This window comes from Aedes albopictus, chromosome 3 (genome assembly GCF_035046485.1).
Source record: "Aedes albopictus strain Foshan chromosome 3, AalbF5, whole genome shotgun sequence".
NCBI lineage: Eukaryota > Metazoa > Arthropoda > Insecta > Diptera > Culicidae > Aedes > Aedes albopictus.
This window is the reverse complement of record NC_085138.1, coordinates 252,726,436-252,870,614: the sequence shown is the minus strand read 5'-3', so window position 1 is coordinate 252,870,614 and position 144,179 is coordinate 252,726,436. Positions and strand designations below refer to the sequence as shown.

Here is a 144,179-nt window from a genome sequence, read left to right as displayed (position 1 = left end):
CGACAATAGCAGCCGTTCTTGGGCTTAACCTGCTCAGTTTGAGTTCTAGTTTGCTTGCATCTAACGAAAACCTCCACAATATGATGAAATCGCGTGAAGGCGTTTTGCCCCCGGGGGGGCGTTATGCCCGCAGTTCCCCTACTATAGTTCGAATTCCAATAAACATTCAGCGAAAACCCGAATCTGAAATGGCCTTAATCCGAGTTTTGACCACCTGCTAAACCACAGTCCTCTATGTTGCATCGCTGAGACCTACTACTATTCCGAACCGATGCGATACCTCCACCTACCGACGACGGACGAGTGGGCTCCTCGCGAGGAGCGCGCGGTCTTCTCTGCTGGAGAGTAGCTAGCGAAAAAAAAAAAAGCAGCCGAATGAAAGTTTACCAGACATTGGCCGATCGCGTGATTTCAGTTTCTGCACTATTGTGCTCCGAAACGGACGTATATATCGGCGACGTGTTTCGTATATTCAAATTACGCGCGTGAGTGTTGCGGTTCTCTGTTCTCTAAGAAAAAATCGTCGCAGTCAACGCGTGCTTTGGGGTGTCGTGAATTTCGTGAATTCTTTTGGATACCGGCGTCTTCGTTTACCAGGTTTGGTGCTATGCTACAGAAGTAAGGGAATGATCCATCGTTGAGGCGATTGGGTGCAACAATTTGCGGTGGTGATTATACAGATTTGAGGTCTGTTCCAGTTTGGTGTAATCGATACAGGAATTTGCGTCGAGGGAAGTGACCCGCTTGGAAGTGATTACCCAAAAAGTGTGTTGCGGATTAAAATTTGGAGTGCAACAAATTAGTTATCAGGGCGTGCTTTGAATGCGGGTGGTTCCGTTATAACCCCCTTAGCTGGAATGCGAAGAAAAAATAGCATGTCTTAATGCCTTGGCAGCAGCTTAGTCAGCCCAGCCCAGCAGCAGCAGCAGCGGTGGCGAGCTTGGACGAATTCGATTACGAGAAAGTGAAATTTTCTTTGCCTTTCGGGCGATTGGCGGAGGGAACACGCGAAAGAGGAAGCGCGGTGGTGTGCTGAACAAGGGGGTGAACATGTGCGCTTGAAAACAAAAAACCATCGCAAATGGTTCGTTGGTTCGTTCGCGTTTGGATTCGAGTGAATGAAAAATCAGAAAAGAAGATTTCTTAATAGGTGTCTGACGCGGTTGTGTTATGATGCAAACCTGTGAATGCGAAAAATGCTTGGAAGAGAAAACTCGCGCTGAACATGTGACTGTCGGATGAGGCCGGACGACCGGATGACGCAGCAAATCGAGTGATAACATGAAGCAATCCAATCGTTGCATTTTTAGATTATAATATTTCTGTCTAAAACTGAGGTAGGGAAATCTGCGAAATGTGCATTACTTCTTCTTTAGGATTAAAACCTACTTCCGAAGTTCAATTTGGGTAGGTCATATGTGTCCTACCAGATCCACATTGAACTTACGAGCAATTCAAATCGCTCCACAAAAACATACAAAGGTAACTGAACATCGTTTCAGGCTGTTTGAATTTAAGAAACTTAAGGAAACTTATAGTATATCCTGTGTTGTAGTGAACCAATTTCGAATCTTTTAGCATAATCAAAAAGTTGAATAGAATATCTTTAGACTATTCAAATACATTTTTTGCGTTACATTGCACAGTGGTCCACGAACCAGATTTACGAAGAAAGATGCATTCAACGCCTTCAAATGAGTTTTTACGCAAATATGGTCTTCTTCAAAGTTGTCCCTAATAATAAGGCCCTCTTTAAAATGTGCATGAAAATTAAGGTGGTCCATATTTTCAAAGAAATTGGTAACCAAACTTTTTTATTTGCAAGAATAACTGTATACATTCTTTGGGAAAGTTGTAGATCTATCAATTTTGAGCAACTTTGCTGAAGACACCGTAGCTTTAAAATTGACCGATCTAGAGGTATTTTTCTGAATAAGCTTAGGGTCGTTCAAGAAAAACCGGTTTTCTGGCGTTAACTTTTTCAGTTTCGATTTTTCATCAAAGTCGTTCAAGAAACACTCGTAGAGCATTTGAAGACGCGTCGTTTCGTGCGCTGAGATGGTCGGTATCTCTTTTGGTTCAAAAGTCACAAACTACTAATAATAAACTTCCAATTAATGGCAATAAATAATCTATAAAAAACAGTTTTAGGATTTATGATGGATTAGGGCAAACATAAAAAATATCTTTTGCCCGCATTCAAAAGAAGAAATATTGTTATAAAACATAGCAAAAAATTAGAGTGGTGTTATTTTTGTAACTCAAGTGAAAAATACTTGAAAAGTGCCTATTTTTTCTAGAAAATCATCAATATCTTTTGAACGGAATGACGTAGCAACATTCTCAGCGCACGAAAATGCGCGTTTTTGGAAGCTCTAAAAGTGGTTCTTAGGCGACTTTGACGTGAAATTTTAAACAAAAAAGATAAAGCAAAAAAAATGATTTGTTCTAGCGTCACCCTATGAAAACTATGGGAAAATGCTCCAAATTTGGTCAAAACAGTTTAAACGCTTGTAATGAGAATTCGAGATTTAGCGAAGCATCGGTTACGGAGAATATATGTAGTCAAAAAAAAATCCGCTCTAATTCAATTTTTCCCATCGTCTTTTCGGAATCACGGCATGATTCTACATTAAAATGGATCATCAGTTTTATTTTAAGTTTTTATTTCTGTGTATTTTGAAAGCATCGAAAATTTTGAAAACTATTCTAGTCTAGTCTAAACATATATAATCATTCTTTAAAAATATCCTGGACATTAATAGAATTGACTACTTCTACCATTTTTGTTAATGCTTGCAACACATCTTAAATGTATTACAAGCATTGAAGTGGCCAGACCAGCTGTACAAATAAATTCTGCAGATATAAACGAATAGTGTAGACTTACATTGAAACCACAGAACGTAACATCATCGTATAAACCACTCAGTTCTACATAAATCAAAATGAATGAAGTCGGTGAGAGTGAGTGGCATATCACTCAAAAATGTGTCTAAAAATATAGAACTAATGACATTAACCTTAACATACCCTACCCCCGACAACTCATTTTCAAAATGCTGGCATTTCGTCAATTTTCATCCGATTTCTTTTAAGTCGCCCTCAATCGATCATAAATTGGTGAAAGTTTATTACACTCAAATGGCCATGTAATATCCCAAACCATTCCGGAGATATTCCGGATTGTACTGTGGTCAGGGGATGGGGGAGGTGTCTGTTTTGCCAAATGGCTAAAAATGATTATTTCGTGTGTTACTGTGTTTGAGAGGCCCCCGCGGAACCTGTTTCAGGTGCTCCGGAGCGGGCATATCAGATGCTACATACTTCAGTCATTTTTTTCTGCCCCATTCTCTCGAAATCATTAAGTTTGATACGTCGCACGGCATGTTTTGGTTGCAATCCAGAAATGTCCCCTATGTCACCCTCGTGGAACCTATGTTAGATGTTCCGGGGTGGGCATATTAGTTGATACGGACTTCAGGGTATCGTTTCTGACTCAGTCATTCGAAATCATGAAGTTTGATATGTCGCACGACATGTTTAGGATGAAAACCAGTAGTGTCCCCAATGAGGCCCCCGCGGAACCTGTCACGCTTATCCAGACGGGTCAACTTATTCAAATTTGATTATCGCAGTTGTGTTTTATTTTTCGCAGTGAAAATTTCGGTGAAAATTGATGGTTCAAACACAATAACCCGAGTGGAGGAAAAGAGCTCAATAATAGCATATTTTGATATGGAGATCAAAAAGTGATATGGGTTCGATTGACATAAGAGATAAAAGATCTAAAAATAAAATCAAAAATTTACTCCTGGAACATCATCATCAAATCATATTTAGATTTTGTAAGATCTAACCAATAGCAGCGAGCTATTCGTATGATCTTAAAATATCACATTTTGATATTGTTCAGATGTTCCAGGAACATTTTTCAGATATTATTTTCAGATCTTTTATCTCTTATATCAATCAAACCAATATCATGTTTTGATCGTCAGTATTTTACCTCTACCCGGGAACACACGAAATAATCATTTTTAGCTATTTCGGCACCCTCCCTGACCCCAGTACAATCTGGAATATCTCCGGAATAGTTCGGGGTATTGCATGGCCACTTGGATGTAATAAACTTGCACCAATTTATGATCGATTGAGGACGACTTAAAAAAAAATCGGATGAAAATTGTCGAAATGCCAGCATTTTGAAAATGAGATGTTGGGGGTCGGGTATGTGAAGGTTAACCATTACGGCGCCGATCTCCGACATCTTATCTTAGAAATGTTGGCATTTCGCCAATTTTCGTCCGATTTTTTTCAAGTAGCCCTCAATCGATCAAAAATTGGTGCAAATTTATTACACCCAAGGGGACATTTTGAACCAGAACATCTGAAACAGGTTCAGCCGGAGCCTCTTTAGAGACACCTCTGCATAGATATACAGTACTGACCAAAATTATAGGCAATACTCATGATACGATGTATAAGTTGATAGATCTCACTTCAAGATAGCTTTATTCAAATGTAATAATTTTAGTATTATTGTCTATTGAAAACATATTAACAATAAAACGTATCGTGCTTCAAACGGTTATCAACATAGAGAAACTAATTAAAATCTTGAAATTGGTCAAAAACTTTCTGGCCAAAATTATAGGCACTATGTTGACCTACTTAAAAAGTGTGATGTCCTATCTAAGAAACTCCTTATCACCGAGGTTATAATACTTCCATGAGCTTTCAATATTCTTTTAGTACGGTTTGGAATCGGTAACATAAGTTTATGCCATTGGCGTTTGGTGTATTTTGAACAAATATCCACGAAAGCTATAACAAATACCGGGCGATTTTTAGTATGATAACTTTACAACTGATGATCAATATTCTTCTTATGTTCTCAATACGATTGTTGTCTATGCTAGTTAGCGATCAAGCTAGGACGCTAGGAAATGTTCAACCAGCCATAACTTTTCGTAAAGTGCATAAAATATTCTCAAATTTTTACTGTGAGTTGATCAACTAATAGTGTATCAGTGGTCGGAATATTCTTCACAAAGTTAGAAATGTTCTAGAAAAAGGTACCGATATCCGATAGCCAACTTTGAGCTGTTATATCTCTTATAGTTATAGTGATTTAATTTATTTCATTGTGTTTGCTCTCGCTCCACCTTTGTTGGCGTTATCGTAGGCTACTATCGTCTATTTTTGATATGCACCCCATTACTTGTTACAATGTATTGGGTTTCTCATCAGTGTTTAGACTACTGTGATAATTTGAGAATCCACTGAATCATCATTTCCCCGCGAAATTTCACACTAATCAAACTTATTTTGTTTACCTGTCGTGCATCCGACGCCACTGTCATGAACTCAACCGAACTTGTGCATGCCAGCCGCTGCGAAGTCGTGTGCGAAATTCGACTGTGATGATAATGAATTTCGGCCGAGTCTAAATGGGTGCAAATGTCGCAATATTGCCTTTTATTTTGTACAATTTTTTCAAAACATATTTATATTCAAGTCAATTGGAGGGAATTCAATTGAACTATTATTACCATCTCGAATTTTGAAACGATGTTGAAAATTTTGATAATTTGGTGTTATATTAGCAACATATTGTAATCGTTATAAATTTCTCCCGCGTTGAAAATTTTAAGTTAAGTCACAAGTTTTGATAGCTTATTATATTAGCCAAAAGTGCTCAAAATTTCATTGCATTTCAAGGCTATTGGATAATTATACGTTTTGCCTTTCTCGTACACCTCAGTGTACTGAAAGGCTACACTGCTGTGTGCAGCATAGTTGTCCCATGTTAATAGGAAATTCCATACAACATGGGTCAAGTATGATGCACACAGCAGTATATGTTTACTTAAAGAACGTATTTTCGATAAAAGGCTCAGAGGGTCAAGTCACATGCTGGGCTAACGCATTAGCTCAGCAGCCTCTAGCTAGAAAACACCGCAATCGTAATCATTTTCTACTTAATTCTACATATTGCCCACTCGGTCGAGTGCCCGACGATGTTACAGGCCTACTCCCTGGCCCTCTGGTCACCACGCCATTTCCGGTGCAGCAACGACATGATCTGTGAAATAGCTCTGTTCACCGAATTCCATATATTCTCATCCATTTATGTATGTCTGTGCGCCAAAAAAGTTCACTTACTTTTAAGGCACTTCTCATTGTCCGACTTTACGAATTATAGTTTGAATTGAGCCGGAATTTTACCGCATTGTTTGCTATTGAAAATGGTCCGGATCGGTCAAGGCGTTCCGGAGTTATGGCCAATTTAAAGGTTCAGACGTGTTGGTCTGAAAAAGTTTTGAAAAACCTTAATTTTTTGGACCACCCTATATGAAAATTGGTCACCCTAATGACGAAATAAAAAAATACGGGTCTAATTATTTCCGAAGAACTATAAGCCCACAAAGTTTCACGACAATCGGAGATGCACTATATCGTTTTTCTATGGAATGGCTGCATATGTATATATAACTGAACCAAACCTTATCATACGACACATCAAATTGCACCAAGATTTGCACCGATTTTGTGAATAGTTGACGAATTTTAGGCGGTTACCATCAATGGAAATCATAAAAGCACGATGTCGGCCAAAAATTCAAGATGGCGACCTAAAATGCAAGATGGCAGCCCAGAATTACAAGAGGTGGCTATTTTAAGGAGTTTATGGCTTAAAACCATGCAATGTGGTTATATTTGGTATGGAGAAGTAGTCTTGAGACTCCTCCAAGAGTTCCTTTTACGAGAAGGCATTCTTAGAGAAATTCCGAAGCTCTTGGTAGATTCCCGGAACTTTTGGAAGAATTCAATGAAAAAAATACTTGATGAATCTCAGAAAAAAAAATTCTTGATGCTTGTGGGATTCTCGAAACGAATTCCTGGAGGTATTTCGATAGGAATTCTTGGAGAAACTTCCGAAGGAATCTCTGGAGAATCTCTGAAGGAGATGCTGGAACTTCATTAAGAATCGCAAAAATCCCAACCAACAATAATAGCTGAATAACAGCTTATTCAACCAAAATTAAGCTTAAAAGCGGTTTATTCATCTGCTGAACAGCAATATTGTTTGTTAGTGAAACTCCTGGAAGAAACTCAGAAATAGCTCTCTGAGGAATCCCAGAAAAAAACCCTGAAAGAATCTTGGAACAAATACCTGGAGGAATCTCGGAACTCCCGAAAAAATCACGGAATCAATTTTAATAACAATTCCGGAAAAAGTTTATATGATTCCTAGATGGAACCTCTTTAGAAATTTTAGGAGAAACTCTTGGAAGTATCCCATAGGAGACTTATAAAGAAACCCCGAAACAGATTTCTTGAAGAAAAAGAACTCTCTGAGAACCCCGGAAGAAACTACTGGAGAAACCAAGAAAGGAACTTCTGGAGGAATCCCAGGATAAATGCCTAGGTGAATCCCTGAAGGAACTCCTAGGGGAACCCCTCCAGAAAGTCATAAAAAAGATCCTACAATAATTTCCACAACTCTAGTGGAAGTTTGCACAGACCCCAATCAAAATGTCTTTTACCGAATCTTACAATTCGGGTTCACCTAGAAATAATTGAATGGGCACATTAACCACGTGCGCACGAACCATGCATTTCAAATTTAATTACCCAACTCGAGAAACTCAACGAAATGTTTGTAAGTCCAAATCATAAACAACAAGGCACGAAACGTTTAAGATTTAGAAACAATAAGCTTAGCAATCGCGGCGTTTAGTGCCCTATGGTACTCAAGGTTGTTCAAATTTTCAAACTCATGGGAGAATGTTAGTCGAGTACTGTCAAATATTTCTAGACAAATATTTGAAAAGGGCGTAACAGCGAGTGCTAATTCTTGCTTTTCCAGGTCCTCCTGAGGGTCTTTCCTATTATTCATGTTATCTCTGACCGACCAGTAACAGAAAGAGTAGAGTCCTCTCTATCTGATAACCGGAAAAGTTTGCATAAATAAATTGAAATAAGCCTAGAAGAGAAGGAAGAAGCAGAAGCATGCAATGGTTGTTTACAAAATGGTACAAAATTGCTGTTTTTCATACAATTTGGCTATGTTATGGCGCTAATGTTTTGGCAGCTCTTGGCAGCTACAATTTTCCTTAATCAATTCTGCATATTTAGACAAGCGAAGTGTAGAATTAGCTTTAGTTGAAACACAAAAATAACTTAGACAAGCGTTTGAACCAAATATCTGCGCGGGGAGTAACTAGTAGCGATTTTACACTTAGAAGTTAAAGTATGAGAATTTCTCGTACTAATAATATGTGATGTTATTTTGATCACTTTATTCATTGCAGGTGCCTAATATACACAAGAACTTACTAATAAACTTCTGGAAGCCATTGAATTAGGGTATTGTACCATTTGGGCAGGTGTACCTATTTTGGGCACTTGCCGCTATAACTAAGTCAATTTCAAACCGATTGATTTGAATTTTTGTACAGAGTTAGATACTGTACGTACCTAACTCTGAACAAAATTTCAAATCAATCGGTTTGAAATTGACTTAGTTATAGCGGCAAGTGCCCAAAATAGGTACACCTGCCCAAATGGTACAAGACCCTACTTATGATATTAGACTTTTGTAGTGGTTGAACTTGCTTGTGATCTTTATCAAAAAATCAGCATTTTTCCATCAGCAGCTATTTAGCGCTGGAAAAGATACAAAATCATGATTTACAATTTATTTAAAAGACAGTCATCGCTTCTGATATTGTGGATGAATGATCGATATACTGAAACCCATTTAAGACATGTTCAAAAATTGTGTTTCTGCCAGCTTTTCTCAAATTTGGACCATTGCATGACTGCTGCTATCTTGGAAAGATAGTCACAAAATAGAGCCATCATCTGTTTTTTTTTTATTTTGGAAGAGCGATCTACTGATAAATAAAGCGTTTAGCGAATAACTGTAAAAGTGCTTATTGATCACTAAACTGAAAATCATGCTGACCCAGTTCGGATGTGAGGCTTATAAATGTCATCATTCACTGGCAGAAAATGTCTCCGTAAAGCGAATAGAAGAATAGTGAAATCATCATCTCAAACGCATGCGTTCACGTCTTTCGCCAAATTGCAAAACTGTAAATCCGTGTTATAGAAGTTCGAATAACACAAATTTATAGTTTGGGAGTCTCAGCTATACGTCTTCTAATAATTCGAACTCATTTTTGAAAATTAAAAAATAAACAAGTTTTGATGTACATACTATCGAGGCAAAATGTGCGTACTATCGAGGTACGCCTGTATCCAAGAAGGTGGTCCGAAATTCAGGATTACAGTAGTTTTAAAGAGTTTTGTGCTCTTAAGCCATGCAGTAAACAGTAAACGGATAATTTGGTATGGGGAAGATGTCCAGCAAAGTGGCCCACACTTATATGAAAAACAAAAAATGCCAAGTCTTACCTCCTAAATCGGTTGTTTTGGACTCCCAGAAGCCTAAGGGGGCGCTCAAAACACTTGTGTGGGAAAACTTGACCAAATGTATGCAAAAATTTTAGGTTTTCGAATTTTGCCGCTAGGTGGCGCTGTAAGCGTTCGATAATCAAACCCTTTCGTATTATTGTAGGTGACTATATGTCAAACAACCTTTTTCGAAGACCGCAAAGTGATCCAACGTCTGTGAAAAAAGTTATACCCTAGGTAAAGTAAGGATAAACTTTATTGTTGTTTTTCCAATACATGTAAAGGAATAATATCAATAATGAAATCTCAATGCTTTGCCTCACTTTGTCAAACTTTGTCAAACGGATAAAAGTGCGATATTCATCAACATGTCACTTGAGTTTGGTTTAAATGCTTTCTCAAAGACACGAGAAAGGCTCCATCACTGATGGCTGGATTCAATAGGATTTTTTTTTAGAATTTTTCTAACTTCGTGTAGAATAGTCCGATATTTTCCAAATTTGGACCACTGATAACAACTAGTTTGCAAACCTGAGTTTGAGTTTATACAAAGTAATTCTCGCTGAAACCAGCCCACTATTTACACCTTGTCTTTAAAAATGCATATGGTGGCGATTTTCTGAAAGTCCTTGCTAAAAAAGTAAGGAAAATGCATTTGGTTACTCAAATTGATAGACCCCTCGTTAGTTAGAGCTACAACATTTTTTGCGGACCCCTCGATTTTGGTCAAATGGTGGCTCATTTAAACCGTTATAACTCGAAAGTTTCTCCAAAAACCATATTAAAATGAAATGTTGTTAAAAAGAGACGCAGGTTTTGCCGAGGCCTCTTGTAGTTTTCGATCAACGCGTGCCGTACGTCGAATCAATCTTCATGATTTCAATAGAATGAGCCAGAAAAGATAGGCTGAAGTACAGGGGATAGACAAAATGATCGGGACAGACAAAATTTTCACTTTTCAAAAAATGTTCAACTAGCTGTAACTTTTCGAAAAGTGCATCAAATATTCTCAAATTTTTACTGTAAGTTCATCAACTAGATGTGTATCAGTGGTTCAAATTTGGAAAAGATCGGGCCATTCTCCACGATGTCATAAAGATTCTTGGAAAAGGTAAAATTATCCGATACCCAACTTTGAGCTGTTATATCTCCGGATTCAATGAACCGAATGCAAAGAAATTTTGACCATTTATGACTTATATAATCTATATATATAAAAATGAGTTTGAAGTCCCTTTGAGGCAACAAAACTCACGAACGGCCGAACCGATTAGCATGACCCTTGCACAGTTCGATTCGTATTCATGGTGGCTGTGTTTATATGTATTAAAAGTTACTAAAATGAACTTAAAACAAGAACAATTGTAAAATTACTGAAATTGTTATGAGCGGGGGAGACATTCGAAATGAACGCACTAAAACTAATCTAAGAGTGCGGTGCTGCAATGACCCCACATCAGTTGTCAAACTATCACACCAAAATGGCAGTACTGGGCAGTACAACGTCTGCCGGGACAGCTAGTGAGCTATGAAAAACCATTGACATAATTTAATATTCTTAACACGGAAGAAAATTATAACGATGAGATTATTTTTCTAATAAAACACCAAATTATCCAAAATATCAACATCGTTTCATAATTCAAGACACAAATTATAGTTCATTTAATTTCCCTCTAATTGACATATATATAAATGTGTTTTGAAGAAAAGTAACAACATATCCACCAATTAATTTGAAGAGTAATAGAATGCATATTAAAAATAGACCAATTTACTAAAAATCGTGACAAAATTAAAATCGCTATAATTTTGTCTCTTGTTAAAAATTTCAAGTTAAGTCAAATGTTTTCCAGAGTTCATTATATAAGTCTTGAATGGTCAAAATTTCATTTCAATCGGTTCATGGAATGCGGAGATATAGCAGCTCAAAGTTGACTATCGGATAATTTTACCTTTTTCAAGAATCTTTATAACATCGTGGAGAATGGCCCGATCTTTTCCAAATTTGAACCACTGATACACATCTAGTTGATGAACTTACAGTAAAAATTTGAGAATATTTGATGCACTTTTCGAAAAGTTACAGCTAGTTGAACATTTTTTGAAAAGTGAAAATTTTGCCTGTCCCGATCATTTTGTCTATCCCCTGTATGTTCCAACTGATATGGCCACTTCCGAACAACTTACCGTCGTGCGGGGCTACTTTTGAAATGTGGGGCTACTTTGGACACTTTTGAATATGGATTTTTCGAATTCAAAATATGGTTCAAATCTGTTTGATGTATTTGGGACTATTATGAAGCAATTAGTTTTCCCTTCATTTGGTTGAAATTATTTTTCAAACAGACCGTTTATTGCCTGTCAGGACGCGAAAAAAACATCGAATAAACCAATAAAATATACATAACGTATCAGAACATTTGGTCTGTAAGCATTGTTTCTACAGTTCATAAATTTCAAAGGGTATCAGGTATCAGGTATCAGAAGGCCGGCTCCAGAGGCACGTTATCCTCCATTTGGGACATTTGTGCCATCGCCATACGTATGAGCCTATTTCATCATTTACCTGAGGGAGAATGGGACAAGGGATGGGAATTAGGAAAGGGAAAGGTGATTAAATAGGAAGGGGTGCCCTAGAAGAGGGAATGAACGCATAAGCGCAACGAGAGCTCATAGCCCATACCACAACGGGGTTAATCAGTGCCCTGAAAAGGACACTGTAAAACGCATAAGCGTACAAAGAGCCTATAGCTCATTGGAGGTAGCTTGCGACGTCATGCGACTTTCAATATGACATAGAAAGGCACGTCATCAAAAGCATCCTCAATATTCAAGAAATCACCCAAGCAAAAACTACGTTTGAGCGAGTGCTTTCTTGAAAACGTATACAACTTTATGTGAAAAAGTCACTGTGGACATCCCAAATTGGGAGACATGTGAGTTCACATGAACAGGCATGTTAGCCAGACGAACATCACAGATGTGATAATCGACAATGCGTTTCGAGCATTTCAGAAAGAACGACGTAACCAGATATATCTGGAACTTATTCCTTCTTTTTACAACGCACGCACCCTTTCGGGATAAAACTACAGAGTAATTTCATGCCATGAAAATACCAAATAGAAAACTACAAGAGTTCAAAACATGTTTGAAAAACTCAAATCCCTCTGGAGAAAAATAGGATAAAGCCCCATTTGCTCCAGGAGATTTGAAGTAAGCAGAGCTTTTTAGTGCTCACTAAATCGATTCTATAGCTACAATCCTCGGGGTAGAAGCTAAAGATTCGTACACACTTCGAAAAAACCTTGTAATTTTGTGTCATTTTACGCCGACATATGACAGCGAACAAAATGACACAAAATTAGGTTCGATCTTATTTTTACTCGTCACGCTTCAATGTAATTTTACAGCGTTATGCTTCTTGGATGTCAACATAACCTCAATTTTCTCTTGCTGTTTATCATTAGGTAGGTACTTCCCTTCCGAATTTCTCTTCAAAGTTGATGAAATAATAACAACAAATTGCAATGAAATGAACTTTATTCAAATCTTTAACAAACCTTAGTCATATCAGTAAAGTATGTAAATAATCTGCCACACGAAACTAGTAGACTTCCTCCTTCGCTGAACCACACTCTGACGCTGCGAGCCGCTCCGCCGATATGCGTTTCTGATGCTCGCTGGCAGTTCTCTCATGTGGATTCACGATCTCGTTCACAACGTTGTGCTAATTTCACGATCACTCAGTATAATTGTCACCAGAAATTGAATTAATGACATGATTTAAAGAACTTATAACAACTTATCACAATTTGCTTCTTGCTTCGAACGATTGAATTTGACGTTTCATATCTTTGGTAAACACAGCGGGGTTGTGTTGTGTCATTTGTCATGTAATTTTGTGGTACATAGAACTGGAAAATAAGTTTCATGACTGAATTTTGTTGGCATTTGCCTTAAAATTACTTGAACTCATCTAATATCACAAAATATTATTTTGAATATCTTAGTTTTCTCGTTCGCATCATAATTGACACAAAAATAAGTTCACTTTTTGATTATGTTACGATTGTTTACGTCAATCTTTCAAATTGTGTCACCATCAAAATTGAGATTTTCTTAGTGTGTAGCTATACAAAAGACTGGTTTATCCGAAGATATTTAGAACTTGAACAGGTCCAAGTTCCATTCAGGAATACCTCTTGCGGTCCGCACAGACCGCAGAGGACAAGCTTCTTTCAAAGCAGTAGCTATGGTATACCACAATGAAGGGCGTTGTTATAACAAAACCATAATGAAACTCTCTTGGAGTAGCAATGGAAGCGAGTTTTCCATAAAATGTGATCGCAATCAATTATTACAGGTTCCCTAGCTTGTTGAGCAGGGACGCCTGAATACGCAAAGTTTGCGAAGGAACACTCCAAAGTGCAAAAAGGTCAAATGGAGAGTCCTCATCTGACACATGCCAATCAGTCAACTCATGACAAATTCTGCTCATGCAGAGTTGGGTTAGGTGCAATTCTATGTTAAGTTAACCATGAACTGTACTACCTAAGTATTCCATCAAACTGAAGCATCTCAAATCAATGTTTGAGCTACTTCAGATGCCAAATATCAGCGAAAAGATGCTGAAAACAAGAGCTTGCTTGAAGGCATCCATAAGGAAAGGTTGAAACATACTGTTAACGTTATTCTAAAATAGAGCATGCTCGAGGCACGACAGTTCATCTATAATGAAAAAAGCAAAGCTGGGTTCACAAGGTAACCTAAACAGAAGTTACCCTACGAAAATGAACTTTTTGAAGTAGATCCACTTGGGCTACATACGCTTTTTACGCTGAAAATTCTGAGATTTCCTTGCCGTAGCCACTACCCAAACTAGACAGGATAACGCACTTCACAATCACAGCACAAAAAGGAAACATCAACGACGAACCAAATCGTGGTCAATTGAAAAACGCCAATGGCGAAAACGCATTAAGCGAACCCATATAGGCAGTAATGTAAGCTAATTAACAACATTTGAATAACCCCGCCCTTATTTAGCCTCAAATTTGAGACTTAAGAAGGGCAACTGATTATCTCGGAGAAACACAAGGTCCACTGCACCATTGCTCCGGTTAGCGCAGTAAGGGCGTAATACTGTGGAGGACGCCCTAATTCTCCACAGGCTCCGTTTGTGGTTAGGTTTTTATTAGACCCCCCTAACCATTCATTCCTTGGCACGGTAAGCATAAAGCCGCATAACACCATGAATTAGGGGTCACCTGTTTAGTGGACTCTTACCACTGGATCAGGCGGTCCGTAGTGTTATTCTTAGCCAATTGAGACAACCGCTACCGACACTACACAGCTATCTAGGCTGATCGGGAAAAGAAGTTAACATTGATGGTCAACTTCCAAACGCACCCGAACAGCCGCCAGAACCATTTTAAAACGCATATATTTATTGAAATCATGTCTGATATAGTATACTACAGTATTGGTACAAAGTAGTTTTCTAAATAACCCTGGAATTCGAAATGCAATTTTGTTATAGATAAAAATGTCCAAAGTAGCCCCCATCCGGTTCTATATGAGATGTGCCCGATTGGTGTATGAACAACTTTTTTGTTTATTGATGAATTTAGTTCAAATTTTGCATACATCCTGCAGACATACTCACGATTATTATGTGTAAAAATTGTGGGAATCCATTCACTACTTTGGAAGTTATAATGTCATAAAGTTGAAAAACCACGAAAAAGTGTAAAAAGAAGCCCCGCACGACGGTACCTAGTTTCTGCCGGAGTTGCATTATCAAGTTTCATTTGTTTTTATTCAATTGAAGTTTATTTTTAATAATTTAATCAATTAATAGCAAAACTTTTCATAAGTGCAAGACGGATCGCTAGATTATAATAATTTAATTATAATACTTAAATGAAACTCTAGAACTCGTTTTTTCGTCGCTAATTAATTTGACCTAGTTTACCAATTAGTGTTAATTAAGAAATACAGAAAAATTTGGTATAAAATTTCGATGTGCTAATTTCGAAATCAGTTCAATTTCTCCTTTCTCCTAGTCACAAGCTAATTAAAAACCTTATTCTTATACATGTTTCGATTTCCTGTGTTAACAAGTATAACCAAAGCTCTTTCTTTTTTCTACTCAACCAAAAGATAAGCTCTTAAAAATCCAGATCAATTGCAATCATCCATAAAAATAATAACAATAACAATGAGTATGATGGAGTTTTTATCGCTCTTGACCTCAACCAGTAGATTGTTCAGCTGGTTTTTGTGGAGCTTATTCTAGATACGAGCACTTCTTTTTTTACCGTACATCTATACCGCCGAATTGCACTTGGTAGACCGGGCAACGTGAACCAATCGGCATTACTTTTTTTTACACATCCACAGGGGATCGTTGAATGTAAACCTTTCTATCTGTCTGTTGTGATGGCCTGATTGATCCCCATCGTCATTCATTAGACGTGAAGGCCGTGCCGTGTGCACAAAATAAAAAAGACGATGCATGAAAGCGAAAACAGCATTGATCAGAGAAGGTGTATCGTGGAAACTAAAAACATAAACCACACTATTGCAACACACTCCAGTGCGCACAATCATCTGCGCCGCACATTTCACCCAGATATGGATCTGCCACTTACGAGCTGTAGCTGGGCGTTTGTTTCGTTTGCTACGGGTAGATTAGCTGTCCCGCTGATTGTATGAAAAATATTAGGGTAAACAGGTATAATATGCCCCCCTTAAGCAGAAATGGCAATATATCTAAAACTGGCGCCTTATTCCATCCATTATTCCGCCCCATCAAAAGAAAAACGTCCAGCACCGTGATAAAACTGTCCCAGGTGATAATTCCACCACATGCTTATCCTAGGAGGGTCTTTTAACTAGTGTTTAACTGCATAAAAGTTGCAAAATAGCACAAGCGAACAAAACTAGCTTCGTTTACAATGAAGTCAGCTTACAAGAGGTAAAATATTACGCCAAAAGACTCGATTTCAGACTTTTTGATATTTTTATTGCTTTTTTGTGCCAACTAACTAACGGACCAGCTTGATGGCAATTATTCTTCAATATTTAAGATTTCCAATCGATCACGCATGCGAAAAGCGCTTGCATCGCTAGAAAATGAAGGGGGGGCGTTTTGCCCCGATGGGGCGTATTATACCCGTTTACCCTACTTTTGCATTGATGTCAGTAGAAAAAATAGGCATTCCCACTAACAACATACAAATTCCCATGACACTCAGGGCTGAAAGGACGTAGAGTTCTCAACATAGCTTTCTTAGGTGTCCAAAGTCCAACTAATCTTCCTTTCACATCCCTCAGCTGTCGCAAGGACATGACCAGGACAACTATCAACCGTTGGTGGATTGCGTCAATCTTGTCTTAGAATCAGTTATTAGTTCCAAATCTCTGTGCTTTGGTAACGGGCGGGAAGGAGAGAACTCTCATGACAGCGGTCTAGGACTCTACTACTTACAAATTTGTGTGACTTGCTTAATTAGTTAATTTATTTATTGCCGTCATTCATATGACAGACCTGTGAAAACATTTACTTTCTTATTAGCAGGATCGCCAAATGTGGAGTTTAGAATTATTGTGGACAAGCGAGTGCTCCCAGGAAATAACTTCTGTTTTGCACTTTGACGTTCGCGATGTGATGATGCGTTGACCGTTTGCGTTGCCTACTAGATTGCTTGATGTGCCTTTGGCATACCATATGCTACCAGCGTTCATTGGATTTACTACCACACAAAAATGTATTGCGGAATTCATTGAAATGTTCTGAGCAACAAATACTTTTGTTTCAGTAAAACAAGGCATTCCGTAATCAGATTTTCTGCAAAAAAATCTTTAAAGATTTATGACAAAATCTCGCACTTCGACTAACTTACAAAATGTAAGTTCTTCCTTCGGAAGGGAAGTAAAGCGTGGGTCTCGAGATGAACTAGCCTAGGGCTAAAAATCTCGTTACCCCAGATAATAAAAAAGACATAGCAATGTGCATTATAAAGACCAGTACTGAGACCAGATCATATTGGCAGGGATTTTTTCAACATACATATAAAGACATAAAATATCACCTTGCATACCATACACCTTTTCCGGTGGCAGTGCATTCAGCGGCTTCAAATGATTTTTTAACAAATATGGCCTTCTACAAAGTTGTTCCTAATAATAAGGCACTCTCTCCAATGTACATGAAAATTTGGGTGGTCCATATTTTCAAAAAAAAATGGAAACCAAACTTTTTTATTTGCAAGAATGACACATTCTACCGTGACATTTCAACGTCACGCTACTAATTTCCTTTTTTGACATACTTTTCCAATGAAAACTAACTGTTTAACAGATTAGACTTATTGGAAATTTTACAAGGAATCCAAATATGCAAAAATATTTCAGGGTTTACGATCAAATTTACGAGTTTTAGTGGAAAATCTGACAGAAAAGGTGTCAAAACGTTGTAACGTCATGGTAGAATGTGTCATGCATTTTTTGACAAAGTTCGATAGATCTACGATTTTGAACAAGTTTGCTGAGGACAGTTTTTATGTATCTGTATTATACATTTTCCCATAGTTTTCATAGGGTGGTGCTAGAACAAATCGTTTCAAGGCTCTATATTTTTTGTTTCAAGTTTTTCATCAAAGTCTTAGAACTTAGAACTTTTAAAAACGCACATTTTCGCCATCAGCGAAAATTCAATAAAACGCTGATTGGTTGCCCAGAGGCAAAAAAAACACGTCGCGAAAAATTTTGACGTCCGTATTAGAGCACGGTTTACTACAATCACCGTCTTACCACCTGCCCCCCCCCCCCCAACCCCTCCTACTTACCAATATCTCGAAGTCCATCAGTTTTACGCAAAAGTTGTGTTCAGATGACTAAAACATATTATATCCAGATTTCTATTTATGCAAGAAGATTGAAAATTCGTTGACTGCAACGCAAAATCTTAGAATTTTAGTAAATTTCATATTTTTTAAAACTGTTAACCTCGATTATCAGGAAAAACTCAAAAACTGCTCTACTCTAGGTTCTACGTAAAGATTTTTTGAAGCACGGTTCTGAAATCAGCACATAAAATTTTGAATTTGATAGAAATTCATGTTTTATTATTTTGTAAACTAGTGCTGTCATTGTGAATGTGGTTCGTGTTTTCCATAAGAATTTATTGCGTTTGCATACGTTTATCAATTTGCATGAAATTTTCACAACCGTTAGATGATTATGCATATATTGAGCCTGCAAAATTTCATGATCATTGGACGAGTACATTTAACAGTAAGATCAGAACAATGATAGGTCGACACTAATTGACCAATCCAAGTACCTGCGTGGTAGTGATATGTTTTCCAATTCTCATTATTAAGAATTTGAGAGAAATGTCAATATCTTTTGTTCTCCCGTATAAAGACCGGTCCAGAAAGTATGGACGCAGTAAGAAAATACTGGCATTTCAAAACTATTGATGACTAGTTCTTTTCGAAAACTACATCCTGTTGGTTAACCTATTTTCTCAGCATTTGTATAGCGGTTTTTGCGATTCCAACAGTGTGTTTCAAAATACATGAACTTTGTGCGGAACATTATTGAAAAGTGTGCACAAATGATGTACAGAGTTTGAAAGGTCACTTAGGAAATGAACAAAATATAGTGGGAGTAGAGTGAGAAAATCGTGTAACCAACAATCAGCAACCACGGTGGGGATAACACGTTTAAGCATTAGCAAAAATTGGGTTAAAAATTAAGATCCTGCTAACCCTCGTTTGGATAAACAAATAATGAAGATGTTTGAGCACAAGAAAAAAAAACTTCTAACTAACACAGAGCGGGGTATGACCAAAAAAGTTACCATTTTGAATTCCAATGTCCATCGTGACAAAGAACGTTTGGTTTTTCGATCCTATAGTAACCAGAAACAGCCAAAACGAAGCCCGAAACTAGAACTATCGATCAGGCCCAGCCAACTGAAGACTAGGTGCGTCCATACTTTCTGGGGCAGTCTTTATGTTCCCACCCAATACATGTTTTGACTGTACAATTGACGGTAGCGCATCGATTTTTTTAATTAAATTTTGTTTGCGATGCAAACAATGTAGGGTAGCGAACCACTTGGGCAGCGGCCGGTATTTTGGGCACTCTTCGCTATAACGCAGTCAATTCCAAACCAATTGACTTGAAATTTTGGCTAGATAGTATACGTATCTCATCGCATTCCAAAAAAAATTGTCATTTGGTTCAGAATTGGCTGAGTTATAGCACAAAAGTTCCCAAAATAGGACCTCTGCCGAGATGGTTCCACTTCCCTATATTGAAAGGTTCGTGTTTAACCGTTTCCTTTGCCAATTCAACCATTTCCTTTGCCAATTTCAAAAGTTACAACGTGATAAGCTGAAACAGGTGTTACAAAAATAAATCATTTGACTGAGCTTGACAATGCACCGGTTTAACAAATCTCTGCCACAAAATCTTGAAATTCTTATGTTCCATTTGAATAAGTCGTATCGACCCCAAATCTTAAATAAACTTACAAAATGTTCAAATCGAACTTCAGCATTGATTTCAAGTTAATCCGGGCTCATAAAACATGTAAAATTTATGTTACTGAGCTTATTCTCAGACTACCAGGCCAGATAACACTTCAAATCAAATTTGACACCATTAATTTTGTTGTTGTTGTTGTAAATACAGAGGTGTAATTGCCCGAGGAGGGCACCAACAAGTCCAACTCACAGCGTGAAAGTGCTGGCTCCAATAAATGGAGGAAGAATTATTATCTGCGAACACGTCACGTATCGATGACCGTCTTTTTGGTTTTTGTTTTGTTTTCACGCTTTTTTTTTCTTCAGTGCCGCCACGGCGGCATAATGTGAAACGCAACACGGTTCATGCAACTGATGCATTTGAAATTAGGCTAAAGAGGTTGGATAAGTACGTTTGCCGCGCCGCAGTCATGTAAATGAACGATGCTTGCTGTGCGGTAATTGACCATTTGGATATGGATGAGTTCGTGATTGGATTGTTTTCTGATGTTATCTCTTGATTTACTACTAATAATTACAGAGAACGTATGTTCAAGCTAGAACTGTTAGTGAACAATATCCATAAAAGAAACAATGCAAACTTTCTTACATTCTTTCACAACTCTACTTGAATGTCTGTTCTCTATACCAGAATATTTTCGACTATGAAGTGATATAGTACGGTTGGTGTCTATTGAAGGATGAATCAATGAGGGTGCGAAAGCGAAGAAAAGTGCTAGCAACGAAGACTATCTGTTAGAGCGTGGCGAAATTTGTCGTGTTTGACGTAATGGAGAAATACTGGTGAATATGTGAAGATTTAGAACCAATCGGCACACTATAATAGTGGCAGGGAGGCAGGCAGGCTGGCAAGGAGCAGCGGAAGCAGCAACAGCAGAGAAAGTCTGTCGGAGACTTGAACGTCATCGGGAAGCGAACAACAAGCGACGAACCTCACGATTTAGCCACGCGCACCGGTGCTGCAGGTCAGGTGGAAAGAGGTGGAACATGAGCTTGCGGAACTCGATTGGGCTGAGTATTGTGATTTTCCTGGTACTGCTCACCAACGAAAAATGCCACTCTGCAAATACGGATGACTTGTCGGCCCAGTCGGAGAGAGATGTTGGTAAGTTGCATGTTGATCATTTAGCGTTACTTGATAATTGCATAAGCGACTATTACCCTCCATGTTTATTGCTTAATGTGCACATTGAGAAAAAAAATATTCAATTCCCTGGATGTAAACATTAGAACAACTGAAATTTACCAGCTTTACGCTGAAAATTACACCTTCTTCTTCTTTATGGCTCTACGTTCCCACCAGGTGGGCACGGTTGCCGTTAAACGTTAACGCATTCCGGACAAACATTTGCTTCTATTTCCAAAAAGGTCACTTAAAAGTTCTCATTCAATGTTTTCCAATTTGCAAGTGAGGTGTATCAGGTATCAGAAGGCCGGCTCCAGAGGCACGTTATCCTCCATTTGGGACATTTGTGCCATCGCCATACATATGAGCCTATTTCATCATTTACCTGAGGGAGAATGGGACAAGGGATGGGAATTGGGAAAGGGAAAGGTGATGAAATAGGAAGGGGTGCCCTAGAAGAGGGAATGAACGCATTAGCGCAACGAGAGCTCATAGCTCATACCACAACGGGGTTAATCAGTGCCCTGAAAAGGACACTGTAAAACGCATAAGCGTAAAAAGAGCCTATAGCTCATTGGAGGTAGCTTGCGACGTCATGCGACTTTCAATATGACATAGAAAGGCACGTCATCAAAAGCATCCTCAATATTCAAGAAATCACCCAAGCAAAAACTACGTTTGAGCGAGTGCTTTCTTGAAAACGTATACAACTTTATGTAAAAGAGTCACTGTGGACATCCCAAATTGGGAGACATGTGAGTTCACATGAACAGGCATGTTAGCCAGACGAACATCACAGATGTGATAATCGACAATGCGTTTCGAGCATTTCAGAAAGAACGGCTTAACCAGATAAATCTGGAACTTATTCCTTCTTTATACAACGCACGCACCCTTTCGGGATAAAACTACAGAGTAATTTCATGCCATGAAAATACCCAATAGAAAACTACAAGAGTTCAAAACATGTTTGAAAAACTCAAATCCCTCTGGAGAAAAATAGGATAAAGCCCCATTTGCTCCAGGAGATTTGAAGTAAGCAGAGCTTTTTAGTGCTCACTAAATCGATTCTATAGCTACAATCCTCGGGGTAGAAGCTAAAGATTCGTAGCTATACAAAAGACTGGTTTATCCGAAGATATTTAGAACTTGAACAGGTCCGAGTTCCATTCAGGAATACCTCTTGCGATCCGCACAGACCGCAGAGGACAAGCTTCTTTCAAAGCAGTAGCTATGGTATACCACAATGAAGGGGGTTGTAATAACAAAACCATAATTAAACTCTCTTGGAGTAGCAATGGAAGCGAGTTAACCATAAAATGTGATCGCAACCAATTATTACAGGTTCCCTAGCTTGTTGAGCAGGGACGCCTGAATACGCAAAGTTTGCGAAGGAACACTCCAAAGTGCGAAAAGGTCAAATGGAGAGTCCTCATCTGGCGCATGCCAATCAGTCAACTCATGACAAATTCTGCTCATGCAGAGTTGGGTTAGGTGCAATTCTATGTTAAGTTAACCATGAACTGTACTACCTAAGTATTCCATCAAACTGAAGCATCTCAAATCAATGTTTGAGCTACTTCAGATGCCAAATATCAGCGAAAAGATGCTGAAAACAAGAGCTTGCTTGAAGGCATCCATAAGGAAAGGTTGAAACATACTGTTAACGTTATTCTAAAATAGAGCATGCTCGAGGCACGACAGTTCATCTATAATGAAAAAAGCAAAGCTGGGTTCACAAGGTAACCTAAACAGAAGTTACCCTACGAAAATGAACTTTTTGAAGTAGATCCACTTGGGCTACATACGCTTTTTACGCTGAAAATTGATCTGAGGTTTCCTTGCCGTAGCCACTACCCAAACTAGACAGGATTACACTCTTCACAATCACAGCACAAAAAGGAAACATCAACGACGAACCAAATCGTGGTCAATTGAAAAACGCCAATGGCGAAAACGCATTAAGCGAACCCATATAGGCAGTAATGTAAGCTAATTAACAACATTTGAATAACCCCGCCCTTATTTAGCCTCAAATTTGAGACTTAAGAAGGGCAACTGATTATCTCGGAGAAACGCAAGGTCCACTGCACCATTGCTCCGGTTAGCGCAGTAAGGGCGTAATACTGTGGAGGACGCCCTAATTCTCCACAGGCTCCGTTTGTGGTTAGGTTTTTATTGGACCCCCCTAACCATTCATTCTTTGGCACGGTAAGCATAAAGCCGCATAACACCATGAATTAGGGGTCACCTGTTTAGTGGACTCTTACCACTGGATCAGGCGGTCCGTAGTGTTATTCTTAGCCAATTGAGACAACCGCTACCGACACTACACAGCTATCTAGGCTGATCGGGAAAAGAAGTTAACATTGATGATCAACTTCCAAACGAACCCGAACAGCCCCAGGAACATGAGCTTGCGGAACTCGATTGGGCTGAGTATTGTGATTTTCCTGGTACTGCTCACCAACGAAAAATGCCACTCTGCAAATACGGATGACTTGTCGGCCCAGTCGGAGAGAGATGTTGGTAAGTTGCATGTTGATCATTTAGCGTTACTTGATAATTGCATAAGCGACTATTACCCTCCATGTTTATTGCTTAATGTGCACATTGAGAAAAAAAATATTCAATTCCCTGGATGTAAACATTAGAACAACTGAAATTTACCAGCTTTACGCTGAAAATTACACCTTCTTCTTCTTTATGGCTCTACGTTCCCACCAGGTGGGCACGGTTGCCGTTAAACGTTAACGCATTCCGGACAAACATTTGCTTCTATTTCCAAAAAGGTCACTTAAAAGTTCTCATTCAATGTTTTCCAATTTGCAAGTGAGGTGTACCTTTCTATCGATGTGGAAAAAGTTAAATTTGAACTTTTAGTTTTCGAGCAATGGGGCACGTTCGGTGTAGTACTAGAATTGTATTAATGAGCTGAATTTTAGCATGGTGAGAAGGTTAGTTCTCCGTTTCTGCAATGAAATGGTGCAAAAAGCGTGGGTATTATGATTCCTTGCCTAATTTGATGCTATTTGAGCAAAACTTTACATAACTATGTTGTTTATGTTTCAAGAAATGGAAAAAACAACACTGTTGTCCATACACGGAGAAAACAAAGTACCCAAATATAAGTTTATTTCACCCAACTTCGGGGTTGCGTGCGGGAGCCCATATTTGAGTTCGTGGAAGCGATGTTGAAGTGGGTTTTTTACATTTGATCCCGTGCAGCACAGTATTTACCGGCTAACCAACTGCTAGTTCAAAATACTCAAATTTGAGTTCAATGCTATTTTCTCAATTTTGGCTTCCCGCACCGAACTGCCACAGTTGAGTAGAATTGCTCTTCGCTCTCTGATAACAACAAAAAAAGTGGATGAGAGAGGAGACAAAAAAGAACTCAAAAGTGAGTTTAAAAATACTCAAATTTAGTTACTTGAGTTTCTCCGTGTAGTTTTGCCCAAACAGCATCAAATTAGGCAAGAATTCATAATATCACGCTTTTTGCACCATTTCATTGCAGAAACGGAGAATTGACCTTCTCACCATAATAAAATTCAGCTCATTACTACAAATCTAGTACTTCACTGATCTGTGCTATTGATGAGCAAACACAATTTAACTGTTAACAGTTAACAAAAACTATCCGTTAACCGTTAAATTGCGCTCGCCTCTCAATAACTCAGAAACCAAAAGTTCAAATCAAACTTTTTCCACGTCAATAGAAAAGTACACCTCGCTTGCAAATTAGAGAACATTAAATGTGAATTTTTGGGGTTTCGAGTTTGCCTAGTGGTTAAGGCTATGGATCGTCAATCCGAAGACGGCGGGTTCGATTCCCGTTCCGGTTGGGAAAATTTTCTCGACTCCATGGGCATAGTGTATCATTGTACCTGCCACTCAATGTACAAATTCATGCAATGGCAGGCAAAGAAAGCCCTTCAATCAATAACTGTGGAAGTGCTCTAAGAACACTAAGTTGAAGAGAGGCAGGCCACTTTCCAATGCGAACGTCGAGCCATAAAGAAGAAGAAGAAATGTGACCTAAGTGACCTTTTTGGAAATACAGTCGACTCTCCACATGTCGATGTTCTACATCTTGTGATATCTGGTAATATTACATGATATCCCGATGATGGTTGTTAACAGACTCCGTTTATTAAGGTTTTCAAGCGTAAAGCTAACATAAGTCTAATGCAAATTTCTTGATCTTTTCATTATTGTTATTCTAATGGGAGGTGCTTGGAGTTGCGCTAAGATCAATACGGTTCAATAAGGGAATCCAGAGAGAGAGAGAGTGAGAGATTAAAGAGAGTGAGAGTAAGGCGCCAATCTTGGCGCCAACGCTTGTGTCGCTCAGAGAGTAAAAAATTCGAAGATTGAAAGTGAAAATTGACATTTTAATTTTTTTATTCGTGTTTGGCCACATTCATTGTCAGCTGAATGCCTATCATTTTTCATTCAATTGTCTGTCACGAATTTTTTTTTCGCACGTCGTAAAATGTCCAATTTCTGTTAACAGACGCACAATCCGACTTGATGGACAAATAGAAAAGATAATTAATATCCCGAGCAATGTCTAACAACAAAATGATAGCGAATCGAAAACACGATTTGTAATCAGCAGTAAATTGATATCATATTTTGATATCAGATTGTCTTGATTTATTTCGATTTCAAATTTTGATACCGTTTTGCTGTCATTTAAAATAATTTCAAATGTTTAAGTATTTAAGTTATTTCAAAACTTGTAGGCGACCTTGTATAAAGCATCTGATGATATACCATCAGTGCAATTAACGTATTGCATTTAGATTTCCATATTATTTGAAAAAAATCGAAATTTAACCATTTTTTCATTTTTTTCGCACTGATAGCAAACACAGTAATCAATTTGCCATTACTGATAGCAGGAATTGTTTTCAACTTGCTCTTACAGGAACATTTTTTTGCTCTCATTTTTGATGACCAAAACGACATCAACCTGAGTAATCATAATTTGCATATATTTGCATGATATCACAACATCAAAATTAGTTTTCGATTTGCTGTCAGACTTTGCTCGGGATTCTAATTACCTACTATACACAAGTTTTGAGGTGATTGGAAGGTATAATCGGGAGTTACGGTCCAGTTATATTTTTCAGTGAAAATAGTCAGTGACAGAAAAATGAATGAATGGATGAAAAAAATCATTCGCCAAAATGAATTTTATTTTGATCCCTCAGTTGAGAATTTTCAAAATTCACGTTGAATTTCACTCATTAAAAATGAAAAAAACTCTGGTCAGCGCATACCGCAAGGTCTCAAAGGACGCGGTATGTATGCTAGCGGGCTTGATGCCCATAGCACTAGTGGTGGCTGAGCACGAAGAGTGTTTCGAGCGATGCGAGGCACGAGACGGATCGCCAGAACATCCTCTATGTTGAGGTTGTAAAGGGGATTCCTCCAGCAAATGTAGATGGGCACACAGGCTCATACCGAGCGTGTCTAAATGGACATTTTTTGTCAGGCCATGGGTGTGTCAGTTGGTATCTGCACAGATTCGGAAATGCAGGCTCCCTCGCATGTCCAGAATGCACAGACTGCGATGAGAGAGACCGCGGAGAATGTGCTCTTTTAATGCCCACGCTCCGCGGAGTAAAGGTCGAGTATGCAGGAGGTATGCGGTAGAGATATCACTCCGAACAACATTGTTCAAAGGATGTGTAATGGCAAACAAGTGGGATTCCGTTACTTCCACAGTCTCCCGAATCGTACTTAAACTACGGAGAAAATGGCGGGCAGACCAACAGCAAGGAACTTGAGTTCAACTGGTAGTAAAGTACTAGCCAGGACCCAAGCTTCCAGGAGAGAGAGGACAACATGGTTTTAGTGGATCGATCCCCACATAACCCGAGGAACCACCTCTTGGGATCTGATTCTCAGATTTTCTCATTCTATAAAAGAAAACACAAGACCCAGGATTCAACCTCCTGAGGTTATATTATGTGAGACTACTCGATTCTGCAAGTAACTTCCGAGAATCTTAAACAGATACCTAAGTATCCCCAGACGCAGGCGCTATTGAACGCGTTCATTACATCCAGAGTCACTACTGCACAGTATTTACTTACGCTGGAGCGCTATCTCGTCAGTCTTTGTAATCGACAAGATAGCGTCCACGGTCGATCTTCCCCTCAGGAAGCTGAACTGGTTGCTTGAGAAAACCCTTTACACTTTCAATAGTCTGTTAAGGATTTCGAGCACCTTCTCCGCCGTGTAGATCAAGCATATTGTTCTATATACCGACGGGTCTCCGGGGCCTTTGGAAATAGTACCAGGCTCTACCACTTCTAAGCCTCTGGAAAAACTTCCTCGTCCAGGCATTTCTGCATAGCACACCAGAATATCCCGGGAGCATCTGCAATAGCCAGGTTCGGAACTTTGTCACTTGGGGCCTTACCCAAGCAACCAAAAGTTCGGATACCGCTTGAAGAACGAACTCAGAAGTTTAAGTTTGGTTCAATTCAAGTTTCGTTGAACTTAAATCTCCAAAAAGTTCCTTATGTATTAGTTATGAACTTGGAAGTACATGTACAAGCTTTTGACATCTCTTCAAAACGACATTAAAGTCGAAAAAAGGTTCAGAAAAAACTTATGTTGAACTTTAAAACCGAGTTCAATCAAATATTAACCGAACTCAAGTTGAACTTTTTCGTGCCTTTAAAACTCAAATATTGTTCATTTGGGCATATTACAACAACTTGAAATGTTCCGTTCCGAACTTGTTTCGGACTTGTTTTGAACTTACTACTCAAAGTTCGGATAAATATTAACCGTACCAAAAGTGAACTTCATTTGAACTTCGGCGACAGCGGGGCCGGGGAGAAGTTCTCATTCAATTAAATCACTTGGAAATCGAGCGCAGCAGCCACAGCTTGTGTTAATTTCACAAGTACACTTTGTTTCACTGTAATATTTCAACATACTTACTTGTAATCAACGCAAAGCACCCGTATTGTATGGCTCAAAGGCTGCCCCCGCAGCGGAAAACTGTTCTGCCCAGGATTCCGCCGGAGTTTTTTCGGCTGCGGATAAAAGTCCTCCAGCTTTGTTGGATGTTTCAACTCCGTCTCACTTGTCGCACCAGCGTGCCGGTAATCGACGCGATCGTTGTCACTGAAAACTTATAAACTTTTCTGAATAATTGGAACTGGCACTAATTTATTGCTTTGCACTTGATTCAATTACGAACCAAAACAAACTGAAAATGTCAAACTATGTAAGTTCACAAGAAGTTCCACGTAAACTTCTTTCGAACCTTCGGCTTGAGGTTCAGATAAAGTTCACACGCGAACCTGATTGAGCTCTACTAAATGATATCAGCACATTGAGTAAAATCCCGCAGTGTCTAACAACACATACATGGAGTAGTGGTTAGGCACCGGCTTTCAACGAGGAGAACCCGAGTAAGTAAAAAACATTAAAAATTATTTCAATGTATTAGTCAATTTGGATTACACATGTACTAATGTCTCATAATAATAAATTACTTTTGAGGACTAATTTTTTTCATTCTTTTTTTAATTTTTTCGAAGCAAATTTTTAAGCTGAATAGCGTTCCTTTCAGCGACACAAGTGTACTTTTTGTGAACTCAAGTTCGGTTAATTACTTAAAAAGTGAGCTGAATAGAATGCTATTCATCTTCCATCGAATAGCTGATTAAGCCCAAACATGCTATTTTATCCGAACTTTTGGTTGCTTGGGTACCTACGCTAAGGGATTTTGGCATTCCCACAGGTTTCTCGTCAGCGACCCCCTCCTCATTGCCAACACCAATCCACAGCTGGCCTACGAAAGGAAGCCAAGGAATACGATGATACCCTTCAATATCTCTGGAGACTGCTCTGTAGGAGCCATTACACCTTTCGTGTTGGCCATCGCGATCCTGTAGGCCTGCGGATTCATATTGGCACTCTGAAAAAGACCCTGAAAGCCTCTTCGGTTCGTAAAACGGCTTCCGCGAAGGCGCTTAGTAGGTACATAAGAAGACCCCGCTTACTTTTGCGACCACAAAGCCCTCATCTAGATATAGTAGACACCAGCTCCTGGACGGGATATTTAGCCGTCGTCCATATCGCCGTCTTCGGACCCATCCTGGTTGCCAGCGTGTACTCGGTATGGGTTCACTATTATGGCGATATCCATCCCCCTTTCAGAAACTTCCTAACAAAACAGTTGCTGAGTTGCGTCACAGTGATTCAGGTTTAGCTGCGTTTCTTGTAGTGTGATTTGTTTGCTACGGCTTTTTTGAAGGTAGGGCACCTTGCACCATCCGTCGGGTGCTTGTTGTTCAAGGATTTCTTGGAACAAATCGAACACGTGGGTGGACTCGTACAGCCTTGTGCCTTATGGCCTTCGTCGTGACTTTGTGTCCTGGTTCCAGACAACTGAAGCAAACCTCCGGTGGCTCATGCAGGGTCAGTTGGCATACTGACCGGCCCACATTTAGCTTCCCTACTTTAACAGACTTATTTGTAACCGCCGTAGTCCGAACGGCTGCGGTGGCCACCAGTACCTCGTGTCGTGACGAGCTCTTCCACTTCGGTCATCTCTTCTAGGTTCTTCACCTTCAGAATCGCCTCCGCTGTAAGAACCCTAACTTCGACCCCTTCGCCAAGAGCTCTACCGCCAGACATTTGTAGGCAGCGCCCTTGCGCTCCTTGTCGCGTTTGAGGTACGATCCTCGATCACCCGTACGAGTAAATCTAATACTGCGCACCCCAAGCAACCAAAAGTTCGGATAAAATAGCATGTTTGGGCTTAATCAGCTATTCGAAGGAAGATGAAGAGCATTCTATTCAGCTCACTTTTTAAGTAATTAACCGAACTTGAGTTCACAAAAAGTACACTTGTGTCGCTGAAAGGAACGCTATTCAGCTTAGAAATAAACTTCGAAAAAATGAAAAAAAAGTGTTTAGTCCTCAAAAGTTATTTATTATTAAGAAACATTAGCTCATGTGGAATCCAAATTGACTAATACCTTGAAATAATTTTTGGTGTTTTTTACTTACTGAGATTTGAACTCGGGTTCTCCTCGTTGAAAGTCGGTGCCTAACCACTACTCCATGTATGTGTTGTTAGGCACTTGGGATTTTACTCAATGTGCTGATATCATATATTAGAGCTCAATCAGGTTCGCGTGTGAACTTTCCCTGAACTTGGAATATTTTTTGAAGTCGAAAGTTCGAAAGAAGTTCACGTGGAACTTCTTGTGAACTTACACAGTTTGACATTTTCAGTTTGTTGTGGTTCGCAGCTTGGCTTGCAGTGACTACGAATGCGTCGATTACCGGTGCGCTGCAGCGACAAGTGAGACGGGTGTGAAAACATCCAGCAAAGCTGGAAAATTTTTGTGCGCAGCCGGAAAACCCCAGGCGGAATTCTGGGGGGAACAATTGTCCGCTGCGGGGGCAGCCTTTCAGCCACACAATACGGATCCTTTGCGTTGATTACAAGTAAGTACGTTGAAATATTATAGTGGAACAATGTGTACTTGTGAAATTAACACAAGCTGTGGCTGCTGGGCTCCGAGTGATTTAATTGAATGAGAACTTCTCCCCGGCCCCGCTGTCACCGAAGTTCAAGTGAAGTTCACTTTTGGTACGGTTAATATTTATCCGAACTTTTAGTAGTAAGTTCAAAACAAGTTCGGAACGGATGATTTCAAGTTTTTGGAATATGTCCAAATGAACTATATTTGAATTTTAAAGGCACGCAAAAGTTCAACATGAGTTCGGTTAATATTTGATTGAACTCTGTTTTGAAGTTCAACATAAGTTCTTTTTGAACCTTTTTTCGATTTTAATGTCGTTTTGAAGAGAAGTCAAAAGCTTGTACATGTACTTCCAAGTTCATAATCAATACAAGAGTAACTTTTTGGAGAATTAAGTTCAACGAAACCGAAATTGAACCAAACTTGAACTTCTGAGTTCGTTCTTCAAGTGGAATCCGAACTCTTGGTTGCTTGGGACGTCGGCTCTCAGATACACGAGCTTGACATCGCTTTACATTGTCTTCAAGACGTCCGAGTACTTAGACTGTTCGGTCTTGATAACGAGCTCGTCATCGTTCTCGCGCTTGGCGCCTACCCTTCTAAGCCTCCTGGCTCTGGTCTCTCTACGCAAATTCAATGATGAAGCCAAGCACAGCCACATCCATCGCAGACAGCCCATCTCGCTTTTGGTTGATGTCCCTCATCAACCACGCTCCGTCCGCTATCTCCTCTTCCACGAAGGTATTAGCCTCGCCAGTACCACTACCACGTGATCTTTTTTTTTTTTTTTGAGTTTATGTTCAATCGCAGGAGTAGCACGGGAAAGAAGGTCCACCACCCCAGAGCTCTGCATTAACACGGAAAGCGATGAAATACATACTGTGAAAGATCTACAACATCCAGAATGTTCTCATGAGTGTCTACATAAAAGAAACTCATTAATGAAGTTTCTGCATCTGCAGGAAATCCTGGTAAAACTTTATAATGTCTCTTGAACTTCCCGGAGGTCCAGTCCAGCAAAAAAGTGATTGTTTCAGACGTTGATCTCATTTTCAGAACAGTGTGGATAGTCCTGATATCTCAAAAGTGTGGCATCCTGCCAAATGATGCACCCGATTTGGGGGGTTTTGAGTCGGGTGTGTACGAAAACGTGAGAGAATAAAAGTTGGGTTTTTGGTAGCTCCCGAGTTATTATAATTAAAATACCATTATATATTGACAAATATCACATTGGCGATCCTGCCAAAATCTAGCAGGATAGTGATAGTGAATAGTGTTATTTTTTCTAATGAAAGGTAAGGAAGTAGCTCGTAAAAAAGTAAGTATTGTTGTGGTTTAAAAAAAAAATCATCCATGTTGAGTCGGTGTCAGACCATGACCAACAATCTTTTGAGTCGGTATCAGCCCATGACCAAAGAGAAAAGAAAACGTTGAGTCGGTGCAAGACCATGGCCAACAGTTCTAATTGGTTCCGGAATCTGTGAGAAAGATGTTGAGTCGGTAGAAGACCATGACCAACCCGTTCAAAATTGGAATGCAGGATAATCAATATGGATAGTTGAGTCGGAGAAAGACCATGACCAACAATAATATTAAAAAAAAAAAAAAAAAAATGAAAAAAAAGTTGAGCTGGTAGAAGACCATAGCCAACACGGTAAAAATATTTATTTTGTTTTTGAGTCGGGAAAAGCCCATGGCCAAAATACTATCAAGTTTGTTGAGTCGGTGTAAGACCATGGCCAACGCATCTAATAATAGAATTGCAGTACGAATTATGGCACTTAGTTAAAGTGAATAATATTTAAAAAAAAAAATAAGAGGTACATGTTCCTATAATTGAATAATTTATCATTAACACAAGCCCGCGAGCAAAATTTATCAAGTGCAAGTGTTGTTACTGTTTTTAGCGTGCGTTAGTTTTTTTTTTTCTGAAGGGCATACATGAATGATGGTTGATAAGTCAGACGTATGCGAAGACGTATGTCTGTTGTTAGTTTCGCTTGTCAGTTGTCCACTGTTGTAAAGCATCTGAAACACATACTACTGCAAATTATTTACTTATACTTATGACACACATGTGATACAAGAATCACTGTACAATTGCGCTTGAAATGAGTGCCATACTGAAAATTCTCTCAGTTCAAGTCAGTCTTGTTAAAATTTTCTTGACACTGCGTACCGTTGTACAGGAATCACACTCGTATCACATGTCTGTCCGGGGTATTAGATAAGAGTTTTGGTTGAGCTTGCGGGAAGGGCTGTTTTTGTTTATTATTTTCAACCAGAAAATCCAATGGATGCAACATACGTAAGTATACTGTACCAATAAGAACAGAACAGAAAATTGTTAGCGGCAGCCATTGTAAGGAGCAAAAATTGTGCATCAATAAATTTAGGAAAATAATCGGAAAAATTATGATTATACAGGAGATGAGCGGCATCTGGTACGAGAGTGACGTTTCGGCGGAGGATTCATTGGAGGACCGCAATAAACCTGAAGAAAATAACCCGGCTTCGGTGGACAAATGGCAGCAGGCGCATATCGTCACTTGTTGCTCACCCGAAAACGGCGCCAAGAAGAAGACAGAATGGCTCTCGGGTTCGTGGCCATTGAAGGCATTTGACGGGACACTACCCACACATAAACGGAAGGCGGAGTGGGTGCGATTCCGCGACTAATTCGAGCGCATCGTTTCGTGCAAAGCTGCCGTTGACTCGGTTACGAAGCTAACTGGTATGAAGATTTTTGCTGGTGATTACCTACTCAACATCATTGAAATGCAGGAGAAGCTGATTCCAGAGCAATCGAATGATGTTTACGAAGATACGATTAAAGCACTGAATAAATTCTTCAACCAGACTTGCGATACCATCAAGGAGCGGATGATATTTCGAGAGATGCGTATGGATGCTGAAGAAGCTTTCGTCGACTGGGTGCTAAAATTGGAGCTGCAGGCAAAATTTTGTGAGTTTGGCGTAGAGCAACGTAAAGAAGAATTCGTGCAAGCACTGATAAGGCGGTCTGTTCCGGTAATTGCCGAGAAGCTCTACGAGATGTCACACATCTGGGACAATGACATCGAGAAAATCATTAGCTATGGCAAGCATTTGGATTATATGAGAGCCGAGGCGAAAGAGGCGAATGATAACGTGAAGACCAGAACAGCTTTACCTGAAACAGCAGAAGACGTAACTGGCGGGGAGTCCCAGTATAAGGTGGTCAACGCTCTACACTCACGAAGGTATAAAACGTTTTCGAACAGATTTGAACCTTACCAGCGGAGCGACGGTAATCGTTATCCATCCCGCTCGCGACCGGATGCTCATCCTCCACAATCTGGACGCCGCAGTGGATTCAACTGCCACAAATGTGGGACATCGCATGGTCCAAGGGACTGTAAAGCGTTCCGAGCCAAGTGTTTCAAATGTGGGATAGTTGGACATTTTTCCAAATTTTGCCGGGCGCCACGCAGTAACCACGGAAAACCAGGGAATTCAAGGCACAACGATCTGAATGGCAACGTTAAGGAACAGGCCCGAATGATCAATCAGGTATCTTTTGAAAACACAGACGACTAACATATATAATCACACACACGCATCAACATTCAACTACACATTTCTTTCGTTTCTCATTAAATAATTATCACTATGGCCGAAGTTCGTTTAATTTTTGGTCAAATAAACCTCGGACAATAAAACGTATTAGTAAATTTTTCTATTGATTTTTTTCTAAATCCTATATTATTTTTCTGTTGCAATTTACAGTTATTTACTAGTGATTCCGTGTCTCAAAAGAGCGAAGACCCCAGGTTTGTTCAGTGCACTATTGGGTCCGAGAGATTTCAGTTCTTGATTGACTCCGGTGCTACTGTTAATACCCTTACGAGCGAGAATTGGCGTACAATCAAGCATAGATGCCCTACCGTAATCCATGACATAATTATCTATCCTGATGAGGCATGTCGGACTTCGGATACAGAGATATATCTTCACAACGCGACTACTCGGTGTGGAGTTACGAATAGGAATGAATTTTATTTTACTTGACACTTAAGAACTAAGTTTTGAGTACAGCAGAAAATAGGAAGTAGGTAGGTTAAACAAGAATGGCAGAACGACGCGCTAGAGTTGTTTGGTAAACTACTCGAGTCTTGCATATGCGTGTAATTTATTGCGCGCATATGGAAGCACTTTAAGAAGGTTATCGAAACAAGGAAAAGGTTTCGTTACTGACTGCATGTTTTGGTAGGCAAAGAATTTGGATGGAGGTTTCGGGTTTTTTGTGTCACGCTGAGAAAGTGTTTAATTTATGACGGAAAGTTATATTGTTTTATGATGAAGTCCGAGAAATGTTGAAACGAGATTTGTGGGAGAACTGTGCCACGACACCTCCCTCCTTAGGAAGAATGGTGTAACCATTCTAAATTTTGAGACAAATTATAGGCTTTATGCGGTCGTTTTAGCATTCTGTTATTCTTGATTTTTCAGGATTTTTGCTTAATTAATCTTGTTCGATGGACTTTCAAAATATTAGCAGTTGTTTGATGTTTTATAGTAGCATTTGATTCGTCTAGATCTATTATTATATAGGGACCATCTTGTACAATATCTAATTTTCTTCTATTTTCCAATTTTAAATACACTTTATCTCCAATGCTCAATTTTGTTGGTGTTACATCTTTATTTGCTTCTTCTGTTCTTGATAGTTTGACATTCTCGATTTTTCTTAGGATTTCATTGTGTATAAGCTGTAGTTTATATCTTATTTCATTTACGTATGAGTCGTGGTTATAAATAGGAGTGATTTGGTCTAGATTTATCTGATCAAATGTATTTACGGGCTTTCCAAATACTATTTCAAAAGGGCTGTAATTGTGTTCCGAGTTGGGAGTAGTATTATAACTAAAGCAGTAAAAAGATAACCATTCATCCCAATTATCTTTAAGATCGTTGACAAAGATTCTCAGATATTCGTTTAAACATCTGTGATTCCTTTCCAACGCTCCCAAAGTTTGTGGGTGATATGCTGTTGCTAGAATGCGATCGATATTGAGCAGTTTACAAACTGATTCAAAGATACCTTTGTACTCTGTACCTTGATCTGTTCGAATTGCTTTCATTGGTCCGTATATCAAAATACATCCTTCCACTACTGCTCTGGCAATCGTGTCAGCTGATTTATCCGGAACAGGTATAGCTATGACGTATTTACTCAGATCGCATTGTATAGTAACTGCGTATCTGTTTCCTTTGCTACTCATTGTGAATGGTCCAATCGTATCTATTGCAACTATGTCGAATGATTTGCATGGAGTTGAAGTTTTTATCATTTTACTTTGAACCGACGAAAAATGTTTGTTCCTTTTACAAATTTCGCAGGATTTGACATATTTAGTAACTAAATATTTCATATTTGACCAAATATATAAATTTTTCAATTTTTTGTACAATCGGTTAATACCAACATGACCTCCGATTGGTGTACTATGGTAATGTTGTAAAATAGCTTGAATTTCGTTTGGGTTGTTTATTTTTCTAGGAGGATGATAAATGATAATTTTAATATTTTTCAAAACTTGATTTCCTATTGTTTTGAAATCATTGATACTTATATAATTAAATATGGTATCGCTAGTCGCAATAGCAATACACTCATTTTCGATTTTATTTTGTTTCATTAATTGTAGGGTACCCTTTTCAATCAGCTTAAATATTTCTGGCAAGTTAACATTGTTAATTGCGAGACCTAACGCTAGAGTTAGACTCGTTTTGAAATTTTTTTCGAGAAGAATTGCCATAGTTGATTTATTTTTATTTTGATGTAATGAAAATTGCAATTTTTTTTGTTTATGTATTTGTTCATTGCTAACTGCTTCATACACGTGGAGTTGATCAGGCTCCGGTACTCTGCTTTGTATGTTATTGTTGACTAAACAAGGTTTGCGTAGCATTGACCTGGTCTGTACTTGTAAAATGTTAATTGACTTTAATTTATCTGATGTAATATTAATTCTAGACAATGCGTCAGCCACAACGTTACTTTTACCTGGGACGAACTCTACTTCAAAGTCGAATTCTTCGAGATCAATCCTCATTCGCGTCAACTTTGAAGAAGGGTTCTTCATTCCAAAGAGGTAAACTAACGGTCGGTGATCAGTACGCACCAAAAATTTACGACCTAATAAGTAGGGTTGATAATGCATGATAGCCCAGTGAATAGCGGCTAATTCTTTCTCAATGATGTGCTTATTTGCTTCGCCTTTTGTAAACGCGCGACTGGCGAAAGAAACAGGTAGATCATTGCTTCCATGCATTTGGGACAAAACTGCCCCGCAAGCGAAATCTGATGCGTCTGTAGTCAATATAAATGGTTTTTGATAATCTGGATACTGTAATATTTGTGGTGAAAGTAGCATAGTCTTTAATGTTTCAAAGGCGGACTTGCATTGTTCTGACCACACAAAAACTGTATTTTTTCTTAATAATTTGTTCAAAGGACAACAAATATTTGCAAAACCAGGAATAAATCTCCTGTAATAATTACACATGGCTACAAAACTTCGAACTTGGTCTGCGTTTTGAGGTTGTGGGTAATTTTTTATTACATCAAATTTTGAATTATCAGGCAAGATACCTTTATCGGTGATTTTATGACCTAGAAATGTAACTTCTGCTTTGAAAAAATTACATTTTGAAGGGTTCAGTTTCAGGTTTCTTTGCCTGAAACATTCGAAAACATTCCTCAAGTTTTTCAGATGGTGTTCAATTGAACAACCTACGACAATAACATCGTCAATGTACAAGAATGCACACTCGGGACTCAAGCCACTGAGTGCTATTGACATCATTCGTTGGAAACTGTTTGGGCTTATATTTAGTCCAAACGGCAATCTTTTATACTGAAAATGTCCACGTTCCTGCAACGAGAACGCGGTGAACTCTCTGGAATTTTTCTCGATCTCAATCTGGTGAAAACCTGACATGAGATCAAGCGTCGAAAAATATTTGGCTCTGCCAAGTTGATCGAGAATATCGTCAATCCTTGGAAGAGGAAATTTATCCGCAAGCAATTTTTTGTTCAATTGACGAAAATCAACTACTAATCTCCATTTCTTTTCGGAAGTAGTTGACTTCTTGGGAACAAGTAATAATGGTGAGTTGTAACTAGACACCGAAGGTTCAATTATATCGTTTGCAATTAAATTATCTACTTGACGACAGATTTCTTCCTTGTGACACTGTGCATTCCGGTAGTTTTTAATGTATACCGGTGATTTATCTTTTAGGCTAATTTTTTGTTGATAAAAATTGTTACACGTTAATAAATCATCCTTTAAACTAAATATATCATTGTATTCGTGACATAATTGTTGTAAAGATTGTTTGGCGGATGCAGGTATATCGTTAAAATTTAGTTCTGCATTCAATTTTTCGATTCTATCTGTATTATTACAGTCAATTTTAGCTATGTAAAAGTCGTTAAGATTGGAAGTTTTTAAATTAAAATTTGCAAGTTGCACAGGATATTCATTAGTGTTTATAATTTTAGCATAAGGTGCGGAACTATTCACAATGGCGTTGGCACAAAACACGCCTGGTGCAAGCTCAGCGGAATTAATTATGACATCTCCATGAACATTAAAATTGTTTATCAATCTAAATACTTCAGATCTAGCTGGTATCCACGCAGACCCATTTAGATTATTGCAAATTGGGATTTCAAGTCGGATGTTATTTACGTATGCTGCTAAAATCCACGTATCGTAATTTATTTCACATCGGTATGTAGTAAGGAAATCTCTTCCCAGTATACCGTCAGTTGGTATCGGGAAATCGTCTTCTATCAGATGAAACAGGCTATTCACAGCTGTATTTTGTATATAAGAAAAACAATTGATTGTTCCTCTGCAAGTAGCTTCACCGGGTGTTATTCCGCGTAAAACGCAAGTATTATTTTGATTAATTGATATTGGACGTGAGATACATCGTGTTTTCAATAATGAAATGTCTGCTCCTGAATCTACCAGGAACGAACAGTTTTTATTAGATACGCTAATTGGCACATTAATGAAATTGGAGGCAGCTACATTGATTGTGTATACTGCCCTACTGTTCCAAAAAAAGGTTGATTTGGTTGAGTCATATTCGGTGGTTGTACTGTATTAGCGTTTGCGAAATGCTGACCTTGGCTTTGCACGCCCGGGGGCGGATTGGGAAAAACGTTTTGCATTGGTGAGCTCGATTGATTGTCAGCAAAATATATTCTGTTAAATTGTCGCGGATAACCGCGTGCATGACCACGGTTGTCTGTTCGGTAACGGTAGTTGTTGTTATTTGGGAACGGTCTACTTTGATTGTTATTAAAACGTATCGGGTATGATCCGTAACGCTGATTACTTTGATGGGAACCACGAGGAGCAACATTATAGTTCCCTCGGTTCTGAGTTTGTCGTTTTTGCATGATTCTTTTTGAATTTACGTGGAATACACGATTCATGCTGTTACTGGACTCGACACTATCCGGTAGCTCATTTACTTTCTGGATTGCCTCTTCGATTGTCGAAAATGTTCCTGCTTGCAGTATTATTTTTTCTGTCTCGTTAGATGTACTGTTAATCAAAGTTTCCAAACCTGCTTTGGTGGCTAACTTTTTAGCGGTCGCGTGAGGAACATTCTCTCTCACGTAAATATTGGTAAGCTTATTGCAAAGAATTTCCACTTCTTGACAATATTGTTGTTTTGACAATCCGCGTTTGACTGATTTAATTTTTGCCAATATCTGTTCTGCAGTAGTTTTACTTTCACAGGCAGATTTGATGAGATCAATCATCGCATCAATAGTAGTCTCTTGGATATTGTTAGGTAATGCATCTCGGGCTTTACCTGAAATTCTCGTTAAAAGGAATAGCTTTAACGTTCCGTGTTGTGCTTGGGTATACACCTTTTTCAAAAATTTTACACCGTCAATGAAAGCGGAAAGTTTTTCGGCATCGCCGTCGAATGGCATCAAGACCGATGCAGCTAGCTTGGCATCAAAAGGATTTTCGGTGGCCATTTCCACTTGTTTTAAATTATTAATTTTGGTTACTCTCCTAACTCGGACACTTTCTTTAATATATTCTATTGCGTTTCTTGATTGTCTAGTAAAAGTAAAAAATTCTTTATCTGGAATTTCGTCTTGGTTTTTTAAAAGAAGCTCATCTATTTCAGCGAATAAAATGATAGCCTTATTAAAATGTGCGTCAAGAGTATTACTGGAAATATTTTGATTTATAGATTTTCTAAAGTGCTGTTCTATTTTTAGTAGAATTCCTACTTTTTCAATAATGACCCTTTTCGGCATAACATTAGGAGATTTATAAAGATTTGTTCTACTTATCGTTTACTGCCAGTGTCCATCGCCACCTGTTGTTTCGCTGCATGTGCTGGTTCTGGAAGAGCGGCGGTTTCAGCTGACATCGGCATAAGTCTGCTCTTGGTCAATGCTACCTTTCCGATGCTTCTCGAGCGGTTTGACACACACGCATTGCACTATGTTCGGGTTCTGGTTGTGTAAATGTTCAACATCGTAAGATGTGAATGTCACTAAATTCTTCCTTTAGGAATACCCACAGAAGGTATCCCACTATTAATGATGTTAGCAAAATTGCTACGCTTAGCCAGATCTTCATCTTTTCACTCATTTCGTCTTATGTTGTCAGTTCACTTAAATCGTTCTTCTTCACTCTTCACTAATTTGACTCCCTCTATGTTTAGCGTCTAAATGTTCGCGTACTTTTGTCCACTGTCTGTTCTTGTTCTTCGATTAATGCGCTGGTGCCGTAGATGTGGTGACGTTATTTAGGCTTATTGCCCGATCAACGACCCTTTGATTTTTGATTCGCTCGTACTTGACGATGAGTCGATACACTAGGAACAAGGTGGCTACACATATCACCGTTAGTAGAATGTATGCGATTAATTCTACCGATTTGGCGGTTTTTTCACTATGCACTTTTTCTTTTACGTTGCTGGCGTTGATGATACTCACGATCTGCTCGTGAGTCACCGGTTTCGGGGTTGACGATTCGTTTCCCATAGCTTAAGCTGCACTTTGACGGTTATTATTTTTGGACGACTTTTGCACTTCTGTCGCATGGATTTTATACGAAGGCGCACTTTAATCACTTATCTCTCGTCACGGTCAGCCATGAGGCATGTCGGACTTCGGATACAGAGATATATCTTCACAACGCGACTACTCGGTGTGGAGTTACGAATAGGAATGAATTTTATTTTACTTGACACTTAAGAACTAAGTTTTGAGTACAGCAGAAAATAGGAAGTAGGTAGGTTAAACAAGAATGGCAGAACGACGCGCTAGAGTTGTTTGGTAAACTACTCGAGTCTTGCATATGCGTGTAATTTATTGCGCGCATATGGAAGCACTTTAAGAAGGTTATCGAAACAAGGAAAAGGTTTCGTTACTGACTGCATGTTTTGGTAGGCAAAGAATTTGGATGGAGGTTTCGGGTTTTTTGTGTCACGCTGAGAAAGTGTTTAATTTATGACGGAAAGTTATATTGTTTTATGATGAAGTCCGAGAAATGTTGAAACGAGATTTGTGGGAGAACTGTGCCACGACACTGAAGAAGTTATTCAAAGTTACGCCAGCCATCAGCCGCTGGACATAGAATGCTCGTTTAGGGCATACGTTGGAGTAGCGGGTGATACGAAACCAATGCGGCTGGCCAAGTTCTTTGTGATAAAAGGTACACGGTTGTCTCTACTCGGTTACGACACGGCACGCGAGCTTAATTTGATACGCATTGGGCCATCGGAAACAGTAAACTCCTTGAATCCGAGTGAGAATACTACTCATTCGATGGCATTCCCCAAAATACCTATGAGTGCGTTGAGGTTCAGGGTAGACGATTCCGTTTCACCAAAGCAGATTATCAGGTACAATATCCCGAAGGCGTTTGAGCCTACTACGAACATGCGATTGAGAACCATGGAACAACAGGGAATTATCGAGAGAGCAGATAAGGACCACGACGTGATCTCTTTTGTGTCTCCTCTTGTGTTAGTGCCAAAGGGGCCTAAAGATTTTCGCATCGTCGTCGATTACCGGGCAGTCAACAAAGCCATTATCCGCGAGCCATACCCAATGCCGTGCCTTGAGAAAATTTGGACTGCTATTCCAAATGGACAAGGGACACTTTTCTTCACTAAGTTAGACTTGAAGGATGCATATTATCACATTGAACTGCATGAACAGGTTCGTCATTATACTACTTTTATGACAGCCAATGGTTTGATGCGTTTCACTAGATTACCTTTCGGCTTATCCTGCGCACCGGAGCTTTTCCAACGCACTATGGAAAGGTTGTTGAGCAATTGCAAAAACATCATCATATACCTGGACGATATTTTGGTATATGGTAGAACGTTGGAAGAATTAAGGGCCTGCGTAGCTGCGGTCAAGGAAGTTCTCCGAAACAACACGTTGACTATCAACGAAGCAAAATCCGAATACGACCAAACCCAGGTTGATTTCCTCGGTTTTACTATCGACGGTCGTGGAATTCTACCTATGAAGAAGAAGATCTCGGATATCAAGATGTTTGAGCGGCCCAAGGACACTTCCGAGGTGCGTAGTTTCCTGGGGATGCTGACATTTATCAGCCCCTTTATCAAAAACTTTTCCCACAAAACTAAACCGCTCCGTGAACTTGTAACTGGGAATTCGCGATTCAAATGGGAAAACTGCCACCAAGAGGCGTTCGATAATTTGAAGTTTGCTGCCGAAAACCATCTGATTAAACGGGGATATTTTGATGATAAAGACAAAATCATCTTGTATACGGATGCTTCGCCATGGGGCTTGGGTGCAGTGTTGGCCCAAGAGAAAGATTTCCCGCATGAGCGTCGAATCATCGCTTGTGCATCGAAGAGCCTAACAGGAGCAGAAAGCCGCTACCCGCAGCTACACCGAGAGGCGTTGGCAATAGTATGGGCCATGGAAAGGTTCTCGTATTATTTGCTGGGACGAAGGTTTATTCTACGATCAGACAGCGAGGCCCTCTTGTTCATGACCAAAAGAGATCAAAAGGACATTGGGAAGCGGATACTATCAAGAGCTGAGGGTTGGCTACTGAGAATGGATCATTTTCAGTATGAGTTTCAGCATGTTATGGGGAAGGACAATATTGCGGACGCCGCTTCTAGAATTGGTGCCAAAAGAGAAGATCAACAGTTTGGGGCGGAACAGGAAAAACATGAGCTCTGCGCGGTTACTGCAAGCCTTGGGGAAATCAACGGTCAGTTATTAGCTTTGACAAACGCTCAGGTAAAAGAGGAATTTTCCAAGGACCTTGAACTGCAAGATGTTGCGCAGTGGCTGGAGAAACCCGAAAAGTGGCCTACTCATATCGCGAAGTACCAACCTTTCCAGCAAGATTTGTATATTCAGGACGGGCTCCTGATGAAACGGGAAAAAATGGTTTTGCCATTCAAGCTGCGTAGCCGAGCGCTTTCACTGGCCCACCGTAGTCATCCAGGAATGTCTACCATGAAACATTTTCTCAGGCAGGGGCTTTGGTGGTTGGGCATGGACCGCGAGGTCGAAGAGTTTGTAGCGAGTTGTCCGGAATGTCAATTGGTTGTAAGAACGAGCAAACCACTCCCAATTAAGATAACAGATCTACCGAAGAATCCTTGGGAGTACGTATCTATGGATTTTGCATCCGCTTCGGACTCGCATAATTGGAAAGCGTTGGTCATGACGGACAACTATTCCCGGTTTCTCGTTGCGATACCGATGGATAAAACCGATACTGAGGCTGTAAAGAGGGTGCTTAGGAGAGTGTTCAACACCTATTACATACCACGAACTTTGAAGGCCGATAACGGACCACCTTTCAACAGCGTGGAGCTTGGAGTGTGGCTAAAGGACGTATGGGGTGTGAAGCTTATTCACAGTACGCCACTGAACCCTACTGAGAATGGACTCGTCGAAAGAAGCATGCAAGGTATAAATAAAATAACGGCTATTGCAAATGTTCGGAAGGATAATTGGAAAGAAGCGCTTGCGGATTATGTGGCGGCTTATAACTCGTGGCCTCATCATGTCACCAAGATACCACCTGCTGAGATCATGTTCGGTAGACCCATCAGAGGTTTGCTACCAAACATACGTACGGATCAACAACAAAGAGAAGACGACGAATTACGTGAGCGTGATCGAGCAGCAAAATTCATCCGGAATGCGAGAGAAGATAGCAGGCGAGGTGCAGGTGATCCACAAATAAGTGTTGGAGATATGGTCCTGGTATCACACCCGAAGCGCGATAAAGCGGACACTGTTTACAAGAATGCGCTGCATGAAGTGGTGCAAATTACTGGAGAAGGAAGAGCAACTCTCAAGGACATGACATCGAGTAGATCGTTTGATCGAAATGTTAAACACTTGAAGAGATTTGTAGAGAGAGGTCCGATACAGGAGGTAGTAGACGGTGAAGATGAGGGTAAAGTAAAGACTTCGAATGTTGTCTCATTGTTGTATATAAATGATGTGTTTCTAATATATGTTTCCTCTCTATTAGCATCATCAAGGAGTGATCTGACAAGCTCAAAAGGACAGCAGAATAAGGGGCTGCCGATAGCAGGAACTACTGGCGATAGGCACAAGGAGAGTGGAGCTTCGATGAGTGATGAGCCCATCCCTAAACGACGAGCAACCAGGATTATAAAACGGCCGCAACGATACATAAACAACTTGGAATATATCGATTATCAGGAATAGCTACGAAATCATAACTAAATTTCCTTTATTTTGTGTAAGGGGAGGATGTGGCATCCTGCCAAATGATACACCCGATTTGGGGGGTTTTGAGTCGGGTGTGTACGAAAACGTGAGAGAATAAAAGTTGGGTTTTTGGTAGCTCCCGAGTTATTATAATTAAAATACCATTATATATTGACAAATATCACAAAAAGTATCTTATAGTCTCTACTTTATATATGTATTACTAGCTGTCCCGGCAAACGTCGTACACTGAGGCAAAAATACTTAGGAATTAAATAAGTCGCAGCTTATGAACGGTTGATTTTTCTGTTTCATTACTCGCTTATTGATGTTATAGTTGTCGCGAATGCGTTCCATATCTACAACATACGATTGACATACGCGACATTGTTGTGAAAAAGCCATAATTGAAATCTATGAAAATCTTTACAGTGAGGGTATGGATTCCAGCTAGCTGCGTCTTAGACAAACAAGCATAACTCACAGATCAGTTTTTGAACCTATCGGACACTCAAAATCAAATTGATTTTATTTAAGTGCCCATAAACTCTACCAAATCAACAACAACAATGGAATTATACGTCAGTAACATGATCGATTCCTTTTAATTGATCGTAAAAGTGCCAAGAAGCAAGTTTGACTGAATTCTGAGGTAAAAACAAAACATGCAAACTTGCATTCTTTATTGAACGTACAGTCGAATACGTTTCTTGTCACTTTATTCCAAGTGATTGATGAAGAGAAATCGATCATTTTGCTTACCCGGTAATTCTTGACACATGACATGCGAGTTTTAGCAGAATTATTTCATCAAAACATCCACAATATATGAACACGAATGTCATTTTACTTGCGACAATTCATAATTACCAATATTGATTTCTTTAAGTTTCAGTAGTTGATTTCAATAAGAGCAAACATACGATAGATATAGCTTTGATCCGATGATATTCCTAAGCAAAACTTATGATTTTGTAAGTGTCTGGATATAAAAAATTTGCCCTCCTAATCATAAGTGAAATCTATGGCTTTCAACAATAATCGTAGTGTCACCAAATCTTAAGGGGATCTTATGCTCTTCCTAAGTTTTTTTTTGCCTCAGTGTACTGCCTGCCTACTGTGTTTTTGACATACAGCTCTATAGGGGAATCTATGACTAAAGGTCGAAAGACATAAGATCGATGGACAAAATGTCGAAGGACACAAGATCGAATGGGCAAATGGTCGAATGAGACAAAAGGTCGAATGGACAAAAGGTCGAATAGGAGAAAAGGTTAAATAGACAAAAGACAAATTGGAAGACATGAAAAAGTGATCAGAATTTGACAGAAAAACGATAATTAAAATTCCGATGAAAATAATAGCACCACTGAATCAGAAAAATTATCCAACAACTTCATAAAAAACGTTATTGAAAGATAGGAAAGTGTCTACTAAGACTTGCAATAGCTCATATGCACCAATTTATTACCGCATTGCAATTTAAAATAGATGCCCATAAATGATAGAAAGTAATGTTATTTATTAAAGTTAGAAGTATCGCAGAGTGGTGCGGCAATCCTATACATCCTAGGAGGGGTTGATATTTGCTAAGCTTTCAGAAGATTTACTGCACATGGTAGATAGCATACATATCGTAGCTTTGTTTGATGTAAGAATATACTATTTCATCCGTAGATTTTATGATGGAAACTCAAGGACAGTTTGGATGGCCTAGCACATCCGAATAAAAAAAATCTTCTACATATTTGCTATTTTTTGTTTACGGGCACCAGAACTATGAATACGATAACAAAGCTATATAAATGCTTGAAAAAAATCAGGCTCCAAGGGGTTTACAATTGCTAGTACTCCGGGAAGTTTTCTCCGGGAGGATAGGATAGGATTACCGGATAAAGAGGCTAATGACTTCAATAGGGCTCATCATTCCTTCCAACCAGTACCAACAGTACGTATTACCCGCCTGAATTGCATAATTCACACTTATTACATAATTCGCTGTTAATATCCAATTACTTTTATGCAGTCAATTATGCTACACATAATCCAACAGGTAGATCTGTAATCGCACAAAAACCTAATATATTTAATCGACAACCATAACAAAACTAACGACACACCGGTTGTGCCTAAAAAGCGCGTTTGCCCAAACTAAGCGCGATCGTGTGCCATTCACCCATGGATGCAGCAGACAGGGGCAAACCCGGCCATAGCCATCGTCCTGTCACGCGAGACAAGATCTCGCGAAGCCCCAAAAGCCAACCGTGGTGGCTTGTCCACTTTCTCTCGTTCGGCGTGTTTTGTTCATTTTACTGCTGTTGCTGTTGCAGCCCGCAGCAGTCTGCACCGGTTTCAACAGGTTCAGCAACATCATCGCCTTCGGCCAGGGCCAGACCGACCAGTAGACAAGAGAAGAGGTGTTTGTTTGGTTGGGTCCACGATCCTCTACCTACACTACACAATCTGTTTTGGTGGTCCGTTCGAGGCTACTTGAACGATGTGTGGTGGTCAAAGTCAAGTTCATAACCATCCCGGTGTGTAGGTATAGCTAAACTGCAGGATAGGATTGGTATTGCTAGCTGTGCTGTTGACTGGTCGTTGCTATCTTTTCAGCACAGGTTTTGCGGCGACAAGTGATTGGTTGAAAATCTTTCGCGCATTTTGAAAAGTGATTGATATAATGACGATGCAGATAAAGTCTTGTACCATTTGGGCAGGTGTACCTATTTTGGGCACTTGTCGCTATAACTAAGTCAATTTCAAACCGATTGATTAAAAATTGTGTATAGAGTTAGGGACGCACAGTATCTAATTCTGTACAAAAATTCAAATCAATCGGTTTGAAATTGACTTAGTTATAGCGGCAAGTGCCCAAAATAGGTACACCTGCCCAAATGGTACAAGACCCTATGTATGCATATTTTTGTTTGTTATCTTTTTTTTTTTTGTCTTTATTAAAGAGATTTTCAGCCCTGGGCTGGTTCATCTCTGTTGTTTGTTATCGAGTCCTTTCATTTATATGTCCCGCGGATATCTATTTGTAAGCTCGATAAATATTATTAAAAAAGACCAGTATACAATATATGAAATAAACAATAGTCCTATTTAACGAGGTATGTTAAAGTTGCTCGAAGTTACTGCTTCCTATCAGGTATCAGAAGGCCGGCTCCAGAGCTCCATCTGGGACGTTTAAGCCATCGCCATACCCGAGCAGGAGAAAATAGCTGAAGAATAACTAGCTCAGGTATGGAAAACCGAATACCTACCAGTGCACAGTGGCTGATTTCGTCATTTTAGCGCGCTTAATTAATAACTTTTTAACTATGACGTTCAGCGTCATGGTGTCTCCGAGAAAGTTTTTCGGTATAATAAGGAACTTCTTTTGAACTATTGTAAAAAATGATCAATCCCCCTAAAAGTGAGATAGAAAATTTATTTTTTACATTTTTCAAGATACATGGTTGGTGTCTTCACAAAAGTTGTAGAAAATGTTATTTGGAGCAACTTTTCCAAAGACGCCAAGTTTGTAACTCCGTTACTTTTCAAAATACGTTACGTTTTTTATCATCAGCCCCTTGAAAAGAGTTTTTGAGTAATAACTTTTGAAGAATTGATTCTACATTTTCCTGATGTTCTACAAAGTTATAGATAATGGTAAAATACATAACTTTGCCTAACACGACATCCCGCTAATTTCAAAAATAAAATAGTTATAACGGATGTTATAGTTTTTGGGCCATATGTTAAGCATATATAATCTAGCTATAGGCAATTATATGCAAATTTCCTTTTACGCATGTGAATATACAAGTAATTGCCTTTCTCAGAAAGCCAAAACCATCAAACTGTAAGAGACTGTAAGATGGTTTTTGTACAGAAACTTGTAACCGTCTATGTTACTTTTATATGGGATTTATTCATATCTTCAACATATTTATTTGACAGTTCATGGCAACTTGCATTTTTATTGTTATTGTACGTGTGTGTGTGAATATATAGAATGGTTTGTGGTGCATTCTGGAGCATTCATAAAGTACGTTACACGAAAACTTACCATATACTTATATTTTCTTACTAACTCCCAGTGCTGCATGTAGTTCACGAAAAGAGCGAACGAAGTGTCATTTTTTTCAAATTCTAAACTTGCGCGTGACATATTTTGTGAACGCTCCCTCTAGTACATGTCTACAATAGTTATAGCTAATAATAAATCTCATTGCAAGGGCCCATATAGCCGAGGCGGTAAACGCATGGGTATTCAGCATGACAATGCTGAGGGTGACGGGTTCGATTCCCGGTCGGTCCAGGATCTTTTCGTAAAGGAAATTTCCTTGACTTCCTTGGGCATAGAGTATCTTCGTGCCTGCCACACGATGTACACATGCAAAATGGTCATTGGCAGAGGAAGCTCTCAGTTAATAACTGTGGAAGTGCTCATAGAACACTAAGCTGAGAAGCAGGCTTTGTCCCAGTGAACACGTTACGCCAAGAAGAGGAGAGGAAATCTCATTGAACTTTACAGTAAGGTGCTGCTTAATCGTGATCTGACAAAAAAGTAACACTTTATGCGTTCTTTTCGTGGACTACTTGCAGCACTGTCAGTTAGTCAGAAAATAGAAGAAGTTGGTAAGTTTTCATGTAACGTACTTTATGAATGCTCCAGAATGCACCACAATCCTTTCTATATATTCACACACACGTACAATAACAATAAAAATTCAAGCTGTTATGAACTCTAAAAAAAAATATGTTGAAGATATGAATAAATCCCATATAAAAGTAACATAGATGGTTGAAAGTTTCTGTTCAAAAACCATCTTACAGTCTCTTACAGTTTGATGGTTTTGGCTTTCTAATAGAGGCAATTACTTGTATATTCACATGCGTAAAAAGAAATTTGCATATAATTGCCTTTAGCTAGGTTATATATGCTTGAAAAATGGTCCAAAAAACTACAAAAACCGTTATAACTATTTTATTTTTGAAATTAGCGGGATGTCGTGTTCGGCAAAGCTATGTGTTTTACCATTATCTATAACTATGTAGAACATCAGAAAAATGTAGAATCAATTCTTCTAAAGTTATTGCGCAAAAACCCTTTTCAAGGGGCTGATGATAAAAAACGTAACGTATTTTGAAAAGTAACGGAGTTACAAACTTGGCGTCTTTGGAAAAGTTACTTCAAATAACATTTTCTACAACTTTTGTGAAGACACCAACCATTACCTTGAAAAATGTAAAAAATAAATTTTCTATCTCACTTTCAGGGGGATTGATCATTTTTTACAATAGTTCAAAAGAAGCTCCTTATAATAGCGAAAAACTTTCTCGAGGACACCATAACACTAAACGTCATAGTTAAAAAGTAATTAATTAAGCGCGCTAAAATGAGGAAATCAGCCACTGTGGCAGTGCTGAAAATTCATTTCGTCATTGCGACATTTGCACCCATTTAGACTCGGCCGAAATTCATTATCATCACAGTCGAATTTCGCACACGACTTCGCAGCGGCTGGTATACACAAGTTCGATTGAGTTCATCACAGGGGCGTCGGATGCACACAAGATAAACAAAATAAGTTTGATTAGAGTGGAATGTCGCTGGGAAATGGTGATTCAGTAGATTCTCAAATTATCACAGTAGTCTAAATATTTATAAGAAACCCAATATCTAAATTCAACCACCTACAGCTCATTTTAGAAGCTGAATCTGAGAATATGGTATATGAAAAACATGTGCGGCTAAACCAGTTCTGCAAGAAAGTCACGGAAAAACCGCTATTTTTCGAATATTTAAGGTAAATGTCACGGACTATCTTTAAAAAATGCCAAATGATATTCACCGTAGGGTAAGTGTGCCAATTATGGCTATAGTACCAATTATTCGCCATAGTTAATTTTCACCCTTTAACGATGTTAATCAACAAGAAAAATTTTGTGAACAACAGATCACGTTCACAAAAGATAGTCGCTCTCATTTAAACTCCACATTTTCCTCAAATCATGGTAGAAATAAATCATTTTCTTTAAAATTTCGGCTTCCTTGCACCCTTTTTCGCCATAGTGTACCAGTTATGGCTAACCCCATAAGGAATGCATGCAAATAGTCCGAAAAGGAACCTAAGTTAAAAAATATGACCATAACTGGTACAGGGTTCCTATCATTGGCACACGCTGCAATCAATACTAAAAGTAGTTTTGGCTCCGTTTCTATATTTTTCCTGTAAAGTATGGAAACTAAGCTGTCTTTTAACTTATTGTTGACATTCGTTGGTCTTCTCGCTATTTTTGTATAAATAGCTTTCCTTAGGTAGTGCCATAATTGGTACACTTACCCTACCTACAACCTGAATGAGGTATTAAGTAGCCCTGCATAAGAGGTAAAATACCTAAAATAATAATTGGTGTCTATTCTGTGCATAACGCGTGAATAATGACATCAGATATGGCAATACCTAAATAATAATCGGCGATTTTTCCATACAAATAGCGATTTTTCCATAATTGAATAATACCTCAAGCAGTCCTCAACACCAAACCAATAACTCGTTGAGGTATTTCATCAATACCTACAAAATACCAACATAAGTTATTTTCAATACCTGGGTAACCGACCAATACCTTGTCTTGGTATGATACCTAACTTTGGTATGCTCCAGTTATGTGGCAGTTATTCATTCCTGCTCGGGTAATAAAAGCCTATTTCATCATCTAACTGAGGGATTAAGGAAGGAAATTAGGGTTTGGATGGGGAAAGGGAAAGGTAGGGAAATAGTAAGAGATACCCTCTAGAAAGTTCTTTACCAGAGCGGGTTAGGAACAACATAACATCCTGAAGATTCAGGTTTCTGATGTCAGTTTCACTTAATAAGTGTTTACCGAGTACTCGGAAACGCAGTTGCGCAAAAAACTGGACAGTTAAGGTGATACGGGACGCCGTATTACCTTCCCTCTCTTTCTAATCATTTGACTCGCGATTTTGAAGATGGTAATTTCGATTTCAATCGCAGAAGAGGCTGAAAAATAATCAGCATATGCACTTTTATCAGCATACTGCAATTCTGCTTAAACAGATTAGTTAGATACTTCGCCACCCATAGATGACTCAGTATTATACAATTTTGTGTGACGATATGACTCCCAACTATTCCAGTATTGTTTGTGTTGAGTGCCAAGCACTTCGATACCGGAATAGCTGGCTCAGGGCCAATGAAGTCATGTGATGTTCCCGTGCGAGCTAACTCATCAGCCAATTCATTTCCAGCGATGGAAGAATGGCCAGGTACCCATCAGGTATCAGGTATCAGAAGGCCGGCTCCAGAGGCACGTTATCCTCCATTTGGGACATTTGTGCCATCGCCATACATATAAGCCTATTTCATCATTTACCTGAGGGAGAATGGGACAAGGGATGGAATGGGATTAGGAAAGGGAAAGGTGATGAAATAGGAAGGGGTACCCTAGAAGAGGGAATGAACGCATAAGCGCAATGGGAGCTCATAGCCCATACCACAATGGGTTTATTCAGTGCCCTGAAAAGGACACTGTAAAACGCATAAGCGTAAAGAGAGCCTATAGCTCAATGGAGGTAGCTTGTGACGTCATGCGACTTTCAATATAACATTGAAAGGCACGTCATCCAAAGCATCCTCAATATTCAAGAAATTACCGCAAAACCTACGTTTGAGCGAGTACTTTCTTGAAAACATATACAACTTTTTGTAAAAGAGTCACTGTGGACATCCCAAATTGGGAGACATGTGAGCTCACATGAGTAGACATGTCAGCCAGACGAACATCACGGATGTGATAAGCGACAATGCGTTTCAAGTATTTCAGAAAGAACGAGGTAACCAGATAAATCTGAACCTCATTCCATCTTTACTCAACGCACGCACCCTTTCGGGATAAAACTACAGAGTAATTTCACGCCATGAAAATACCCCATAGAAAACTACAAGAGTTCAAAACATGTTTGAAATACTCAAACCCCTCTGCAGAAAAAAAGGACAAACCCCCATTTGCTCCTGGAGATTTGAATTAAGCAGAGCTTTTTAGAGCCCACTAAGTCGATTATATAGCTATAATTCTCAAGCGGAAGCTAGAGATTCGTAACCATACAAAAGAATGGTTTATCCGAAGATATTTTGAACTTGAACAGATCAGAGTTCCATTCAGGAATACCTCTTGCAGTCCGCACAGACCGCAGAGGACAAGCTTCTTTCAAAGCAATAGTTATTGTATACCACAATAGAGGGCGTACAAAACCACAATGAAACTCTCTTGGAGTAGCAATGGGAGCCAGTTATCCACAAAATGTGGTCGCAACCAATTAGTACAAATTTCCTAGTTCGTTGAGCAGGGACGCCTGAATACGCAAATTTTGCGAAGGAACACTCAAAAGTGCAAAGAAGGTCAAATGGTCTTTTTTTTTTTTTTCCTTCTAAACCATAGGGGGATAATCTGCTCAACAGACACCCTAACAGAAGGTTAGGGTAGTGTAGGTCTGACAGGCCGTCTTCTACAACAAAAGTAAAATCCAGGACTACTCTCTCCTCGTACCCACTAAACCATTCCTATGGTCGCCAAACCCTACGTCTCTCCGGAACCACCAAGAAGGTATTGCTTCAGAGAGGGGCTAGTGCACATCGCACCCACAAGGTTAGCTGCGTAGTCTGCAGCAACGAACATCGATGACTCGCTTTGGAGAGTCCATCACGGTAGCATGCTGGCGCTTAGCCAGTTTCCCGAGTGGTCCTCGCCACTCCCTTTGTCCTCGGAAGGCGGGCAGGGTCAACCCCGCCCGCGCCCTACTGCTGAGCGGACATCAAGAACTGATGCCCACGTACAACCCGATCTGACCTGCCAATCAGTCAACTCATGACAAATTCTGCTCATGCAGAGATTGGTTAGGTGCAATTCTATGTTAAGTTATCCATGAACTGTACTACCTAAGTAAACCATCAAACTGAAGCATCTCAAATTAATGTTTGAGCTACTTCAGATGATGTAATCATCGTAGCAATACTGCCAAATATCAACGAACAAATGCTGAATACAAGAGCTTGCTTGAAGGCATCCATAAGGAAAGGTTGAAACATACTGTTAACGTTATTCTAAGATATAGCATGCTCGAGGCACGACACTTCATTCGTAATGAAAGAAGCAAAACTGGGTTCACAAGGTAATCTATACAGAAGTTACCCTACGAAAATGAACTTTTTGAAGTAGAGCCACATGGGCCACGCACGCTTTTTACGGTGAAAATTGATCTGAGGTTTCCTAGCCGTAGCCACTACCCAAACTAGACTGGATTATACTCTTCACAATCACAGCACCAAAAGGAAACATCAACGACAAACCAAATCGGTGTCAATTGATAAAACGCCAGTGGCGAAAACGCATTTAGCGAAACCGTATAGGTAGTAATGTAAGCTAATTTACAACATTTGAATAATCCCGCCCTTATTTAACCTCAAATTTGAGACTTAAGAAGGGCAACTGATTATCTCGGAGAAACACAAGGTCCACTGCACTATTGCTCCGGTTAGCGCATTAAGGGCGTAATACTGTGGAGGACGCCCTAATTCTCCACAGGCTCCGTTTGTGGTTAGGTTTTTATTAGACCCCCCTAACCATTCATTCCTTGGCACGGTAAGCATAAAGCCGCATAACACCATGAATTAGGGGACACCTGTTTAGTGGACTCTTACCACTGGATCAGGCGGTCCGTAGTGTTATTCTTAGCCAATTGAGACAACCGCTACCGACACTACACAGCTATCTAGGCTGATCGGGAAAAGAAGTTAACATTGATGGCTAACTTCCGAACGAGCCCGAACAGCCTCACAAAATGAACTGCGTTTGCTGAATTCAGCTCCTCGATATGAGTTCAACAAGCGATAACTAACTCCGACCTAGAGTTGGCCGAAGCAAGTGCTTTAATAGCAGCCTGGCGGCCTGAAAAACAGTACAGTGTCTATCAAGTGAGTAAGACTGATGTAGCTCACAAGAATAGACACCAGAATCTGCTCTCGACCTTCGAGAAGGGAGCCATCAGTGTAACATACGATGCCTTCTGAGATGTCCACTCTTCCCGGGAAGGGAATTTCGTGGAAAATGTCCTATATGAAAAATTACAAGCAATTGTAAGATTACTTGGAGCAAGGTCAACTTTGTCCCAATTCACCAAGAGTGGAAACAACGAGGTGTGTGTTGTTGTGCGGTTTACAGGAGTTTCCTCTAGTAAACCGAGTACCCATAGACGGTAAGTGCAAGAAAGTGCTTCTTGTTTGAGATGAATGTGTAGTGGAGCAACGTCAAAGAAAACTTCGAGCGATGCCGTGGGAGTTGAAGAGAACGCTCCAGGCATCGCCATTAAGCACATCCTTTGGAGGTGTCCTAATTTTGATTGGCCAGTTGATTGGTTCTCACTTCGCCCTTTTGCCACCACACAAGACATCCATAGGTTAATATTGGACGAACAACAGGTGTGTAAATCCATTTGATATACTTGGGTTTTAAGCCCCAAGTTGTACCAAAGGTTCGCCGGCATTGCCCGAAGGCCATACAAGCTTTCTTGATTCTGAACTCAACATGAGGTGTCCAGGAAAGCTTGGAATCAAGAATGACTCCAACATACTTTACCTGTTCCATCACATTGATTTCAGAATCAAAGAGACGTAAAGGTCGAACACCATTACGGTTTCGCTTTTCCGTGAAAAGAACAATAGATGTTTTACTCGGATTCACCGAAAGGCCATATTGGCGATACCAACCCTCAACTACCTGAAGAGCGGTTTGCATCAGGTCGAAAAGGGTGCTGATGCAGTGCACATACCGACTAACAATGTTAGGTAGTCGTCGGCAAAAGCATAAGTAGGAAAACCGCTATTATTGAGTTGCCTCAATTGGGTTTTTAAATTATGAAAAATGTATTGATTTTTTGATTTAATACGAAGGAGCACCTTTTTCTGAGTCATTGTGATTTTTTCAGATTTTTAGAACTTTGTTTTGGTACCTAAAATTAATTTCAAAGAGATTTTTTGATATCACCTTTTGACAGCTGGGCAACTGTTTGACAGCTCCGCCCAGTACAAAGTGCGACGAGGGGTGATTCGACAAATCGCTTCCATACAAACTTCAAATTGATTTTTAAATAGGTTCCCGGACTCCAAAATTCATGAAAATTTGGATTTCGGCTCAGTTTGACATGCAGATTCAGAATATCGAATTATCTCAACACCGTTAAAGAAGCCAATAGCGTATCTGCTACGAGTTTCCACAGAAGTGGTGATAAGACTCCTCCTTGGGGGCATCCACAAACACTCAATTTCCTATTCGCTGCTTGACGCAATGTCACGAAGAGATGTCGGGTTTTGAGCATTTGGTGAATCCAATTGGAAATCATTGGAGATATACCATGACCCCGTGCGGCTTCCAATATGGCATCGAAAGGCATGTTGTCAAAGGCACCCTCGATATATAAGAAAACACCCAAACAAGATTGCTTTTGAGCGAATGCTTTTTCGATATCGCAAACAATCTTGTGTAAAATAGTCACTGTGGACTTTACAGATTGGTAAGCATGTTGGTTCATATGAAGAGGCATGTTGGCCAGATGAACATCACGGATGTCTGAAACTTTTTGCTTCTTCATACAACGCCAGGATTTGGGATTATACCCTGTAGCAAAACTGCAAACAAGCAATTTTTTCAAAACATGTTTAGAATAATCAAATCCCTTCTGAAGCAAAATAGGATAAATCCCATCTGCCCCAGGAGATTTGAAAGCAGCAAAGCTATTAAGTGCCCATTCGATCGATTCTAAAGTTATGATACTCCGAGCCGAAGCTAAAGAATCATAACTACAAGAAAAGACACCAGGTTCATCCGAAGATGTAATATCCATACATCCGGGACGTGTGTACTGAATAAACATTCCAAAACTTCCTCATCTGAGGAAGTGAAATGACCATTTGGCAAAAGAAGTTCGTTCACTTGAAAATCCTTAGATTTTGCCAGGATTTTATTCAATCGGTTGGCTTCACTCAGACTGGAAACATTTGTACAAAGGTTTTTCCAGCCGGATCGTTCAGCAGACCGAAGAGCTTTCTGGTAGGCCTTGCGAGCCGACCTGAAAGCCTCCGTTCCAGCAGAACGTCGTCTGTTCCAACTCTTTCTACATTGTTTCCTGAGGTTCGCCAGATCAGAGTTCCACCAAGGGATTCCTCTTGTGGTCTTCACCACAGACCGCAGAGGGTAAGCTTCTTCAAAAGCTTCCATGATGAAGGCCGTTGTAGTATCAACGGCATCATCTAAATCACTTGGATTGTCAATGGATGGTGTGTATCCATGAAATTTGGCTGCAACCAAATCGGTGAAGAGATCCCAGTTGGTCACATGTTCGAACAAGATGTACCGTGACCGGCCCTAATTCTGCGCAGTCCCTAATTCGGCGCACTTTCTCGAATATACCACATAATCACGGACGCTAGTTCAATATTAGCTTCAAATATATTTTTTGAATATTGCTTCAATAGTGATGAAAAAGTTCGTGAAGAAAAATTTTTGAAATCAACAATCATCATTTTGTAAAAAAAATAAAATGATATTGCAAGTACTGTAAATTGCCTGAAATCTGTGTCCGTTAGCGAAACTGCTAAAAAGTTGCCTCATGAGCTGAAGCATTTTGCGACATAAATAATGAAGAAAATGTCTGCTTTTCCATGCGCATCCTGTACTGCTGTCTTCGAGGAATCAGAATCGGCAAAAAACAATTGAGTTTTCTTCTTCTTTTTTTATTCTTCTTGTTCTTCTTAGGTGCACAGAATTAGGAACCGGTATTAAATGGTGGTCCTAATTCTGCGGAGACATTTCAACACTAAGTTTTGAAAATATAATTAATAAACATGAATCATGTTCTAATTACAATATGTTATCTTTTTCCCATGTGCGCAGAATAAGGAACATTCCAAAAATGGGTGCGCAGAATTAAAGACACACTTTAGAATTTTCATGATTTTACATATAAATTGAGTGTTTTGTATAAGAATTATGTTTTTCCCTCATTCACAAAACTAATAACTATGTGCAGTCAAAAATTCAGCCAAATCGGTTCGATTTGGAGTTTGTTACAGCTGATTGAAATTGAAAAAGTCTTAGATGCGCAGAATATGGGCCCTCCACGGTAGCAATGGTCAGATAAAGATTCTTCATCTGACACATGCCAGTTGGTCAGCTCGTGACTAATTCTGCTAGAGCAAAGCGTTATGTCTAACACTTCCTCTTCAGGTTGGGCGGTTACCTGTGTTAAGTAATCCAAAATTTGTACTACTTAAGTATTCCATCAAACTGGAGCCTCTCAAATTGATGTCTGAGCTGCCCCAGATTATATGGTGAGCATTAGCATAACTACCAACAATTAGCGGAAGGCCTTTTGAAGTGCAGTATGCAATGACTTGCTTGAAAGCATCATGCGGTAAATACACCGAACAATTAACGTATTTCCTGTTGAGGTTTCCAACAGATACATCGATTGTGATAGCACTTACATCTCTAGTAGTTAGTTCAGAGATGAGTGTAGCAACGATTGCGTTGTTGACAAGCACACATGCTCGAGGTATGACACGTGAGTTTGCCATTTCATTTTTACTGAAAGTAGCAAACACCGGATTCACAAGGTTTCCTAGATAGAATTCCTCTTACGAAAGTAAGGTTCTTGGACTAACGCCTTTTGGGCTGAACCATTTTGCATAAGTCTACAAAGATTGATCGTTGCTGTTCTTTTGTGCTGGAGATTGATCTGAGCTATCCTAACCGTAGCCATTACCCAAACTAGGTAAGATTAAACTCTTAACAATCACAGCTCAAAAAAGAACAGCAACAATAAAGCCAGATCGGTATTGATTTGAGTGCGCCAAAGGCATCCAGCGGCTGAGTAAGAAATGCTGCAGCACGCCCAGCTAGATCCAAGGTGGTAGCCCCATCAGCGTGGTCGTCCCAGTGTTGGTTGGGACGTTAAACAGAACTGGCACGATGGCCCTCCGGCGAGACAGCAGTGTTGGCGTAGGCCCAATAAGCCACCCGTAAAAATCCCCATTGCGAATAACATAGGAGAAAATACGACTCGATACAATCGGCAAAGACCCACACGACGAAATAAGGACTACGATTGGAAACTTGGAACATGGAATTTCAAGTCACTAGGTTTCGCAGGATTTGACAGGATAATTTACGACGAACTACATTCCCGCAACTTCGACATCGTGGCGTTGCAGGAACTTTGTTGGACTGGACAGTGAGGCATGCCGGACTTCGGATAAAGGAGATGTTACTTGATTGGTTGTTGGTTATCCAATGTCTTGCTTTATTCATTTTACTTTAAAAGTCAGTTATGGTTTACATTGCTTACATGGTTTGTAAAACTGTACCTAGTGTTGTTATAACATCTAGAGTGCATGAGAGAATAACATTAAACAGGGAAATGGAAAAGGCAAGGCAGAAGGCCTTGTCACACTTGAGTTTTGGGTATCATATAACTTTGTCAGCATGCTAAAGAATTTGGGTGTTGTTTAACTATCAGAAAGGTGTCATAAGGAAGTTGATGATTTATGGAGGTTGCGTAAGAAAGACTTTGCTGTGTTGTGCAAAAGTTAAGTGTTCTGTATGTTTGGAAATGAGATTGACGGAATGGTATTGTAATACCACAACAGATCGTGTGGGAAAGCGGGCGCCGAGCGGCTGCCTTCTACCAAAGCTGTGGTACCACCAATGAACTGGGAACAGGATTTATAGTGTTGGGCAAGATGCGACAGCGTGTGATCGGGTGGCAGCCGATCAACGCAAGGATGTGCATGTTGATTTGAGAGTTAAGGGCCGTTTCTTCAACTACAGCATCATCAACGTCCATTGCCCACACGAAGGGAGACCTGATGACGAGAAAGAAGCGTTCTACGCGCAGTTAGAGCAAACATACGATGGTTGCTCGCCGCGTGGCGTGAAAATTGTCTTCGGCGACATGAACGCGCAGGTAGGAAGGGAGGAAATGTACAGACCGGTAACACGAGTTTACAGCATTTTTGAACTCGGTAAGCTGATGACCATTTTTGGTGTAGAATCATGCCCTGAGTTCAAAAATGCGAAAGAAAAAAATTACAGTAGAGCGGAAATTTTTTCGACTTTCCATACAAGGTTAGTGATTTGAAATTGATTTTTGTTCCATTTTCAAGCAAAGTCACTGACTTCAAACATCCCATTCTCCATGATCAATGCTCCGATTAAGCTGATTTTTTTACTGTAACTTGCCTACATATGATATGTTAAATTGACGGTGAGAAAGAATTTTTAAATTGTTTTTTTCTTATTGTAAAAATACATTTCTTCATATATTTTTGGAAATGTTGCTAAAATTTAAGGAGATCGTCCCTGAAACTAGCCAATATCTTGAATTTCATCAATCTGACGCAAAACCTCTATTCAGATGATCGAATGGTATTATATTCATAATTTAAAAAGTTGTAAAACTCGATATTGAGCTAAAACTCAAAAACTGTTCTACTTAAAATTTTTTGAAGGTCGGTTTCGAAATCAGCGCTAAATTGTGCTTCAAAAATTTGGATGGTTGACATAAGTTCACGACTTTCGTTTTATTTTGTAAACTAGTGTAATCGGGCGAAACAGCCTGCACGCCGTATCGAATGATAACGGCCAGCGATGCGTAAACTTTGCAGCCTCCCGTGGTATGGTAGTCTGAAGCACCTTCTTCCCCCGTAAAGATATCCACAAAGCCTCCTGGAGATCACCCGACCATCAAACAGAAAACCAAATCGACCACGTTCTAATCGACGGTAAATTCTTCTCGGATATAACCAATGTTCGCACATACCGCAGTGCGAATATAGATTCGGATCACTACTTAGTCGCCGTATGCATGCGCTCAAAATTTTCGACGGTTATTATTGCGCTTAGCAAGAAAAATTTTAGTTTCACACTTTTACCGATCTGTCAATCAGTTGTGCGCAAGGGTAAATCTCATATCATGGGCAGTATCCATATTTGCATTACTTAAATCATACCCAACCGGTATCGACCGCGTGCGATCAGTACAAGACTGAATGCAATAAATAATGGCATTACCAATCGAATCAGCAACAATTCCAGAAAATATGGTTTTATTTCCGTTTCATTAAAACAATCTCGAAAGGGACCATAATGGGTTAACTTACCTTTCCACGCAAGTTATCAATAACAACAACGATCAGCCGGTGGACGAGCGTCGATGTTTGTTTTGGTCGCAGACAATGGAAACGTGCTGCGTGTAGCTTTGGCGCGTAACGACGTCGTCTGCTTGCTTGCTCCTGATTGGCTGCGCACAACTGGAGTGGAGCTGCGCGTAACTGCCTGGCGCGCAAATTGCGCAACAAAAGAAAAACTATACAAAATATTCGCAATCAGGGATAGGAACACTCACTTTCAAAGAGTTACACTCACTTGCTATCTTCTCGGCTCAGAAGCGTGCAATCAAGAAACGATGTATGGACGACTTTTGCATTGTGGTTTTGTCTAAAACTTTGTAGGGGTCGCACACGCATACCAAAGTCATGACAGAGTTGTAAAAGCGACTCTCCACGAGGTGAGTGTAATTTACATTCACCTCGTGGAGAGTTGCCTTTGCAGCTCCCTCACGACTTCGGTATGCGTGTGCGACCACTACTCTATTCGGCAAAGTTTTAGACAAAACCACAATGCAAAAGTCGTCCATACATTGTTTCTTGATTCACCGCTTCTGAGTTGAGAAAATAGCAAGTGAGTGTAACTCTTTGCAAGTGAGTGTTCCCATCCTTGTTCGCAATACCACGCGTCGAAGTCGAACGCCGCGGCTCAACATCGAGCAGCTGCGTAACGTAGAAGTGGCTCAAGACTACGCGCAGCAGCTAGCAGTGGCCCCACCAACGGAAGAGCAGCTTGGCGCAGCTACACTTGAAGATGGCTGGAGGGACATCCGATCCGCCATAGGTAGTACCTCGGCTACAGCACTAGGCTTCGCGACTCCGAATCACAGAAACGACTGGTACAACGGTGAATGTGAACAGTTGAAAAACGAGAAGAATGCAGCATGGGCGAGAATGCTGCAACACCGTACGAGAGCGAATGAGGCACGTTACAAACAGGCGCGGAACAGGCAGAACTCAATCTTCCGGATGAAGAAGCGCCAGCAGGAAGAACGAGATCGCGAAGCGATGGAAGAGCTGTACCGCGCTAAGGACACACGAAAGTTCTACGAGAAGCTGAACCGCTCGCGCAGAGGCTTTGTGCCACAAGCCGACATGTGCCGAGATAATCACGGGAATATTCTCACGAGCGAGCGTGAGGTGGTCGAGAGGTGGGGGCAGCATTACGATGAGCACCTGAATGGGGACGTTGCAAGTACCGAAGGTGGCGTGGTAACAGATCTAGGAGTATGTGCACAGGACGAAAGACTTCCGGCCCCTGACCTCCAAGAGATTGAGCAGGAGGTTGGCCGGTTGAAAAACAACAAAGCCGCTGGGGCAGATCAACTACCAAGCGAGCTTCTAAAATACGGTGGAGAAGCACTGGTGAGAGCACTACGCTGGGTCATTGCCAAGATTTGGGAGGAGGAAGTATTACCGGAGGAATGGATGGAAGGTATCGTGTGTTCCATCTACAAAAAGGGCGACAAGTTGGATTGCGGGAACTACCGCGCGATCACACTACTGAGCGCTGCCTACAAGATACTCTCTCAAATTTTATGCCGCCGACTATCACCAATTTCAAGAGAGTTCGTGGGGCAATATCAGGTTGGATTTGCGGGAACTACCGCGCGATCACACTACTGAGCGCTGCCTACAAGATACTCTCTCAAATTTTATGCCGCCGACTATCACCAATTGCAAGAGAGTTCGTGGGGCAATATCAGGTTGGATTTATGGGTGAACGCGCTACAACGGACCAGATGTTCGCCATCCTCCAGGTGTTGCAGAAATGCCGCGAATACAACGTGCCCACACATAACTTGTTCATCGATTTCAAATCGGCGTATGATACAATCGATCGAGACCAGCTATGGCAGATTATGCACGAATACGGATTCCCGGATAAACTGATGTAGGGTCTGGATCAGTGACGCACTAACACACCTGACGCGAGATGACTTTGGATTGGAGAGTGCGCGAGGAGACGTGGTTAGTGGCAGCTGCGACGAGGAAGCGGAGAATCCAGATTCTGGCGGTTACCTGGACCAGAAGGCAGAAACCATCGGAAATGTGGTCACCGGCGGATACTACAAATGGCGACGAGGATGAATAACCGTGAGTAAAACGAACCAAATTTCTTATCATTTGAAAGAAAATCAAATGAAAAAAACGATGAGGGAGAGAGGTGCTGAGTGACGTCTTGCTGAATGCCCTACTGCAATTGAAAACAGGTTCGGATGAGGGCAGTCGGGACGTAACGTATACACGGAAAATTAGCAGATTTCGTTGTTGTTTTATGTGGATGATAATTCACTGATTATATGTCGAACGTTTTAGATTTTTTTAGGTTGCATAATGGATTGGTTGGATAGCGTCTGAGACTAATTCAGTATGTAAAAAAAATGTAAGGTTTACCTCTTATTTTGAAAATTTTCTTTCGGAAAGCTTTGACCAAACCCCGGACTAAAGCTTTGTGTACCTTGAAGGAAAAAAGAGCAACTGATTCGTGCATTAAAAGTTGGGGCTGTAGAATAAACACTTTTGACCTGTTTTGGGAGTCATATATAATGGTCTTTGACGCAATGGATTGGGTCTTGTTAATTTAAATAACAAAATTCGACTATATCAAGGGAGTGTAAAACGGTCTATACTGGCGTAGTGTGCCAGTTTATTTTTCACAACTCCCATCGATCACATCGTCGCATCACAGCTTCAAAAGATATGTACGTGCAACCAAATAAAGTGTTCACTGATTTGGGAATCAGTTGATTGGTTCGAGAATCAATCGAACTATGTCGATTTGGGAATCAACCTGTGGTTGCTAATTTGAGAATCAGTTGATTGGTTAGGGAATCAATCGAAATATATCGATTTGGGAATCTACTTGCAAAATTACTGATTTGGGAATCAGTTGATTGGTTAGAGAATCAATCGAACTTTGTCGATTTAGGAATCGACCTGTGATTGCTGATATTGGAATCAGTTGATTGGTTTGAGAATCAATCGAAGTATGTCGATTTGGGAATCGACCTGTGGTTGCTTATTTGGGAATCATTTGATTGGTTTGGGAATCAATCGAAATATATCGATTTGGGAATCAACCTGCAAACTTGCTGGTTTGGGAATCAGTTGATTGGTTTGAGAATCAATCGAACTACGTCGATTTGGGAATCGACCTGTGGTTGCTGATTTGGGAATCAGTTGATTGGTTTGGGAATCAATCGAAATATGTCGATTTGGGAATCGACCTGAGTTTGCTGATTTGGGAATCAGTAGATTGGTTTGACAATCAATCAAAGTATGTCGATTTGGGAATCGACTTGAGTTTGCTGATTTGGGAATCATTTGATTGGTTTCACAACCATTAAAATATGTCTATTTGGGAATCGACCTGAGTTTGCTGATTTGGGAATCAGTAGATTGGTTTGACAACCAATCAAAGTATGTTGATTTGGGAATCGACCTGAGTTTGCTGATTTGGGAATCAGTAGATGGGTTAAACAACCATTAAAAATATGTCGATTTGGGAATCGACAAGAGTTTGCTGATTTGGGAATCAGTTGATTGGTTCGACAATCACTCAAAATATGTCGATTTGGGAATCGACCTGAGTTTGCTGATTTGGGAATCAGTAGATTGGTTTAACAACCATTGAAAATATTTGGGAATCAGTTGATTGTAGATTAGTTTGACAATCAATCAAAGTATATCGATTTGGGAATCGATCCGAGTTTGATGATTCGGGAATCAGTTGATTAGTTTGGCAATCAATCAAAATATGTCGACTCGGGAATCGAGCTGAGTTTGCTGATTTGGGAATCAGTTGATTGGTTTAACATCCATTAAAATATGTCGATTTGGGATTCGATCTGAGCTTGCTGTTTTGGAAAACAGTTTATTGGTTTAAGAATCAATTGAAGTGCATATGTTCGTAGTTACTGATTTGGGAATCAGTTGATTGGTATGACAATCAATCAAAGTATGTCGATTTGGGAATCGACCTGAGTTTGCTTATTTGGAAATCAGTTAATTTGTTTCACATTCAATATAGAATGTCGATTTGGGAATCGACTTGAGTTAGCTGATTTAGGAATCTGTTGATTGATTTGAGAATAAATTGCAGCTTGTCGATTTGGGAATCGGCCTTAGCTGCTGATCGGTTGATTGGTTTGACAATCAATCAAAATATGTAGATTTGTGAACTGACTGGTATTTATGTTTTATAGGTTCGAGAAGCAAATATGGAGTACAACTAAGATGAATAACTTTACCAAGTAGTAGTAGTACATAGTTCAAGTATAAGATGATCAATTCCACCAATGGATTTAGAGAACAGCCAACTGAAAAAAAATGAATGTTAAAATCTTTTATGGGCTACTAATCGGTGTATCGGTTAATCCATTAATCCTTGGATTACTGGATTTGAAGATAGAATTTTTTTTATTTAAGAATAAATTGAACAATTTGATTTGTTAATCGATTTCTGTCTAACGGATGTAATTCAGTGATTTGGATAAGACTAATGGAGTTATGTATTTGGATTCGAACATCAATTAGTTTGTTGATACTCAAACTTCATCTGGTTCGATATTTTATGGAATGAGACAATGGAACATTAAGTTAACAAATATAGCATAGAATTATTGTTTTAACCTGGTTCTATCGGGTGTTGTAGAAAAAGGATTGCTCGGAGTTGCTACGGATTTCACAGGGTCTTGCTCCTAGTGCGGGTTTATGTTTTTAATATGTTAGTGTTTGAGATTATGAGGTGTACAGTTGTAGACTTGTGAAGTTTCCTTAGGTATATTTTTTGGATATTAGTTAAACGAGCATGGCAATTGAGAGTGTCTGGGAAATAAATGCGATCTGCTTTTCAGCGAACTACAGTTGACGTTCGATAACTGCAACAGGTTTTAGTTCTACTTAGCGAACGATTCAATAACTGCAACGTCTGATAGACGTCAACTTTCAATACGTTAAAGTTAAACTAACGTTCAGTTTACCAGGCTGTTGATTTGGGCTAACTTGGAGCATCATTATGACTAGGGACAATGGAAATTCGCGATTTCGCGGAAGCCACGAAATCCGCGAAATTGGGCAATGGTTGCGAAATTTAAGAGATCCCGCGAAATGACACAAAATCTGAGAAAATTCAGAAAATAACCCTAAAGTTTCGCTAATTTTCAAATTTAAAAAATAAATTGGCTGATAAATTTTTCCAATGTAAAATAATTTAATAGTTTAACACATTTTACATCAACTTCTTTTCCAATTTTTCATCAAATTTGTTACTTTCCCTGTAAATTTATGATTACGTGTCATAAAATCCAAGTGAATTATTCGTTTCGCATGCAAAATTGATGTTTTCTTTAACAATACGATCAAAAATATGGTGCCGCGAAATCACCGCGAAACTCGCAATGTTGGCCCGCGAAATTTGAGAAATTTTGCCGCGAATTTCCATTGTCCCTAATTATGACGGATAGCGGTGCAATAACTGCAAATTTGTTTAACTTAACAGACTTGAAGTTAAAAAGCATTGCAGTTGAACTGTTTGCACAGACCGAACGTCTACTGTAGTCTGATCTTTGATTTTAATAGTTCTTCTAAACTTGAAATCTCACGGAAATAGCATTTTTTTCGATATTTTTTTCTGAACTTATATGCAGAATATTAGTTTACATTTTTAACGCGCTATAGTGCCGTGCCATGTAACAAAACAATCAAAAAATCAAGTGGAAGGAGGGGAAGTATCATACTTATTGGGGTATGTCATACACAAGTCTAATTGTTTAGAATTTACGGACGGTATAAGATACGAACAAGCACATAATCATTGCTTATGGAAGTAGGTATGCATCATATGATAAGTGGCTCGGCAGGATGAATTAAGATATAAAGGCTGCACGCAATTATGAGGCATTTATGACATCAGGGATGGTATCAATATTCTTCGGCATGTTATATGGCGTAGCTTCTTGTCAAATTTGCATTCATAGAATGTGCGACCAGCTGATACGAATCGACTCGTAAAATGAAGTATTATAATTTTCATATTTTTCTTGATTTAGAAGAAAGGTGGGATGTAGGGTCTGGATCAGTGACGCTCTAACACACCTGACGCGAGATGACTTTGGATTGGAGAGTGCGCGAGGAGACGTGGTTAGTGGCAGCTGCGACGAGGAAGCGGAGAATCCGGATTCTGGCGGTTACCTGGACCAGAAGGCAGAAACCATCGGAAATGTGGTCACCGGCGGATACTACAACTGATACGGTTGATCAAGGCGACGATGGATCGAGTGATGTGCGTAGTTTGAGTACCGTCTACCCCCGTTGGTTTGAACGACACCTCATGCAAACCAACGGGGTTCATTTTTTAATTTGAACTTCTAGTAACCCTGTGGGCATCGTAAAATACACTGGTGGTAACCCTTTTCGCTGTTTTGTTTTGATTCTGCGTTCCATTTCACCCCGTTCCATGGCGGTTGAAGAATTCGTGTACTTGGGCTCACTGGTGGCCGCCGACAACGACACCAGCAGAGAAATTCAGAGGCGCATTGTGGCAGGAAATCGTGTTTACTTTGGATTCCGCAGAACTCTACGATCGTATATAGTTCGCCGTAACACGAAGTTAACCATCTACAAAACGCTGATTAGACCGGTCGTCCTTTATGGGCACGAAACATGGACCCTACGTGCAGAGGACCAACGCGCCCTTGGAGTTTTCGAACGGAAGGTGTTGCGTACCATCTACGGTGGAGTGCAGATGGAAGACGGGAATTGGAGAAGACGAATGAACCACGAGCTGCATCAGCTGCAAAGAGAACCAACCATCGTCCATACCGCGAAAATCGGGAGGCTACGGTGGGCGGGTCACGTCATCAGGATGTCGGATGGCAACCCGACTAAAATGGTTCTCGAGAGTCATCCGACCGGTACAAGAAGACGTGGAGCGCAGCGAGCTAGGTGGGTCGACCAAGTGGAGGACGATCTGCGGACCCTACGTAGAGTGCGGAACTGGAGACAAACATCCATGGACCGAGTGGAATGGAGGCGGCTACTACGTACAGCAGAGGCCACCCCGGCCTTAGCCTGATCGGTACGGTACGTAGACCCGTGGAAGCAGGGCCGGATCTAAGGGGGGCCGGGGGGCCCGGGCCCCGGGCCCCCACATTTCAGGGGCCCCCACAAAAACCTTTTTTGGTTGCTAACATTAGCTTTATTTTTCATATTGCTCAAGTACTGTTCAAAAATAAGGAAAAACATTTTTGGTCATCTCTCCGAGGGGCCTCCACATCCGCTCGGGCCCCGGGCCCCCACAATCCTTAATCCGGGCCTGCGTGGAAGCATGAACTTGTGAGGATCAGTGCTATGTTGGACGCTCCTTCCAGGTTGTCGACTTACCTGGCAAAGCCTGCAATTTATTCATAATGAAATTTCGCTGAGGATACACAAATAACAATATAATAACAATTAAACTATACTTATTGTTTGTTCCGATGGAAGGTAGAAGCTTCATTCCAATTGAACAATATCCTATTACTAAATTACATTCCTTCCGACAGCAATGCATGAATCATTTTTCCCCATTAACTAAACATCATTTTCCTATACCCAACACAATTCGGAACTGTCCGTCTTCCAGCAAGCCCGTGGTGTCTTTCACTTCCACCGCCCATCAGGTTCCCATCACGCCTAACAAGCGTCTATTGAATAATTGGAAACGGTGTTTCGTTCGCCCCGCAAGCCGCACCGAATCATCGATATGGTCATTTTTGAAGGTTAATATTTTCACTGCACATGTTTATTCATTCTGTGCATCTCCGGCCTCCTCGGTCGGACCTGGTTTGGTCCGGTACGGTGCCGTTTCATTGAAAAACCTTCCATCAAGCCAAACCTTACCTTGCGGTTTGGGGGTTCGGTTTTGAAACATCTAATCTAAAATTACACTCACGGCAATGAAATTTACACGCCACCACCATCACCGCACCGGTTCGATTGCGCGATTTGTTCAAATTTCAAAGCCAGGTGGTGCTCAAACTGTTTATTCGATTTTTTTTGTCTGCTTTGAGGGGCTAAAAATCGATTGCCACTCCGAATTATCGAGTAAATAGCTAGGTATTTGTTTGGCCATCAGGTTCGAAGTTGAGCTATTGTGCCACCTGATAACTGTAGCTATTACTGGCACTGGCTCCACGAGATTGCAGTATTTAGCTGCGCTTTAAGTACCAGTAGTGTGTAGTTTAATTGAAACGAAAAGCGAAGATCGACACCAGTTGTTGATGCATATAATTAGCCAGGCACAATCCCAACTTGAATGCCATCTGATCGAAACATCAAATTAACATTCCGAGTTCACCATCCCGTTACATGATAGAGCGGGTGGGTGACCTGGCAGCATAATTGAATTGAGAATGTTCGTTTCAGCGGTTTCAGCAGCTAAGCAGATATGAACTTATAATTTTTCATTCTCATTGTTCCCTATTATTCCTACTTTATTATATGACTTTATTTTAAAATAGGAGAACGGATTCCATCTTCAACATAGTGGTCCTATTTTCATCCTATTGAAACTTTTTTTTTATCTGTATTAACGAGATTTTTAGCCCTGGGCTAGGACCCACGCTTTACGGGCGATGGAAGAACTCACATTTTGTGAGTTTGTCGGGAGTGGGATTCGATCCCAGGTCCTCGTCGTGATAGTCACGTGTTCTAACCATCCAACCAGGTCCGCTCCACTGGGAAAACGAAACTAAGAGGCGCTTAGTATGTATAGGATGTATAGGATGAAGGGGGTGCTCACCCTATATCTTTTCATTGAGTCCTTATCAAAGAGTCAATTTATTTTTATGTTGTAATTTCTGGAGGGATTGTCCACGTTTCATAGTTACATCATGTTACTGTGTTCGTTCTCAAAGTCCTTTGTAAAGTGATCCTTAAACGGATACAGGAAAAGATCGACGCAACTCTTCGACGGTTTTAAGCAGGAATCCGTGTCGGACGATCCTTCATTTTCATTTATTTAGTTAACATCAAATTCATGATAATACTGAATAAACAATTTGCCGCCATAATGCTCGATTTGCAGCTGCAGCTCTCCAACCTCGGTTACGCCCAACACTCGCCAGATCACGCTCCACCTGGTCCGCCCATCGTGCTCTCTGCGCTGCACGCCTTCTTGTACCAACCGGATGGTTAGCATACACCAACTTTGCAGGGTTGTTGTCCGGCATTCTTACAACATGCCCTGCCCATCGTATCCTTCCGGCTTTGGCCACCTTCTGGATGCTGGGTTCACCGTAGAGTGCAGCGAGCTCGTGGTTCATCCTTCTCCGCCACACACCGTTCTCCTGCACGCCGCCGAAGATCGTCCTTAGCACCCGTCGCTCGAAAACTCCGAGTGCTTGCAGGTCCTCCTCGAGCATCGTCCATGTCTCGTGCCCGTAGAGAACCACCGGTCTTATTAACGTCATGTACATGGTACATTTGGTGCGGGGGTGAATCTTTTTTGACCGCAGATTCATCTGGAGCCCATAGTAGGCACGACTTCCACTGATGGTGCGCCTTCGTATTTCACGGCTCACGTTATCGTCAGTCGTTAGCAAGGAACCGAGGTAGACGAATTCTTCTACCACCTCGAAAGTATCCCCGTCTATCGTAACATCGCTCAGTCCAGCATGTACTTTGTCTTAGCCGCATTCACAACCAGTCCGACCTTTGCTGCTTCACGTTTCAGGCGGGTACAGTCCTGCCACCGTTCCAAATGTTCTAGCAATAATATCCATGTCATCCGCAAAACAGACAAATTGGCCGGATTTCGTGAAGATCGCACCCCGGCTGTTGAGCCCGGCTAGTCGCATAACACCTTCCAGGGCGATGTTGAATAGTAGGCTGGAAGGTCCATCACCTTGTCGTAGTCCCCGTCGAAATCTTTACGCTGTTCTGCACACCGTCCATCGTTGCTCTAATCAGCCTAGTCAGCTTCCCGGGAAAGCTGTTCTCCTCCATAATTTTCCATAGCTCTGTGCGGTCGATACTGTCGTATGCCGCTTTGAAGTCGATGAACATGTGGTGCGTTGGGACCTGGTATTCACGGCATTTTTGGAGGATTTGCCGTACGGTGAAGATCTGGTCCGTTGTCGATCGGCCGTCGAGGAAACCAGCTTGGTAACTTCCCACGAACTAATTTACTTTAGGTGCAAGACGACGGAAAATGATCTGGGATAGCACTTTGTAGGCGGCATTCAAAATGGTGATCGCTCGAAAGTTCTCACACATTAACTTGTCGCCTTTCTTGTGGATGGGACAGATTATCCCTTCCTTCCACTCCTCTGGTAGCTGTTCGGTTTCCCAGATCTTGACTACTAACTGGTGCAGACAGGTGGCCAACTTTTCCGGGCCCATCTTGATGAGTTCTGCTGCGGTACAGTCCTTACCAGCCACTTTGTTGTTTTTGAGCTGGTGGATGGCATCCTTAATTTCCCTCAGCGTGGGAGTTGATTCGTTCTCGTCCTCTGCTGCATCAACATAGTCATTTCCTCCGCTGCCTTGGTCTTCCGTGCCTACATTCTCTTCGCCATTCAGGTGCTCGTCGAAGTGCTGCTTCCACCTTTCGATCACCTCACGTTTGTCCGTCAGGAGGCTACCTTCCTTATCCCTGCAGATTTCGGCTTGCGGCACGTAGCCTTTGCGGGATGCGTTGAGCTTCTGGTAGAACTTACGTGTTTCTTGGGAACGGCACAACAGTTCCATTTCCTAGCACTCCGCTTCTTCCAGGCGGCGCTTTTTCTTCCGGAAGAGACGAGTCTGCTGCTTCCGCTTCTGTCTGTATCGCTCCACATTCTGTCGGGTTCCGTGCTGCAGCATTACCGCCCGCGCTGCATCCTTCTCCTCCAGAACCGCTCTGCACTCCTCGTCGAACCAATCGTTTCGTCGACTCCGTTCTACGTACCCGAAAGTGCTCTCGGCTGCGTTGTTAATGGCTGCTTTGACTGTACTCCAGCAGTCCTCTAGAGGGGCCACATCGAGCACACCTTCGTCCGCCAACGCTGCCTCGAGATTCTGCGCGTATGCGGTGGCGACATCCGGTTGCTTCAGTCGCTCTAGATCGTACCGGGGCGGCCGCCGGTATTGTACATGGTTAATAACGAAGAGTTTTGGGCGCAGTTTAACCATCTCCAGGTAGTGATCAGAGTCGATATGAGCGCCACGATAGGTCCTGACGTCGATAATGTCGGAGAAGTGCCGTCCATCAATCAGAACGTGGCCGATTTGCGATTCCGTTTGTTGTGGTGTTCTCCAGGTGTAACGATACAGGAGGCTGTGCTGGAAGAAAGTGCTACGTATGGCCATGTTCTTGGAGGCGACGAAATCGATGAGGCGTAGGCCATTTTCATTCGTCAGCTGGTGGGCGCTGAACTTTCCAATCGTCGGTTTGAATTCCTCCTCCTGGCCTACCTGAGCGTTTAGATCCCCTACGATGATCTTGACGTCGTGGTTTGGGCAGCGGTCGTACTCGCGTTCGAGCTGCGCGTAAAATGCGTCTTTGTCATCATCAGTGCTTCCGGAGTGAGGGCTGTGCAGTTAATTATGCTGATCGAGGCTGATGTTGAAGAATCGGCCCTTGATCCTCAACCTGCACATTCTATCGTCGATCGGCCACCAACCGATCACGCGCCTCTGCATGTCGCCCATCACTATAAAAGCTGTTCCCAGCTCACGTGTGTTGCCGCAACTCTGGTAGTTGGTATGATTACCTCTAAATGTTCGCACCATAGATCCTGTCCAACATACCTCCTGCAGCGCTACGATTTCGAACCCGCGGTCCTTCAGTATATCGGCGAGTATGCGGGTGCTCCCGATGAAGTTGAGAGAACTGCAGTTCCACGTACCGAGCTTCCAATCGCAAGTCCCTTTTCGTCGCTGTGGTCGTCGCTATTGGTATCGGTTCGCATTCTTCTCTTGTTGATTTTCCGGTGCTAGTCTTTTTTACGGCTGGCTCGCGGGGCCTGACACCAACCCACTAACCCAGGGAGCTGGGCTTACCTTCCCAGAAGCTACGGGTTCTGCATTGGCATTTCCTCCAACTACAGTGCTAAATAGCTAGGCTCAAGCGCCAGACTTCGCCGGAGGTGGTGTTTTTAATGGCCGCCCAGGAGATAATATTTTACCTGAGCTTCCACCCCCGTCGGACGATCATGTGTGGGTCATATTGTTACGCTCCATATCATCCAGGAGCAAACCAATGAATTACAAGAGTCTTTCTATCTGGTGTTCGTTGATTACGAAAAATCTTTCGACTGTCTCAATCACGAAAACATCAGGGAATCTATCAAGCGCAAGAGTGTCCCTGACTCTCTGAAAATCATCGGCCTCATTCAAGCACAGTACAGGGCATTTTTGTGCAGAGTACTGCACAACGGTGTCAAGTTCGATCCCATCCGGGTCGTTGTTGGGGTGAGGCAAGGATGTATACTATCACCACAGACGTAACATCTAGAACAATTTTCGTGAAAATCTATCGTCCACTTCACACTACCATCACCTGGTGGAAATGTTTCACGAAACGCTGCGTTGTGCAATATCTTCAACAGAAGGCACTAGTGTAAAACGTCAAACGCAAAGAAAAACGATGCGCGTGCCTCTGGTTGTGAAAGCCACAAATATGAAGATTTAAAAAGATCGTTAGAAGCGTGGTCGATTACTGTTCCTCATCGTAGTCAACGAGATCCTGTTAGGTGTGATTGATCGTGAACCAATTTTTGGGTTTCTGTGGCAGTAGGGTGGGGTTAATTTTTAAAAATCTCTCCGAATATGATTTCCCAAGTGGAAAGTGATCTACTGGTCGAAATAAGTGAGCTGTACAAAAATGAGCGATTACGGTTAATATTTAGAGGTGGCGCAAAGGGTTTTAAGTGGGATTTTTACAAGAGCAAACCTTCAAAAAATATTTCAAATTTAATTTTCAAACATAATTTTCCTAGACTAAATCGGTGATACTAGAACCACAGACAAACAGACGTAATACTTCGAACATTTTTCGATTCAAATCATAGTCACGGAAACATATTCGCCCAATGCTAAAAGGACTATGTTTGGCCGACCACCAACTAGGTGGCGGTAGTGAGCAAACGTCAAACTCGAACAAAAACTATGCGAGCGCCACGGTTGGACAGTTGGCCAACTAACAAATTTTGAAGAAGATCGTTAAATCGGTGAACGATGGGAATTATCAGAGTGTTACGTCTGTTTGTCTGTGCTAAAACCAATTTGGGCCAAATTTGCGCTCAAAATTGCGATAATGTATATGTTTTAATCTTCCATCAGCAAACATTAATTGCTCAAGCAGAAAAAAATATGGTAGAATCAAAAATATTCGAGGTGAAAATGTAAAATCATATAAATTGTCAATTTGTTCAGGCCACAAAAATAAAACTGTTTGGAACAAATCAAACGCCTGATTTGAAGCAAATGCAATCCATGTTTGAAACAAACATGCATCTTTTATTCATTTCAGAGTAATTATGTTGGAAATGAATGGAAAAAAAGTTTTGTGTGACAGGTCGGCCCGGCGGAAATATTTATTTTCCCATTAAATTGACAAAATCTTTCCCTTCACCGGGAAAACCCACCTCCCCCGTGGCACTTCCAAAGCCAACATCATGTAGGCTACATTCGCTTCCGAAAACAACAGAACCCATGTAACCATTAAGCCGTAAAAGTGGTATCAAACCGGTTCTATAGTCGAACATAGATCACGGATAACAGAGCTAATAGGAACAATATCCCCCAATAGAGCTGCTCAAAAGCTACTTTTGGCTAATTATTTGGCTGATATACGGACTAATTTAGCCCCCCGTACCGAGTCTCTGGACAGAGGCAAAGAAAAAAGAAAAAAAAGTTTATCTCTTTGTTCGTGCTTGCTTCTATCGAGCTGATTTTTTCGTTGTTTGATCCAGATTCCAGACGATACCCTCGAGGTTCCTTGTGAGACGATTTCCATACGCTTTCCATCTGCTCCAGCTGTGCACCATGGGTTTTGCTGGCTTGAAACCGTATTTCGGCACCAACATTTCAAAAGGGCGTAACTGCTTTTGCATCCAATGCATACTCACAGAGCTGTGGATCGTATTTCATTCATATCACGCAATTCATATCCATTAATCGAAAGAGGAGGATTTTATCTTTCTATTTGTGCTATTGGATTGATCGAGAAGGATGGGATACGCTCCACAGCTTTGTGAGAAGGCATTGGTTGTAAATGCAGTTACGCCCTTTTGAAATGTTGGTGCCGATTTAAATCAAACGAAATTCAAACAGCATATGCTTCCATCCAGCGTAACTATTTTTATTTGAAGGTGGTCGAGAAGTAAATTGTATTCGAAAGATCGGATAAACATGATTATGATTATTTTAATGCGGTCCAAGCAGAGTTTGACATTGCAATTCAGTGTATTTACAGAGCAGAAAAAACCGAGGAGAGAACTGAGCTGGAATTTGCTCCTAGATTCATTTTAAAAGAAGATTAAAGAATCCAACTCCAAATACAATTACTATCCTACAGGAATCCATGGTTCATTCGATGCAGCAACATGTTTTAATAACAAACCTTTTAAATCGGAATGTTTCTGTCAAACTCAACTCACGGTCACTGATTTTAGTTATGTTTTAGTGAAAAAATGGAAAAAATATGTTAATTAGTATAAACGTCTCAGGTATAAGCGTCATACATGTCAAGCCGCTAGCAAGCACTGACAACCGTTTTATTTGGCGCTCAGTGCCTATGATTCTCAGGGCATTTGGAAAGCTTTTGTAGAGCTTGTTGGCACTGAAAAGCTGTCGAATGGCCTTAACACAGCTTATAACAGTACTTGGCGGTTACCTGGGTAGTATTAAAAATTAAAATTTTAGTTTCAAGCATTTTATCAGTTTACCGAATAAACATATATATTTTAATTTCAAATGAACCAAACTTGTCGATGTTCTTTTTGTTCAGTATTAGTTAAAATAATTATTTTAAATTTGAAGTGTCACGTGGCCACGTTCAAAAAGCATCTTTCGTACCAGTGCAGTTGACGGCGCAAGTCTTCTAGATGTACAGATAAGATTTGATTATCCGTAGTCAGGATCTGATGCTTCCCAAACATATATCTGGCAAACATACAGCTTGAAGCTGAAATTGTAATCAAAGTTGACTTGTCAAAATGTCAAAAAAAAATCAAGCTTCATACAACATTCTGTTCTTTAGATATATCCCTATCAACCAGATTCGGATTTCCTTTATAGTGCTTCATCTGACGATAGCGATTGCCATTGATTCAATACAAATCGATATCGATCGATATCGAAAATCTCTCACTGGTTGACCGGGATGTTTAATTGACCGGGATGTTTATCGGCCGTTCGAGTCCGTATGAACTTGATCATCAATATTGACTTCTTTTCTCGATCAGCCTAGATAGCTGTATAGTGTCGGTAGCGATTGTCTCAATTGGCTAAGAATAACACTACGGACCGCCTGTTGCGGTGGTAAGAATCCACCAACAGGTGACCCCTAATTCATGGTGTGATGCGGCTTTATGCTTACCGTGCCTAGGAATGAATGGCTAGGGGGGTCTAATAAAAACCTAACCGCAAATGGAGCCTGTGGAGTACCAGGGCGCCCTCCACAGTATGTTGCCCTTACTGCGCTAACCGGAGCAATGGTGCAGTGGACCTTGTGTTTCTCCGAGGCAATCCCTTCTTTAGTCTCTCTTGAGGCTAAATAAGGGCGGGATTATGAGGATGTTGTTAATTAGTTTAAATTGTTACCTATATGGTTTCGCATTATGCGATTCACACAGTGTATTCTGTGTATCCTCGCCTTTGGCGTTTTCCAATCGATACCGATCTGGTTTTATTGCTGCTGTTCTTTGTTGTGCTGTTATTGCGAAGAGTTCAATCTTACCTAGTTTGGGTAGTGGCTACGGTTAGGATTGCTCAGATCAATCTTCAGCATAAAAGAACAGCAACAATCAATCTTTGCAGACTTATGCAAAATGGCTCAGCCCAAGTGACCTTGGTCCAAAAACCTTATTTTCGTAAGGGGAATTTCTATCTAGGAATCCTTGTGAACCCGGTGTTTGCTACTTTCAGTAAACATGAAATGGCAAACTCGCGTGACCTGCCTCGAGCCTGTGTGCTTGTCCACAACGCAATCGTTGCTACACTCATCTCTGAACTAACCACCAGAGATGTATGTGCTATCACAATTGATGTATCTGTTGGAAACCTTAACAGAAAGTACGTCTATTGTTCGGTTCATTTACCGCATGATGAACCATCCCCTACGGATGCTTACAAACAAGTCATAGCATACTGTACTTCAAAAGGCCTTCCGCTAATTGTTGGCAAGGATGCTAATGCTCACCATATCATCTGGGGCAGCTCAGACATTAACTTAAGAGGCTCCAGTTTGATGGAGTACTTAAGTAGTACAGATCTTGCATTACTTAACATAGGCAACCGCCCAACTTTCATGGTCTGCTAGAGAGGAAGTGTTAGACATAACGCTTTGCTCTAGTAGAATTAGTCACGAGCTGACCAATTGGCATGTGTCAGATGAAGAATCTTTATCTGTCCATCGCTACATCTTTTTTGAACATTTAAATGTTACTTCGCAAAAAATGCGTTTCAGGAATCCCCGATCAACAAACTGGGATCTCTTTACTGATTTGGTTGCGACCAAATTTCATGGATACTCACCATCCATTGACACTCCAAGTGATTTAGATGATGCCGTTGATACTACAACGACCTTCATCATGGAAGCTTTTGAAGAAGCATGTCCTCTACGGTTTGTGAAGATCACAAGAGGAACCCCTTGGTGGAACTCTGATCTGACGAAGCTCAGGAAACAATGTAGAAAGAGTTGAAACAGACGACGTTCGGCTGGTTCGGAGGCTTTCAGGTCGGCTCGCAAGGTCAACAGGAAAGCTCTCCGGTCTGCTGAACGATCCGGCTGGATAAATATTTGTACAAATGTTTCCAGTTTGAGTGAAGTCAGTCGGTTAAATAAAATCCTTGCGAAATCTAAGGATTTCCGAGTGAAAGAACTTCGTTTGCCAAATGGCGATCTGACTTCCTCTGATGAGGAAGTTCTGGAATGCTTATTCAACACACACTTCCCTGGATGTGTAGATATGTATTACATCTTCGGATGAACCTGATGTCTTTTCTTGTAGTTACGAATCTCTGGCTTCGGTTCGGAGTATTGTCACTATAGAATCGATTGAGTGGGCACTTAATAGCTTTGCTCCTTTCAAATCTCCTGGGGCAGATGGGATTTATCCTATTTTGCTTCAGAAGGGATTTGATCATTTCAAACATGTTTTGAAAAAAATACTTGTTTGCAGTTTAGCTACAGGGTATATTCCCAAATCTGAAGTTTATTCCGAAAGTGGGTCGTGCGTCGTATGAAGAAGCAAAGAGTTTCAGACCTATCAGTTTGACCTATTTGCTTCTGAAATGCTTAGAACGCATTGTGGATCATCACATCCGTGATGTTCATCTGGCCAACGTGCCTCTTCATGTGAACCAACATGCCTACCAATCTGGTAAGGCAGCTGTCAGGAAAAGTTTTCGGCTGTGCCACTGGGCGTTGCATGCTAGTCCGTTGTCTAGTGTCGTGCTTCCTTGAAAGAGCGAACAGCTCACTGGAAGTACTAAACGTGTCCGTGTTTTTTTTAAGTCCACGTGAATCTTTTACACAAGGTTGTTTACGATATCGAGAAAGCATTCGCTCAAAAGCAATCTTGTTTGGGTGTTTTCTTAGATATCGAGGGTGCCTTTGACAATGTGCCTTACGATGTCATATTGGAAGCCGCATGGAGTCATGGTATATCTCCAATGATTTCCAATTGGATTCATCAAATGCTCAAAAACCGATATCTCTTCTCGACATTGCGTCTAGCAGGGATTAGGAAATTGAGTGTTTGCCCCACGGGGTAGTCTTCCCACTGCTTTTGTGGGATCTCTTAGCAGATACGCAATTGAGACAACTCAATAATAGCGGTTTTCCTACTTCCCGAGCAGGAATGAATAACTGCCACATAACTGGAGCATACCAAAGTCAGGTATCACACCAAGACAAGGTATTGGTCGGTTGTCCAGGCATTGAAAATAACTTATTTTGGTATTTTGTAGGTATTGATACAATACCTCAATGAGTTATTGATTTGGTGTTGAGGACTGCTTGAGGTATTATTCAATTATGGAAAAATCGTCAATTGTATGGAAAAATCGTCATTTGTATGTAAAAATCGCCGATTATTATTTAGATATTGCCATACCTGATGTCATTATTCACGCGTTATGCACAGAATACACACCAGTTATTATTTTAGGTATTTTACCTCTTATGCAGGGCTACTCAATACCTCATTCAGGTTGTAGGTATTCGGTTTTCCATACCTGAGTTAGTTATTCTTTAGCTATTTTCTCCTGCTCGGGTTATGCTTTTGCCGACGACTACCTAGCATTGTTGGTTGTTATGTGTATCACCACCCTTTTCGACCTGATGCAAAGCGCCCTTCAGGTGGTTGAGGGTTGGTGTCGCCAATTTGGCCTTTCGGTTAATCCGAGTAAAACATCTATTGTGCTTTTCACGGAAAGGCGAAACCGTAATTGCGTTCGACCTTTGCGTCTCTTTGATTCTGAAATCGATGTGACTGAACAGGTAAAGTACGTTGGAGTCATTCTTGATTCCAAGCTTTCCTGGACACCTCACATTGAGTTCAGAATCAAGAAAGCTTGTATGGCCTTCGGGCAATGCCGGTGTACTTTTGGTACAACTTGGGGTCTAAAACCCAAGTATATCAAATGGATTTACTCAACTGTGGTTCGGCCAATATTGGCCTATGGATGTCTTGTGTGGTGGCAAAAGGTCGAAATGAAAACGGTCCAATCAAAGTTAGGCCATCTCCAAAGGATGTGCCTAATGGCGATGTCTGGAGCGTCCTCTTCAACTCCCACGGCAGCGCTAGAAGTTCTCTTTGACGTTGCTCCACTACACATTCATCTCAAACAAGAAGCACTTTCTTGCACTTACCGTCTACGGGTACTCGGTCTACTAGAGGAAACTCCTGTGAATCGCACATCAACACACACCTCGTTGTTTCCACTTTTGGTGAATTAAGACAAAGTTGTCCTTGCTCCAAGTGATCTTACAATTGCTTGTAATTTCCCATATAGGACATTTTCCACGAAATTCCCTTCCCGGGAAGAGTGGACATCTGGATATCTGGAAAGAAGTACTTCAGACGGAATCGTATGTTACACTGATGGCTCCCTTCTCGAAGGTCGAGCAGGTGCTGGTGTCTATTTTCGTGAGCTAAAGCTTTATCAGTCTTATTCACTTCACGTTTTTCAGGCCGAAATATTTGCTCTTATGTGCGGAGTGCAATCAGCACTTTAGCAGCACGTAATGGGCAAAGTAATATACTTCTGTTCAGATAGCCAGGCTGCTATTAAAGCAATTGCTTCGGCCAACTCCAGGTCGAAGATAGTTATCGCTTGTCGAACTCAAATCGAGGAGCTGAATTCAGCAAACGCTGTTCACCTTGTATGGGTACCTGCCCATTCTTCCATCGCTGGAAATGAATTGGCTGATGAGTTAGCTCGCACTGGAGCAGCACATGACTTCATTGGCCCTGAGCCAGCTATTCCGATATCGAAGTGTTGGGTAAAGCTTCAGATTCACACCTGGGCTGCTACTCAACACAGACAATACTGGAATAGTTTGGAGTCATGTCTTCAAACCAAATTATATTGTACTGGGTGGCGAAGTATCTTACAAATCTGTCAAAGCAGAATTGCAGCATTCTGGTCAATGCATTGATTGGCCACTGCCGACTCAGTTATCACATGGCGAATATTCAGCAAGCTGATTCATTTGCCTGTGATAGCTGTGAATCCGATTATGGAAATTCGTATCATTTGATATGTAACTGTCCAGTTTTCGCGCAACTGCGTTTCCGAGTATTCGGTAAACACTTATTAAGTGAAACTGATTTCAGAAACCTGAATCTTCAGGATATTCTGTTGTTCTTAGCCCGCTGTGGTAAAGAGCTATAGGCTCTCTTTCGCTTTATGCGTTTTTACAGTGCCCTTTTCAGGGCGCTGTTTGAACCCATTGTAGTACGCTTATGCGTTGATACCCTCTTCCAGGGTATTTTTCCTATTTCTCTACCTATCCTTATCCCCATCCTTATCCTTATTTCCTTCCTTTTCCCTCAGATAGATGATGAAATAGGCTATTATTTTGGCGATGGCACAAATGTCCCAAATGGAGGATAACGTGCCTCTGGAGCCGGCCTTCTGATACCTGTTATTTTCCCATACTCCTTATGTATGGCTCGTCACACAATCCCAGACTCCCCCTCCCCTACGTCATTCATGGACGCTCCCTTAGCTATACGGCCACACCTGTTATCATTTGTTCCTTTAGGTATTATTCGTACAAATTGTGAATTGAAATAGTTTCTATAAATTAATTGAAACACTATCCCTAAGCGCTCGTTATTCGAAACCATCCAAACTCATTTGCATAAACTTCATACACTTACTGAGCCGGTAAATACCTTACTGGCTGTATCTGGAGCATGATATTTCCAATAAATTTTGCCCAATAAGTAGGTTACCCTAATACCTGCCCTGACTACCGAACGATGCCGAGTTTCATAATTAACTGCATATTAGCCTCCAACAAAACCCACATAAAAGAATATTACCGTACCACCGGTGAAGGCAGCTAATGGCCGTAACACTTGTAAATGCTTATGCTCAAGTGGAACAAAGCCCAAAAGAGCGGACACATCCAGCGAAATGTGACGAAGTGCTCGCGGTAGCTATAGACATATCAGCTGATGGCGGTGAAAAATCATCATTACTCAATTGTAGTGTACGTTGTTGTCGTAGGTCAAGCATGTTTGGCTATTGAAGAAGATATATTCAGTCAAGTGTACACAGAGTGAAAAGTGTTGAATAATTAATTGATGTTTTTTCTCTCTTCTCTGTCCCCTTCTTTTTCCAGTGGAAGCACTTGTAAGAAAGTGGGCCCCTTTGGTTTGGCTAGCGCCGAACGAGAAATACCTACCTGGATCGGTGTCCACGTTTTTGGAGCACGTGCACGCAGAGGAGGCCAAAATCGTTACGGTCTACCCCGGTAACGAGATATCGGACGTAAGCGAGCTCAATCAGTACGCTTACTACTATGACAACGAGAACGAGCTGACCTACTATGATCCAACGGTGCGGCAGGCGCGTAACCGTAACAAGCGTAACTTTCGCGATCCGGCCACTTCGTTGGATCGATTGTTTGATCTACCGATTGGCAACGAGTCCAAGAATTGGTACCTGGTCACCAATAACGACATTGAAGAGCTGATAGCCGATAAGAGTTCGTTCATCCACGGACAAAATCCACAAAAAGAAAATGTGCCAATCTACGCGGTGGTCAGCATGTGCCGTACGACGACCGCATCATCGTCCTCCAGCAGCGGCCTCGTCGTTGGCTCCCCGCCGTTGGGTGGCGTCGCGGCTGGGTCGTCTACGGTCACCGTGCAACCGCTACCGCTCTCGTCCACAGTGCCACTGCAACCACCGACGACGACTTTCCCGCCGACGCCACCGGCCGCTATGCATCATTTTAGCCACATTGAAAACGGTAATTTTTAGTCATACTACTTATCAGAGACATCGGTATAAAATGCGCCATTGGTGTAAATAATTAATGTTGACTAATTCTCGATAACTGTGAGTTTCAGAGAAGTTTCGGAAGAGTTTCGAAGGGGTTTCGGGGGTCCCATATGGAACTTCCGAGGGAGCATCAGAGGCATATCAAAGCTTTTCAGAGAAAAACTGTTGGGTTTTGAAGGGATTTCCCTTGGATTGATGGGACGCCCCTGAAACCCCTCGTACGCTCTTGAAACTATTTCAAAACTCCTGAAACGCCCTTCAGACCCCCTATAACACCCAGAAACCCCTTACGACGTAATTGAAACTCCTTTAAATCCCTAGGAATGCCCCTAAATATTTTAGTTAGAAGGAAGAGGTCCTTTGCATGTATATTAGTCTGGTACACGGTTTATATGGCAAAATACAAAAAATGGAAAAACTCAAGTTCCTGTATACTTTTTGAGTTCCACTTTGGTCCCATATCAACTGTGCAAAATTTCAGATCGATCGGAAAAACTATATTTTAGCGCCCGCCATTCTTAGTTTTTCATACGATTTACTATGGGGAAATTTTACTCCTGCAAAGAAAAATCGCTAGGAGTCACCCCTAGATTCCTAAAAATAAGTCGACGAATGATTTCTGTAGAAAACTTTACTAGGAATCAGACCTCTGAAGACAGCAAATCGATGCGACGTTCGTGGAATAAGTTATTAGGCCTCACCCGATCGATAAAATAGCGAGATTTTATTATTTATTGTTATTCCTTACATGTTAAACAGCGTTTGCATGCCATTCGGTTTTCAGTCAATAACTTTTTTCACATGCCTCAGATCGCTTTGCGGTCTTCGGAGGGTTGGTTCCTCGTAAAATTTCCAACAGAAATCATTCATCGATTTATTTTTAGGCGTTAAGGGGCAACCTGTGGCGATTTTTCTTCGAAAAAGTGATTTTCCCCATACTAAAACGTATGAAAACTTAAAATGGCTGGCGCTAAAATATAGTTTCTCCGATCGATCTGAAATTTTGCACAGTTGATATGGGACCAAAATGGAACTCAAAAAGTGTACAGGAGTAAAATGTCTTTTTGTGTCCCACGCTAATGTATATGCAGTCAAAGAAATTTCCATTACGAGAAGTTTCTAATCCTGCCGGGAATTGAACGCATCACCCTCAGCATGGTCTACTGAGCTGAATACATGAGCGTTTGCCTCTGCAGCCATTTGGAAACTTGTGTCACAATAAAGTTGGTAATATTCCTTCAATGCTAAATTAAACGAAACCTTTCTCCTCATAGGACCTTTTGCCCCATTCTCCCCTTACTTATAATTTTGTGCGTTTCGTGCTTACGTTTTGAATTTGACAGGCTCATTATTTCCACGTCACGGCTCGAATGCTGTAATGCTATTTATATTTTTTTTCTTCAATTCCGACTCACCTACAAGGTTTATCATACAATGTGGACCTACTATCGCACTGACATCACATGTATAGACGGTGTCACTATTCGTTGGTTGCAACACATCTCTTTTTTGGCGTATTTCCGTTCCGATGCCACGGTTATTATTTTTAATTGATATGGATGCTCCGAGTTATATTGTATGAGATCATCCGTACATGAATGCGTATAAAATGTAGAGTATGTTAGCGCATGGCTAACCTAACACAGTTTCCACCGATGGGATTGTTCACGCAACTCAGGAATTAACCCTCGAGCGATCGCGCTGTTGTATTTTGTACAACACGTTGACAAAATCTCGCTTTTTGTACTCAGCATTAGCGTGGTGCCGACGCAGGTAGTCAACCGCGCGAGTTACGGAAGGTTAAATACAGGAATTTTGACCTGCATCTAAAGTCTCAAATACTTCATCCCTCCTATCTAATTGAGTGGTAATATTTATGTATTGTCTGGCCGCCACCAAACCGGACGTTGCACAATCAAATCGCGATGCGACCCTAATCGTGGCGTTTTTGAATCATGTCAAAAGTAGTCGCATCCTTCCCGTTGTTGTTAGCAACACAGCGCACTAAATGCGAAACAATTGCGACACTTGTGGACCAAGAAAATGGCAATTTTTGATTGAATGTCTGTCTTGATTCTAACCGGATAGACAATATTGAACTCAAAAGATATCGCTCCTACCAACAGTTTCACGTACCTATTTCTAACCAATGTGGACAATGGTTAATTCTCTTTGAGGCGGTACAGCTCGTGATTCATTCGCCTACTCTACGTTCCGTTTTCCATCTGTACTCCGCCGTAGATGATACGCAATAGCTTCCGTTCGAAAACTTCAACTCTGAAACTCTGAAATTCTGCACTGGTATCGTTGCCGACGAGACCAGTGAGACCAAGAACACGAATTCTTCAACCGCCTCGATTTCTTCACTGATAAAGCTCCGGGGTGGTGGGCAGGGCTGCCGTAATTCTGCAAAGTGACGTAAACGCCATTCAAAATTTCGATATTTTTTGGAATATTATGTATAATATCTGGTGTAAAAATAACACTGTGGTATTCCTGCTGTATTGCAATGCCAGATCTAGTCGTAATCTATCATCTATGGAAAGAAACTTAGAGGATAAGCAAGAGTTGTATGCATAATAACCAAAAAAATGAGCCAAAACTATCAATGTCGCTTACGTCACTTTGCAGAATTGCGGCAGAGGGATGGCATGCTCCTCAGTGTGAGTGTAAGTGTGCGCGGTTTTAATATGAAAATGAGCTGCACTGTGCACATTTTCAGTGCGAAATGCCATCCCTGGCTGGTGGGCACATTAACCCTATAATACCCAATCCCGCCTTTAGACGGGCTATAGTTTGAGCATTTTTGTATTTTTTGTTTCGTAGAAAATCATTTTTTTTATATTTTTGGCTGATATTTAGGACTGTTCTGTATATCTCAAAATGGTTTTTGGTGTATTTTAAAGCGTATTTACATTTTTTAAAAATCATTGAAAAATTGATGTTTTAGTCACCTTTTAGAAGTCATTGTTTATTTTGTATTGAATCGCTACAATTAACATATTTTAAATTTTTCCCAAATCATTCTATCCTTGTTTAATAGTTTAAGGGAATCGAATACACTCTAAAATTATTTTTCTAAAAATTACACGGAAAATCAAATTTTCTGCGAAAAAAAATTAAAATAATAATATTTCAACAATAATCTCTCTCTCTCTCTCTCTTCTTGGCGTAACGTCCTCATTGGGACAAAGCCTGCTTCTCAGCTTAGTGTTCTATGAGCACTTCCACAGTTATTAACTGAGAGCTTCCTCTGCCAATGACCATTTTGCATGCGTATATCGTGTGGCAGGCACGAAGATACTCTATGCCCAAGGAAGTCAAGGAAATTTCCTTTACGAAAAGATCCTGGACCGACCGGGAATCGAACCCGTCACCCTCAGCAATAATCATAAAATCTCAAAATGTTTTCATTCCAAAAAATCCGTTCCCCAAATTGGCTTCCAGGAAAAATATAAAAGTGTGGGGAAGTTCAAAAATAAAAATTAGAAAAATCAAATACTGAAATTCACGAAATCGGGAATTAAAAAGAATCATCTTCCAAAGCATGTTTAAATCGATTTTAGATGACGAAAAATGATATTTAGATCAAAATCAAAAATTTGGGTATTAGAGGGTTAATTCTTTCATAATGCATTTTGCCATCAGGTAGGGTGGGGTGGGGCAAGATGCGTCAGTGCCATTTTCGAGTGAATTACTCATGTTTTGATTATGTTAATAATTTTGTTAGGTGACCAGCATGAATATACAAAAGATTAGGGTATTGATAAAAAAATTATTCGCTCTCCTTGGAAATAAAATGGTTTTTAGCCATTTATCTTATGCGATACATCACATATATTCTCCATATAAACCACTGCGGGGCAAGATGGGTCACCTCCAATATTGAGCGTATTCTAGGATCATTTAAAAGTTATTTATTTTTTATTACAAGACTATCTTATGACACACTTCAATCAGGCGAAATAACCGCCTAAAATAATAACATAAAATTATGATAATTTTTTAGTGAAAACATCGAATTTCAAGTCGTCTTAAGACCACTCAAATCGTAAAGTTTTTTTATTTTCTAAATAAATTTATAAAATGTTTACTAGTAGCTTTTGTTTATTCAGTATGGATATGGAGCATATATGTATACGGAACAAATCTTATATATTGCCGTTTTTCGTTGAGAAAATGTAAATTACTTAAAAGGTGACCCATCTTGCCCCGCCCCACCCTACTTTGTCCTCCACACATTAATGGCTAGTTCGATTCGCCTGACTGCAACCGTTTAGTCAGATGTAAGCTTTTCGTCATAGTCTCCACTTTGCGAGCTATGACATCAATATCATTGGCGAAACCAAGTAGATAACCAAACGGACTTTATGAAAATCATACCACTGCTTTCCATATTACACGGCGATGTTAACCGTAAGATATTGAGATTTTCGCACCACGATGACATAGTGCACGTTCAGCGTTCCGTCTGGGTCATATTGACCCCAACAATCTACTGGGGTTAAATAGCAAGCATGAGCGTAGTCAGAGAGGGGCAGGGGGCCGGTTCTATCACAAAAGGTCGAAGGTCAAAAGAACGAAGCTCATATGGTAGACGGTCAAAAGGTCGAAAGGACAAAAGGTTCAAAGGTCTAAAGGTCGAAAGATCAACTAGGATAAAAAAGCCAAAATACAAGTGATCAAAAAGTTGAAAGGTCGAAATTAAAAAATAAGTACCACAAAAGGTCGAAAATCTAAGTCGCCAAAAGGTCGAAATAAAAAAAACTAGGACAAAAGGTCGAAAATACAAGTGGTCGAAAGCTCGAAATAAAAAAAAATGACTAGGACAAAATGTTAAAAGATTAAAAGCTCAAAGGCTGTAGTTAGTAATACAACTGACAGAACCAGGATTCGTTAGTTGCGAGAAGCGGATTTCGAATTTATTTAAGTGCCTGCAGCACGATGATGTACACCATATTTTTTCGCATTCCGTCACTCATAATCAATGTGAATACAGGTCGGACTCGATTATCCGGAGTCGGGTTCTGGCGCTTCCCAGAACAATATCTCGCAAATAGAATGCTGTAAGTAGCTGAAAGATTGACTGATTACATATCAAAGTTGGCTTGACAATATGTCAAAATTTCAGCTTTATAGAACTTTCCGTTCCCGAGATATATGTGACCGTGCCCCCCTGGTCGCCTATTTTTTTATTCTAAATAATCAACTCAATGCACGGTAAAGGCTTGGTATGCTGCGCAATTCAGATCCCATTGTGATCCACTATCCTCTGCCTAGTTACTCCTATCCCTACCTCCACGCGGTACCGGCCAGAAACTGTGAGAAACCTTAGGGAAGATCTGGTAACCAACCCCGGAGGGGACTTTGGTCGTAGGCTGACAGGGAAGGGGGGGGTTTGCCTTGGCAAACCTGAGCGTCTGTTCTCCAGGAGGAGCGGCTCACAACAGCGTCTGATCCCCATGTCAGCGGTGGCTGATCTACGTCCGAGTGCCAGGGAAGGACTCTAAGCTCAACTGTGCACTATGGTTCTCCGGAAAGTAGGGGGTTGGTGTCAGGCCCTACGAGCCAGCCGTAAAAAACCATTGTAACGGAAAATCAGCAACAGATTAACACGAACCGAGACCAATGGCAACGACCCCAGCGAACAAAAAGGACTTGCGATTGGAAACTCGGTACGTGGAACTGCCGATCTCTCAACTTCATTGGGAGCACCCGCATACTCGCCGATCTACTGAAGGACCGCGGGTTCGGCATCGTAGCGCTGCATGAGGTGTGTTGGACAGGATCCATGGTGCGAACGTTTAGAGGTAATCATACCATCTACCAGAGCTGCGGCAACAAACGCGAGCTGGGAACAGCTTTCATCGTGATGGGTGATATGCAGAGGCGTGTGATCGGTTGGTGGCCGATCGACGAAAGAATGTGCAGGTTGAGAATCAAGGGCCGATTCTTCAACTTCAGCATAATAAACGTGCACAGCCCACACTCCGGAAGTACTGATGATGATAAGGACACATTTTACGCGCAGCTCGAACACGAGTACGATCGCTGCCCAAGCCACGACGTCAAGATCATCATAGGAGATTTGTACGCTCACGTAGGCCAGGAGGAGGAATTCAGACCGACGATTGGTAAGTTCAGCGCCCACCAGCAGACGAACGAAAACGGCCTACGATTCATTGATTTCGCCGCCTCCAAAAATATGGACATACGTAGCACCTTTTTCCAACACAGCCTCCCTTATCGTTACACCTGGAGATCATCACAGCAGACGGAATCTCAAATCGACCACGTTCTGATTGACGGACGGCACTTCTCCGACATTATCGACGTCAGGACCTATCGTGGCGCCAACATAGACTCCGACCACTATCTGGTGATGGTGAAACTGCGCCCAAAACTCTCCGTCATCAACAATGTACGGTACCGAAGACCACCACGGTACAACTTAGAGCGACTGAAGCAACCGGATGTCGCCTCAGCATACGCGCTGAATCTCAAGGCCGCGTTGCCAGACGAGGGCGAGCTCGATGAGGCCCCTCTTGAGGACTGCTGGAGTACAGTGAAAGGAGCCATCAACGACACAGCCGAGAGCACCATCGGGTACGTGGAACGGAATCGACGGAACGAATGATTTGACGAAGAGTGCAGAACGGGTTTAGAGAAGAACGCAGCGAGGGCGGTAATGCTGCAGCAAGGGACTCGACAGAACGTCCCAAGAAACAATCACTCATTTAACCAACATTGCAATGACCTTTTTATTCCACATATAATTGAATAATAGTTTAACATTATTTCATAACAGCTTGTAATCAGGCGTTGTTCAAACAAAAGTGGAGAAGTTATTCAGCAATCATTTCTGCAAGCGCGATACAGGCTTTACAGTAGGAAGTAATCTGTGTTATATCTGCCTAATATTAAACTTGTATTCAGCTATAATAACCTGCTGTGAAAACAAAAACAAATTGAAGTGCAAGGTGCAATTATAGTTCAATCATGTTTATTTGTCGCATCTAAACGCATTTATAACACAAAAGCTCTTCTAAAAATTTGTCAACTTGGGATTTGAACTCGTGATCTCCCAATCACCCGTCGTATGCCTTATCAACTACGCCATCCTGGAATTGACAAGTTGCTTGCTGAGAGTGAAACATCTTCACATAGCTGTGAAAGATCAATCTTCAGCTTTTTGTAAGGTTGTAAATATTTATTTTAAAAATGTTGTGAAGATGACTACAACTTTGAAATTGCCACGTAAATTAGCAAATGTTCCGAATATTTCGCATTGGTGTGCAACAAACATCAATACATATTTAATAATGAGAAACGTTCCAGTACTGCTCTATTATAATCACTTTGATCTGTTGTTCAATCGAAAAGTGATAAGCGGACAAATAAATCATAAGTCCGTTTATACAGCTTACTGTTAAACCATTATTGAACGTTCCCACAATAGCTGAAGTATTAAACATCAAAAGCATTTGTTCAACTTATGTAGACCACAATAATCAGCTTTCGGCAACTGTGGAACATAAGCTTTTCAACGCGTAGAAAAAAGTTCTTCTTCAGCTTATAATAAAGCTAGTAAGGGCAAATCGAACAAACAAAAAGTTCTGACGTTTGTTAAGCTTATAATTAAGTTGCTGTTCTCATACGTGCCAAATGCTGCATTTTGGCTTATTTATAATGTAAATAGCATCATTTCAGCTTATTTTTCAGCATTTGGTTTTGTTCAGCTGCGAATGTTATAAACCAGCTATAGTTCAACATGCATGCTTATTCATGACTTTGAATTGTTCCTTGGGGTGGAACGTTACAAACAGAGGCGGAAACAGCAGACCCGCCTCTTTCGGGATAAAAAGCGGAGTGTGAAGAAATGGAACTGCTGTGTCATTCCCAAGTCACTCCGCGCATACTGGTTTACTACCTCATCATCATACTATATACCCTTTCTGTCGCTCCACCATCGACACAGCTCAAATGGTTTTATTTAACTAGGCTCAGTGCACCAGTTATGGCAATAGTACCTCAAATTCGCCATAGTTTATTTTCAACCTTTAAAGATACAAATCAACAAGAAAAAAATCGTGAACAACAGATCACGATCACAAAAGATGATTGCAATCATTCAAACTTCACAATTTGCTCAAATTATGGTAGAAATAAATCATTTTTCTTAATTTTTCGGCCTCCTTGCACCCTATTTCGCCATAGTGTACCAGTTATGGCAACTCCCATAAGGAATGCATGTAAATAGTGCGAAGTGGAACCCAAATTAACAAATGTGTCCATAACTGGTACAGGGTTCCTATCATTTTCACACGCCGTAATAAATACTAAAAGTAATTTTGGCTCCGTTTTTATATTTTTCCTGTATGAAGTATGAATCATTTGACTTATTGTTTACATTCGTCGGTCTTCTTCTTATTTTTGTAGAAATAGTTTTTCTTAGGTAGTGCGATAACTGGTACAGGCACCCTAGATTCCATCCCCATGAAACTGCAGACAATATTGTTCAGTTCATCGCTAGCAAAATCAAATGTGATTCTTCCTGTATTAACTGTTATAAGCTGGTACGCGATAGTCGTAAGGAAAATTACCCTCTGATGTTCGTATCATTTAAATTAAGCGTTCCTGCTGCTATTGAGGCAACCATTACTTCCCCACACTCTTGGCCTACTGGCATCTCTATCAAGCCTTTTTTCGCTCGGAATATGTCGAACAACAAGCCCTTTCGGACAACTGGTCGCCGACGCCCTATCGTTCAGAATATTCCTTCGCCGCGGTACCGCTCAGCGCTTCGGGCCCGCCAGCACCATCAAACAGCTACACCACTAGCATCCCCCTTTCCAACAACGAATACGGGTCTACTGCCTCGAACGACGAATCAATACCGGTCAGCAACAGTCGCCCCACATGTCTCCAGAATAACGTCGACGATGGTGTAGATCATAAATTAGTGTGTTACTACCAAAACGTCGGTGGTATAAACACACGTATTTCTGAGTACCGTCTTGCTTGTTCCGACTCCTATTATGATGCATATGCTATGACAGAAACTTGGTTGAATGAGGATACTCGTTCTCATCAGATTTTTGGCCCAAACTACAACATTTTTCGTCTAGATCGTAATGCCAACAACAGCTGCAAAAAATCAGGAGGAGTACTGCTAGCCCTACACTGCAAACATAAAGCTCGACAATTGTCTGTCCCAAATTCAGAAGCCGTAGAACAGTTATGGGTAGCTGTCAGTCTTCAAAATCACACTCTTTTCGCCTGCGTTATTTATATTCCTCCTAGCCTTACTCAAGACGCGAATGTAATCGATCAGCACATTGATTCACTTCATTGGATTATCGCTCGAATGAAAACTAGGGACATTAGCATTAGCATTAGCATTAGCATTAAGCGAGTCGCACAAATTCGTAGGTGGTACAGTCCTAGACCGCTGTTATGAGGGTTGCCTCCTTCCCGTCCGAGCCAAAGCACAAAGATTTGGGACTAATCTCTGACTCTTAGACAAGACTGACGCAATCCTCCAATGGTCGAGCACTGTCCTGGCCACGTCCTTGCGACTGCTGAGGAATGGGAAAGGATGGTTAAGTTTGGACACCTATGAAAAATGTAAACAACTCTACGATCTCTCAGGCCTAGGTGTCACGGGAATTTGGGTGTTGTTAGTGGAAGGGTAAACTCCAAAGGATACGCTTGGTTAACGTTCAGGCACACCATTTTTAGGCTGCTTCGAATCAGTTGTCTGCCCAATTCATCCTGGTGGTCATCTTGTTAGCATTTGGTTGAATTACTAGATTCGGGTCTGGTACGTTTGGCATAAGGCCGTTTGGCATAAGGACGTTTGGCATAAAGGACATTTGGCATAAATGACGTTTGGCATAAAGGACATTTGGCATAAGGGACATTTGGCATAAAGAATATTTGAAATATATTTTCCCTCTGGAGAAAAATTAAAGAACAGCCTTCAAGGGAAAGAAGGCAAGCTCGAATGAAAACTAGGGACAGCTTACTAATTATTGGTGACTTCAATCTACCTGGAATAAAATGGGAGCACGGCCCTTCCATCTATCTATATCCAGATGTTACTCGCTTATCGATCAGCTTGTCGGGTGCAAAGCTTATCGACAGTTATAATTTAGCGCGTGCTTCGCAGCTGAATTATGTGGAAAATGAAAATGGCCGGATGCTTGATCTTTGCTTTGGGAGCATCGAAGGTGATGTACAGTAGGGGAAAGTGGGGCAATATGCCATTTTTCAAACTTTCATCGTTTTCAATGATATATCGCCTCATATGTTAGGCTTTCAAAGTGGTAACAGCAACTAGACTATATTTGCTCGATGCTTCAACAAAAATATTCACTAAATTATTGCATTTTCATCGTTTTTTTGCGATTTCAAAAACTGGTTCGTAAAACGGAAGTGGTGCAAAAAGACCATCTGCCATGGGGTAAGATGCCACTTCATGAAAACATTCAAAAATTACGTCCATCAGTTTTCTGACAATTTCGACTTACTTTCACCCCTCTGTCACGTTTTTTCGTATACTCAATACAAGGAGTGTCACCCCCTTCCCCGCTAAACGATGGTCGTCATATTTGAATGACCCCTAACATGGATAGCGTAGACTTCAACAACCATGCGTCTCCATGGGTGCCTCAATCTACTTGGAAACACTTGGCTGGTAATAAAATCACCCGAAAACCTTAATTGCAAGCACGAAAATCCGGAAGTTGCCAATTTTCATTGGGAAATCAAAAGATTTTCCGTGGGTTTGGCAGCCTAGCTTCTAGAAGAATGTTTAATGCAAACATATCTTGACACCATTCACCTATAGCAATGATCAAGTCCCATTCAGGAATGATTTTATGCGTTGGGCCATTTTACCCCATCATGGCATTTTGGGCTCTGTTCCCCTACACATTAGCAGTAGCCCCCGCTCCTCTTGTCAACCCATCTATTCATCATCCACCCTTATTGGTCGAAATAAGTGGCGCCTCTCCTTGCGTGTTTGCGGATACAGTTGAATTACTGTATTACGACTTCAAGAATGGAGACTACTGTGGGATGAATTCCTTTCTATCCCGTATCAACTGGCATGATCACTTTGACCAGGATCTCAAGTTTTCAACGACTTTTTCTAATATTGTACTGTATGCAATCGACCAATTTATTCCCAAACGTGTCCGCAAACAACCAGTTAACCCACCTTGGAGTAACAGTCATTTGAAGTGCTTGAAAAAGTCAAAACGCGCATTACTTCGTAAATATTCCAAGTTTAACGCTCCGTTGCAAATTAAACTACAATGCCGTAAACTTCCGTTACAAGCGCACAAACAAGAAACTATTTTTGTCGTACCAACGGAAAATTCAACAAAAATTGCGTCACAATCCGAAAGGATTCTGGAATTATGTCAATGAGCAACGAAAGGAATCCGGTCTTCCAACAGTCATGTTCAGGGGCGGCATTGAAAAATCTACTACTGAAGGAATTTGTGATCTCTTTTTGAGTCAATTCTCTAGCGTTTTTGCGCATGATTCACTACACCACCAGTAAGTTGTCGAGGCTGCCGAAAGTGTTCCTGTTTATCCTCCAGTTGGCAATCACCCAGTCGTCGAAGAAGAAACGATCGCCAATGCATGCTCATCCTTGAAAATTTCAACCAGTTCCGGTCCAGATGGGATTCCTGCATATATTTTGAAAAAGTGCTCCAGTATTTTATCCCTTCCTCTAGCTTTGCTCTTCAACATGTCGCTTAAATTTGGAATATTCCCTGACCATTGGAAAAAGTAGTATGTATTTCCAGTTTTTAAGAAAGGTAACAAGCAGGAAGTTAGTAATTATCGAGGTATAGCTGCTCTCTGCGCCACAGCAAAATTGTTTGAGAAGGTAGTGTATGCCTTTCTCCTTCACAATTGCCATCACTTCATTTCCGAGCATCAACATGGTTTCATGCCGAAACGGTCCACAAACACCAACCTGGTTCTCTCCACGTCATTTATCGCTAAGTCTTTGCAGAAGGGCCATCAAATAGAGCCATTTACACAGACTTCTCAGCTGCATTCGATAAAATCAACCACCGGATTGCGATTGCTAAGTTTGCGCGTCTTGGTTTCTCAGGATCTTTTCTCAGTTGGCTACAATCGTATTTATGTGACCGCGAAATGGCTATCAAAATTGGTGATACTATCTCGAATTATTTTCCAGTTTCTTCCGGGGTACCACAAGGCAGCCATTTAGGATCCCTAATATTTTTAGTCTATTTGAACGACATCAATCTGCAACTCCAGTCTTTTAAACTTTCTTTCGCGGATGATTTTAAATTGTATTGGGTCGTCAACGACAATCAAGATGCTACTTTCCTTCAATCTCAACTGGACGTGTTTTCCGCTTGGTGTGATACAAACCGCATGGACTTAAACGCCTCCAAGTGTTCCGTGATTTCCTTTTCCCGCAAACTTGCTCCGGTTGTTTTTGATTAAAAATTTGGATCTGTAATTCTTAAGAGAGAGAGAGTGTGATCAAGGACTTAGGTGTGCTACTAGATTCCAAGTTGACCTTTAAAGAACACATCTCTTATATCCCAAGTAACACAACATGCTCTATAAGAGTTTAGATTTCACTATTCATACATAACGTAGTGTATTTTTCTTGTATTATTTACTTAATTTTGAACACTTGTATAATCAAAACAGCGCAAAAAATGGCGGCTTATAAAACATCTTACATGTGATATAAGATGTATCTCAACACATTAATATCGCAAAAAAATATGATATAGGACATATCATCCAACTCCCAAAAATGTTTTGATACATTTATCAGCAATATCACTTGCAAAATACACATATAGAACAATTACATACACGAGTTCATAACACATTTTGGTAGTAATATAACTTGTAAAAAACATTTATACTACATATCATTTGCACAGGTTCGAATTGAGCTATTCAAATGTTATATAACTAATAGAAAGCCTTTTTGCTACAAAAATAAATATGTCCAACAGTATATCTGGCATAAGAAATTGACAGAACACAGAAAAACAAAATAAATTTTGTTATAAACATATTTGGCTTGTTCAACCACATGAACATGGAATTTGGAAAATGGTATGGGGTCAATTATTTGTGAATTATTTGGAAAGCCAATTAAGTCACGGTTTATGCTCAATAATGGTAGCGCTATTTTACATGCAATTCAAAAATTATGGTGAAACATTCGATTTTGCTCATCCAGATTTCAAGCGCTCTAGGTTCAATTAGAAATGCCAACCATAACCATTAAAAATAAGCCATCCAAATTGGGCTGTTCTATCAGTTTATTGACTCCACATGTAGATTCAATATGGCTGATTTTCTATCATACTCACAGTGCCGTACAAAACATGTAAACAACTATGCAAATCTTAATAATAATGGTTTTTCAGCCTAAAATGTACCACTGTTTTGGGCACACGTGGGGATAAGAGTAATGTAAAATTTATAAATAGTTTTGTTTTAAGAATTTATAATGATTTGAAGGTAAAAACATATGCAATTGATTTCCATATTTTTATTTGTGCATGTATATTTTTGACAGGTACTGTAATTTGGATGGTTTGCTATGGAAGAGACGCTATATATGAAGATCTTGCGTTAAAAATACGTTTATAATACATAATCAAAACAATCATACAACAAACGTTTTATTAAGCTATAATTATGTTTTGCGGTCAAAATTTAAACTCCGAAATAACTACACTACAACTAAGTTTCAGCATACCTAGTTGAATCTGTCAAAATGTAAACGTAAACATTGCATTGTAATTGTTCCCTTCACTCTGCTGTTGGTGCAGATTCGGATACGTTTTTGTTCAATATCTGTCCACTAGTTTTTGGAAATTTGAGATTTAGATTATTCGCAATCTGATTTGGAATAACACCAGCTGCTGTCGAGAGGACTTAGGATGGTGCTTGGTGATAAGCTAAACGGTGTGTGAGCAGCCACTATTCAAATTGCGAGTTGCGTCCTAAAATTCAATAACAACTTGTTCAGATAAAACTTTTCTCGAGACCTTGTGTAAACTAGACAGCTTTCGTAAATCTTTCTCGACATCATCGTCATCGTCGGAGATCTTTCAGACCATTTCCGACCAAAATATGGTTCATGAAGCTTTAATCTGTGTTGAATTTTGCAGTTTGGAAAACTCGGCAAACCCAAATGAGCTGCTGTTGTAAAATAAAAACATTGTGGCTTTCATTAGTGAGTTGCATGATGCTCCAGTATTGTTATATATTACTGACATTATAAAAGCCTAATAATAACATAATGTGCTTCCTGATACACTTATATTACAGTTATAAAACATCTTTTGAAGCTTTAATTTTGAAAGATGTTTTCTGTGTTACTTGGGATAAACTCTAAGGCATCCAGAACACTAGGTTTTATTTTCCGTATAGCTAAACATTTCAAAAACATTCAGTGCCTAAAAGCTCTATACTGTGCGTTAGTTAGGTCAATTCTAGAATACTCTTCGGTTGTCTGGGCGCCGTATTATCAAAATAGCATCAACCGCATTGAGTCAATTCAGCGTAAGTTTTTGCGTTTCTCTTTGCGTCATCTTCTATGGAGCAACCCTCATGATTTACCGAGCTACGTTGACCGTTGCAAACTTATTGGGCTAGAGTCTTTAAGTGTACGTCGTGATGTTTCAAAAACTCTCTTTATCTCTGATCTTCTACAATCTAAAATTGATTGCCCTCGTTTGTTATCACAGCTGAACTTCAGCATTCCTTACCGCAACCTTCGAACCAGATCCTTCTTTTTTCTAAGGAATGCCCGCACTAATTATGCTCACAATGAACCTCTCAATAGTATGGTCCGCCTGTTCAACCGCTGTTCCCCCGAGTTCGATTTTAATTTATCCCGTTGTGTTCTCCGAAAAAAATATGTTCAAATTCTGTTAGCCTCTTAAGCAATCCATTGTATTTTAGTCACTAGCTTAAGTAATGTTTTATATTAATATTAGAAGTAAGAAAAATTGTATCATTTGGAAACTATGTAATATCTGTTGATACAAAAGATGAGGAGGTTTTGCGCCCATTTGAGGATGGGCTAAATGTTGCTCTACTCAAGTGGGCTTTTCCCTGCTCCTAATAAAGAAAGATAAAGAAAGAAACACGGAAGTTCTATCAGAAGCTCGACGCATCCCGCAACGACTTCGTGCTGCGAGCCGAAATATGCAGGGATAAAGACGGAGGCCTCTTGACGGACGGACGTGAGGTGATCGAAAGGTGGAAGCAGCACTTCGATCAGCACCTGAACGGCGTGGAGAACGTAGGCACGGGAGCCCACGGCAACGGAGGAAACGACGACGCCAGTGCAGCGAAGGACGGAAATGAACCAACTCCCACGCTGAGGGAAGTTAAGGCTGCCATTCACCAGCTCAAAACCAACAAAGCAGCTGGTAAGGATGGTATCGCAGTTGAACTCATCAAGGTGGGCCCAGAAAAGTCGGCTGATAGTCAGGATGTGGGAATCCGAACAGCCACCGGAGGAGTGGAAGGAAGGGGTAATCTGCCCAATTCACAAGAAAGGCGACCATTCTGAATGTGAGAACTTCAGGGCAATCACTATTTTGAATGCTGCCTACAAAGTGCTATCCCAGATCATGTTCCGTCGTCTGTCACCTAAAACGAATGAGTTCGTGGGAAGTTATCAAGCCGGCTTCATCGACGGCCGGTCGACAACGGACCAGATCTTTACCGTACGGCAAATCCTCCAGAAATGCCGTGAGTACCAGGTCCCAACGCATCACCTGTTCATCGACTTCAAAGCGGCATACGACAGTATCCACCGCGTAGAGCTATGGAGAATCATGGACGAAAACGGCTTTCCTGGGAGGTTGACTAGACTGATTAAAGCAACGATGGACTGGACGGTGTGCAAAACTGCGTAAGGGTTTCGGGTGAACTATCCAATTCATTCGAATCTTGCTGCGACAAGGTGACGGACTTTCATGAATACTCTTCAACATCGCTCTGGAAGGTGTGATGCGACGAGCCGGGCTCAACAGCCGGGGAACGATTTTCACAAAATCCGGACAATTTTTGTGCTTTGCGGACGACATGGACGTTATTGCCAGAACATTTGGAACGGTGGCAGAGATGTACACCCGCCTGAAACGCGAAGCAGTAAAGGTCGGACTGGTGGTGAATGCCTCAAAAACAAAGTACATGCTGGTAGGCGGAACCGAAAACGACCGGATCCGTCTGGGTAGTAATGTTACGATAGACGGGGATACTTTCGAGGTGGTGGAGGAATTCGTCTACCTCGTGTTGTGGTCGAGTAAAGCTACCTTTACGGTAACGATAAATGAGATTGAGAAATGGTCAAGTAGAGAGAGGTGAGATACCTCTTGAGTTGATATTTATATTATTATGAGAAATATATGCAGAACTGTTTTAACTGTGGACTGAACCACTTGTGTTTCTTTATGCCTTGCCGATGTCCCGTCGTTTATAACAGTGGCTTCGAGGATGAAATCGTTTTTTTTTGTGTCGCGTGTGTCATTCGGTAGTTTTTTTTTTTTAATTGTTTTGTGTTTTGGCGCGGCCCAGCCAGATGTAATTTTTTGCCGCGTTTTAATTTGTGTAGGCCACCTATTGTAGACCATTTGTGTAATGGATTAGCTCGCATTTTTTTCTTGGACGTGTTTCTGTGGATAACAGGATACTGAAATTACATTTCTTTTCCCTGGCCCAGCAGATTTTTTTCCGCCCTGTTTTAAGAGCAATCGTTTTTTCTGTCTGCATTTTTTTGAAATATTTTTGGCTTTTTGTACGGTATTGATTTTTGTGTTGATGGCCGCCTGTTTTGCATTTTTTTGTCCATTCCTTTGACTGGAATGAGGAGTTCAACGTTGCAAGGAGAGTGACGTCTACAGCTCGCTGAGAGCTATCATGGTCAGTGTTGCCACATTTTTTTCGGTTTTCATCTGTGATTTTGGTCAAAAAAATCTTTTTCATCTGTAGGAAATTCCAGAAAATCTTAGTAATAATCTGTGATGGGTAATGTCTCCAAAATCAAATTGTTTTGAACACTTACTTTAAAAAACGGAAAAAATTCCCATAATATTTACTATTGCCACCTAAAATATACCTAAAATAATTTTCTTGGGAAAAACAGACCTAAACCCTGCTTTGCATCTGAAGATCAAATAGAGGTAGTAAGTAAACTATAGAGGTGAATTTCGAACATCTCTTGCTGGCGAAGATAGGGAGGGATATAAATGTCAAAGCGAAAAAGTATTTAGTTTGACAGATAGACACCCAACATGTTTGCGAACGAGAACAAAGGGAACAGCAGCGACATTCGTCCTCTATAGTTTATTAACTCTATTGAAGATCATCAGAACCCACAAGAACTTCGGAACCAATACGCCTGAGGCACTCCCACCAGGAGATTTAATTTATACCAGAAATATTCAACTTATTTAAATTTATGTACCGAGTCCCCTAAATTTTTTATGAACACCAAACCCTTTTGTTATAGCTAATGGGCTGTTTACCTTTTCTATACAAGTTGTTAAGGTGTTTCTGGTATTTTGGACAGACCGTTACAAAATCAGATTGCAAAAAGCAGCGCGAATCAGGCGATCACTCAATAAGCTCGCTGATTTGTCACATCGACTCGGTACAAAATCCAGTCAGCTAAAGATAAAAAACTAAGTTGTGTTCATCGTCACCATAAAAACTAATTGACAAAAAGTGGGAAACAAAAAGTGTTTCTTTACGAAAGTCATTGTGTAATTGTTTCAAAAATCTTAAAAATCTTTTTAATTTCAAAAATCTTTGATCTGTGATCACAGATATCTGTAGGCGAAAACGGGAAAAAATCTGTGTAATTCTAGGTAAATCTGTGTATGTGGCATCACTGATCATGGTAGTGCCAGGGTACTCAATGAAACAGCTCACCATGAACGCGGTGAGATAAGCGGAATGAGCATCAGTGAGAAGAACAGCGAAGAACGTGATTGGCAGTGTATCACCGCCTGAATTGGAACGCATGATTATGCTGCAAATGAGATGTCGTTTGATGGTGGTGTTTCATCGAGTTCGTTTATCTTTCGACGCGCCAATATTAGGACCTTGCAGCAGCAGAGGAACATGAGTGCATAATTTGTATTTTTGTGTGGCATTAAATGGTGTTTCTTTTGTAGTAATTGCTGTGAGATTGACTGCCAACTCAACCGTTCTTGTTTTGACTGTATTTTTTTTGGCATTGACTAGGGTAGTTACCCCTATTTTACTGCAAATGTTGAAGTTTTTTTTGTCATGCTATTTTTTATGATTGAGGCATTTTACTAGGAGGCATTTTACTAGGAACATTTGTTTTTAGACAAAACTTTAGCAAATCTTTTAATAGGCTGTATTTTATAGAAGTGATAGCTTCGGGTTTAATAATTGTATGTGACATGTTTTTTTTTCTCGGAGGAGGAAATGAGAAGTAGATTTGTAAATAACTATTCAATCCAATTACATAAAAACAAGACAAGTAATTTTCAACATTCGTTTAAGAAATGTGTTCGGATTGTAAAAGTAAAAACAGAGTTATTCAATGAATTAAAAACTTAAGGGGAAAGGAGTTGTTGTGATCAAAGATCCTATCGAATAGATATAAGGCAACAATAGAGCCAGTCACCCTAAAGTGATATCTAGAGCTAAGAGAACGAGAGAGTAGAGGCTGTTCTGAATATATAAATAAATGATATAGACAGAAGTCTATAGACCGTGCACAGCACACAACGTCTTTCTTAATTCCTCCGAAACCGAAATGACAGGTTTTAACAGTGGCGACGAGGATGGGATTGGTTTTTGATAAGTAATTGTTTCGCGTGTGATATTGTTTCGGCCAAAGATGTGCGCGTTGATTTGTTGTTTTTTATTGAAATTTGTTTACATTTTACTTTTTCCGCGTATTTTTTGTGACATATTTTGTATCGTGTACTATACGGGATACCTTTTTAGCAGTGGCATCGTTTTGTGTAATATGTCGGTTTTGTCCACTTTTGGTGTCAAGAGGTTGATTGAAATCAACTATTTATTTTTTCCTTGACATGTCTTTGCATTTTAAGCATTTTTTTCGTTTTGTGTGGTATATTTTTGTATTTAATTAAGTTCAACATAATGCAATTTGTAGAACATTTCATTTATAATAAGGCCATTTTGAATCATAAACGATTCTTTTTATCCAGAAACTTTTCTTTTGCCTGGATTTTGCCTTTTTGTTCCATTTGTTTTTATTTTTTGCTCATGAAGAGCATGAGTCCCTGAGAGCTTTTCATCACCAGCACAACGCCGACCCGACAATGATCATCGCAATGTCAGCCTAACGAGCTTTGAACAACATATGAGAGCTAACCTAGGAGCCAACCATGTTGTTGGAAAAGAACAGTGAGCAGTTCAAGGAGACGATTTAAAATGCAACCAGCAACGTATGCAGCAACAGAGTGGCCAATGGAGCAAGTGCATTTTTGTTGGGTGCGTAAAGAATATCCAATTATGCCGAAGATCGTGTTCTTGATGCTACCGGTTGGATTTGGAAAGCGATTGTGGGTTTTGTTTGCGTGAATTGTGCTCGACATTTTATTAATAAATTGTTTAGTAAGTTTGATTACGCGCGTGATTTTGTGTAAAAGGTTCACCCATTTAAATTATTTTGTTCGTATTTTTCCGCGTATTTTTAGTTCTATATATAGTACATTTTGGTATACGGTATACGATATGCATTGCACAGCGGAATTCCCTTGTGCATTTTGTTTTGACGATCAGGAGGTTAATTTCTATTAACAATATTTTTTCCCTGACCACGTTTTATATATGACTACAATAATTAATTTTGTTTTTTATGTGTTAGAACATTTCAATGTAATATAGAACATATTTTTTAATAACTTGGCCATTTCGAATCGCATGATTCTGTTTTGTCCAGCAAGTCTGCTGTTGTCATTCATTTGGCTTTTTTTTTGTTCTATTGTTGGTTGTTCTTTTTGCTCAAGATGAGGATGAGTACCAGCGGATTCTCTCTGCATCAGCTCCATATTTAAGTGAGCTTCGCATTTTATCAACTACATCTCATCGGCGACCGGCGAGCTTTGAGTGCGTTTCTCTTTGAGAATCATTTTTCGTTGAGACCGAGCTAATATGGAGTGCAGTACACGAGACCCAAGAGTTTTGTTTCAAAAGAACATCGAGATGACTATCAGCGATAAAGGAGCAGTGGTGCTAAGGAACAGCAGTGGCGAATGGTTAGGTGTGTTGCAGTAAATAGCACCAAATTATGACGTAGGATGCTTCTGTCGCTGAAGTGAATCGACGTTCCAGAAAATTTTACCGTATCGACTATGGAACGCGGAGATCTCATACACCCCATACACCTGTTCATTGCGCCCCTGCGGTAGAATGAGGTGGTGTCGTAAACGGACGGCCATTGACTGTTGGTGTGCTGTTAGGGATGTTGCACCGAACATGGGCCGTGGAAGAATATATATTTTGTAAACTTTACTATATGAATAGCTCATTTTGTAGACGTGATTGATTGATTCAAAATGTGTGAACTGAAGTCATTATTAAGACATTTTGAAGTATTGCCTTAAAATGTGTTAATTGTGCGTTCAGAGTACATAAATCAGTAATTCTTGTTCTAGTGAAGAAATGTTAGTTTTAGTTAAGACTAAATATCATATATGTAGCTTTCAGGGCAAAATATGTCTTTTTACTTAAGGGAAAAGGTGTTGTGGTCGAGTAAAGCTACCTTTACGGTAACGATAAATGAGATTGAGAAATGGTCAAGTAGAGAGAGGTGAGATACCTCTTGAGTTGATATTTATATTATTATGAGAAATATATGCAGAACTGTTTTAACTGTGGACTGAACCACTTGTGTTTCTTTATGCCTTGCCGATGTCCCGTCGTTTATAACACCTCGGATCCTTACTGATGGCTGTCAACAACGTGAGCCGTGAAATTCGGAGGCGCATCATCAGCGGAAGTCGGGCCTACTACGGGCTCCAGAAGAAACTGCGGTCGAAAAAGATTCACCCACGCACCAAATGCACCATGTAAAAAACGCTAATAAGACCGGTGGTCCTCTACGGGCACGAGACATGGACCATGCTCGAGGAGGACCTGCAAGCACTCGGAGTTTTCGAGCGACGCGTACTAAGGACGATTTTCGGCGGTCTGCACGAGAACAGTGTGTGGCGGAGAAGGATGAACTACGAGCTCGCTGCACTTTACGGCGCACCCTGCATCCATAAGGTGGCCAAAGCCGGAAGGATACGGTGGGCAGGGCATGTTGCAAGAATGCCGGACAACAACCCTGCAAAGCTGGTGTATGCAACTGATCCGGTTGGCACAAGAAGGCGTGGAGCGCAGAGAGCACGATGGGCGGACCAGGTGGAGTGTGACCTGGCGAGCATTGGGCGCGACCGAGGATGGAGAACGGCAGCCACAAACCGAGTATTGTGGCGTACTATTGTTGATTAGGGTCTGGGACCATTTGGGCAGGAGCACCTATTTTGGGCACTTGCTGCTATAACTCAGTCAATTTCAGACCGATTGACTTGAATTTTTGAACATAGCTTGATACTGCGCCTCATTGAGCGTGTTTCAAAAATCAAGTAAATCGGTTCAAAATTGACTGAGTTATAGCAGCAAGTGCCCAAAATTGGTGTTCCTGCCCAAATGGTCCCAGACCCTATGTCTTGTCTTAATGATGTTGAACAAATCAATGTATGTATGTAATGTAAATAGTCAACTCAAGAGTATCAATAATTCAGTTTTCCCGAAAAATTCTCTAAAGGAATAAACAATTCTAATAATTTGGAAATTTATCCATAATTATCAAGCTTTTTCTCCCAAAACCCACAAGAAATATAGTCAAATATTTCTCTAAGAGCACCCCTTCAATCTTATCATAGAACTTTACCAACTAATAAGCTTAGTTAAATGACTAAATTTTGTGATTTTTATTCTTAGAATGCATAAATAAAATGCCAAATATACCGGAATAGAGTGTAGTAACTCAAAACTCAAGGTGAATATATAACGAAGTCACACTTTGAATTTTCAAAAGCACAAATCTGAAGAACCAAGGGTTGGTTTGCGCTGAAAAGTTGATCGATTGGTTACCACCAGCGGGTCACCAATCGATCAACTTTTTAGCGCAATCCGTCTTTTGGTTCCTTAGATTTGTGCTCTTGAAAATTTGAGGTGTGGCTTCGTTATATATAATCATACTAAGAGCAAAAAACTTGTGGTTTCTTTATGAGTTCTCGAGGGACATCTTCTGAAATTCCTCCAGAAATTCCTTCACGGATTGCTCGAGGGACTCCAGGAATATCTCCTTCGTGAATGCTTCTATGGAAGTTATGGGGTTAGTGATTGTTTCAGGGCTGGTACCAAGAAATGCTTCAGGAATTCCTCCCACATTTTTGTTCAGAATTTTTACATATACTTCTGCAAGGATGCATCAAGGAATTCCTCCAGGAATTTTCCTATAGTTTCCTGCAGTGGCTTCATCATGGAATCCCCAAGAGATTCCTTCTAGAATTCCTCTAGAGGTTCTTTCGAGGTTTATCCAGTGATTGTTTCAGTGCTTTTTCCGAGGATTTTTTCAAAATTTTCTTCGGGGATTCTCAAAGGAATTTCACAACAGATGCTTTTAGGTATTTCTGCAGGTATTCCGTCAAAGTTATTTTCATCAGGGATTTCTCCATACATTCCTTATAAAGAATTGCGCGAGAGATTGTTCTGATGATTCCATCTGGAACTATTTGATGCATTTCAAAAGGAATATCTTTTAGGAATTCTTTCCCAAATTTTTATCATAGATTATTCGAAAATAAATCCAGAAATTCCTTCAAAATTTTGTACAACAAACCGTTTTGAAGTCCATTCAAGGATTTCTTCATCCAGAAATTACTGAAGACATGGATTCCATCAGATTTTATTTGCAAAGATTCTTACAGAAATTCTTCCAGAAATTCGTTTAGATAGCTCTCCCGGGATTTCCCAAGATATTCCTCATGGAATTGCTTTTGGGATTCCTCCTGGGCTTTCTCCAGGTAGTTTTCCAAGACTTCCTCCAGGGATTCCCTCAAGAACTCTTCCAGGAATTCCCTCAGGATTTCCTCCAGGGATTCAATCGGAATTTTATTCTGGGATTCTTTCAGGAACAACTCCAGGGATTGTTTAAAAAAATCCATCAAGGTTTCTTTCTAGAACTCTTTTGGGGATTCCTACTGAACTTCCTCCTGGAATATCTCCAGGAATTCATCAAGGAGTTCCTACAGGAATTGTTAAGTAATTACCCTAGGAATACTTCTTGAGATTGCTTCCGGGATTCATCCGGGAATTTCTTCAGGGATTCCTTTAGGAACTGCTACAGGGATTCCTTTAGGAGTTTCCACACGACCTCTTCTTATCATTGATTCATAATTTCTCAAAGAATTCCTTCTGGGATTTCTTCAGAAAATCCTCCTGGGATACCTCCCAGGATTCCTACGGAGATTCCTCTTGGAATTTATGTAGGGATTTCTCTAAGAAATCCAAAAAATCCTCCAGGAATTCCTTCAGGGAATTCATCCATGAATTCCACCAGGAATTCTTCCAGGAATTCTTCCAGGCATTTCTCCAGGCATTCTTCCAGGTATTCCTTCACGAATTCCTCCAGGTATTCCTCCTGGAATTCCTCTACGGATTCTTCCAAAGATTGCTGCTGGGATTCCTACAGGGGGTTTCTCTACGAATTTGTCCAAAAATTTCTCTCAGGCTTCCTCCAGGATTTCTCCATGAATTCTTCCAGGAATTCCTCTTCTGATTACCTCCAGGGATTCCTTCAGAAATTGCTTTGGAATTCATACAGGCTTCCTCCAGGAATTCATACAGGTATTCCAATTAATTCCTCAAAAAATTTCTCCAGGTATTAAAAGGCATTCCTCTAGGCATTCATACAGGGATTTCTGCAGGCAATCTGGGAATGCCTAAAGGAACTCTTTCTGGAATTCTTCTAAAGATTCCACCAAGCATTCGTCCAGGAATTCCTTCAGGATTTTTCCAAGAATTCCTTCTGAGGTTTCTTCAGTACTTGCTCCGGGGGTGTGGGGTTTATATCTGACAATGAGCATCTCTCAGTGTGTTAAGAGTCTTATCCCTCAATATGTCAACAGACAATTGATAACGCACGCACATTGACTATCCGAGGTAACGCCTACGCTATCGAGTAACAACTGTTGACGAGATCATAGCAAGCCGCGACTCTTCCTCTTTCTTCGGTCAGCGTCCGACCACGTCGGACGCACAGTGTATCGGTTCGCTGCGCTGGGCGATTCTCATCGAGAACCATCAGCTAAATTCCCACAGGTGGTTTCTTCAGAAAATCCTCCTAGGATTCCTTCAGAAATTTCTACAGCAAATCCTCCAGGAATTTCTTCAGGAAATCCTCCATGCATGCCTTCAAAAATTGTTCCAGAAATTCCTCCAAAAATTCTCCTCCAGGGATTCCTCCAAGAATTCATCAAAGAATTCCTCCAAGGATTCCTCTAGGAGTTGCTCCAGGAAATCCTCCTGGTATTCCTCCAAGCATTCCTTCAAAATATTCTCTGGAAATACTTCTAGCAGTTGCTTCAGAGATTCCTCCAGGAATTCCTACAGGAGTTTGTCTTTGGTCTTGAAATTTATCCAGGAATTCCTCCAGGAATTGCTTCTAGAATTTCTGCAGGAATTCCTTCAGCCATTCCTTTAGGCATTCCACCAGGCATTTCTCCAAGAATTTCGCCAGAAATTTATCCAGGAATTTCTCCAGTAATTCTACAAAATTTCTATAGTTATCTTTTCAGCAGTTCCTCCAAGAATTTATCCAGGAATTCTTCCAGGGGTTCCTCCAAAACTTCCACTAGGAAATTATCCAGGAATTCTTTTAGAAGTTTCTCCAGGAATTCCGCTTGTTATTCCTCCAAGAATTCAATCCGAGATTCCCCTAAGAGTTCATTCAAGAATTACTCAAATTCATTCAGGTATTTCTCCAGAGATTCCGAGAAGAATTTACCGTTGACTAGAACGTGATCGATTTGGTTTCTGTTTGATGGTCGGGTGATCTCCAGGTAGCTTCATGAATAGCATTGCGGGAGAAGAAAGTGCTTTGGACTACCATACCACGGGTAGCTAAAAAGTTTACGCATCGCTGGCCATTATCATTCGGTACGGCGTGTAGACTGTTCTGCCCGGTTACCGATCTGATAAGACCGATAGTTCTCTACGGGAAAGGTCTCGAGGCACTATGCTCGAGGAATACATGCAAGCACTCGAAGTTCTCGAGCGTCGGGTATTGGCGGTGAAGAATGAACAATGATCTCGCTGCACTCTACAAGGAATCCGGGAGGTAGCGAAATCTGGAAGGATACGATGGGCACGATGTGCTGTGAGAATGCCGAACAACTCTACAAACTGGTGTTCGCAAGAGATCCCAATGGTAAAAGAATACCTGTGTCCTGTAGGGTAGCGTGGTAGCGTGCGAGGTAGGAGGATTTGGTGCATAACGATCAGGTAAATGTGGGACGTGGCCGAGGAATAAGGCCTGCAGCCACGAACCGAGTCGTGCGGGGACAAATTGTTGATTCAGTATTATTCCAATGATAAGGTTTCATTCCCGGTTATTCCAAGATCTTTCAGTAATAATTCGTTCTGCCCTCTATCAATAACTGTGGAAGTGATTAAAACCACTAAGCCATGCTACATCATTATATTGAATCAAATTCATGTATAAAGGACACTCGTATTTGCCAATGGCTCGCATTTATCAGTGATTAGCCTTGCACTGTACAAGAAAAGACAGTACGTGAAGTGAAGGTACAATAGCTTTTCGCAACTTTTACTACTAGCGTGCGATCCGGCAGCAGCGCGGCAAGAAAACATTTCCCACGAGTGAATGGACTACATACACATGCCAGCCACCCACGGCCGGACAGCATGTTTGAAGGAGTTCACTATTCGCGTACTGATGATCACCTGACTATTTGAATCAATTATTGCTGCGGATGATCATGCGCGAATGGTGGGGTGGAAGGTGCATAAATGGATATACCGAAACGATCACCCAAGTGCAACGGCCGCGATCAGCGGCGGCGCCCCAGTCCGTTCGAAACGCATTTGTAGGGATGATTGAGGTAAAATGGTCCATTGCATTGGTGTGCATTTGGTATGTGTCACTAAAGAATCGCTAAACAATACATTAAATAAAGCTACGTTATTTATTTTCCAAAACTTGATTCGTAACTCAGTCACATCTATAAAAATAAGTTTTCGACATATAGGCACCAAAAAAACTAAAGCAAAGCTTACCGTATACGCGTATACGCATGCATGTTGCTGCTCCGTGATTGACCAGTATAAACAAAGTTGCACAAAGCATGGGACTTGATACTAGTTCATCTAACCATTCTTAATTTGCACAACGCGGGAGCGCAGCATTTGAAATATCAATAACGGCGCTGGCCACGTCCTTACGGTCATAGGGAATGGGAAGGAATGTTAGCTCAACAACTACTGCTACTAGAGACTGAAAGGATAAGCATTCGATAGTGGAATTAAAAGGTACAAATTTAAAGAAATATTGAAAACTAGCAACTTTGTTATGCTGAAAATACAGATAGAGATACAGAGACAAAATTGTTCACCCTCAAGATGCATTATATACCAGCCCCCCTTACGCTCACACTTAACTGATGGCTTAGACCAAGCCCACTCGTGGGCTTAACACTACACACGCAACAGCACGTCGTTAACGATTTTTAATTTCGTTATTCACCCATTTTCGCACCGGTCGTTCGTTTCCATGTGAGTAAAATAATGATCGGTCGCCTTTCCGCACCGGTGGTCTCTATTCTATCCGTACCATCGGTTTTTTGCACTTCCGTAAATCATCGCAATATTTTGTTTATTTCTATGGTGTTATTGCAAATCTTATTCAGTATAATAATCTGTGCTCATATTTTGAAAGAAGGGGCTTTGAATAAGACTGAAAACTGTTAGTAAAAATTGAACTCAAATAAATAATTCCCTTGGAGATTTGTACCAGTTTTGGTGCGTTTCAAGACATCATTTGCTCAATAATGTATGATTGTATTTAATCCTGGAATTATGCCACAAAAGTTCAGCTTATTGGACGCAGTGGCTTAAATTCTCCAACAGGGGAGGAAAAATAAAAAATAATTCTGGAATTCAAGCAATCTTTTTTAAATTATGTTTGTTGCTTATTGTATGACTAGTAGGTTGAATTTTTATCTAAAATAATATCCATCTCTTCGATATCCATGTTGCCTTTCTCGCAAGAAATTTATCTGAATTTGAGATTTTGAGCATCTTTTTTAATAATTAGGTTTATTGAATAATTACATCCCTTGCATTTCCAACACATTTATTACGTAGTTGTCTCCTTTACAACTTCGCGTAGGTCAAGATTCTTGAATCCTGGTCATAGTAGAAGCTGTCTTCTAACAGTCTGCGATAAGTTTGCGCAACCTTTTTTCATGAACGTGTATTTTAACATCAGCTAATTCTATACTCAGTCACAACCTTTGATTTACAAAGCATCAATCGGGAATCTTAATATATATTGCGATATTTGATATACTGGTATATGAATATTTAGTTGGAAACAGATTCTATGCGCTTGAAGTAGACTGCGTATTTGTGAAAGTACATAATGAGCCCACTCTCTTTTTTGGCACTTCATACAACATTTGTTGTATTTTAACATCCAACACCTTGCTTTTTCTATAACGAGGAACCTACAACATGGCAGTCCTGCACACCGCCCATTTTAATTGATGAAACTTGGTAGCTTGACTACATTTTTTTAGATTTTTATCGGTATGATTAAAGTTTGTTTTTACAAATAAAAAAACTGTAGTGTTTCTATGATATCTGAATTGAGTTAGGTACAGTCAAAGCATCTTTGAAAAATCATAACTACTCAAATCTAATCTTATACATACGCAGCGGAATCACCCTGGAAAGCAATCGTGTTACTTTTCTTGTCAATATTGATGCTTGCAGCATATCAGGACACATATATCAAAGCGGCCAGGTCTATTGCGTTGTATTTACGCGCAAAGTGTTCTTCGAAATACTTAGAGTACAGAATATTTTCTTTCGGTAAGGTACTTCTCGAGTTTACAGGGGAGGAAGGATGCGTATACCAAACGATCCAGATTACATGTTGATAATTATGTTTTAAATATATAAGAATGTGTATAATAGAGCTATGAATAAAAAATGTGTAATATTGGAAAAATCTCCCCTATTGTTGGGTTGTTTTCATAGATCTAAATAATGTCGAACCTCCTATTCTGTATGATCGGTATTATTCACATGGGGTTGTCGCAGATTTTTTTTCTACTTTCCCCTATTGTTTCTACAAGAGTGAAGTTACTCATTTAGCACACTTTCTTCCTAATGTCTCGTTTATTTAATTTATATTTTCAAATTTATATTTAATAAACCACCCACTGACGACCACTTTTTAAAAAAAAAAAAAAAAGCAATCAAACCAAAACTCCTTTGCCTTTTTCAAAATATACACGACAAAACGAAACGCGAGGCACAGCTCTTTCAAAACGGGGGATCTCAGCCCGGAAAGTGGAGAAAGAAAACCTTGTGGTCACTTATTACCGTCAAATGGTATCTCTTCGGGTTAGAAAATACGCACATCTTCTTACCGGAATCTGCGACGGATGACGATAATTTTGGAACTTGTCGGAACGAACTTCGCGAGTTATTTATTTGGACATTTTTCTAAATGTGCGAAACCAAACTTTACTTGCAGCGTAGAAACCCCGGCTCAAGCATGTACGTGCTAAAAAAGCAAAACTCACTGAAACACTATACATTTAAAATATAAGTTTCGAAACGATCGGCCGAATCAAAAACTAAAAGTGCGATTATGAACAATCGTAACTATTTTAAGAGAAAAGAAGGGAAGAGTAAGGGAAAACTTTATTCAAAACATCCTTAAGCAAAGCTTGTCAATTTAAACCTATTATTTTTCTGCGTTTGTATTGTCACTCTATCACAATTGTATGTCAGACAATTTGTTGAGTTATTCGTGTAACGATCTATTATATTATTTGGTTAAAAATTTCAAAGCAAGTAAAAATAGAAATTTTGAATATTTGATGCAAACTAAAATAAATTTCTACCTATACAAAACAAGAAAATCATTCTCTAGAAACTATATACCGGGCAACAAATCCATACTCATGTTCTTTCGTCTGTAAAGAGGAGACGCGAGAGCTAAACGCGAGAGAGCGCACGAGCCTACGGATAGAGACCGTACTTTGCGTGTCTCTATATTCTAAGCCCTGCTACGAACCGTACGTAAACTTTTCGCTTTCGAGCCCTACTTAGCAGCGACCGGTGCGGTTCGTTTCTTTGTTCGGGGCTCTACTTACCGTTAAAACGCTTGATTGAGCCCATGAGTGGGCTTGGTCTTATGGCTTGGTTTGAAGGAGTCCGCTGTACATTGGCTCCCATGTGGTCTAAAATAATGGCTGTTGATGCGCAGTGGGTGGGTAGATGCGTAATGCCTCAACCGCATACAAACCGCTGGAATCCGCCAAGCACCAGACTGACGAGCACAACATAAGACAATTAGCAGAGGCACACGTTTTACGGGTCAATATCAATCACCATGAGTCGCCATCTACGCCTGATTGTCTTTACTGAGGAATCTTAGTGAATCTGATTAGGCCGTTACAAATATTTATTTCACTTTTTGTCCCACCACTCGTTGGCTGGTCAAGGGGGGGGGGGGGATAGAAATAATAAAGCATTTAATCTGAAAAATATTAAAAACTCTTCGGATATGTTAAAGAATTTTCACCAAAGCATAGTATTTTGGTAATTTTTTTTATCTGCCCCCTCAAAAAACAAAATCCAGACAATTTTTTTGAAGGGGGGGGGGGGAGACAAAAAGTCAATATTAAATTTGTATCAGCCTTATATCAATTCATACAGTATTGTCGGGCCGCCACCTAACCGGACATCGCACAATCAAGTTGCGACGTTTTAGAATCATGTCAAAGGTAGTGCGCATCCTTCCCGTTGTTGTCAGCAACACAGCGCACACACATCGAAACAGTTGCGATACTTGTGGACTTAGAAAATGGCAATTTTTTACTGAATGGCTGTCTTGATTCCAACCGGATAGACAATATTTGTCCACATAATGAATCTTGTCTAGCCTAGTCTACACAGCTCATACTTGTAAGAATCCTGGGAAATTATATAACCAACTACTGAGGACCTTGAAAATGAATTTAACGGGGACAAAACGTGCTTCTCGGCTTAGTGTTTCTATAAGGCAACGATCGTAAATTACGTCCAACATTTGGGAGAGGGGGGTTTAGAAAAGTGTGTCGGTACGAGTATTAGGTATAGGAAGATAGCGTGACAGAGGGGAGGAGTAGGGGTCTAGAAATCAAGGGAAACGATGGACGTAGTAAATGAATCTTCCCTAAGCACTTCCACAGTTATTATTACGTACGTCCCCATCCCCCATTTCGAAGAAAATTTCAAAATTCAAATGGCTGGTTCTCAGTCATTTTTCAACGGATTTTAAAGTTTTTTGCACCAATCGATCACAAATTCCTTCTAGTTTTAAGAACCGGAGTCCACTTTACGAAAGCGATCATGGTTTCGGAATTATTCCGGGGAGTCGTGGGGTAACCTACTTATCGCTCATGGTGGTCACATTGTAACGTTAGCTAAAACAGGCTAAAACATCACATGTTTTCGGGGCTGTTCGGGCTTGTTCGGAAGTTAGCCATCAATGTTAACTTCTTTTGCCGATCAGCCTAGATAGCTGTGTAGTGTCGGTAGCGGTTGTCTCAATTGGCTAAGAATAACACTACGGACCGCCTGATCCAGTGGTAAGAGTCCACTAAACAGGTGACCCCTAATTCATGGTGTTATGCGGCTTTATGCTTACCGTGCCAAGGAATGAATAGTTAGGGGGGTCTCATAAAAACCTAACCACAAACGGAGCCTGTGGAGATTTAGGGCGTCCTCCACAGTATTACGCCCTTACTGCGCTAACCGAAGCAATGGTGCAGTAGACCTTGCGTTTCTCCGAGATAATCAGTTGCCCTTCTTAAGTCTCAAATTTGAGGCTAAATAAGGGCGAGATTATTCAAATGTTGTAAATTAGCTTACATTACTACCTATACGGTTTCGCTTAACGCGTTTTCGCCATTGTCGTTTTATCAATTGACACCGATTTGGTTTGTCGTTGATGTTTCCTTTTGGTGCTGTGATTGTGAAGAGTGTAATCCAGTCTAGTTTGGGTAGTGGCTACGGCTAGGAAACCTCAGATCAATTTTCAGCGTAAAAAGCGTGCATGGCTCAAGTGGCTCTACTTCAAAAAGTTCATTTTCATAGGGTAACTTCTGTATAGGTTACCTCAGTGGTCACCAAACTGCGGCCCGCGGGCCGCATGCGGCCCTCAAGCAGATTCTGTGCGGCCCGCGAACGGATTTTGAAATGCATTAAAAGGTGGCCCACTCAAAAATTTTTATAATGACAATCATAAATTTCACAATATTTAAATACGTCTATGAGAATTACTAAAACTTTGCCAATATTTCTTACCCTAATTTTGCTGGGAAGATTGTCTTTCGCTTCAATAATGAGTTTAGGCTACATTTCACAAAATCTCTGCCATGGATTTTGGACTTGCAAGAAAAATCAGTATTTTGTCTAATTTTACGAAAATAAAAATCATTTTCACTTCGTTTCTATCGGTGAAAAAACGCTGCATTCAATACACTTTATATTCAGCAATTCTACCACGAATTATTTCCAAAACTTTTCATATATTTACTATAATTTCTCACGAAAGGAATTGTTTCCCAAACTTTCAGAATAACGCTAAAAACTTCAAGGATTGGGCAAGATACTCTTCATAGGAATCCTTTCGTGAATTCCTCTAAACATCTTTGCGAAATAGGTCCTTAATTTTCTAGCCAGATTCGGTATTGCATATTTTTTGTATGAATTTTAAGTAAGTAGTCTGAAATAATTTGCTCAACGTTTAAAATACAAAGAACTACAAAACCTAAATATCATTTTTTTTTTAATTTTCTAGGATTTTCATAATTTTCCTAGTGAAATGTTAAATATAAAAAAATCAAACGCATGGATTTTGGGGTGCAACCTGAAAATTGTTAAAAAAAACTCTTGAGTGACATGCGGCCCTCAGTCTCTTTTCAAAATTCAATTTTGGCCCGCAAATACAGCTAGCCTGAGGATCACTGGGTTACCTTGTGAACCCAATTTTGCTTCTTTCATTATAAATGAAGTGTCGTGCCTCGAGCATGCTATATCTCAGAATAACGTTAACAGTATGTTTCAACCTTTCCTTATGGATGCCTTCAAGAAAGCTCTTGTATTCAGCATTTTTTCGTTGATATTTGGCAGCATTGCTACGATGATTACATCATCTGAAGTAGCTCAAACATTAATTTGAGATGCTTCAGTTTGATGGATTACTTAGGTAGTACAGTTCATGGATAACTTAACATTGAATTGCACCTAACCAATCTCTGCATGAGCAGAATTTGTCATGAGGTGACTGATTGGCATGTGTCAGATGACGAGTCTCCATTTGACCTTCTTTGCACTTTTGAGTGTTCCTTCGCAAAATTTGCGTATTCAGGCATCCCTGTTCAACGAACTAGGAAACCTGTACTAATTGGTTGCGACCACATTTTGTGGATAACTCGCTTCCATTGCTACTCCAAGAAAGTTGTTGTGGTTTGTGGTTGTTGTGGTTTTGTACCTACAACGCCCTCCAATGTGGCATACCATAACTATTGCTTTGAAAGAAGCTAGTCCTCGGCAATCTGTGCGGACTGCAAGAGGTATTCCTGAATGGAACTCTGATCTGTTCAAGTTCAAAATATCTTCGAATAAACCATTCTTTTGTATAGTTACGAATCTCTAGCTTCCGCTTGAGAATTATAGCTATATAATCGACTTAGTGGGCCCTAAGAAGCTCTGTTTAATTCAAATCTTCAGGAGGAAATGGGGTTTTGTCCTATTTTTCTGCAGAGGGATTTGAGTATTTCAAACATGTTTTGAACTCTTGTAGCTTTCTATGGGCTATTTTCATGGCGTGAAATTACTCTGTAGTTTTATCCCGAAAGGGTGCGTGCGTTGTATAAAGATGGAATGAGTTTCAGATTTATCTGGTTACCTCGTTCTTTCTGAAAGGCTTGAAACGCATTGTCGATTATCACATCTGTGATGTTCGTCTGGCTGACACGCCTACTCATGTGAACTCACATGCCTCCCAATTTGAGATGTCCACAGTGACTCTTCTACACAAAGTTGTATATGTTTTCAAGAAAGTACTTGCTCAAACGTAGATTTTGCGGTAATGGAGCACGTTCGGTGTAGTACTAGATTTGTAGTAATGAGCTGAATTTTTGTATGGTGAGAAGGTCAATTCTCCGTTTCTGCAACGAAATAGTGCAGAAAGCGTGGGTATTATGATTCCTTGCCTAATTTGATGATGTTTGAGCAAAACTTTGGATAACTATGTTGTTTATGTTGCAAGAAATGGAGACAACAACAACACTGTTGCCCAAAGTTTTGCTCAAACAGCATAAAATTAGGAAAGGAATCATGATACCCACGCTTTTTGCACCATTTCATTGCAGAAACGGAGGATTGACCTTCTCACCATACAAAAATTCAGCTCATTACTACAAATCTAGTACTTCACCGACCTGTCCTATTTCTTGAATATTGAGGATGCTTTCGATGACGTGCCTTTCAATGTCATATTGAAAGTCGCATGACGTCACAACCCAAGTAACAATTTCATTGCTGATTAGTTTTGTTTGATTTTTATAAGGGTTTTATTACAGCAATAATTGAAACTCGCAGTTTTATGACTGCTTTTATGAAAACCATTGATAAAATGTTTTATAGTATACTTGAAGATATCCATAAAGACAGATTTTAAGAGTAAACAAAACTTTCCGATTTGTAAACCTTCTGGTAATCATTATTACCACAATAAAACTGTTAAAACTCTCAACAGATGGCGATCCGTTCGATTTGTAACGACATCTGTTGGTGGAAAAGCAGAACTACGACATTTCTAGGTTTATTGCGGTCATCATAAAAGTAAACTTGCTTTCGTTTTATTTTCGCTGATTATGGTTGTCGCCATATTGAAGAATTAGCTAACGTGAATGGAAAATAGTTAATTTTGCTCAAATTAGCAATGAATTGATAGTTTGCCACCGTTTCCATAACATGCTCACATAAATAAACTCTCTCTGCTGAATTTTCTTGTGATTCGAGATAGTTTTACTATTGATAAATTGATAAATTGATTTATTTCAGTGGTATACATTAATTTTATGAATCTGCCACCCCAATATTCACGGTAAAATTGAATGCGCATAAGCCTAGCAACACAATAACATCTAAAATATTACTTTGAAATGACCGCTTCTACTTACGAATGTATCGTCCTGAACTTTACGTGCCATCGAAGAAGCTTCTCTGCATCTTGAGCTGTCATAGTTTTTGTCGAAAAAAACAACAACAAAAGAGAATGGGAAATTTTTCTACTAGGTTTTAAAACGGGTTTATTGCTACTCTTAATGCGGTTTGCAAAACCTCTCCGAGAGTGGTCCACTTAGCCGGAAGTGGTCCATTTGCTCTTAAAGAGGTTATCAAGAGGTTTTGATGTATAAATCAGTTTTATTGCGAGTTTTATAAAATTGGTCATGAAGATCTCTTGTAGAGCCGAACAAAACTTAAAATGTTACTTGGGATGACAGCTCAAGATGCAGAGAAGCTTCTTCGATGGCACGTAAAGTTCAGGACGATACATCATTCGTAAGTAGAAGCGGTCATTTCAAAGTAATATTTTAGATGTTATTGTGTTGCTAGGCTTATGCGCATTCAATTTTACCGTGAATATTGGGATGGCAGAATCATAAAATTAATGCGCTTCAAAAATAGTGAATATTATCATCTTGGAATGAAATAAATCAATTTGTTTATTTAGTAAAACTATCTCGAATCACAAGAAAACTCAGCAGAGAGAGTTTATTTATGTGAGCATGTTATGGAAACGGTGGCAAACTATCAATTCATTGCTAATTTGAGCAAAATTAACTATTTTCCATTCACGTTAGCTAATTCTTCAATATGGCGACAACCATAATCAACGAAAATAAAACGAAAGCAAGTTTACTTTTATGATGACCGCAATAAACCTAAAAATGTCGTAGTTTTGCTTTTCCACCAACAGATGTCGTTACAAATCGAACGGATCGCCATCTGTTGAGAGTTTTAACAGTTTTATTGTGGTAATAATGATTACCAGAAGGTTTACAAATCGGAAAGTTTTGTTTACTCTTAAAATCTGTCTTTATGGATATCTTCAAGTATACTAACGGGTGGTCACTAAATAACGGGAATGCTTTGAATGTGCTCTTAAAAACATATGATCTTTAAAAATGGCAATCTGAATTTAACTATCATAAAGGTTTTAACAATGTACGTCCATGGAAAATATAAAATTTAAGAAAGTTGAACGTAGTAATTTGTACAGTATTTTTTTGCAGTGATGTTGGAGCAACTGCTTTGTACGACTTTTCAGAGTTTACTTTCACGCATTTTCTGCGTCTGTGAAATCGTTGGTCAAAATAAATGGTTTCTCAGCTACCTTTAGCATCTACACACTCAAACAGTAATAAGAAAAAATGGGGATACTGACTTGTTTTTTTTTGCTTTGGTTGTAGCCTTTTCCCGTAAATGACATTTATAGAAATTTCCAAAAAATGTTATTTTTCTGTATCACCAAAACGTGTCGATGTAATTTGTGCACTGCGGTTCATTGTTGAACTTTTTTGTGCTATTTTTTTTATAACGAACCATTTACATGTTTGTAGGGTCCACTTCCGGATGCAACTCTCGCAACGGCAAACTCCAGCTCTCCAGTCCAGAAGCTTTTCTCCGGTCGTTCGGATTCACCACACTTCCCACATGTTCGCTATCCGCCGTCCGCCGACGCTCCACCTCCTCGCAACTGTCACTCTACACGCTCATTCGTAACTGCTCATTTCGCACTATCTACACACTCAATGTAAACATAGAAAGTGCATGCCAGTACAAACCCTACACCCCCACCTTTCTTTAAAAAAATGATAGGAACCTGACATTTAAACAATCTCTCTTTAAATAACACTAAAACTACAGACTCCTTTGAATTCAGCAAATTTAACCCATGCTCTGAAATGCAAGCCTTATTATCACTCAGCACCCACCATTTACACTATGCAACTCAATACTTGAAAACAACAATCCACAACGCCTCCGCTGGACTTTTGCCAGCCCAGTCGCAACATTCCATAAGCAATCTAACATCAAGGACCTTCCCCACCTGCTATTGGACGAATTTGCACATTGTGGGAAACTCATTGATATATCACATCTAGGAAGTCTCGAATACCTTACGATTGAGACGGGAATCCAACTCAGCTTCTCTGGGTTGGAAATTGCAAGCCCTATCCATTAGACCAGTGTTGCTCAAACTGCTGCCCGCGGCTTAGACGCTAAATCTCAATTTGGCCCGAGGTATGCTTCAGCCCAAGCACCACTGCATTAGACTAACTGGATATCCAACATCTGTCAAACACGAAAACACATCCACGAAACCAGAGACAACTATCCATAACCTTCCCCTTCTTAATTATTATACCCCGTCACACAAATTATCAGAACAATCCACAAAACAAGACTCAGTGTTCAGCAGCTACCATCAACCTCCTTGCATCTTTGCATGCCGGCCCACATGCTCCCCAACATCAACGTCATGCGACGTGGCTCAACTATTTTCGAATAACTTCCCCTTGGCTTTTCAAACCTTTTCCAATTCTTATTCCAACCTTTTATCAATGAACAACAGTCAATAGCTTTGTCAATAGTTACACATACACATTTTCACATGGCAAGGAAATTATTTAGAGAAGCCACTCTATTCGTCAAAGTTCGATAGAATTACATAAGCCGCACTGTACCAATGCGTCAAGCAAGTGAATTAATGAATATAAATAATGTATATGAGAGAACCTTTTTTTAAGTAAGACAAAATGCTTAAATACATAGGACAATGCCTGTTTTAACACTCCAAATATTTTAACTCTTCAACCAGCTGACTGTTTCCTGTGGTGCAGAGGTTTCCGGGTTGATGTGAGTTCCAACACTTAACAAATCCAAACAAAAACATACCTTAAGGATATCTTTACCTCTAAAAAATTTTAATTTTCATGGCACAACACATCTTAGCCATCCACAATGAACTCAAACCTTGATGTCACTATTTTTTCTTCTTAGTCACGTTTTCTGTCTGTGCCTTATACACGTGATAGGAGCCACGTGTGTCACTCTCCGAACTTATGCTTTATTCGAACTACACACGGCTTTTCATAATATTGCTGACCCCTTCGGTGTACGGTGGAAGATTTATTAATCATAGACATCAACTCCTTTCAACACTAGATATTTTATTTTTCAGCCAACTTCTCAAGTGCGCAATTCAATGACGCACAAAGTCCAGCCAAATTTTCTCATTCCAATCCCAACCATCCGCGTACAGATAGCTAGCCAATCTTCAACAACCAAGTTTCAGCAACCCTTGGTATAATCAACAATCCATTCTTGAATCCAGAATCCGGGTCAGTAAACAAAAGATATCTCGCTTTCCCTTCCACTCCTTGCACAAACCATCAAACATCACACGCTCGCTTGGTGTAATTATGACAACTGTTGCATCAAATCCATCGAATTACGAAAACCCTGTTCTCCTCTTCCAAGCCTAAATCAATGGATCAATTAAGCAAACTTTTCTAGTGTTCACCGCATGTAAACAAAGGCGCCAGCGTATATAGACATTAACATTGTGACAGCAATGGAGTTACGTCAAACACGTAAGGCTACAGTGGCGCTTTTTGTTCCCTTCATAGCGGCCGTTTTAGTTATTTTAGTGATCCATTATATACATGTATTACCCATTACAAGTATTTTCATACCATTGAATACAATGATTCACGCCCGCACGTTTCTCGCAAGAACTATCAGGCGATAAGACGATTTACTTCTAGTGCTCTCAAAGTCTCAAGCGCAACTTGGAATATCTAAGTCAGATCAATCTTCCTAGAGGCATCCTCAAACCATGGAAACACTACACTGCCTTCAAACACAACATGCAAGGCATCGCCTCTCCATCATCCAGACAATCATCACCCTGTTCCCAATCCATGGATCCACTAATATACCCTGGTTTTCTCCAAGATGTAATAGAAGCACTTCTCAATTCCCAAGCACCCTATTCAGGTAGGAAGGAGCTTCTAAAGCAAATTACTTTATATCCATGCGCCCCCAGCCATGGAAATGTTACCATGTTGTGGTTACAGGAACTGCCAAAACCGCTACCAACTACTATTGTGTACTCAACGCACCCTTGAGTCATGACAACACAACACCTCGATGTCACCTGATTGCAGGAATTTACGGATCCTTTTCCAGGCTCCCCCAAGCCATGGAATCACTACCTTGCTTCCAAGCACCCTTGCAGGGAGTTTCAAGGTTAATCATTATCTTTGATCGGCAACCCGCAACGATCAAATGTTTCTTTCGGCCGGCAACCCGCCACGGCCTCGATTATAACTGGCACCCGCAACGGTTAAATTCCTTTCGACCGGCACCCGCCACGGTCTCAATTGTCCTTTCAAGCGGCACTCGCAACAGTTGAATTTCTTTCGACCGGCACCCGCCACGGTCTTTTTGTCCTTTTTAACTGGCACCCGCAACAGTCAAATTTGCTTCGACCGGCACCCGCCACGGTCTCATGCATTTTTTAACCGGAACCCGCCACGGTTAAAATTTTCTTCAACCGGCAACCCGCCGCGGTTGAAAAAAAAATGTTGAGGTAAATACCGATTGTACCACGCGCATTCACACTTCTCCACTGAAACATCATACAAGCACGCTCTCTCAATGTGCTGTCCAAAAATTATTCTTCAACACCTGCATTTTCAAAACACTGTGTCATCTATTCCGTGCAAATAATTACACTTCCTCTTTTAACTTCACCTGCCGAATTGTTGCACCGTTGCACCGTTTCTCCCATCATCACAACACCAACCAAACTGCCAGCAAGCCATCTCAAAACAAACACGTTCAAGGGGCCAAAAAACATTCACCGTATACGAGGCCTTCCATCCCATCCTCGTCGCCAATTGTAGGGTCCACTTCCGGATGCAACTCTCGCAACGGCAAACTCCAGCTCTCCAGTCCAGAAGCTTTTCTCCGGTCGTTCGGATTCACCACACTTCCCACATGTTCGCTATCCGCCGTCCGCCGACGCTCCACCTCCTCGCAACTGTCACTCTACACGCTCATTCGTAACTGCTCATTTCGCACTATCTACACACTCAATGTAAACATAGAAAGTGCATGCCAGTACAAACCCTACAATGTTGTTCAATGTGTAAATGTGATTTGATGTAAATATTTGTTATTTAACAAGGCATTCTATTGATTTATTCAGCCCATGTCACAAAAGAAGATTTTATTATGTGAATTGATATCATGCTTATTGGTTTTGCTAGTTTTCCTCTATTTCCTTCAGGATCTGTTTCTTGGGATGCCGAAATGTGGAATTCATTCAAAACCGGGCGGGTTCTAGTTTTATAATGGTTTACTATTAACTTTTTTTACGGTTGTTTTGAGCAATCAGTAGAGCCGTCCAAGGCGTTTTGGTAGTGCTTCCTGTTTCAATGTCGTTTTCTGCAGAACAGAATAAGTTGACACAAAATAAAAAATACGCTGACTTTGTGGATAGATAGACGATGGTTTTGTCTAAAAAATGTTTACTCTATGGACGCTTCTATTGTTTTTAATCAGCTGCTAAAAGCATTCCCGTTATTTAGTGGCCACCCGTTATAAAATATTGTATCAATGGTTTTCATAAAAGCAGTCATAAAAATGCGAGTTTCAATTATTGCTGTAATAAAAACCCTAATAAAAATCAAACAAAACTAATCAGCAATGAAATTGTTACTTGGGACCCCAGGTTTTTTCGGCCTAAATTCGGACCAACGGTGAACTTTTATGGTTACATAGCATATGTCTAAAATTCAACTCATTTTTGATTTTCTGTAAAAATTTTCATCAAAATCGGATGAAATTTGACAAAGTTACAGATTTTTAAACTTTTGATGTTGGCACCTGGTACTGTGAAGGTTAATCTGGGTCCTGGACCACAGTGAAATGTGGGATTATCAGCTTCGTATAGCTTTCGGCGGAAGAGCATTTCATATTCAGCCTCAGAATACTAGAACAGACGTTGTTTGAGCCAGTTTATGTTTAAATCTAGAAATTGCATCAATCATCGATTATTATGGAGTAGAAAATATGATATTCTGCCAAACCTTATTAATATTTTCCATCATATGTCCTATTTCTCTTTCACAGAAGTCGTCTACAACACCATTGACCGAATCGGTTACAAACGCCAACCGCAGTACTTCCCAGTCCACAAGAACATCTTCGAACTGCAGCCGGAGCTGAAGCCGGACATCAACAAAATCGAAAAGAGCATCCGCCTGATACGGAAACGAAGACGCCGGCGGGGAATTTCGATCGTCGATCCACCACCATCCCGAGTGAAACCCGCCGAGGAGGACAGCACCGAAAGCCCCAGCAGCGCCGAAGAGTTGTTGTTCGATCAGAGCATCGAGGGTCGAGCAGAAGACGCGGACGAAGAAGATAACAGTAGCAATGAAAACGAGTCGGATGATTGGGAGACGATCACCGAGCGTCGCGACGACATCACCATTCAGAACGGGGAGGATTCAAACGAATATCCACACTTTCACGTCACCTACTGGATGTTTTATCCATACAGCCAGGTATTTATAGTCGGAGGTTTTGGACTCTCGGGTTTTGAAGTACCCCGTTTGACATACGGTTATATTTGGCATGCCAAACATTCGTTAAGGTACACCGGGGCAAGTTGAAACGGGTGGGGCAAGATGAAACAGCGGGTTAACATGATGTTTTCCAATGATGGTGAAAAGCTTGAATGCCATAACACATAGTTTATGATTCAAACAATCTTTCAACGAATGAAAAAGTCCTAAAATGTATTGAAAACTATTTCAAAACTTCGCGTTTCATCTTGCCCCACCCGTTTCAACTTGCCCCGGTGTACCTTATGCTAAAAGGGGTACTCCACAAGAAGGTTAACAGAATGCCGGCTTGGGCGGGCATCATATTTTGCAATTGCCTACTTTCAGGGTAAAGTAATCTGCACGGTCAACCTGGGACCGTTGGGGCCATGGCCGATTCCCCTCATATTCGGGATGTGTCTGGGGACGAAGAAGGAGTTTGGCAGCCACGTCGGCGATTGGGAGCATATGAGTTTGTTCTTTCGAGGCAGGAAAGAACCTGACGTAAGTAGAACGTGCATAGCATTACCGTTAGTGCGAAAGATCGATTCGCTCCGGATTGAAAGTAAGTTATAACTTACAGGTAAATAAATCATTCAAAGGTATCTCACTATTTACTTATTGGTTTATTTGGATGATTCAGGCGCCACATGGGCCTAAGCGAGCCAAAATTATTGGTACATTTTTATACATTGGTTTTATGGTTTTACAAACTTTTAACTGCAAAACATTGCTTCCTATATTATACACTAAGATTTTTCTTAGGTCTTTTCATAGGTGGGATAGATTATTCTAATAATCTGCTCAACAGGCACCTGTGAGGAAGCTCAGATAGAGGGATACTAAGGCCTCCTATGACTCAAATGAAGGAAACTGAGGGGACCTCCCGAAATCGTTCACTCTGCCACCAAGCCCACCATCTCCACGGAACTACCAGAAGACACTGCTTCGGAGAGGGTCTAGTGTAGTTCGCAGGGCTCGAGGGTAGCTGCACTTGTCCACACATGTGTTTGATTTGTTCCGGGAAATCTGTGAACAACAGGAACCCAAGCGAACCCATACCAACTTACAGTCGGCAACGGCAATTGGATCTCGAATGGGTTCAGAAAAATAGCAGCAATATGGACGATGGGTAAATACGCCGTCTAGTTTTGGTGTCTACTACCTGTGCTTCGTGGTCGCCAAAGTAAATGGGGTCTTCTTGTGTAGCTGTTATGCGCCTCCGCGGTTGTCGATCGAGCAGATTACGCAGATGCTGGACTTTATGACGACCGTGCTGCCACGGTTAACTACGGCTAGGTCGAGGCCAAGCCCTCGCAAGTGGAAGCGGTGTATGAAGTTGATCACCAATATCAACTTCTTTTCCCGATCAGCCTAGATAGCTGTGTAGTGTCGGTAGCGGTTAGTTCAACTGGCTAAGAATAGCACTACGGACCGCCTGTTCCAGTGGTAGGAATCCACTAATCAGGTGACCCCTAATTCATGGTGTTATGCGGCTTTATGCTTACCGTGCCTAGGAATGAATGGCTAGGGGGGTCTAATAAAAACCTAACCGCAAACGGAGCCTGTGGAGTACCAGGGCACCCTCCACAGTATTTGCCCTTACTGTGCTAACCGGAGCAATAGCGCGGTGGACCTTGTGTTTCTCCGAGACAATCAGCTGCCCTTCTTCAATCTCATACTTGAGGCTGAATAAGGGCGGGATTATGAAGATGTTATTAATTAGTTTAGATTTTCACCTATATGGTTTCGCATTATGCGTTTTACACAGTGTATTCTGTGCATCCTCGCCTTTGGCGCACTCAATTCGATACCGATCTGGCTTTATTGTTGCTGTTCTTTTTTGTGCTGTGATTGTTAAGAGTTTAATCTTGCCTAGTTTGGGTAGTGGCTACGGTTAGGATAGCTCAGATCAATCTTCAGCACAAAAGAACAGCAACGATCAATCTTTGTAGACTTATGCAAAATGGTACAGCCCAAGTGGCGTTAGTCCAAGAACCTTACTTTCGTAAGGGGAATTTCTATTTAGGTAACCTTGTGAATCCGGTGTTTGCTGCTTTCAGTAAAAATGAAATGGCAAACTCACGTGTCATGCCTCGAGCATGTGTGCTTGTCAACAACGCAATCGTTGCTACACTCATCTCTGAACTAACTACCAGAGATGTATGTGCTATCATAATAGATGTATCTGTTGGAAACCTCAACAGGAAATACGTTTATTGTTCGGTTTATTTACCGCATGATGAACCATCCCCTACGGATGCTTTCAAGCAAGTCATTGCATACTGCACTGCAAAAGGCCTTCCGCTAATTGTTGGTAGTGATGCTAATGCTCACCATATAATCTGGGGCAGCTCAGACATCAATTTGAGAGGCTCCAGTTTGATGGAATACTTGAGTAGTACAGATCTTGGATTACTTAACATAGGCAACCGCCCAACCTTCATGGTATCTGGTAGAGAGGAAGTGTTAGACATAACGCTTTGCTCTAGCAGAATTAGTCATGAGCTGACCAATTGGCATGTGTCAGATGAAGAATCTTTATCTGACCATCGTTACATCTTGTTTGAACATGTGAATTTTACTTCGCAAACTTTGCGTTTCAGGAATCCCCGGTCAACCAACTGGGATCTCTTTACCGATTTGGTTGCAGCCAAATTTCATGGATACTCACCATCAATTGACACTCCAAGTGATTTAGATGATGCCGTTGATACTACAACGGCCTTCATCATGGAAGCTTTTGAAGAAGCCTGCCCTCTGCGGTCTGTGAAGACCACAAGAGGAACCCCTTGGTGGAACTCCGATCTGGCGAAGCTCAGGAAACAATGTAGAAAGAGTTGGAACAGACGACGTTCGGCTGGATCGGAGGCTTTCAGGTCGGCTCGCAAGGCCTACCAGAAAGCTCTTCGGTCTGCTGAACGATCCGGCTGGAAAAACCTTTGTACAAATGTTTCCAGTTTGAGTGAAGCCAGTCGATTGAACAAAATCCTTGCAAAATCTAAGGATTTTCAAGTGAACGAACTTCGTTTGCCAAATGGTGATTTCACTTCCTCTGATGTGGGAGTTTTAGAATGTTTATTCAGTACACACTTCCCCGGATGTGTGGATATTACATCTTCGGATGAACCTGATGTCTTTTCTTGTAGTTATGATTCTGTAGCTTCGGCTCGGAGTATCATAACTTTAGAATCGATTGAATGGGCACTTAATAGCTTTGCTTCTTTCAAATCTCCTGGGGCAGATGGGATTTATCCTATTTTGCTTCAGAAGGGATTTGATCATTTCAAACATGTTTTGAAACAACTACTTGTTTGCAGTTTTGCTACAGGGTATATTCCCAAATCCTGGCGGGATATTACTGTGAAGTTTATTCCGAAAGTGGGTCGCGCGTCGTATGAAGAAGCAAAGAGCTTCAGACCTATCAGTTTGACCTCTTTTCTTCTGAAATGCTTAGAACGCATTGTGGATCATCACATCCGTGATGTTTATCTGGCCAATGTGCCTCTTCATGTGAACCAACATGCTTACCAATCTGGAAAGTCCACTGTGACTCTTTTACACAAAGTTGTTTACGATATTGAGAAGGCATTCGCTCAAAAGCAATCCTGCTTGGGTGTTTTCTTAGATATCGAGGGTGCCTTTGACAACGTGCCTTTCGATGCCATATTGGAAGCCGCACGGGGTCATGGTATATCTCCAATGATTTCCAATTGGATTCACCAAATGCTCAAAAACCGACATCTCTTCTCGACATTGCGTCAAGCGGCGATTAGGAAATTGAGTGTTTGTGGATGCCCCCAAGGGGGAGTCTTATCACCACTTTTATGGAATCTCGTAGCAGATACGCTATTGAGGCAACTCAATAATAGCGGTTTTCCTACTTATGGTTTTGCCGACGACTACCTAACATTGTTAGTCGGTATGTGCATCAGCACCCTTTTCGACCTGATGCAAAACGCTCTTCAGGTAGTTGAGGGTTGGTGTCGCCAATATGGCCTTTCGGTAAATCCGAGTAAAACATCTATTGTTCTTTTCACGGAAAAGCGAAACCGTAATGGTGTTCGAACTTTACGTCTCTTTGATTCTGAAATCAATGTGACTGAACAGGTAAAGTACGTTGGAGTTATTCTTGATTCCAAGCTTTCCTGGACACCTCATGTTGAGTTCAGAATCAAGAAAGCTTGTATGGCCTTCGGGCAATGCCGGCGAACCTTTGGTACAACTTGGGGTCTAAAACCCAAGTATATCAAATGGATCTACACAACTGTTGTTCGGCCAATATTGGCATATGGATGTCTTGTGTGGTGGCAAAAGGGTGAAGTGAGAACGGTCCAATCAAAGTTAGGCCATCTCCAAAGGATGTGCTTAATGGCGATGTCTGGAGCGTTCTCTTCAACTCCCACGGCAGCGCTCGAAGTTCTCTTTGACGTTGTCCCACTACACATTCATCTCAAACAAGAAGCACTTTCTTGTACTTACCGTCTATGGGTACTCGGTTTACTAGAGGAAACTCCTGTGAACCGCAGTTCAACACACACCTCGTTGTTTCCACTTTTGGTGAATTGGGACAAAGTTGTCCTTGCTCCAAGTGATCTTACAATTGCTTGTAATTTTCCATATAGGACATTTTCCACGAAATTCCCTTCCCGGGAAGAGTGGACATCTGGTTATCTGGAGAGAAGTATTTCAGACGGCATCGTATGTTACACTGATGGCTCCCTTCTAGAAGGTCGAGCAGGTGCTGGTGTTTATTCTCGTGAGCTAAGGCTGTATCAGTCTTATTCACTTGGCAGACACTGCACCGTTTTTCAGGCCGAAATCTTTGCTCTTATGTGCGGAGTGCAATCAGCACTTCAGCAGCACGTAATGGGCAAAGTAATATACTTCTGTTCAGATAGCCAGGCTGCTATTAAAGCACTTGCTTCGGCCAACTCCAGGTCGAAGATAGTTATCGCTTGTCGAACTCAAATTGAGGAGCTGAATTCAGCAAACGCTGTTCACCTTGTATGGGTACCTGGCCATTCTTCCATCGCTGGAAATGAATTGGCTGATGAGTTAGCTCGCACTGGAGCATCACATGACTTCATTGGCCCTGAGCCAGCTATTCCGGTATCCAAGTGTTGGGTGAAGCTTCAGATTGACACCTGGGCTGCCACTCAGCACAAACAATACTGGAATAGTTTGGAGTCATGTCGTCAAACAAAATTGTATTGTACTGAGCCATCTCTAGGGGTGGCAAAGTATCTAACAAATCTGTCAAAGCAGAATTGCAGCATGCTGGTCAAAGCATTGACTGGCCACTGCCGACTCAGTTATCACATGGCGAATATTCAGCAAGCTGATTCATTTGCATGTGATAGCTGTGAATCCGATTATGGAACTTCGTATCATTTAATATGTAACTGTCCAGCTTTTGCGCAATTGCGTTTCCGAGTACTCGGGAAACACTTATTAAGTGAAACTGACTTCAGAAACCTGAATCTTCAGGACGTTCTGTTGTTCTTGACCCGCTGTGGTAAAGAGCTATAGGCTCTCTTTACGCTTTATGCATTATCACAGTGCCCTTCTCAGGGCGCTGTTCGAACCCATTGTGGCACGCTTATGCGTTATTACAGTGTCCTTTTCAGGACGCTATGTGAACCCATTGTGGTACGCTTTTGCGAGTATGACGATCCTATTCCCTTACCTGTCCTTTCCCATGTCCTATCCTTTTCCCTTCCCTTCTCCGTCAGGTAAATGATGAATAGGCTCGTGTTCATGGCGATGGCACAAATTTCCCAAATGGAGGAGAACGTGCCTCTAGAGCCGACCTACTGATACCTGATACCTGATTGATTTGTTCCGGGAAATCTGTGAACAACAGGAACCCAAGCGAACCCATACCAACTTACAGTCGGCAACGGCAATTGGATCTCGAATGGGTTCAGAAAAATAGCAGCAATATGGACGATGGGTAAATACGCCGTCTAGTTTTGGTGTCTACTACCTGTGCTTCGTGGTCGCCAAAGTAAATGGGGTCTTCTTGTGTAGCTGTTATGCGCCTCCGCGGTTGTCGATCGAGCAGATTACGCAGATGCTGGACTTTATGACGACCGTGCTGCCACGGTTAACTACGGCTAGGTCGAGGCCAAGCCCTCGCAAGTGGAAGACATCATACTTCGACGACGGTGTCGAAGGGCTCTGCCGTGAACGAACTCTATTTGGTTTAGACGGCGATGAACTGGTAGCGGTGTTATGCGACCATGACTAGACGCGTCTACCCTACAAATTGGATACCACCGGCTCACTGGTGGACTCAAGCGATTGCGGACCTGCGCCGCGCCTGCCTACGGGCCAGGCGGCGGATGCAGCGAGCATGATCTGAGGAAGAGCGAAACGAACGAAAGTTGGCGTGGGCCGCTGCAAAAGCCGCGTAGAAGACCGAGATAAGGGCAAGTAAAAAGACCTGCTGTGAGGGACTCAGTCAGAGTGCCAATGCGAATCCGTGGGGTGATGCCCAGGCTTGTCCACACTGAGCGCATGAAAATTCTGCTCTTTTGATTTAAACCACAAAAACCATCGTTTTTAAGCAATCTTCTTATCCTACCTGATAGCAGGATGTTTGAATATCCTAAATGACATTTCGAACTGTCAAAAAATCGCACCGCAGTGCCGCACTGAGCGCGCAAAGAGAAATTCACTGGGGTGAATTCACCCGGGTGAAATTCTCTTTACGCGCACCGTGTGGCACTGCGGTGCGATTTTTTGACAGTTCAAAATGACATTTAGGTAATTTCAACATCCTTCTATCGGGTAAGATAGGAAGATTGCTTAAATACGATGGTTTTGGTGGTGTAAATCAAAAGAGCAGAGTTTTCATGCGTTCAGTGCGGACAAGCCTGGTGATGCCTACAGGATCGTGATGGCCAAGTCGATAGGTGTAATGGCTTCTACAGAGCAATCTCCAGAGATGTTAGAGGGGATCATCGAGGGGCTTTTTTCGCGTCATGATCCTAGCCCTTGGCCTTCTTTCGTGGGACAGCCGGAGACTGGGGCTGGCGATGCGGAGAGGGTCACCGATGTTGAACTTGCGGGGATAGCAAAGTCCCTTAGCGTCGGTAAGGCCCCAGGTCTGGACGGAGTTCCGAAATAGTTATTTCAGAGGCTCCCAAAATGTTAATGTCTGCTATGCAGACATGCCTGGACGAGGGAGTTTTCCTAGAAGTTTAGAAGATACTGAGCCTGATCCCATTGCCAAAGGCGGGGAAACCCCCCGGAGACCCGTCGGCTATAGGACCAATAAGCTTGATCGACACGGCAGGGAAGGTGCTCGAAAAGATCATCCTCAATAGAATGTTGAGGCCGAGGGTGTAAATGGTCTCTCGAGCAACCAGTTCGGCTTCCGGAAGAGGAGGTCGGCCGTAGACGCTATTCTGTAGGTTACAAAAACAGCCGAGATAGCGCTCCCGCGTAAGAGAAGCGGGATTCGCTACTGTGCAGTGGTGACACTGGATATAAGGAACACGTTCAATAACCCTAGTTAGGCGGCTATTGCCGATGCGCTTCTGCGTCTGGGCCATACCCGGGTACCTATGCAAGATTCTCGGAAGTTGCTTCCAGAGTCGAGTATGTACCAGTTTACAACACAGAGGTGGGTCGGAAGTGCTTTCACATAACCTCGGGAGTTCCACAAGGTTCCATTCTGGGTCCGGTGTTATGAAATGCCATGTACGACGAGGTGTTGAGGTTACAGTTAGAGTTAGAGGTTACGGTGAATTCATCGAAGAAGTAAAGTTGACTGCTGCCCAATCAATCGCGGCTGTGGAGGCATTGATGAAAACCAGGCGATTGCACTATCAGATCGACTTACCTGCGGTAGCCACGTTGATTACGCCTGCAAAAGAGCCTCCACAGCTATAGTGACACTACCCCGGATAATGTCCAACAGCTCTGCAGTGTACGCCAGTAAGCGCAAGCTTCCGGCTAGTGTCTACATTCATACTAAGGTATAACGGCAGGTATACTGAAAGCTACCGTGGTAAGCTGGGAAGTACTTACAGGCTGATGTTCCTGAAGCCTTCAGTACACGCTTTGCAAAGTGTGCAAATATTTCCGCACGCACAACCCAGCAGGCCAACAGCGGTCGCAACAGTGACAAAACATCGGAAATGTCAAGCGTTTGCTTTGATGTTGGTTGATGCGTGCGGAAAAGTTTGCACACTTGACAAAGCGTGTACTGAAGGCTTGAGTATTGCGAGCGCGTACCGTACCGTGTCACACGATGCGCTCTACGTCATTACTGGCACGCAGGACAGCCAGGATGGCCTCCATGATCAAATGGCAATGCGCGTGGGACAGTTCCACCAAAGCGAGTCATCGATGTCCGTTGATGCAGGCCACGCAGCTAACTTTGAGGGAGCGATGGGCACTAGCCACTCTCTAAAGCAATGCCTTCTTTATGGTTCCGGAGAGACGTAGGGTTGGCGACAATAGGAATGTGATTAGTTGGTCGAGGAGAGACAGTAGTTGCTGGGCTGCAGCACAGTGCTTCAGGTTTAGCTGTGTTACCTGCACTCTTACTTGTCAGTTGTGTTTTTTTTTTCTAAGGCCGGGCACCTTGGGCCTTCCGACAAATGCTTACTGTAGGGACGGGTTTGTAGAGCCTTGCGCCTTATGGCCTTCACCTCCACTTCGCCTACAAAACTTGCCCATGTCAGAGCCCTCACAGCCCCACGACTTATGTCCCGGTTCAAGACACCTGAAGCAAAGCTCCGGTAGCTCGTGAATGCTCAACTGACATACCAACCAGCTCTTCTTGGTAACTGAACCAAGGCCACCTGTGTCTCTGTTGGGTCTTGCCGTAGCTGAACGGTTGCGGTGATCACCTACATTTCGGACTGTTGCCGTAATGCCGTGACAAACTCTTCCGCGTCCGTGATCTCGTCCAGGTTTGATTCTCCAGAGTCGCTTCAGCGGTAAGAGCCTCCCATGTAACAATTTTGATTTTTATCGAAGTTTTTTAGCGATTCAAAAACCCTAACCATAAAACCATTGATGCCGACTTGAAAATACTCTCGAGCTCCTTTATGCCTCCAAAAGTCCACGATTGGGCTAGTTGGCCCAGCCTTATTATGATCTACAGGACTTCGTATGCAAACCGGCTTAGGATTTTAGATTGTATCATAGTTTTATCAACCTTCTAAATAAAACCATATTTTGACTTGTCAAATATTTGTTTTGATTATCTTTCACTCTCAATGTTCGATCGTCAGAATAAATTATGCTTGGTTCTTTATCCAGCAATTCATGGGAAGATGCCGATCTGGAATTGAAATTTGATTTTCTATTAAATATGTGTTAGGAGACATGCCACGAAAAATTTTGATCTTGAGCGATGTACGTGAAATCATAAAATTGAGTAATGATTTTTCTGTATTTATATAAATTATCCCGGCTAGGCGACATATTTTTCTGATAAAACTCTGTGTTCCTGATGATTTCTTCAATAGGGCTAACCCTCCTAAGGTGGTCATAACTGAGCTAATGATAGAACTAACGGTTTTATCACAGCATTTCTTGGTCTATGATACGGCCACGAAATTTTTTGTTGGTTTTAAGCGTTGCCTCACAGTTTTGTTTATTTGTTTACAAAAAGAAATCTCTCCGACAACAATCGCAAATGCAAGTTTTATTGAAATGGCATATAATTAGTGATAAAACCAATTCATGACCACTTTTTTTTCCTTCTAAACCAGTGCTTCCCAAACTGTGCGCCGTGGCGCCCTGGTGCGCCGTGAACATTTCCCAGGTGCGCCGCAGAATATTGAGCCAAATAATATAATGAACACATTTTTATTATTGAAGCCGGACTTCTTTTTCATTGTTTTTGTTTTGTTCTGTAAAACTAGTGTCGCCTCACAGCCCTTTCTTGTATTCTATACCAAGGTCATGCCTTTTCGAGGAAAACTTCGAAAGAAAGTCATTCAAAGGGGGTTTTCCTCTTCCAAATGTTCAATCAAAAAGTAAATATTTCAAAATCTTCGAATGTTTTCCAAAATTTCTGATATCCTCATGGCACTTTTAGATTTTTATCATTTTTTTAAGTTCCCGGAGTTTTGTAAAAGTTAGTGAAGACTCTGAAATTGTTATTTGGTCTTTTGTTGTTCTGCTTTATTTTCGATTTTTTTCATTAGCCTGTAGTTCAAAATAAGTATTTTAAGGAACTTTTTTGAAGTTCTTTCCGGAATAATTACTGTTAAACTACCGTTCTTCATGCTGTCTCAAACGTTACGGGACGACACTTTTGCTTACATATTGTTTTTCTTTATGATAAGCAGATGAACCAGCCTAGTGCTGAAAATCTTAATAATAATCAACATGGCTACCGCAGGTAAGTCGATGTGATAGTGCAATCGCCTGGTTTTCATCAATGCCTCCACAGCCGCGATTGATTGGGCAGCAGTCAACTTTACTTATTCGATGAATTCACCGTAACCTCTAACTCTAACTGTAACCTCAACAACTCGTCGTACATGGCATTTCATAACACCGGACCCAGAATGGAACCTTGTGGAACTCCTGAGGTTATGTGAAAGCACTTCCGACCCACCTCTGTGTTGTAAACTGGTACATACTCGACTCTGGAAGCAACTTCCGAGAATCTTGCATAGGTACCCGGGTATAGGGCAGTGCATGAAATTATCTCCTTCTCTTTTACTCTTACAGAAATTTTGTAAACAACAAGGCCACGAAACGTCAAAATCCCATACAAAATCAAAACAGTGCAGTGCCCTATTTATTTATTATTAAGATTTTCAGCACTAGGCTGGTTCATCTGCTTATCATAAAAAAAAATCTGCGACAATGTTTACATCGATTTCGAGCACCCCTTTGTTTGAGTAGTGTTCCCCTTGCACGAATACGAAAAAATACCTTTTACCGTCTCTGGCAGGTACTAAACATTATTAATTTTTAGATTTTTTATTTTTTTTTCTGAAATTTGGTAAATTAAAGGTATGTAACAAATTCAAAAGCTCTGCGTTGCAACCCTCCAGAAATTGACATTTTTTTGTAAAGGACCATCCAGCAATTTTTCTTCAAAAAACATTTTAAGAATCTATTGTTTGATTATTAGGCAACATAACATCAGCTGTTTACAATTTTCATTGAAATTTTGAACTGAAAGTGTTGAAATCATTAAGATTCTGTTTAAAAAGTTATTGGTGCGCCGCGACATTATTGAAAATTTCAAAAGGCGCCGCAGTAGCAAAAATTTGGGAACCTCTGTTCTAAACCATAGGGGGATGATCTGCAAACAGACACCCTAACAGGAAGGTTAGGATAGTGTGGGGCTGAGGCCGTCTTCTACTACAATAGTGGAAGCCAGGACTACTCTCCCCGATCAGAAAGGCATAACAAAATTATAACGGATTGAGTTATTTATTTCAAAGATTTTTCATAACAGAAGGAGTTATAAAATTCGCCGGTTAGGTGTTAAAATAACAAAAAATATAACTGAAATTGCTCTAGCCATAACATAATTATAACAGGTGTTGATACAATTTTAACAAATTTATAACAACGTGAGATATAATAAATATTGGAATGATCAATAAATTATAACAAATGTTGTTATAAATTAGATATAAATATATTGGGTAAAAATTGAGTTGGGTAAATTTTAACTCATTTTTTGGGTAATTTTTATTAAGAGTGTTATTTATTTTTAGCAAAAAGTTTTTTGTATAAAAAAATTCCCCCACGTACTATATAAAAAACCCTCACTCAGACGGGAATCGAACCAAGGACGCCAGCCTTCAATTGCAATCCGGCGCCTTTATCAATGAGGCCATTGCAGCACTTGAAGTGAAGGGCGGTATATGATCAAGTGGTTCTTCGTTTTGGCGGCTGGTCTATAAATAGACTCACTTGTCCAACGTACAGGGGAGAGAAAATATGACGTCACATAAAAGTGCTCTTGGAACAATTGATCGCAATTACGTCATCTTAGGATATAATAACAAAAGTGGATATAATTAAGTTATAATTGTAACTCAAAAATTTTCTCTGCATTTTGGCTTCATCTCATGATTTAGACCAGAAATAAATGCATGTCGTATCTTAATCAAAGTTGTAGAGATAGTTAATGGCTCTTAAACAGTGAAAAGAGGGGTATACAATTTCACCTTCTGTTGGTGCTAGCGAGTAATTAAATTAGAACATTTTGACATGTGTTATTAAATAATTATCTAATGCTTATCAAGGAAGTTTCTATCTATGGCAAAGTTATGCAGTAGTCTTGGGGTTGGAAACTTCACCGCTTCGTGGCGTTATTGTACATTTCTGGAGATTGTCAGATTTAGATGGCTTGTGAAATAAAAAAAAAAATAGTGTTTAAAGCACAATTTTAACACATGGTACGACAATTAACATACTAAAGCAATTCTGTGACGTTCGCTTTGCCTCGTGATCTCATATTAGGGGGAAACTGATTAAACTGATTAAACGTCGCGATCACCAAGGCAATCTTTGATTATTTCATTCGCAAAATCATGAAACATTTCAATTAAGCAGAAATTATGGCTTACGCAGCAATTTAATCTGTTTAGTGAGTACCCCTATTATGTTTTTATTTTCAGCAAAAATAGTTTAAACAAGAAATTCCCCCACTAGTCGAAAGCAACTAGTCGGCATTTGCTTCGGAATTTGCTCAAAATGCATGACGATGTCCATCAACATTTCGGTAGAAACAGAAATAGCCTTCTGCTATTGATTGGTTTTTCAAAAGCTTCAGAGTTTCTTATTTTGAACGACTGTACTGTATTTGATTTCAGTTGAGATTCTATTTCATTGACTAAGTCCTATTTGAATAACCGCTTTCAAATTGTGTAAGTTAATGGAAATCATTGAAGTCCGATCGATATTCTATCGGGAGTGCCACAAGGATCGGTTTCAGGACCAGTCTTATTTTTCGGCGGCCTTCCATCATCTTAGAAAGTATGTAATATCCACATGTTTGCAGATGATAAGAAGCTGTATTTCTACTGAATTAATATGGATGTTAATTGCATGGCAATGAAACGTGACTAACGACATGACCTGACGAATTTAGATATAAATTTCAAAGCTCCACAAATAATTTGTTATCGATCAATTCTTCAGAAACTAAGGTGATTTTAATTTGAAGACGACTAATTGATCCAGATGTGTCATGTTAATTCAATAACAATGATGAATCTTTTAATTTCAGAATAATTTATTAAAACAATCTACAAACTGCAAAACCTATGGAGGATTGTGAAACTTAAAACTTACTTCAGGAATGTTAACAGTTTCAATGAAAGTCATCCTTTTCATATCAATTTTGTTGCCTCACTTACCATAGCTTCATGTGACCGTTTGAGAGTTGTATTAACCCTAGTAGGATGTTGAGGTCAATATGACCCATACAGGCACGCTGAATATGCACTACGCAATCGTGATTAAAAAAACCTAACATGTTAGGAGGGTTAAATCACTACATACGTTGGGCATTCAATTTGACTATATACTCTACTTAGTGTGGCTCACCTACAATGACAACTGCTGGGAAACTCATTTCTTTTTTTTTAACTACGTTGCTGTGCGATGCGAAGGCTTAAGAAACCGTCATCCTTTTTCGGAGTTTTTATGCTGTAAATCAAAACATGGACCATGAAAATATATTCACTGCATTCTATTCTTCATGTGGAGTACAGTGAATATATTTTCATAGCAAAGACTTTTTTGAACAAAAAAATTGCTTTTATATGTTTGATAACGGTGATGGTTTCAATGACGAATTGTTCAACGTTAACCAGCCGCAGTTTATCGCGGATAGATTGCGCCCGTTTGATTTGTACAAGGTGGCTGATTATACGTAACAGCTCCCATCCGGCGCGGCGGCTGCAAAAACAGTTTTAGCCAAGGTGCACACTGTGTACAAACCATACGTGCCACACTGGAGCAGGACTGAAAATAAACGGAAAAAACCTCTAGCTCGTCGAGATGTCGAGATCCACACTTGGTGTCTTCCGAAAAAAATAATTCTAGGAGTAAAGTCGATATTCTGCACCGTAGCATATTTTTCTTACGATATTCGCATAAAAGTACTATAAGTCATTTTGGCCATCTTTCATTTTATCGATACGGTGTCTTCGGCAAAGTTGTTCAGCTATTTATGCAAAAAAAGATTGCCGAAGACGTAAAATTTCCAAAACCTACTATTCTTGTGGTATAAGCCGTTTTATAAAATACCTACCTTATATCGAGATTTTTCATTAAATTACGTTTGTAAACAAATTTAATGTTCGTTTTCGAGTTATAATAATGAAAAATACTAAAATAAAACACATATCAAATAAATTAGTTGGAAAAAAAATATGCATTGATTTTTTATAGAAAGTTCCTGAAAATCACGCAAAATGTATTTAGGACGTTCTAGCAGTCGGGAAGTTTTTTCATCGGCGATCACCTAAAAAATATATAAGCTTACATGTAATTTTTTTTCACAGACATGATTTTCAATGATTTTTTCAAATAGCGTTCAAAGTTTACTGTTTTGTGTGAATTAGTACAACATTTGTGCAGATAAATTACTATGTTGTAAAATGCTAAGTGAATCATGAGAAGTATAGATGCAATCTATTCACAGGTTCAGTTATTTTTAAGCTTCAAACAAATTGTAATACACAAAAAAAAGTCCAAAACGAATAACGTAAGAAAAATATGCAACCGTTCAGAATTTCGACCTTGTTCATAAAAATATTTTCTCTGAAGACACCAAGTGTGGATCTCGACAACTCGACGAGCTAGAGGTTTTTTCCGTGTATTTTCAGTCCTGTCCCAGGGTGCGTGCGTGGCCTGGCGCGATCTAATGCTGCGCATTTCGAACGCAGCTGGCTAAGAATCCAAGACAAGCGCGACAATATCTATCTGAGCTCTCTTAAAGGTTTGGATCATGATTCAAACATGTCAAAAATACTGCATTAGTTTATTAAAGGTTTCATTTATGTTAGTGTTTTGAGCCTAGATAATCAAGAAATCGATTGTGAACTTCCAATAAGGGATAACCCTCAATCTACAAGTATGTCAGTAATAGTTATTTATGCAACGAGTTGCAAAATGAGGATTTTTACAGCACGAGCCGTACATTTATCCAACGAGGCTTGCCGAGTTGGATAAATATCCTGAACTTTCTTAAGGGTCTGGATCATGATTCAAACTTGTCAAAAATACTGTATTTTACAAGCATAGTAGCACCGCACAGCGGCGTAACTGCATACCAAACACCACCTGTAAAAAAATCATTTTAAATAAACTGCATTTTCAAAACTATAACTGAGTTTGTTATAATATTCATATAAAGATGATCAGAATGAATTTATTTGTATTATAACTGACCTTGTTATAATTTTGATATAATTAAATCAGGTTTTCAAATAATTTTTGTCAAATATATCTAAATATAACAAACGGTGATATATCTATCAACCGTTGATATAATTTTGTTACATTTTTGTTATGCCTTTCTGATCGGGTCTCCTCATGACCACTTGCAAGTCTTTAAATGACGATGTTTATAGCAGAATTTGTCTGTGGCAGAAGTTATAACATAGTTTTATGGAATACCAAAGGTGCAAAGTAAAAAACTACCACATAAAACTAATATAGAACATCTAGCTTTTTCACATGCTCGTTTAAAACCAGGATAAAACATGAATAAATCTTCAAGGCATGCTGATTGTTACTCTATACATACTTATAGACAACTTCCTTGCAGCTTTGGTCGTGCTTAAGCTCTGGGATCATTGCGCCGGTACGAATATGTCGAAAAAATGTATACGTCTGGGTCTGCTCCAAGATTCACGAGCTTGGCATCGCTCCTCTCCCTGACCTGCGCTTACCTGTGGTGGCTGAGGACACATGGTCACTATCCCTCTGCTCCATTCGTTCCAGGGCGGGCCGGCCTAGCCTTTTCTAGCTCCTCAGCACCCTTGTACAGACGGAACATAACATTAGACAAGGGACACACGGAGCACCAGTGGATACGGAGAAGAAACTATTCTCACGAAAAGTTTCATCGCTCGGAGCGGGAATCGAACCCTCACCCCACAGCATGGTGCGATTAGAAGCTTGGTGACCTTAACCGCACGGCTACGAGGCTCCAAAGCGGTAAGGGACAAATTACTGGGTTGGATGTCCAGGTCGTTACAGACGCTGTTAACGATCGAGCATCTTTTCACTCCCTCGATTATTAATTCCTCGCACGGATCACTTAACAACTTGAACATGGATTACTCTCTGTTTGGTGGTCTCTCATCACCAGAACAGGTGATCAGTAGTTCTATTTTAAGTCACGGCAACTTCTTTGCCTCTATAAAAGCCAAACTGCGAAACTATCAAAATGACTCTGGGTTCAACCCATGTGTCCACTCGAATGATTTATTACAGACAAATAGACGTAACTCACAAATCATAGATCCGGAAACATATTCGCCCAATGCTGAAAGGACTGAGTTTGGGGAACCATCAACTAGGTGGCGGTAGCGGGCAAATGTCAAACTCTAACAAAAACGATGCGATCGCCACGGTTGGTGAGTTGGACTGTTAAATCGGAGTACGATGAGAATTATCAGAGTGTTACGTCTGTTTGTCTGTGGATTTATCATCTTCTCCATCAAGTTGTGTAGTAGACATAACACCAAATGGATGTCACACAAAACTGATCAGATAGTGTGTAAATCTTCCTGACAGATTGATTGCAGTTACTTGTAGTATCTGAATAGAAGGAAGAGAAGGGTTATTGGTGACCTTCTCCGAGATCTCGACTTAGTGGCTTGGCAGGCATGACACCGTTCAACAAAAAATGAGCTTGCTCATAGGTAGCAATCTAATGTGCCTGCTTCCCATCACAAGCGGTGACCCAAAGCTCACCTGTACGCTGTACCATATATATATATGGTATATATATGCCAATGGCAATAACGAAGAAACCCATCTAGTCAGATCCTTGATGACCTAAACGGCGTTAAAACGTTTGCCTTAGGGTTCGCTGGAAGAAAACAATATACGTCTTGCCGATGTCGGGAGGATAGATCTTGAGACGTGGGAACGCCATTATCATTAACGCCTATTACGGCAGTTCATTGTTCTAAAGGTTTTCAATAAATTTTGATGACAATCTCACCAAACTAGGTCGGGACAACAGAAGTATATATTATCTTACTTTCCCAACCATATCTTCTAGGAAATGTATGTCTCAGCGCATGACGCCGGGGCCTTCTACACCTACGAACGGTTGACGGGGACGTTCGAGTACCGCAGCCAGGAAACGCGCAAGGGAATACTGCAGAGGCCAACCTTCCCGAAGACGGTCATCACCTCCGGGAATCATCCGGTGCTCTTCGCTGCCGAGGGATCCCACGGCCTATGGACCGCTCCCGGCAAGCACAAATATGTCCGCGTTCCCCGTTTGTACGACGTGAACGGTTTCGGAACACCGTGGACCACGTGGAAGAGCGTCGATATCATCCACGAAAACGATTCCAGGGGTAGGTTTGCGGACTGTTGGGATTTATGACCTTAAAACTTGTCCTTGCATTGTGTTTCGTTTCAGGGCGAACCGCGCTGAACCCCAAGTGGCTCAAGTTCAACGGACGGTGGGGAAATCCGAAAAATCGATGCCACCCGCTGAAGCGGATAGGACTGCACATCTGCGAACTGACGGACGGTCCAACGGGGATTCCGCGAAAGAAGCCCCACTTCAAGTGCAAAAAGCGATAAATCTAGGAAGTGTGCACCACTTTTTCTCCGCCGTGCTATGGAGAACTTAGACAAATCTATTTATTTAATATTTTTAATAATTTATTCTAAAACCCTCTACCCATCGCCTGCCATTCGAACGCATTATCGCCAATCACTCGATTACATTCTACCGCAGAAATCGTTATTTATTGATTACTTTTAGTACTACTAACATCCATCATCATGTCCATCGCCGCTGCATACTCACTAACATACCGAATTTTCCGTAACTTATTCTTTTAACTTTCCTATCGAATCGTTTTTCGTCTTTGCTTTTGATTTTATGTGCCGAAAGTCGGCAAACCCTACAAAACTTCAATGTGATTCGAGAAAGTAATATGTTCCCAGTAGTATTCGATATATCGACGCTAAAATTGTACATAAACTTGTTATTTTTATTGTTATCGAACCATAACAAATAATAAACCCATGAAACGATGAGAACTGACTTGAGTTTACTTGAATATCCGAAAGCCCTGGCTATAGCAGGAACTTGCAAGAACTGGATCATATATGGACTGGACATGGACGGCACAGCAGTTCCTAGCTCACGTGTGTTGCCGCAACTCGCGCTCCCGCGGTCTTCCAGTATATCGGCAAGAATGCGGGTGCTCCCGATGAAGTTAACAAATCTGTAGTAGTTCCACGTACCAAGCTTGCAATGGAATATCCCTCTACATCGTTTTAGTCGTTGCTATCAAGGATGCCAGATTATAATTGCCAATTTCTCGATTTTTGCTTAGGCTAACCAAGTCAAGTGGAAATTACAACGTTTGATTGCTCTGACATTCCATACGTAGCACCTTTTCCCAAGACAGCCTCCCTTATCGTTACACCTGGAGATCACCGCAGCAGACGGAATCTCAAATTGACCACGTTCTGATTGACGGACGGCACTTCTCCGACGTTATCGACGTCAGGACCTATCGTGGCGCCAACATCGACTCCGACCACTATCTGGTGATGGTCAAACTGCGCCCAAAACTCTCTGCCATCAACAATGTACGGTATCGGCGACCGCCACGGTACAACCTAGAGCGACTGAAACAATCGGATGTCGCCTCAGCATACGCGCAGAATCTCGAGGCCGCGTTGTCAGACGAGGGCAAGCTCGATGAGGCCCCTCTAGAGGACTGCTGGAGTACAGTGAAAGTAGCCATCAACGACGCAGCCGAGAGCACTAGCGGGTACGTGGAACGGAATCGACGGAACGAATGATTCGACGAACGAAGAGTGCAGAACGGTTTTGGAGGAAAAGAACGCAGCGAGGGCGGTAATGCTGCAGCAAGGGACCCGACAGAACGTGGAACGTTACAAGCAGAAGCGGAAACAGCAGACCCGCCTCTTTCGGGAGAAAAAGCGCCGCCTGGAAGAAGCGGAGTGTGAAGAAATGAAGCTGCTGTGCCGTTCCCAAGAAACACGGAAGTTCTATCAGAAGCTCAACGCATCCCGCAACGGCTTCGTGCCGCAAGCCGAAATATGCAGGGATAAAGACGGAGGCCTCTTGACGGACGGACGTGAGGTGATCGAAAGGTGGAAGCAGCACTTCGATCAGCACCTGAACGGCGTGGAGAACGTAGGCACGGGAGACCACGGCAACGAAGGAAACGACGACGCCAGTGCAGCGGAGGACGGAAATGAACCAACTCTCACGCTGAGGGAAGTTAAGGATGCCATTCACCAGCTCAAACCCAACAAAGCAGCTGGTAAGGATGATATCGCAGCTGAACTCTCACCAAGATCGGCCCAGAAAAGTTGGCCACCTGTCTGCATAGGCTGATAGTCAGGATCTGGGAAACCGAACAGCTACCGGAGGAGTGGAAGGAAGGGGTAATATACCCCATTCACAAGAAAGAGCGACCATTTGAAATGTGAGAAGCTTCAGGTGCCTACAAAGTGCTATCCCAGATCATCTTCCGTTGTCTGTCACCTAAAACAAATGAGTTCGTGGGAAGTTATCAAGCCGGCTTCATCGACGGCCGGTCAACAACGGACCAGATCTTCACCGTACGGCAAATCCTCCAGAAATGCCGTGAATACCAGGTCCCAACGCATCACCTGTCCATCGACTTCAAAGCGGCATACGACAGTATCGACCGCGCAGAGCTATGGAGAATCATGGACGAAAACGGCTTTCCTGGGAATTTGACTAGACTGATTAAAGCAACGATGGACTGGACGGTGTGCAAAACTGCATAAGGGTTTCGGGTGAACTATCCAACTCATTCGAATCTCGCCGGGGACTGCGACAAGGTGACGGACTCTTATGCCTACTCTTCAACATCGCTCTGGAAGGTGTGATGCGACGAGCCGGGCTCAACAGCCGGGGAACGATTTTCACAAAATCCGGACAATTTGTGTGCTTTGCGGACGACATGGACATTATGGCCAGAACATTTGCAACGGTGGCAGAGCTGTACACCCGCCTGAAACGCGAAGCAGCAAAGTTCGGACTGGTGGTGAATGCCTCAAAAACAAAGTACATGCTGGTAGGCGGAACCGAACACGACCGGATCCATCTGGGTAGTAATATTACGATAGACGTGGATACTTTCGAGGTGATGGAGGAATTCGTCTACCTCGGATCCTTACTAACGGCTGACAATAACGTGAGTCGTGAAATTCGGAGGCGCATCATCAGTGTAAGTCGGGCCTACTACGGGCTCCAGAAGAAACTGCGGTCAAGAAAAATTCACCCACGCACCAAATGCACCATGTACAAAACCCTAATAAGACCGGTGGTCCTCTACGAACACGAGACATGCAAGCACTCGAAGTTTTCGAGCGACGCGTGCTAATGACGATCTTCGGCGGTGTGCAGGAGAACGGTGTGTGGCGGAGAAGGATGAACCACGAGCTCGCTGCACTTTACGGC

At 40.8% G+C, this 144,179-nt stretch overlaps 1 protein-coding gene across 1 annotated transcript; it reads left to right on the top strand.

Annotated features, from left to right (window-relative positions):
• The first annotated feature begins 23,534 nt into the window (after nt 1-23,534).
• LOC134291873 (uncharacterized) lies at nt 23,535-141,742 on the top strand. Its single transcript, XM_062860220.1, has 6 exons — nt 23,535-23,652; nt 81,736-82,368; nt 123,024-123,460; nt 123,848-124,003; nt 140,748-141,051; nt 141,117-141,742. The coding sequence occupies exons 1-6, from the start codon at nt 23,535-23,537 to the stop codon at nt 141,281-141,283; spliced, it is 1,815 nt and encodes a 604-aa protein (XP_062716204.1). The 3' UTR covers nt 141,284-141,742.
• Nucleotides 141,743-144,179: the final 2,437 nt, after the last annotated feature.

Bases quoted from the DNA above. Each gene is read 5' to 3' on its own strand.
- LOC134291873 (XM_062860220.1), top strand. From the start codon at position 23,535: ATGAGCTTGCGGAACTCGATTGGGCTGAGTATTGTGATTTTCCTGGTA. The intron at 123,461-123,847 runs GTATTTATAGTC...GCCTACTTTCAG, and splicing joins TGTTTTATCCATACAGCCAG to GGTAAAGTAATCTGCACGGT. The intron at 141,052-141,116 runs GTAGGTTTGCGG...GTTTCGTTTCAG, and splicing joins CCACGAAAACGATTCCAGGG to GGCGAACCGCGCTGAACCCC.